At 45.0% G+C, this 144179-nt stretch overlaps 1 protein-coding gene across 3 annotated transcripts; it reads left to right on the forward strand.

Annotated features, from left to right (window-relative positions):
- Positions 1-35891: 35891 nt before the first annotated feature.
- On the forward strand, positions 35892-83399 carry LOC137371152 (P2Y purinoceptor 8-like). 3 transcript variants are annotated; one of them, XM_068033186.1, is made up of 2 exons: positions 35892-36528; positions 80433-83399. In XM_068033186.1, exon 2 carries the CDS (start codon positions 80484-80486, stop codon positions 81471-81473), a length of 990 nt encoding a protein of 329 aa, XP_067889287.1. In that variant the 5' UTR covers positions 35892-36528; positions 80433-80483; the 3' UTR covers positions 81474-83399. The 3 variants fall into 3 exon arrangements, with proteins under 3 accessions (XP_067889287.1, XP_067889288.1, XP_067889289.1); XM_068033187.1 differs by lacking the exon at positions 35892-36528 and adding an exon at positions 63449-63528; XM_068033188.1 differs by lacking the exon at positions 35892-36528 and adding an exon at positions 64667-65212.
- Positions 83400-144179: the final 60780 nt, after the last annotated feature.

The raw sequence follows: 144179 nt of genomic DNA on the forward strand, positions 1-144179 counted from the left end.
GTGCGTCGGAGACGGAGAAACTGGGAGAATGGAATGGAGTCCTTACAGGAGGTAGGGTGTGAAGAAGTGTAGTCGAGGTAGCTGTGGGAGTCGGTGGGCTTATAATGGATATTGGTAGACAACCTATCCCCAGAGATGGAGACAGAGAAGTCGAGGAAGGGAAGGGAAGTGTCAGAGATGGACCATGTAAAGGTGAGAGAAGGGTGGAAATTGGAAGCAAAGTTGATAAAGTTTTCTAGTTTGGGGCGGGAGCAGGAAACGGCACAGATACAGTCATCAATGTACCGGAAAAAGAGTTAGGGGAGGGGGCCTGAGTAGGACTGGAACAAAGAATGTTCGACATATCCCACAAAAAGACAGGCATAACTAGGACCCATGCGGGTACCCATAGCGACACCTTTTACTTGAAGGAAGTGCGTGGAGTTGAAGGAGAAGTTGTTCAATGTGAGAACAAGTTCAGCCAGGCGGAGGAGGGTGGTGGTGGATGGGGACTGGTTGGGCCTCTGTTCCAGGAAGAAGCGGAGAGCCCTCAAACCATCCTGGTGGGGAATGGAGGTGTAGAGCGATTGGACGTCCAGAGTGAAGAGGAGGCGGTTGGGACCAGGAAACTGGAAATTGTCAAAATGACGTAGGGCGTCAGAAGAGTCACGGATGTAGGTGGGAAGAGACTGGACCAGCGGAGAAAAGATAGAGTCTAGATAGGAAGAAATAAGTTCAGTGGGGCAGGAGCAGGCTGACACAATGGGTCTGCCGGGACAGTCCCGTTAGTGGATTTTGGGAAGGAGGTAGAAGCGGGCTGTCCGGGGTTGTGGGACTATGAGGTTGGAAGCTGTAGAGGGAAGATCTCCAGAGGAGATGAGGTCAGTGACAGTCCTTTGGACGGTGGCTTGATGTACGGTGGTGGGGTCATGGTCCAGAGGGAAGTAGGAAGAGGTGTCTGTGAGTTGGCGTTGAGCTTCTGCAAGGTAGAGGTCGGTACGCCATACAACAACAGCACCACCCTTGTCTGCAGGTTTGATGACCATGTCGGGGTTAGACCTGAGAGAACGGAGTGCCTCAAGTTCAGAGGGGGACAGGTTAGAGTGAGTGAGGGGGGCAGAGAAATTGAGACGACCAATGTCTCGTCGACAGTTTTCAATGAAGAGATCAAGAGCGGGTAAGAGGCCAGGGGGAGGGGTCCAAGTGGAGGGAGAATGCTGGAGGCGGGTGAATGGGTCTGCTGATCGGGGGGAGGACTCCTGGTCGAAGAAGTGAGCCCGGAGGCGGAGGCGACGGAAGAAGAGCTCAACGTCATGCCGAGCGAGAAATTCATTGAGGTGGGGGCGTAAGGGGATAAAACTGAGACCTTTGCTGAGTACAGAACGCTCAGCATCAGAGAGGGGGAGGTCAGAGGGTATAGTGAATACACGGCAAGGGGTCAGATCAGAAGGGGTGGGGTCAGAGGGAAGTGAAGCGGAAGGAGGATCTGGAGGGGCATTAGTCCCCATCAGCTGCTGGAGCTTGCGTTCCTTAACACCTGAAAGGAAGAAAAAAAGTTTTTTGTTAATGCGTCGGATGAGACATAAGATGAGATTAAACCGCGGAGTAGAACAGCTTTGAGATAAGGTGAGACGGTGCTGCTGGAGAGAGAGGTCCAGTGTGTGCATGTGGCGGCGCATAGCACTGAGTGTGGATCTCAGGATGCGGCGAGAGTAGCAGTCCGAGGAACGTTGTATTTCTCGGAGATACCTGTGATCCTGGGTGGTTTCAAAGCATGATGGGTGAAACTGCAGTTGGAATCCATGTGGAATAAGTCGGAGCCGGAGACAGTCACTGAGGAAGGAGATGTGGCTGTGAAAACGAGTTTTGTTAGATACCTTATCAAACACCAGGAGGGAAATAGAAAGCAATGAAGGTGAACAAGGTAAAAGAGACAAATGAAAATCCCGTCGGAGAGAAGAGCAGAACTTCTTCAAGGTAGGCATTCCTGGAAGAGAAGTGGCAGTGAATTAAACACTAAAATAAAAGCAAAATACTGCGGATGCTGGAAATCTGAAACAAAAACAAGAAATGCTGGAATCACTCAGCAGGTCTGGCAGCATCTGTGGAAAGAGAAGCAGAGTTAACGTTTCGGGTCAGTGACCCTTCTTCGGAACTCCATTTAATTTATATTGCCTCTCCTCCTTCTTCCTACCAAAATCAATCACTATACACTTCTCTGCATGAAATTTTATGTCTTTTGTCTGCCCATTTTAGCATTCTGCCTGTGTCCTGCTGAAGTCTCTAACTATCCTTCTCATTGTTTACTACATTATCGAGTTTTGTGTTTTATGCAAACTTTGAAGTTATGCCCTATATACCTGTTCACATCATTAATATATCAAAAAGAGCAGTGGTCGCAACACTGACCCTTAGGGAACGCCATAGCACACTTTCCTCCAGTCTGTAAAACAACTGCTCACCACAACTGTCTGCTCTCTGTCCCCTAACCAATTCTTTATCCATGCAGCCACTGTCCCTTTGCTCACGTGGGCTTCAGTTTTGCTAAGAAGTCTATTATGTGGTACTTTATCAAACGCCTTTCCAAAGTACGCAACATCAACCATACTCGCTAAATAAAAGAGTATTAGCTGTCCTCAGTCAATCAGGGCACATTTAGAAATAAGCAATTCCAAATTTCAAATGCAAAGCTTCACTTGTCATAGCAAGCCAAAGACAGGAAATGAAGCAGCCAAAGGGTTGTCACTACTGATCAGGAACAAGTAACATCTGCCAGTAAATGAATATGTGGGAAGAATGGCTAAAAATGAGATTGGAATAATTTATAAAGAGCCCTGTTATTATTTAGAGTCATGTATTGATGGGCGAAGGCCTTTGGGAGGTGGAGGGCAGTGAAATTTACCTGAGTTAGTGACTGTGAAAGAAAGGAAGAGGACAGGAGGGAGAAGGGCAGTCGAAAGCTCTGATGAAACAAAAGGAGTTCCATTAGTTCTTGGTAGCCTGTTGATTTAGAATACAGCAGTTCAGTATAATTTACAGATAAAGCTGTATTAAATCAAGAGGTGGAGTCAGGTATAGCTGTGGCAAAGGCAGCCAGTTTATTTGGTCAGTCACTCTCAACATTACAGTAAGACAATGGAAAAGCTGAGTACAAAAGGTTAAGAGGAGATTTAATAGAGGTGTTCAAAATCATGAAGGGTTTTGATAGACTTGTTGGGGAGAAACTGTTTCCATTGGCAGGATAGTGGGTAACTTGAGGGAACAGATATAAGGTAATTGGCAAAAGAAACAGAGGGGAGATGAGAAGAATTTTTTATGCAGTAAGTTGTTGTAACCTGAAATGCACTATCTGAAAGGGTGATGGAAAGAGGTTCAATAGTAAATTTCAAAAGGGAATTGGATATATGCTTGGAAAGGGAAAATTTGTAGGGCTATGGGGAAAGTGCAGGAGAGTGGGACTAATTGGAAAGCTTTTTCATAGAGCTGTCTCATGTATGATGAGCTGAATGATCGCCTTCTGTGGTCCGTTGTGTATCAGCTGTGACTCAGTTGGTAGTACAGTCACTTCTGAATCAGAAGCCTGTGGGTTCAAATCCCACTCCAGGACTTCAGCACAAAAATCAAGGCTGACACTCCAGTGCTGTAGACAGAGTGTTGCATTGTTGGAGGTGCCATCCTTCAGATGAGATATTAAACTGAGGCCCTGCCTACTCTATCAGGTGGCTGTAAATGATCCCATTGGCACTGTTTTGAAGAAGAGCAGGGGTGTTATCCCAGGTTTATTGGCCAATGTTTATCCCTCAATCAACATGACAAAAAAGAAATTATCTGGTCATTATCACATTGCAGTTTGTGGGAGCTTGCTGTGTGCAAGTTGGCTGTCATGTTTCCTACATTACAACAGTGACTACAATTCAAAAGAATTTAATTGGCTGCGAAGCGCTTTGGGATTTCCTGAGGCTGTGAAAGGGGCTATATAAATATAAGTCTTTCATCCAATCTTCACGTGCATTTAGGCCACTGCTGAATTCAAGGGGGTCTGTTTTTAAGGCATCCCATTGTGGTAACTGAACTTACAGACTTCCTAATCAGTACAGCTTGTGGTGTACTTGACCACAAGATCATCAGGGCTGCTTCTCATTTCCGAATATAAACAATGACATTTTAAAAGATGTGTACCATTTATAGTCAGCACGCTCTGACATGTTTACGTCAGGATAACCAACCACCGGTTCATAAGCTTTCATCACCAGCATTTGCATCAGTTTTTTGACTTCCTGCTTTTATCCAATATCAAGAACATGTACGTTCTTACGTGTCTTTGAAATTTTTTAGGTCAATATAACTGAACACAGAAGAAATCTGAACATTTTTGATGTTCAATCTTGATATCACAATGATACCATCTCAGTTCGTAGCACTCTCACATTAGTCAGAAGATTGTGGGTTTAAAATTCATTCCAGAGACATGAGCACAGAATGTAGAATGACATTCCAATGCAGGACTGAGGGAGTGCTGCACTGTCAGAAGTCCTGTTTCTCGGATGAGACATTGGCCGGAATTTTACACCTCCTGGGAGTGTGCTGGGAGGTGGCATTAAATCAAGTGCGATGGCGGGGTGAGGGGTTGGAGGGGAGGGGTCGGTGGAGGTGCCATGCCCATCACCTAACTGTCTCCGCTGTTATTTTACCAGTGGCGGGGAAGATGGCAGGTGTTGTGGGATGACCTTAAGAAGGGACAACATTAAGAGAGAACCACCTGAAGAGATGCAAGTGAAGGTCACCAGAGGAAGTGATGTCACAGCATATGTGACCAGGGAGATGCGGGTGTAACCCGATGGAGTGAGATGTGTTTAGATGTGGCTTGTGCAATAACTTTTTGTATATATGTGTATATATATATATATATATATATATATATATATATATGTTCTAGTTAAGTTATAATAAAAATCCACATTTTCTTTATATTTTACTTGCAGTCTTGTGAATCTTACAATAGTTCACACACCAAAGGAACAAGTAATATTACAGCAGTGGCATGTCTGCCCTTAGGCCAATTGAGGCCCTTTTGTGGCCACCTCAGGGCCTTTTCCCATCACCACTGGTATTTTACTTCACTTCGCCACCTGGGGAGGCTGCCCAGTTGAACCTGGCAGTCGCCTTGTGGGCTAGGAGGGTCCCTCCTATTCGGGCACCCTGTTGTCCACAGAGGGCTGCCCAGTGGCATGGGCCATTCCCACTGGAATAGCCCCCCTGCCCTCGCGATTGATGCCCTCCTCTCCCCTCTTCGCCGCTGGGGATTCCCAACCCCAGTTACCTTCTTCTACAGCCTCTTTTGCTGTCTGGCCAGGGGACTGCTGCAGTTCCAACAGTGGCCACCAGTCCCAGTGGTGCTGCGAGGACTGAAGAGCTGCCAACACTCTGATTGATTGGGAACTCTTGGAGGTGGGACATCCTGCCTCAGAAGTGTAGCAGCCATTGCTACAGGCAATTAATTGCCTGAGCCATGCAAAATTCAGTCGTGCCTACTAGGGCCAGCGGAGGCATGTATTACATTACTACAGTGACTACACTTCAGGAAAAAAAGCTGAAAAGCACTTTGGGACATCCTGAGATCGTGAAGACACTATATAAATGCAAGTCTTTCTTTATCCCTTCAAGTACTTCAGTAACATAGTGACACAGAAGGACGAATTTCATGACTGGGTTGGGGGTGGGGGGGGGACCAATGCCCGCAGGGAGCACTGATTGGGAGCTCGCGGGCCAACAGGTCAGAATTTTCCACTAAAAGAATTGGTGAAAGATCGGAGGTTGCAGGTCCATGATGTCCCAGCCAGTGCTCCCAACAAGTATCACTCCTCACCGTGGAATGAACTCCAGAGAGATGCTGTTACACCTCCTGAAAATTACTTCAAATTTTGTACAACGTCTGTGGGCCAGCTAGACTCAGTTGGTACTGAGTGAGAAGGTTGTGGGTTCAAACCCACAGCAGGACTTGCCACACCTCATCTAGGCTGACACTTCAGTGTAGTATTGAGGGAGTAAAGCATTGTCAGAGATGCTGTCTTTTAGATACAACGTTACCTTGAGATATTAGTTGCCGGCTGAGGTGGACTTTAAAGATCGAGCAGTTTGAAGAGCAGAGTCTCTTGGTGCTTCAGCCAACGTTCCTAGACGTCGGCAACACCCAAAATTCTCATCCTCATTTTGAAATCCCTCCATGGCTTCACCTCTCCCTATCTCTGTAACCTGCTTCAGCCCTACAACTCGCTAAGGTCTCTGCGCTCCTCCAATTCTGACCTCTTGTGCAACCCCAATTTTAATCACGACACCATTGGCGGCCTTGTCTTCAGCTGTCTAGGCCTTAAATTTTGAAATATTCAACGTAAACCTCTCTACCTCTTCACCTCTCTCTCGTTCTTTAAGCTGCTCCTTAAAACCTCTTTGACCAAGCTTTTGTTCACCTGCCCCTAATATTGCCTTGGTGTCAAATTTTGATAATAATGCTCCTGTGAAGCACCTTGGGAAGCTTTATTACATAAAGGTGTCATGAAAACTGAATGATGATTTTTAATTCATCGGTTGGAAATTTAACTTTTAAAAGGAAAGCTGGAATCTTAAATTCAACTTTTAAAAAGGCAGCAGCGAAGATGGCTACTGCAATTTGCATTGAATTACCTCACATTCCAAGGTATCAAAGTGTAGATGAATGTCTGAATGGCCCTCATCCAGAACAATGGCTTGAGCAGTTTTAATCCTACCTGGTATCGCTTTCATTATTCCACATTCAAAGGCATCTTGGAACATGAACACTAGTGGAGACAAACCTCCAAAGGGGTAATCATTGAAACAATAAGACCAGAGAAAGATTGGAATTCTTAGACTTAGATCTCATTAAAGTGCCAAAGAGAATACATTGGGAGAATCAAGCGACAGTCTCCCCAGTCTGTGTGAAAATTTGGAGTTTCTTTTGAATACATCAGACAAGCATCTGAGATAATGAGTGCAGGACCCCAGTGGGGCTGTCTCTCTCTTTCTTTCTCTCTCTCTCGCTCTCTCCAGGTATCACGGTAAGTTCGGAATCCTGGCTGCGGGCTGCAAAACATCCAAGTCTATCAGTGCTGCAGACAAAGACTCTGGGAAGAAAACCATCTACATCACTGCCTCCAATAAAACCCTGAACCAGGTGGCCACCTCTACCAACCAGAAAATTTAGGACCATGAAATCATCTGGAAGACAACTGAATTGCCAGACTCCACAGACTGTATACTATTTTATTTGTTCTGGACTCTAATCCAACCAAACTATTATTCTTCACTCTGTAACCTATTTGTGTGTGTGTGATTCTCGTGTGCATGTGTGTGTGAAAGTTGGAGCGTAGTTTATTATTTTTACTTAGATCGGGTGTTGATTTTAAGTACAATAAACTAACCTCTTGTTTAACCTAAACAAAAACACGAACCAGGTGGGCACACATTGTTATAAAGGTCAGAGGCTAGGAATCCTGCAGCGAGTAACTCACCTCCTGACTTCCCAAAGCCTGGCCATGATCTACAAGGCACAAGTCAGGAGTGTGATGGAATATTCTCCGCTTGCCTGGATGGCATGCTGACTTCCTGTCAGGAACACACCATCCTGACTTGGAACTATATCACTGTTCTTTAATGTCACTGGGTCAAGATCCTGGAACTCCCTTCCTAACAGCACTGTGGGTGTACCTACCTCACATGGACTGCAGCGGTTCAAGAAGGCAGCGCACCACCACCTTCTGAAGGGCAGTTAGGGATGGGCAATAAATGCAGGCCGAGCCAACGATGCCCACATCCCACGAATGAATAAAAAAAAAGGTCACCACAGCCCTGAATTTCTGCAACTCTGGCTCCTTCCAGGGGTATGCTAGTGACATCTGCAAGATTTCACAATCTGCTGTGTCAAAGTGCATATCTCAGGTGACCAATGCCATGTGTGCCAGGGCCGCCACCTGCATCCACTTTGCTACTGATGAACCCAGTCAGAGTAACAGGGCCCTATGATTTGCTGCAGCGGCTGGATTCCCATAAATTCAGGGAGTCCTAGACTGCAACCATATGGCAATCAAGGCTCCCTCAGATCAACCAAGAGTATACATCAATGGAAAGGAATTCGACTCCAGCAATATTCAGCTGGTGTGTAACCACTGGAAGATGCATGTCTGTGCAAGATACCCAGGAAGCTGACATGATGCCTTCATTCTGCATCAGTCAACTCTCCCATAAATACAAGCGGAATCAGTGGATGGCTCCCTGGAGACATCTTAGACCCTCTAAGGATGTGACTGCTGAAACCTTTGAGGACCCCTATAATGGATGAACAGGAAAGGCAAGCAGAAGACACAAGTGGTCATTGAGCAAGCCATTGTGTTGCTGAAGATGTCAGGTGTCTGGACAGATCTGGGGTGCCCTTCAGTATGCACCAGCAGGAGTGTCCAGAATGGTTGTGGTGCTTTGTGCCTTACACAATGTAGTGCTGCAGGGAGGATTGGAGCTGCAGGAGGAGGAAAGTGATGGTCAATCTGCATCTTCGGAGAAGGAGGAGTCTGATGTGGTCAAGGTTCCCTGCCAGAGATGTCTGTGACTTATACAGGCATGATTCAGCTAAACTGAGGATGTACAGGATATTGGTGCAGTTTTGGTCTCCTTATTTAAGGAAGGATGTAAATGCATTGGAGGCAGTTCAGAGGAGGTTTACTGGATTGATACCTGGAATGAGCAGGTTGTCTTATGAGGTAAGGTTGGTCAGACTGTGCTTGTTTTCACTGGAGTTTAGAAGAGTGAGGGGAGACTTGATTGAAGTTTATAAGATCCTGAACACATGGCACACCAATACTGAACCCACCAGGCTCCCACCCCACACCACCAACCCCACTGTCAACACAAAGCATTCCCACAGTCAATAAGTCTTTCATTTCGCTAACACCCACTGCTCATCTTCTACCATTGTCATAGTATTTCCTCAAGCCTGATTGCCACTGGCTAGGCAAGAGGCAACAATAGAGATAACTAGATAATGGATACGTGAAATAAAGTCTATGGTGTATAAATGTTTACAATAAAATTAACACATTAGAGACTTTTAGACACCCAAATGACTTCTCTTGTGGAACCACAAATTAGTTTTGTTCCTTTTCCTATTACTTCTGCATGGTGCTACCCTGTGGCTTCATCAGATCGGGAGACAGTCTGCTTGTTCCTTTGCTCTGAGGTGTTTGTGGCCAACAACCTTTGGGTTACATACGAACATATGAATTAGAGCAGAAGTAGGCCATTCGGCCCCTTGAGCCTGCTCCACCGTTCAATAAGATCATGGCTGATCTGTTTGTGTCTCGAATTCCACACTCCCATCTACCCCCGATAATCTTTGATTCCCTTGCCTTACAAGAATCTATCTACCTCCGCCTTAAAAATATTCAATGTCCCCGCCTCCACCACCTTCTGAGGCAGAGAGTTCCAAAGTCGCACAATTGTCTGAGAGAAAAAATTTCTCCTCATCTCTGTCCTTAAAGGACGACCCTTAATTTTAAAACAGTGCCCCCTAGTTCTGGACTCACCCACAAGAGGAAACATCCTCTCTGCATCCACCTTGTCAAGACCGTTCAGGATCTTATAAACTTCAATCAAGTCTCCCCTCACTCTTCTAAACTCCAGTGAAAACAAGTGCAGTCTGTCCAACCTTTCCTCAGAAGACAACCCGCTCATTCCAGGTATCAATCCAGCAAACCTCCTCTGAACTGCCTCCAATGCATTTACATCCTTCCTTAAATAAGGAGACCAAAACCACACACAGTATTCGAGACGTGGTCTCATCAATGTCCTGTATAACTGAAGCAAAACATCCTTACTTTTATTTTTAATTCCTCTAGTAATAGAGGATAGCATTAATTCTGCAGTCTTTCTCCGTTTAAGTAATACTCTGCTTTTTTAATTCTTCCTGCCAAATTGAACAACTTCACATTTTCCCACATTATACTCCGTCTGCCAGATTTTTGCCCACTCACTCAACCTATCTATATCGGTCTGCAACCTCCTTATGTCCTCTTCACAACATACATTCCTACCTATCTTTGTGTCATCTGTAAATTTAGCTACCATGCCATTGCTCCCCTCATCAAAGTCATTGATATAAATTGTAAAACGTTGAGGCCCCAGCACAGACCCCTTTGGGACTCCACTCGTCACATCCTGCCAATCAGGAGAGGGCCCATTTATGCATACTCTCTGTTTTCTGCCAGCCAGCCAATCTTCTATCCATGCTAACATGTTACCCCCTATACCATGAGCTCCTACGTTGCACAATAACCTTTTATGTGGCACCTTGTCAAATGCCTTGTGTGTTTTGGAGCCTGTGAGGGCCCTGCCAAAGACTGACCCGCAGGGCCAGACTTGGCCATCAGGACAGAGGCCAGCATGTGTGGCTGTGACTGTGGGGGGTGGGGTGGTGTGTTCCCATGCATTTGCTCCCCTCGTCCTTCTAGGTGGTAGAGGTTGCGGGTTTGGAAAGTGCTTCTAAGGAGCTTTGGTGCGTTGCTGCAGTGCATCTTGTAGATGGTACATACTGTTGCCACTGTGCGTTGGTGGTGGAGGGAGTGAACGTTTGTGGATGGGGTGACAATCAAACGGGCTGCTTTGTCCTGGATGATGTCGAGCTTCTTGAGTGTTGTTGGAGCTGCACCCATCCAGGCAAGTGGAGAGTATTCCATCACACTCCTGACTTGTGCCTTGTAGATGGTGGACAGGCTTTGGGAAGTCAGGATGTGAGTTACTCGCCACATGATTCCGAGCCTCTGACCTGCTTTTGTAGCCATGGTATTATTATGGCTACTCCAGTTCAGTTTCTGGTCAATGATAACCCCTAAGGTGTTGATAGTGGGGGATTCAGTGATGCTAATGCCGTTGAATGTCAAGGGGAGAAGGTTAGATTTTCTCTTGTTGGAGAATGTTACTTGCCACCTATCAGCCCAAGGTTTGGTATTGTCCAGGTCTTGCTGCATTTTGACATGGATTGCTTCAGTATCTGAGGAGTCACGAATGGTGCTGAACATTGTGCAATCATCAGCGAACATCCCCACTTCTGACCTTATGATTGAAGGAAGGTCCTTGATGAAATAGCTGAAGATGGTTGGGTCTAGGACACTACCCTGAGGAACTCCCGCAATAATGTCCTGGAGCTGATATGATTGACCTCCAACAATCACAACAATCTTCCTCCGCACTAGGTACGACTCCAATCAGATGCTGGAAACTATTATTAAAGAAGTCTTAACATTGCACTTGGAGAAGCATAGTATGATTAGAAGTCAGCATTGTTTCACTAACGGGAGATCCTGTTTGACAAATTTATTAGAGTTTTTGAGGGCGTAACTAGCAGCGTAGATAAAGGAGTAGATGTGGTTTATCTGGATTTCCAAAAGGCATTCAATAAAGTGCCACATAAAAGATTAATAGGCAAGATAAGGGCTCATGGTGTTGGGGGTAATATATTGGGGTGGATAGAGGATTGGTTAACAGAAAGGAAGCAGAGAATGGGCATAAATGGGGCATTTTCAAGATGGCAGACAGTGAATAGTGGGATGCCACAACGATCAGTGCTGGGGCCTTAGCTATTTAATCTCTACATTAATGACTTGGATGAAGAGACAGAGACTAATGTTTCTAAGTTTGATGATAATACAAAGCTCGGTGGAAAGGTAAGCTGTGGGGAGGAAGTAGAGAGGCTGCAAAGAGATATAAACCAGTTAAGTGAGTGGTCAACAAGATGGTAAATGGAGTATCATGTAGAGAACTGTGAAGTTGTTCACTTTGGTCATAAAAATAGAAAAGCAGAATATTTTTTAAAAGGTGTGAAACTGTTAAGTATTGATGTTCAGAGAGCCTTGGGGTACTCGTACAAGGAACGCACAAAGTTAACATGCAGGTGCAGCAGGTTATTAGGAAAGCAAATGGCATGTTGGCCTTTATTGCAAGGGGCTTGGAGTACATGAATAAAGACGTCTTATTAACTTTGTACGGGGTTTTGGTGAGGCTGCACCTGGAATACTGTGTGCAGTTTTGGACTCCACATTTAAGAAAGGATATATTTACACTGGAGGTGTTGCAGCGAAGATTTCTAAATTGCTCCCTGGGATGAGGGGGTTGTCCTATGATGAGAGGCTGAGTAAATTGAGCCTATATTCTCTGGCGTTCAGAAGAATGAGAGGCGATTTTATTGAGACATACAGGATTCTGAAAGGGCTTGATAGGGTAGAAGCTGAGAGATTGTTCTCACTATTTGGGGAATCTAGAATGCAGGGGCACAGTGTCAGGATAAGGTGCTGATCATTCAGGACTGAGATGAGGATAAATTACTACACTCAAAGGGTTGTGAGTCTTTGGAATTCTCTACCCCAGATGGTTGTGGATGCTCCATCATTGAATACATTTAAGGCTGGGAAAGACAAATTTTTGGTCTCTCAGGGAATCAAGGGATATGGGGAACAGGCAGAAAAGTGGAATTGAAACCCAAGATCAGCATGAAATGCTCCTCTGATTGAGAGTAGACTGATGGGGCAGTAATTGGCCGGGTTGGACATGTCCTGCTTTTTGTGTACAGGACATACCTGGGCAATTTTCCACATTGCAGGGTAGTTGCCAGTGTTCTAGCTGTACTGGAACAGCTTGGCTAGGGGCGCGGCAAGTTCTGGAGCACAGGTCTTCAGTACCATTGCTGGAATATTGTCAGGGCCCATAGCCTTTGCAGTATCCAGTGCCTTCAATCGTTTCTTCATATCACGCAGAGTGAATCGAATTGGCTGAAGTCTGGCATCTGTGCTGCTGGGGACTTCAGGAGGAGGCCGAGCTGGATCATCAACTCAGCACGTCTGGCTGAAGATTGTTGCAAATGTTTCAGCCTTATCTTTCGCACTGATGTGCTGGGCTCCCCCATCATTGAGGATAGTATATTTGTGGAGCCACCTCCTCCAGTTCGTTGTTTAATTGTCCACCACCATTCACGGTTGGATGTGGCAGGACTGCAGAGCTTAGATCTGATCCGTTGGTTATGGGGTCGTCTAGCTCTGTCTATTGCATGCTGCTTACGCAGTTTCGGACGCAGATAGTCCTGTGTTGTAGCTTCACCAGGTTGACACCTCATTTTGAGGTATGCCTGGTGCTGCTCCTGGCATTCCCTCCTGCACTCTTCATTGAACCAGGGTTGGTCTCCTGGCTTGATGGTAATGGTAGAGTGGGGGATATGCCGGGCCATGAGGTTACAGATTGTGGTTGAGTACAATTCTGCTGCTGCTGAAGGCCCACAGCGCCTCATGGATGCCCAGGTTTGCATTGCTAGATCTGTTTGAAATCTATCCTATTTAGCACGGTGATAGTGCCACACAACACGATGTTGTATCCTCAATGTGAAGGCGGGACTTCGTCTCCACAACAACTGTGCAGTGGTCACTCCTACCAATACAGTCATGGACAGAAGCATCTGCGGCAGGCAGATTGGTAAGGACGAGGTCAAGTATGTTTTCCCCTCTTGTTGGTTCCCTCACCACCTGCCGTATACCCAGTCTAGCAGATAAGTCCTTTAGAACTCGGCCAGCTTGGTCAGTAGTGGTGCTACCGAGCCACTCTTGGTGATGGACATTGAAGTTCCCCCACCCGGAGTACATTCTGTGCCCTCGCCACCCTCATTGCTTCCTCCAAGTGCTGTTCAACATGGAGGAGTACTGACTGATCAGCTGAGGGATGGCGGTAGGTGGTAATCAGCAGGAAGTTTCCTTGTCCATGTTTGATCTAATGCCATGAGACTTCATGGGGTCCAGAGTCGATGTTGAGGACTGCCAGGGCAACTCCCTCCCTACTGTATACCACTGTGCCGCCACCTCTAGTGGGTCTGTCCTGCCGGTGGGATAGGACATACCCGGTGATGATGATGGCAGTGTCTGGGACATTGTCTTTAAGGTATGATTCCGTGAGTATGACTATGTCAGGCTGTTGCTTGACTAGTCTGTGGGACAGCTCTCCCAACTTTGGCACAAGCCCCCAGATGTTAGTAAGGAGGACTTTGCAGGGTCGACAGGGCTGGGTTTGCCGTTGTCATTTCCGGTGCCTAGGTCAATGCCGGGTGGTCCGTCCAGTTTCATTCCTTTTTATTGACTTTGTAGTGGTTAGATACAACTGAGCGGCTTACTAGGCCATTTCAGAGGGCATGTAGGAGTTAACCACATTGCTGTGAGTCTGGAGTCACATGTAGGCCAGACCAGATAAGGACAGCAGATTTCCTTCCCTAAAGGACATTAGTGAACCAGATGGGTTTTTACAACAATCGACAATGGTTTCATGGCCATAATTAGACTAACTTTTTTTTTAAAGCCAGATTTATTAATTGAATTCAACTTCCACCTTCTGTTGTGGTGGGATTCAAACTCATGTCCCCAGAGGAATACCCTGGGTCTCTGGGTTACTAGTCCAGTGACAATACCACTATGCCACCACCTCCCCTGTGCTGTGCTCACTCCTACCAATATTTCCATGGACAGTTGCATCTGTGACAGCTAGAATGGTGAGGATGAGAGGCAGATTGACATTTAAATTGCCTTCCCGCGGTCATTAAAGACGCTGCACACTATTTTGGTGGATAATGCTTTATTTAACCACGTCTCCGAACAGCGACCAGCTGTACAGGAATAAACAAATCAATGCTGAACACTTTGATTGATGCTTAAAGGTATATCATCTTTTACTGTTCCCCGTGTAGTTTCAGAACTACAAGATCCACAAATGACATGATCTTCTCAGTCCAGCAGCTGCAATAGAAATGCTGTGAACAAAGGAGACCACTATATATTGACTTCCGCAATCTCACCAAAGTATTAGACCATGTGAGAAGAGGCGATTTATTTAAGCTGCTGAAGAAAATCAGCTGCCCATCGAAGCTGCTCAGTGTGATCACCTCTTTCCATGTCAACATGATGGGTAAAGTTATGACGGGCAACATCGGAACCCTCTGAGATCCAATTCAAGAGTGAACTATACAGTAAATGGAAAAGTCCTGGGGAAAATTGATGTACAGAGAGATTTGGGTGTTCAGGTCCATTGTTCCCTGAAGGTGGCAACGCAGGTCAATAGAGTGGTCAAGAAGGCATACGGCATGCTTTCCTTCATCGGACGGGGTATTGAGTACAAGAGTTGGCAGGTCATGTTACAGTTGTATAGGACTTTGGTTCAGCCACATTTGGAATACTGCGTGCAGTTCTGGTCGCCACATTACCAAAAGGATGTGGATGCTTTGGAGAGGGTGCAGAGGACGTTCACCAGGATGTTGCCTGGTATGGAGGGCGCTAGCTATGAAGAGAGGTTGAGTAGATTAGGATTATTTTCATTAGAAAGACGGAGGTTGAGGGGGGACCTGATTGAGGTGTACAAAATCATGAGAGGTATAGACAGAGTGGATAGCAAGAAGCTTTTTCCCAGAGTGGGGGATTCAATTACAAGGGGACACGAGTTCAAAGTGAAAGGGGAAAAGTTTAGGGGGGATATGCGTGGAAATTTCTTTACGCAGAGGGTGGTGGGTGCATGGAACGCATTGCCAGCGGAGGTGGTAGACGCGGGCACGATAGCGTCTTTTAAGATGTATCTAGACAGATACATGAATGGGCAGGAAGTAAAGAGATACAGACCCTTAGAAAATAGGCGACAGGTTTAGATAGAGGATTTGGATCGGCGTAGGCTTGGAGGGCCGAAGGGCCTGTTCCTGTGCTGTAATTTTCTTTGTTCTTTGTTCTTTGTTCTTTGTTCTTTGTTCTTTATCTGCAGTGGGGTAAACAGGGTTGCGTTCTGGCACCGACACTCTTTGGCATATTCTTCTCTTTGCTACTGTCATATTCCTTTAGTTCATCTCCAGAGGATGTCTACCTACATACCTGAACTGACAGAAAACTGTTAACCTTGTTAACCTGAGATCCAAGACAAAAATGTTTCAAATCTTCACTGGAGAATTGCTCAGTGCTGATGATGTCACACTAGCATTCCACACCGAGGAACAGCTTCAGCAGCAAATGGACAGACTCTCTCACACCTGTAAAGAGTTTGGTTTCACCATCAGCATCAGGAAGACGAACGTCATGGTCCAGGCCATACCACCATCAATCAGCACTGATAATGTGACACTGGAGGTTGTTGATAACTTCACAGATCTAGGCTTCACAATTACCAGCAATCTGTCAGTTGATGCTGAAATCAACATGTGCATTGCAAATACTGCAGCTGCTATGTCTAAACTAAGTAAGAGAGTATTGAACAACAGCAACCTGATGGAGAACAGCAAACTGCTGCTGAAGGTGTTCCTCGCCAGAACGCAACCCTGTTTACCCCACTGCAGATCTCAGAGTGTTTTAATGTTGCCCTGTCATGACTGTCCTCAGTGCACTCCTCTACAGTCTTGAGACCTGGACAACTTATGCTGGGCAGGAGAAAAGGCTGAATAGTTTCCACCTTCACTGTCTCAGCCGTATCCTTGGCAGGACAAGATCACCAATTTAAATGTCCTGGAATGTGCTAATTCCATCAGCATACACTCATCACTAAGACAATGACATCTGTGTTGGCCTGGTCATGTTCATCGGATGAATGACGGCCATATACCCAAAGACCTTCTTATGTTGAATTGGCCACTGGGTCACGACTTGCTGGATGTCCATACCTCCGCTACAAGGGCACCTGCAAGTGAGATAAGAAGATGGGGGGCATCGACACAAACAACTGGGAGACAATTGCCGATGGCCATGACCTCCGGAGCTGACAGTTTGGATGAGCATTGGAAGAGGCAAGAAGAAAAGGATAAGTCAGCTGGGTGAAAAGATGGCCCAGAGAAAACAGAGGCCAACGAATACTGCACCTTCTCAGCCCACTGTCTTCATTTTCAGCAAATGTGGCAGGGACTGCCACGTCAGAATGGGGCTCCTGATCCACACCAGGTGATGTAACACAGAGTTAACCACCAAGGTGTAAATTCTCATCCCATGAGATGGAAAACTGACAAAGACCAAAGAAGACTGGTCACATATTGCTGGAAGTTTGAAGAGGACTTTTTGAAACATCAGGAGATTTTCTGGGACACTTTGCCATGACATCAACACTCTACCAACATTTATTCTGGAAATATTCTGAGGAAGCCACCTAAAGTGGTAAGTGCTGTGCTACTGTTCCTTATTGGGCACCTTATAGGTGTCCTCAGTACCTTGCTCTACGGCAGCGAGGCCTGGACAACGTATGCCAGCCAAGAGCGACGTCTCAATTCATTCCATCTTCGCTGCCTTCGGAGAATACTTGGCATCAGGTGGCAGGACTATATCTCCAACACAGAAGTCCTTGAAGCGGCCAACACCCCCAGCTTATACACACTACTGAGTCAGCGGCGCTTGAGATGGCTTGGCCATGTGAGCCGCATGGAAGATGGCAGGATCCCCAAAGACACATTGTACAGCGAGCTCGCCACTGGTATCAGACCCACCGGCCGTCCATGTCTCCGTTATAAAGACGTCTGCAAACGCGACATGAAATCGTGTGACATTGATCACAAGTCGTGGGAGTCAGTTGCCAGCATTCGCCAGAGCTGGCGGGCAGCCATAAAGACAGGGCTAAATTGTGGCGAGTCGAAGAGACTTAGTAGTTGGCAGGAAAAAAGACAGAGGCGCAAGGGGAGAGCCAACTGTGCAACAGCCCCAACAAACAAATTTCTCTGCAGCACCTGTGGAAGAGCCTGTCACTCCAGAATTGGCCTTTATAGCCACTCCAGGCGCTGCTTCACAAACCACTGACCACCTCCAGGCGCGTATCCATTGTCTCTCGAGATAAGGAGGCCCAAAAGAATAGGAGTCACCAGGAGAAAGGGAGCGCTTGGCCACTGGCTTCTTGCTAGGGATCCCCCTTGGTCTGGATGAGGAATAGGAGGAGGACATGCGCTCAGGTAGAGCGGGACAGGAGGCTGCAGGTGGACTGCTTTTCCATGTGGCTACAGGACCTCCTCCAACAGGACCTCCAGTGCGATGTCCAAGAACATGTGTGCTCCCTCACTTGGTCCCTGAGATATCAAGGGGTATTGGAGCACCTGAATGCTTCTCTTACTGATGTCAGTTGGCGGTGCAAAGCCCCAATTATCTGGCAGAGTGATGCACTTAAACTTTAAATTTATCATATTTCTGGCAACAACATGAAGGCAAATAAATTAAGGTTTGTTAATTGTCGCAATTATTTGAACTGCATACTCATGTTGACAGGAGAGAGGCCAGATCCCATATGTAACAAAACTAATTTGAACCAGAATGAATCAACAAAATATCCAAGATGAGGAGAAGGACCAAATAATGGAGTGATAGTAATTTGTGATTCGCCGATTTTCCTACTATTTATCTTTGGTATCTTTGCCTTCCGAGTGATGTAATCCTTTATATGTAGATCTTAATCATGCATTGCTAAGAGAAATGCTGCACAATTTCACTCAGTATAAGTCAGGAAGAAAATCAAGTGAATTGATGTAAAGAGCAGGTGCATAAATGACAAAACACAAGTAAATAAAGCACCTTCTCCTTTGTTATCTCTTGCCCAACCCCCACCTCACTTGTTTATAATCTGTGACTTTTCTAATATTTGTCAGTTCCGAAGAAGGGTCACTGACCCGAAACGTTAACTCTGCTTCTCTTTCCACAGATGCTGCCAGACCTGCTGAGTGAATCCAGCATTTCTTGTTTTTGTTTCAGATTTCCAGCATCCGCAGTATTTTGCTTTTATTTTAGCGTTTAATTCGCTGCCACTTCTCTTCCAGGAATGCCTACCTTGAAGAAGTTCTGCTCTTCTCTCCGACGGGATTTTCGTTTGTCTCTTTTACCTTGTTCACCTTCATTGCTTTCTATTTCCCTCCTGGTGTTTGATAAGGTATCTACCAAAACTCGTTTTCACAGCCACATCTCCTTCCTCAGTGACTGTCTCCAGCTCCGACTGATTCCACGTGGATTCCAACTGCAGTTTCACCCATCATGCTTTGAAACCACCCAGGATCACAGGTATCTCCGAGAAATACAACGTTCCTCGGACTGCTACTCTCGCCGCATCCTGAGATCTACACTCAGTGCTATGCGCCGCCATATGCACACACTGGACCTCTCTCTCCAGCAGCACCGTCTTACCTTATCTCAAATCTGTTCTACTCCGCAGTTTCATCTCATCTTACGTCTCATCCGACGCATTAACAAAAAACTTTTTTTCTTCCTTTCAGGTGTTAAGGAACGCAAGCTCCAGCAGCTGATGGGGACTAATGCCCCTCCAGATCCTCCTTCCGCTTCACTTCCCTCTGACCCCACCCCTTCTGATCTGACCCCTTGCCGTGTATTCACTATACCCTCTGACCTCCCCCTCTCTGATGCTGAGCGTTCTGTACTCAGCAAAGGACTCAGTTTTATCCCCTTACGCCCCCACCTCAATGAATTTCTCGCTCGGCATGACGTTGAGCTCTTCTTCCGTCGCCTCCGCCTCCGGGCTCACTTCTTTGACCAGGAGTCCTCCCCCCGACCAGCAGACCCATTCACCCGCCTCCAGCATTCTCCCTCTACCTGGACCCCTCACCCTGGCCTCTTACCCGCTCTTGATCTCTTCATTGAAAACTGTCGGCGAGACATTGGTCGTCTCAATTTCTCTGCCCCCCTCACTCACTCTAACCTGTCCCCCTCTGAACTTGAGGCACTCCGTTCTCTCAGGTCTAACCCCGACATGGTCATCAAACCTGCAGACAAGGGTGGTGCTGTTGTTGTATGGCGTACCGACCTCTACCTTGCAGAAGCTCAACGCCAACTCACAGACACCTCTTCCTACCTCCCTCTGGACCATGACCCCACCACCGAACATCAAGCCACCGTCCAAAGGACTGTCACTGACCTCATCTCCTCTGGAGATCTTCCCTCTACAGCTTCCAACCTCATAGTCCCACAACCCCGGACAGCCCGCTTCTATCTCCTTCCCAAAATCCACAAACGGGACTGTCCCGGCAGACCCATTGTGTCAGCCTGCTCCTGCCCAACTGAACTTATTTCTTCCTATCTAGACTCTATCTTTTCTCCGCTGGTGCAGTCTCTTCCCACCTACATCCGTGACTCTTCTGACGCCCTACGTCATTTTGACAATTTCCAGTTTCCTGGTCCCAACCGCCTCCTCTTCACTATGGACGTCCAATCGCTCTACACCTCCATCCCCCACCAGGATGGTTTGAGGGCTCTCCACTTCTTCCTGGAACAGAGGCCCAACCAGTCCCCATCCACCACCACCCTCCTCCGCCTGGCTGAACTTGTTCTCACATTGAACAACTTCTCCTTCAACTCCACGCACTTCCTTCAAGTAAAAGGTGTCGCTATGGGTACCCGCATGGGTCCTAGTTATGCCTGTCTTTTTGTGGGATATGTCGAGCATTCTTTGTTCCAGTCCTACTCAGGCCCCCTCCCCCAACTCTTTTTCCGGTACATTGATGACTGTATCGGTGCCGTTTCCTGCTCCCGCCCCGAACTCGAAAACTTTATCAACTTTACTTCCAATTTCCACCCTTCTCTCACCTTTACATGGTCCATCTCTGACACTTCCCTTCCCTTCCTCGACTTCTCTGTCTCCATCTCTGGGGATAGGTTGTCTACCAATATCCATTATAAACCCACTGACTCCCACAGCTACCTCGACTACACTTCTTCACACCCTACCTCCTGTAAGGACTCCATTCCATTCTCCCAGTTTCTCCGTCTCCGACGCATCTGCTCTGATGATGCTACCTTCCATGACGGTGCTTCTGATATGACCTCCTTTTTCCTCAACCGAGGATTTCCCCCCACTGTGGTTGACAGGGCCCTCAACCATGTCCGACCCATTCCCCGCACCTCTACCCTCACCCCTTCCCCTCCCTCCCAGAACCGTGACAGGGTTCCCCTTGTCCTCACTTTTCATCCCACCAGCCTCCATATCCAAAGGATCATCCTCCGCCATTTTCGCCACCTCCAGCGTGATGCCACTACCAGTCGCATCTTCCCCTCCCTTCCCCTGTCAGCATTCCGAAGGGATCGTTCCCTCCGCGACACCCTGGTCCACTCCTCCATTACCCCCACCACCTCGTCCCCGTCCCAGGGCACCTTCCCTTGCAATCGCAGGAGGTGTAATACCTGCCCATTTACCTCCTCTCTCCTCACTATCCCAGGCCCCAAACACTCCTTTCAGGTGAAGCAGCGATTTACTTGTACTTCTTTCAATGTAGTATACTGTATTTGCTGCTCACAGTGTGGTCTCATCTACATTGGGGAGACCAAGCGCAGACTGGGTGACCGCTTTGCGGAACATCTCCGCTCAGTCCGCAAGCAGGACCCTGAGCTTCCGGTTGCTTGCCATTTCAACACTCCCCCCTGCTCTCATGCTCACATCTCTGTCCTGGGATTGCTGCAGTGTTCCAGTGAACATCAACGCAAGCTCGAGGAACAGCATCTCATCTACCGATTAGGCACACTACAGCCTGCCGGACTGAACATTGAGTTCAATAATTTCAGAGCATGACAGCCCCCCACTTTACTTTCATTTTTAGTCATTTTTAGTTATTTTTTCTTCCTTTTTTTTGCATTCCTTTTTACATTTTGTGCATTTATTTCATTTCATCTTAGTTTGTTCAGTTTGCTTACCCACTGTTTTTTTCAGGTTGTTTTTCTTCAGGTTTGCACTTGCTGATGTTCTATATTCAGTATATTCACACCTAATCTGTACTAATGCTTTGTCTTTCAAAACACAATTAACATATTGTTTGCCTTTGCTCCGTGACCTTTTGGTCAGCTATGTGGCCTGGTCCAATCTGCACCTTCTCCTTTGTTATCTCTTGCCCAACCCCCACCTCACTTGTTTATAATCTGTGACTTTTCTAATATTTGTCAGTTCCGAAGAAGGGTCACTGACCCGAAACGTTAACTCTGCTTCTCTTTCCACAGATGCTGCCAGACCTGCTGAGTGAATCCAGCATTTCTTGTTTTTGTTTCAGATTTCCAGCATCCGCAGTATTTTGCTTTTAATTAAATAAAGGGATTGCCTTAAGGAATAAATAGGCAGACAGGGGATTTTTTTTTAAAGAACAACAAAGACTACAAGAAAAAACAGACTACAAACACAGTTGTGTGTAGGATATATAGAGGGTCCTCTTTTACCTAGTCAAATCCAAAAAAGAGTTTAATTATATTGTTACGACCAGGTGAGAAACAGGTGTAGGGTTCCCTTTCAGCCTTCACCTGGTCTTACTGGATGCAGAGAGGCTTCAGGGTGATTTGGACAAGTTGAGTGAGTGGGCAAATGCATGGCAGATGCAGTATAATGTGGATAAATGTGAGGTTATCCACTTTGGTTGCAAAAACAGGAAGGGAGATTATTATTTGAACGGCTATAAACTGAGAGAGGGGAATATGCAACGAGACCTGGGTGTTCTCATACACAAGTCGCTGAAGGTAAGCATGCAGGTCCAACAGGCAGTAAAAAAGGTATGTTGGTAAATGGTATGTTGGCCTTCATAGCGAGAGGATTCGAGTACAGGAGCAGGTGTGGGAGGCCACACCTGGAATATTGTGCGCAGTTTTGGTCTCCTTATCTGAGGAAGGATGTTCTTGCTATAGAGGGAGTACAGCCAAGGTTTACCAGACTGATTCCTGGGATGGCAGGCCTGACGTATGAGAAGAGATTGAGTTGATTAGGATTATATTCGCTGGAGTTCAGAAGAGAGGGGATCTCATAGAAACCTATAAAATTCTAACAGGGCTTGACAGGGTAGACGCAGGAAAGATGTTCTCAATGGTGGGGGAGTCCAGAACCAGGGGTCATAGTCTAAGGATACGGGGTAAACCTTTCAGGACTGAGATGAGGAGAAATTTCTTCACCCAGAGAGTGGTGAGCCTGTGGAATTCGTTACCACAGAAAGTAGTTGAGGCCAAAACATTGTATGTTTTCAAGAAGGAGTTAGATCTTGCTCTTGGGTCAAAAGGGATCAAAGGATATGGGGGGAAAGCGGGAACAGGTTTCTGAGTTGGATGATCAGCCATGATCATAATGAATGGTAGAGCAGGCTTGAAGGGCCAAATGGCCTACTCCTGCTCCTAGTTTCTATGTTTTTTGATTAGAGATACAGCACTGAAACAGGCCCTTCGGCCCACCGAGTCTGTGCCGAACATCAACCACCCATTTAGACTAACCCTACACTAATCCCATATTCCCACCTGTCCCTATATTTCCCTACCACCTACCTATACTAGTGACAATTTATAATAGCCAATTTACCTATCAACCTGCAAGTCTTTTTTGGCTTGTGGGAGGAAACCGGAGCACCCGGAGAAAACCCACGCAGACACAGGGAGAACTTGCAAACTCCACACAGGCAGTACCCGGAATCGAACCCGGGTCCCTGGAGCTGTGAGGCTGCGGTGCTAACCACTGCGCCACTGTGCCGTTTCTACGTTTTTACTGTAACATGGTTTAATTTTAAACACACCGTGTTTTTAGCTCCCCCTTGGTGAATCTTTGTTCACTGCTTTCCAATTATAAGGCAAATAAACCGGCTTTCTTAGGTTTAAAGAAGAAAAGGGAAATTTATTTCAACTTAAACTTAAACTCCAATTCAGTTAACGCCTACGGATACACAACGCACCCATGCTAGCATGCATATGCGATACGCACATGCATATAGAGACAGAAAGAGAATAAAAGAAATAAAGTGGAAAGGTTTGAGGCAATATCTGAAGAGTTGTTGTTACGTTTCTTCAAGCTCACTGTAGAGTCCTTGATTGCAGGTAGATCTTGCTTTTTGTTGGGGCCCAGTATTCATCTTAAACCTTGTTCGCTGTTGGAGACCTTTCTCTCTTGGGGATCATGTGTCTTCAGTGGATTCAGAAGCTTATGAGAAAGAGATGGGAGCAGACAGGTGAGAGATCTTCTTAGTCCAGGAGCAAACAGACTTTCTGCCTTCAAACTCTCTGTGGCCAGTTCAAAAGAAAATCCTGGAACAGCCAGGTAGTCATGTGACCAGCTGGTCTAACCAGTCCTGGGCCTTGTGGATTGTATCCTCCTTAGCAGGCCCTGGAATACGCTTCCTCACCTTCGATGTCTGTTAGTATGTGAATATTTTTTTCCAGCCACGGCTGATCTGTTTAACAAGTCATTTCCTCACTCCAACAACAGTTAAAAATTAATGTTCATGACAAAATTGATGTGCCTCTTTCTTGGCAGGTGGGGGCCTCCTAGCATGACAATATAGAAAACTATTGGATATCAAATTTTATATAAGGCAAACATATGAAAATTCAAAATCAGCTGGAAATGTGAATTGGTGTAAGGTGTGACGATTCGGATTGGTGTATTAAGCCAGGAAGCCTGAAAGCAGAGTGATATCATTTTGCACTGATTCCTGTGATAGTGGCAATACCATCAATATCTGTTGATGCAAAACTGATGGAAATGTTTAAAATGGAGATGATACATGTAAGGAGCTTGTAAACTATCCAAGGATACTAGGCGTGAGGTGTCTGGAAAGCCCCAGTAACCTGGTTATGCGACTATGATGTGCTGCAGAGCTCAGCGCCAGCGTGTGGCTTCACTGTGGATTAAGAATCCTCTATCAGTATGATATTGATTGTTGGAACTCAAAGAGAATTGATGTTCAGAGAGAAGAAAGTATTGCATTACACACCATATGCATGATTTGGTGAACAATATTTTGTCTTAGACCAACCAAATTGACTAAATTTGGGGATAAAATATTGCAGCCTGTTGGGGCCCACAATGTCACAGGAATTGAATTAAACTTTACGCCTCCAGACAGATGCCTTACAAGCAGTTGTATATTTTGGCCATCCCATTTTGCCCCTTTGTTGAGTGTCAAATGTACCAGCACTTTTCAGGGATAATATGAGCAGCGGCAGAGTAATGATCCTGAACTGTCTGTTGCCACCCTGGTAACCATGGATGGTGGCAGGTGGTGATGTAGCATCAGGGCTGTGAGGATACCTGACCACAATTGTGATTCCTTAAATGATGGGCGAATCAGCTGCTATCTGGGGATGGGCACAAAACGTTTTATTCTGGCATATTTGACTTGACGTAAACCTGCCAGTTTTGCCATTTCTTCCCCTTCTATTTCACCAAAGAAATGAACCTCGTCAGTTTTATGTTGATGTTGATGAACAGCGTCTCCTGTAGGGCCAAAGAAACCAGCAGAGCGGCCAGTGAAATCCACCCAATGCAATTTAAGCAGAACCGATTTCTTATGGTCTGCCCTAATTCTCATATTAGGCCTGGTACTGAATGCTCACCACGGCAGGTAGGGATGGAAATTCCACATATTACCTCTTAAAGCTTGGATAATTAAATAAACGTTGCTAGATAAAGGAAAGTGAAGCAAAAAAAAAAAAAGACTTTAGCCTTTAAAAAGGCTGTCAGGATCTATCCTCAAGCAGTCTGAGGGACAAGAGAGAGGCTGGTAAAGCCCAGTACCTGACAAAATAATTGTAGGAGTAGTTAAGGCCTTTATATGCTGTCTTTCATTTTGTAACTCAGAATTAGTGCCCTGAAGATTTTATCTTAGGTATCTCTGAATGACTGTGACCCCCTGAGCTAGTTTTGACCATCTAAACGGGTAGGAGAGCAATTTTCCATTTTTTTTTCCTTTATTGACCCTGATTTTTTTCCCCTGTTTTTTTGTCCCCTCCCAGTAGATTATATCAGTGTTGCCAACTGGGGAGGTAGGAAATGTTTCAGGCATCATGAGCATGGTGCAGGCTTGATGGACCAGCTGTTTCTTTGCCTTCTCGGATGTACCAAAAACTCTCAAGTGCATCAAGCATTTTCCATTGGAGTACGTCAGGCACAGTAAACTTCTGAATGGCGCATAGGTGAATCTACATCATGTAAAACAAGACATTACACATACTATACAGTCTTCCTCAACAAGAGTTATTGCTCATATCCAGATTGGGGATCAAGGATAGAGAGGATTTGCTCGTTGGCAAGTTTATATACAAGTTTTTGGTTGCTGAAATGGGCTCTGTTCCTTTATTATTGTTTTGCATCAGCCCTTGGTATTAAATGTGAATCTAATCAGAATTATAATCAATTGAGCTGAGTCTACAAAAGCCCCTAATTCTGCAATGTCAGAGGTGCTGTCTTTCAAACCAAGGGACAGCCTCCTTGCTTAGGTGGATGCAAAAGGTTCCATGGCATTATTCAAAGAACAGAGGAATTCTCTCTGGTCAACATTTATCCCACAACCAACATCACTCAAACAGGTAATCTGGTCAGTATCTAATTGTAATGTATGGGAACTTGCTGTGCTCCATTTGGCTGCTGCATTTCCTAAATTAAAAATAAAATTTTCAAGATATTAAGGGGAAAAGATAGGGTAGATAGAGAGAAATTATGTACGCTGATTGGGGAATCTAGGACTAGGGGACGGAGCCTAAAAGTTAGAGACAGTTGGGAAACACTTCTACACATAAAGGATGATAGTTTGGAACTCTCACAAACAGTAGCTGATGCTAGATCAATTGTTAATTTTAAATCTGAGATTGATAGATATTTGTTAACTAAAAGCATTAAAAGCATATGGGCCAAAGGCGGGTTTATGCAGCTAAGTCACAGATCTGCCATGATCTCATTGAATGGTGGAACCGGCACAAGGGCTTAAATGGCCTCTTCCTGTTCCTATGTTTCTAACATTGACTAGATTTCAACAAGTACTTCATCGGCTGTAAAGCGCTTGGTGATGTCCTGCGGTCATGAAAGGCGCTACATAAATGCAAATTTGTTCGTTTGTTTTCTTTCTTTATACTCCAAGAGAAGTCAGCATGATAAATGTCTAAACCAAATTCCTGATGTTGTGTGGGAAGACCTGGGAAAAGACTATGACAGAGTGCAAGCTGCAAAAAGTTTATTTTCAATTTTTTTTTAACAATCACCATCCACCTGAATTGTTATGAAGTCCTACATTTGGAGTTCTGCCTTCTGATACTGTGTCCAGGTAAAGAGAGAAACATTTATTAAAGATAATTATTTTGCTGGTGGATGTGGTATTAGGTGTGACATTCCTCCCACAACTTATCACAGTTTTTTAAATTGGGTGCAATAGCTGATGCGATAATCCAGTCATCCCACCCCAATTGTGCTATAGCACCCACACAGGTGATAAACCATTCGCAGTTGCGTGGGCACAGAATGAAAGATGGTGAAAGCTAGGTTACTTTAAGAACAAAGTATAAATGTCAGTCTTGGTGCTTTTTTCATCCCTCTGATTAGGATTTTCAAAACATCTCCCACTGCTTACAAGGGACCTGATGCTTTTCTTTATTGATATTGGTCATCTGCTATGTTGGAGGCAGCATTTCATTAGCAGACTGAGGTTAGAGTACAGTCACAGTGAGTTTGTTACTTCTTTTTAAAGATGAAAAAGCATATTGATGGCAAAGGATGTGACTTATACACCACCAGTACAAACCACCATTGACAAACAAAAGTAAGTTAATGAACTTGACCTAATTTTAATGCATTACAAGAAGACCTTTCCGAGCCAATTTTAATTACTGCTTATTCAGCGGGATGGTTTATATCACCCCTTCTTGGGCTTAAAGAGTTAAATTATGAGGAGAAGTCGTACTGACTAAGCTTGTATTCCCTTGATTATAGATGATTAAGAGTGATCTCATTGAGATGCTCAGATAATTAAAGAATTTGATAGGGTGGATAAAGGGAAACTATTTCCTCTGGTGGGGAGTCCAAAACAAGGGTGCATAACCTTAAAATTAGAGCTAGGTCATTCAGGGGCGATGTTAGGAAGCACTTTTTCCACACAAAAGCAGAGAGCTGAACTCCCCTACCCAAAAAAAGCTGTTGAGACTGGGAGTCAATTGGAAAGTTCAAAATTGAGATTGATATATTTTTGTTAATCCAGGGTATTAAGGGATATGGAACCAAGCTGGATCAATGGGGTTAAGTTACAGATCAGTCATGATCTCATTGAATGGTGCAACAGGTTTGAAGAGCTGAATGGCCTACTCCTGTTCCTATGTTCCTATGATCCAAGGAAACAGTCAAAATCCATTCAGTCTAGAAATGGTTGTGATATTAGCATAAGAATGCTTAACTCCTCCTACATAACCGTATTTATTTTAAATGGGTGAATGCCTCCATTAAAGTAGCTGGCTCTTTCACATCAAAATGCTTTATATGCTAATATCGAACAGAGTAACTTCTAGGCTGAATAATGCTCAGTACTGCAGGAAAAGTGCTTCAGCATCTTGTTGCATTATGCTCTATTTTTGATTTCTTCATGTTCATCTAGGTTGGTGATGGGGAATAGGACAGTTTTCCATTTCAATAACTCAGTACAGTATCAACATCAAGGCTAGGTGTAGCATAACCTGCTATAAACTGAAGCTTCTTCCATCAACAAAAACTTTAATCACAAGCTGAGAAAGAAATAGCCCAATTGTATGAGTGTTGCACTTCCAGTTTCACAACAGCCGCCCCATGGCCTTCCTGACAGCTTTAACCCCATACTTAATGAGAAATGGGTCGAGAAGGTTCAAACAAATTATTCACATCGGACGCTTAGGCCCAGCAAAAGTAGATTTTCATCTATTCATTCTGCACTTGATTGAAACTCAGCTTCTAGAGGTGGAAGGACATCAGGCTAACGCATTGTACCATCCATTCCAGAATTTCCCTCAGTTATGCTTTGGACGGGAATATTACTGCGGCAGGCAGAGCCCAACAAGGGTGGAAACTGCGGCAATTGAGGCATCTACACTAAGCTGAGACTCTAACTTCTTAAGAATGTAGGAACAAGAGTCGACCATTCAGCCCTTCCAGCCTGCTCCTCCATTCAATTAGATCATAGCTGATCTATAACTCAATTCCATTTACCCACAATAGGTCCATTCCCCTTGATATTCTTATCCAACAAAAATTTAATCTCAATCTTGAATGCTCCAGTTGTCCCAGCGTTCACAGCATTTTGGGGAGAGAGTTCTAGATTTCCATAACCCTTTGCATTGTCACAAAAGTCGTCTGTGTGCCTTTAAGACTGAGAAAAAGAATTTCTCTGCGAACAGTGAATGCTGAACTGGGTGGGGCAATTGCAAGGCAATCTGTTTTTTCAAGCCACTCAGCAGTGAGAAATGACTGTCACATGACTGGCTGCTGGGGAGTTTTTAGTTTCTCTTTTCCAAAAAAAGTGAAAATTTAAGGTATGGGAGCGAAAACCCTTGTTGCTGTTTATGCCTGAAGAGAGAGATAAGATCCAGGAAGAGAAGTTGCAACACTGTGTGGAGAATCACTGCTTTGGAGAAAGGTTCCTTTTGCTGATAGGAAGCCTTGCATTGTTAAGGGTGGAAAGATTCCTGTTGCCTCCAGTCTCTGGAAACTCTCTGCTTTAAAAATGAGTCCGGTTGCCTTTTTGTGTGTTTGAAAGATTGTGAAACCTCAGGAAAGTTTCTGCTGTTGGACTGCTACTTAGAAATCCAAGTAGACCTGTTGCTACACCTTTTGTTGGGAGATCTATGTGATGCCTGCTGCAGACAAATTACCTTGAAAGCCTACCTACCACAGCCTTTGCGTGGCATCTGACTATTCGACTCTGGGACACCTCACTGAAACGGAAATATTCTACCAAAAGTTACAACCCAGTTACTTTATTATTCATAAGAAATCATTGCAACTTAAACCAATCTTTTAAAACTGGTTAACCTTTGAGTTTTGAATGTATGTGTGTGCTTAAAGGTTAGGAAGAATAAGATGTTACACTACATAAGAAGGTGCACTTATCTTCCGCGAGAGCAGTGGAGAGGAGCGGACCTGCAGGAAGAACACGGAGTGGGGAGCGGATAAATAGAGCCCAAGGATCATGGCCTACAGCACTTACCTTCCGGGAGAGCAGCAGCGAGGACTCCAGGTGCACTGGAGTTTGAAAACAAAGTGAGCAGTGACATCACAAGAAAGCTGCAAGGTGATTGGTTGGTGAGTAACTGTTGTTAGGGAATAACTCTAAATAGCTGAGTTAGTACACCAGTGTTAGGGTGCATGTGTAAGTAACTTAATATTAAGGAACGAGTAAGTAACTTTTTTTTGGAGTAAGGTTGATTTTAACTAGTGAACTGTATTGATTTTTAGTAGGATTTATCAGTAACTTCAAAAGTAAAGGTAAGGACTTTAGATTGTTGTGGGTAGTGTTTGGAGTAGAAGTGGGGGGTGGGTGGGGTGGTGGTATTTGCTAGTGCTGTCAGGGAGGGTTTAAACTAGAATGGCAGGGTGATGGGAATCTGAGTAGGGAGACAAAGGAGGGGAAAACAAGGATAGAAATGAAAGACAGAAAAGTAAGAAGCAAAAGTGGAAGGGGCAGAGAAAACAAGGGCGAGAAACAAATGGGGCCATAGTGCAAAATAAAGCTAAGATGACGAACAATGTCAAAAAGACAAGTCTAAAGGCATTGTGTCTTAATGTGCAGAGCATTCGTAATAAGGTCGATGAATTAACAGTGCACATAGATATAAACAGTTTTGATATAGTTGCGATTATGGAGACCTGGCTGCAGGGTGACCAAGGATGGGAACTGAACATCCAAGGGTATTCAATATTTAGGAAGGACAGGCAAAAATGGAAAGGAGGTGGAGTAGCGTTGTTAGTAAAGGAGGAAATCAATGCAATAGTGAGGAAGGATATTGGTTCGGAAAATCATGATGTTGAATCTGTATGGGTGGGGCTAAGAAACACCAAGGGGCAGAAAACGTTGGTGGAGGTTGTCAATAGGGATGGCATTAAACACAAAATTAGAGGTGCATGCAATAAGGGTACAACTGTAATCATGGGTGAGTTTAATCTACATATAGATTGGTCAAACCAAATTATTAATAATACTGTGGAGGAGGATTTCCTAGAGTGTGTACGTGATGGGTTTTTTTTAGACCAATACATTGAGGAACCAATTAGAGAACAAGCTATCCTAGACTGGATATTGTGCAATGAGAAAGGATTAATTAACAATCTTGTGTGGGGTCCCTTGGGGAAGAGCAACCATAACATGATAGAATTCTTCATTAAGATTGAGAGTGAAGTAGTTGAATCCAAAACTGGGGTCCTGAATCTAAAGAAAGGAAACTACAAAGGTATGAGGCGCGCGTTGGCTATGGTGGATTGGGGAACTTTACTAAAAGGGTTGACAGTGGATAGGCAATGGATAATATTTAAAGAACATGTGCATGAATTACAACAATTATTCATTTCTGTCTGGCACAAAAATAAAACTGGAAAGGTGGCTCAACCATGGCTTACAAAAGAAATTAGGGATAGTAGTAGATCTAAAGAGGAGGCATGTAAAGTTGCCAGAAAAAGCAGCAAGCCTGAGGATTGGAGCAGTTTAGAATTCAGCAAAGGAGGACAAAGAGGTTGATTAAGCCGGGTGGGCGGGTGGGGTGTGGAAATAGAGTATGAGAGTAAACTTGCGGGGAACATAAAAACTGACTATAAAAGCCTCTATAAATATGTGAAGAGAAAAAGATTAGTGAAGACAAATGTAGGTCCCTTACAGTCAGAAACAGGGGAAATTATAATGGGGAACTAAGAAATGTTAGAACAATTAAACACATACTTTGGTTCTGTCTTCACAAAGGAGGACACAAGTAACCTCCCAGAAATGTTAGGGAACCAACGGTCTAATGAGAGGGAGGAACTGAAGGAAATCAGTATTAGTAAAACAAATAGTGCTGGGGAAACTAATGGGGTTAAAGGCTGACAAATCCCCAGGGCCTGATAATCTACATCCAATGTACTAAAGGAAGTGGCGGCCCTGGAACTAGTGGATGCGTTGGTGGTCATCTTCCAAAATTCTATAAACTCTGGAGCAGTTCCTACAGATTGGAGCATGGCAAATGTAACCCCACTATTTAAAAAAGGAGGGAGAGAAAAAACAGGGAATTACAGACCAGTTAGCCTTACATTAGTAGTGGGGAAAATGCTAGAGTCGATTATAAAGGATGTGATAGCAGAATACCTGGAAAGCATAAACGGGATTGGGCAAAGTCAGCATGGGTTTATGAAAAGGAAATCATGCTTAACAAATCTACTGGAGTTTTTTGAGGGTGTAACTAGTAGACTAGATAAGGGAGAACCAGTGAATCTGGTGTATTTGGATTTTCAGAAGGCTTTTGATAAGGTCCCAAATAAAAGGTTAGTGTGCAAAATTAAAGCACATGAGATTGGGGGTAATATACTGGCATGGATTGAGAATTAGTTGACAGACAGGAAACAGTAGGAATAAATGGGTCTTTTTCCAGGTGGCAGGCAATGACTAGTGGGGTACCACAGGGATCAGTGCTTGGGCCCCAGCTATTCACAATATATATTAATGACTTGGGTGAGGGAACTAAATGTAACATTTCCAAGTTTGCAGATGACACAAAGCAACGGGGGACTGTGAGCTGTGAAGAGGTTGCAAAGAGGCTCCAATGTGATTTGGACAAGTTGGGTGAGTGGGCAAATTTATGGCAGATGCAGTATAACGTGGATAAATGTGAGGTTATCCACTTTGGTTGTAAAAACAGAAAGGCAGATTATTATCTGAATGGTGATAGATTGGGAAAGGGAGAGGTGCAACGAGACCTGGGTGTCTTCGTACACCAGTTGCTGAAAGCAAGCATTCAGGTGCAGCAAGCAGTTAGGAAGGCGAATGGTATGTTGGCCTTCATTGCAAGAGGATTTGAGTACAGGAGCAAGGATGTCTTACTGCAGTTATACAGGGCCTTGGTGAGACCACATCTGGAGTATTGTGTGACGTTTTGGTCTCCTTATTTGAGGAAGGATGGCAGGATTGACATATGAGGAGAGATTGGATTGACTAGGCCTATATTCACTAGAGTTCAGAAGAATGAGAGGGGATATCATAGAAACCTATAAAATTCTAACAGGACTAGACAGGCTAGATGCAGGGAGGATGTTCCCGATGGCTGGGGAGTCCAGAATCAGGGGTCACAGTCTCAGGATATGGGGTATGCCATTTAGAACCGAGATGAGGAGAAATTTCTTCACTCAGAGGGTGGTGAACCTGTGGAATTCTCTACCACAGAAGACAGTGGAGGCCAAGTCATTAAATATATTCAAGAAGGAGATAGATATATTTCTTAATGCCAAAGGGATCAAGGGGTATGGGGAGAAAGCAGGAACAGGGCACTGAATTAGACGATTAGTCATGATCTTTTTTGAATGGCGGAGCAGGCCTGAAGGCCTACTCCTGCTCCTATTTTCTATGTTCCTAAGTTACAAAATTTGTTTGTACATATAGACTTATCGCATTATCGTTTAAAATTGGTTATTAATAAATAGTTAATTTGTTGTTGTTTAAAGAAACCTGGTTTGGTGTACTTCATTCTGGCTAATTTCCGGTAGGTGGGAAACTTTACTCATATGCTGTAATCTGTGGAGTAGTGGGACTGAACTAACAGCGCATTACTCCTGCCTTGGTCATAACAGTGTGAAAAACTGTTTCCTGATTTCCCTCCTAACTGTTCAAGCTTTAATTTTAAGATTAGGCCCCCTCTTTCTTGATTCCCTCTGTTAGAGGAACTGGTTTCTCTGTATCTAATTCCTTTAGCTTGACAGCCAGCAAGCAGGCCTTGCGTTTGGCCAATACCATTAGTTGCCTACCTCACCCAGTGAATGTGCACCTCCGTCAACGCTTATGCAAGTGCCACCTACTTTTTTCAAATATCCCTTGGCATTCCAATGGAGTTTCGGCACCTGGGGCCAGTGAGCGGAAGTCCCTCCCCAACATGGTTACCATGGTGAAGCAGGATCACAGATCTCTGACATTGTCATAAATCATACTCATTTCTCTGTTCATACAAGTGACTAAACTTTAATAAGTACTTCATTTGCGTTGGGATGTTCTGAAGTCATGAAAGGTGCTATATAAATGCAAGTTCTTTCTTTTTCCATAGAAATGGCAAACTGTCTTATAATTTCACATGTGGTAGAGTGGCCCTGGCGGAATCCAAACTGAGCGTCAGTGAGCAGGTTGTTGCTGAGCGAGTGCTGCTTGATTTTACTGTTGACAATCCCTTCCATCATTGGTGTAATTCTAGCTCAAAGCCTGACAGGAACTTACTTATAATTACCTTCTAAATACTTCCTCTGAGCAGCATGTTATGTTAAGAAAGTGGATAGCATTGTGCCCACATTGGCACCTAATCAACATAGTGGAGCCAAACATCACATCACACCAATTTCTGAATTTTAAAAAACTCAAACTGTTCCCTTGCACAGTTCTCCATTTGCAGACATGAAATACTATCTTGCATCTTCAACTACGGCAGCTTCCCTTTAAGAACCGTTGGACTGACACTAACCACAATAGCAAATAAATCAGGCACCAGGAGCACCAACAAAGGGAGAATTAGAATGAAGAATGTTCAACTTATTGGCAACCAATTAGTTCTGCTTTTTCCCCATCGTCCCGCAAATTTTTACTTTTTAAGTAGAGAAAGTTACTATTGAATCTGCTTGCACCACCTTTGGAGGCAATGTATTCCAGATCATAACAAATCTGCCATAATAGCAGAAGATCCTAAGAAGCTATTTCTTCCTCAAATTGTATGTTTTCTTTTTCCTTCTCCAATTTCTCCCCTTATTTACCTCGTTTTTACTTGTTGATGCTTTAATGCTGAAGTGCTCCAGTACATTCCCCAAGTGATCATTCCTTACTCTTCAGCTGAAGCGATGCACTGGCTATTCAAACACAGACAACATATCCAAACACAAACCTGACCTCATCCAAAATTCACACATGGATACTTCCTAATGGGAATTGCTGGATAGCTATCAGGAATGGGAAACCTGGCTGGTGCCACTCGCTCTCCGCACCAACAACACCACCCCTGCCCAACTCCATCTTGCGGCGCCGTCTCTCATTTACCTGAAAAGGCAGCCTCAGCTTGATCAGTGCTACAGGGCCTCCTATTGGACTTTCAGCTTGGAGAACTCGCCCACCATCTTAATTGGATGGTGAACCCACCCTTTGGCCATTAGTTGGCCAATTAGAGGAAAATCAAAGGCCGGTGACTGTTCCCCACACAAGGCTTCTGACCCCCATTTGACCCTGACGTCAGGGTCCTGAAGCCTACAGGGAAAACCCTGCCCAATGACTCTGGACTATCAAACAGCCTTTTTCTGCGTGTCAAATATTTTTTTATCTCTAATAAACAAAAGTGTTCAAAGAACTTTATTTGAGAGCACAATTATTTAATGCCCATCCTGCCAAGTTCTCACAAAAGTGTCCTGGAGATTCCTGGGCAATCATGGAAAATTGGCAACCCTGTACTGCAGGAGGTGCACACATAACAGTCAACATCTGCAGAAGAGAGCAGTAGTTACTGGCAAATAGAAAGGATCCAGACCCAGATCCATCGGTCTGTAAGTGCAAGTTGAACCCCGAACATTAAGTCATTGAAGTTCACGTAGCATGTTGTAATGTTAAGCTGGGATAGGCAAGGTGAGAAAAGGGCGGATCTCACCCAGACTGTGAACGCTGTCAGAGAGTGCAAAACGTCCTACGCTTCTCTCTGTTACCCACTGTTTTTTTTCAGGTTTGCACTTGCTGCTGTTCAATATTCAATGTATTAACACCTAATCTGTACTAATGCTTTGTCTTTCAACACACCATTAACATATTGTTTGCCTTTGCTCTGTGACCTTTTGGTCAGCTATGTGGCCTGGTCCAATCTCGACCTTCTCCTTTGTTATCTCTTGCCCCACCCCCACCTCACCTATTTATAACCTGTGACTTTTCTAATATTTGTCAGTTCCGAAGAAGGGTCACTGACCCGAAACGTTAACTCTGCTTCTCTTTCCACAGATGCTGCCAGACCTGCTGAGTGGTTCCAGCATTTCTTGTTTTTACTACGCTTCTCTCTAGTCACTTCATAGTAGGAGAGGAAGAAGAACAAAGACTGTTTTTTTTTTCAACCAACCTTGAACCCTCGCGTGTCTAATGCAGAAACTACGGTGTGAATAATTTCAACGATACGGAGCACCATATCTCACAAGATCTAGGCATCACCCTGTTCACAACATCTTATCCCGCTGCTGCGGTCCTCGCACTCAACCTGCTGATCAAATTCACGGTTCTGCTGTGGATCAAAGCTTCCTCCCCTGGACGCTGTGATTTGCTCGTAGCTTCTCATAGTCTGCCCTATAAAGTCACGAAACCGAAAACTGAAACTCGTGGATGTGAACACATTAATATGTGGACAGAAGGCTTGGACTGCAGATTAACAAGAGGCAACGAAATCAAGAGGGGCTTGAAGGCGAGAAGGGGGTGCATCACTGTTAACAACTGCCTCATGTTGAGGGCTGGTTTTATTCCCCTATGACTGGTTTCCCCCATTCTTTCATTAAGCAGGTTGCAAAAGTTCTTCAGTTCAGAAACTTGGAATTGAAACTCACAAGCCGGTAAGTCATTTTATTTCATCACAGGCGAATTCAAATACTGAAAGTTTTTCCCAGCGGCTCTTTCTCAAGTTCTCATAGTGCAAACCAAGCGTGTGTATGCTTCCTCGCGTTTATTAATATCAGGGCGAACTGAAACTGCCAACTTGCAGACTCCAGATTCTATCACTTCCCAGGGAGGACCCGGCTTGTCTGATTTCTATCTGGCTGCTTTAATAATCCTGTTTATTCCAGGGGAACCGTCTGTATCTTTGTTGCAGTGGATGTTGAGTTAACAAGGCTGTGGCTTTAATAAGTTATGAACAAATGGGCGATTTGGAAAGGCTGTTCTTGGAGATCAATTCGTGCCCCATTGCTTTTATGATAAGAATTCTCCCCCCATCTCCTGGAGCTTCTCATCCATCACTGTATTCAAATAAATGAGAGGAAATACTGATAATTCCGACACAAAAAAGATTGTCAGAAATAGCAGCTCAAAGAAAGAAAAATAGATTGAGGTGTCAGGGAATTGGGAAACTCGGTCAGAAGATCCGCTTTGTATTTCCAACACTATATTTTTAGTTCACATTTCCAGGATTGTCACCCAGGGTGACGCTCAGAAATGTTCTTACTTAGTTCATATTGTAGATGTTGAATTACGGTGCCATTGGGTTAACGTGACCGAATAGATACATTCATGCCATTAACCTTAACATGTTTTGAGGGTGGTAGTGTCGTGGTAATGTAATCCAATCCAATATATATATAAGGAAACCACTGAATTGTTGCAAAACACATCTGGTTCACTGATGCCCTTCTGGGGAGAATATCTGCTGTTCTTACCCAGTCTGACCTATGTGTGACTCCAGACCCACAGCGATGTGGTTGAGTCTTAACTGCCCTCTGAAGCAAGGAACTCAGTGTATTAAACCACTACAGAAAAGTTGAACAAGAATAATACCTGATGGACTATGTGGTATCGACCTAGGAACTCTGCAAAGTCCACTACATGAAGATCTTCGGACTAGTCATAGAGTGATACAGCACTGAAACAGGCCCTTTAGCCCACCGAGTCTGTGCTGACCAACAACCACCCATTTATACTAATCCTACATTAATCCCATATTCCCTACCACATTCCCACCATTCTCCTACCACCTACCTACGCTAGGGGCAATTTACAATGGCCAATTTACCTATCAACCTGCAAGTCTTTGGCTGTGGGAGGAAACTGGAGCACCCGGCAGAAACCCACGTGGTCACAGGGAGAACGTGCAAACTCCACACAGGCAGTACCCAGAACCGAACCTTCATCGCTGGAGCTGTGAGGCTGCAGTGCTAACCACTGCAGCACTGTGCTGCCCTCGGATTGGTGTCTAAATTGGGACAGCTGTCCCCCAGACTGGTAAAGCAACAGCCTGACATAGTCATATTCACCAAATCATATCTTATGCCTTTGTACCAGACTTCTTCATCACCATCGCTGGGTATGTCCTGTCTCAGGACCCACTACCATTCTCACTACTCAGATATTGAAGCAGTCTGTACCTGCATGGTGCAAGACCTGGGCAATATTCAGGCTTGTGCTGATAAGTGCCACGAAGAATTCATGCCACATAAGTGCCAGGCAATGACCATCTCCCCATGACATTCAACGGCATTACCATTGCGCAATTCTTGACCATCAACAATGTGGGTGCTTACCATTGACCAGAAACATAACTGGATCAGCCATATAAGCACTGTGGCTACAAGTGTAGGTCAGAGGCTGGGAATTCGGCAGCAGGTAACTCACATCCTGACTCCCCAATGCCTGTCCACCATCCACAAGGCACAAGCCAGGTGTGTGATGGAATACTCCCAAGTTGCCTGGATGTGTGCAGATCCAACAACAATCAAGACAAAGCAGCCCGCTTGATCAGCACCCCATCCACCAGCTTAATCATTCACTACCTCCATGACTGCTTTGGCAACAGTGTGTACCATCTACAAGATGCACTGCAGCAATTCACCAAGGCTCCTTCGACAGCACCTTCCAAACTCATGGCCTCTACCATCTGGAAGAGCAAGGGCAGCAGATGAATGGGAACTTCATCATCTGCATGTTTCCCTCCAAGTGACTCACCATCCTGACTTGGAACCAAATTGTTGTTCCTTCATTGTCACTGGGTCAAAATCCTGCAACTCCTCCCTAACAGCACTCAGGCCCGGATTTTACATTGGACGGACAGGAGCTGGCCACCGACTGAAAAGTCAGTGACGAACCCATTTCTGCCTCGCCTGGGGATCCATTCCGTATTTTATGGGTCCCCAGGCTTTAATTGTTCCGAGGCCGCTTGAGGACGATGTCCCGCCTCATTGAGCTGCCAGCCAATCAGCAGGCCGGCAGCTCTTAGTCCCAGCAGCGCCGCCAGGAGCGGTGGCCACTGCTGGGACCGCAGCCAAGCTGACTGCAGAGGAAGACATGGAGCCGGGAGCTAATGTAAGTTCTGGTTGCCTTGCCTGGGGTAATCGGTTGGGCCCTGGCGAGGCAAGGGTGGTCGGATAGTGGGAAGGGTGGGGGGCATGTTGGGAGTGGTCGGTGTGCCGGGGGCGGTCCTCCATTGGGCATCCTGTGCCCGATCATCAGGACCCGCCCCCGGGATGATCGCAGCCACCTGGTATTTCCAGGCGGATTTTCTGGGTCCTTGGCCGCCTGCTTGGCACGCGTAAAATCCGCGTGGAGGATTGGCCTGGGGCGGGCGGGCCGTTTTTCATAAAGTGGCGATGGAGGCGGGATCAGCTCGGGAAGGCCTCACAGAGCCTCCTGCTCCATTTTATGCAACCCCCCCGCCACCGTCCTGCCCGCTGGGGTGGAGTGAAATTCAGGCCTGCGGGTGTACCTAAACCACATGGACTGCAACAATTCAAGAAGGCAGCTCACCATTACCTGCTCAAGGGCAATTAGGGATGGGTAATAAATGCTGGCCTAGCTAGCGATGCTCATGTCCCAAGCACAAATAACAAAAAATTCCTACTGCACTTATTATTTATAGCCTCTAGTTTTTGTCTCCCCAATAATTGGGAACATGTTCTCCATGTCTACCCCATTAAACCCGTTCATAATCTCAAAGACATTTATCAGGTAACCCCTCAGCCTTCTCATTCCTTGACAAAAGCGCAGCAGCTTTTTCCATTTTTCCTGATTCTTATAATCTCTCAGTTTTGGTGTCATCCTTGTGAATTTTTTTTGCACCTTCTCCAATGTCTGTATATCCTTTTCAAAATATGGAGCCCCAAACTGTGTTCAATACTTCAAGTGTAGTCTAACCAAGGTTCCGTGCAAGTTCAACATGACTTTCCTGCTTTTCAATCCTATCCTTCTAGAACTGAACCCCAGTGCTTGGTTTGCTTTTTTCCTTATGTTCTTTACTAACCAGTTTTGGAACTTCTAGTGATTTGTGTATCTGTGCCCCTAGATCCTTTTGTTCCTCTACCCCATTTAGATGCTTATTAACCAAAATGTGTATGGCTTCATTATTCTTCCTACTGTAAGTCACTCCTGCTTACTTACCTATATTGAAATTCATTTGTCAATTAAAATGCCCATTCTGCAAGTTTATGAATGGCTTCTGTATTTTATTACATTCTTCCTCTGTATGAGTTTCACCCTCTAATTTGGTACCTCCGATTCCTGAGTCCAAATCATTAATGCAAAATGTGAACAAAGTGTTCCCGGCACTGCTCTCTGTGGAGCACCAACTATCACTGTTTACCAGTCTGAGTAGCTGCCCTTGACACCTACTGCCTGTTTTTTTGTTTTATAGCCAGCTTGCTATCCATTTCTGCTACTTGTCCCTTGACTCCACACACTCTGACCTTAGTCATAAGTCTATTATACGATACCAGATCAAAGGCTGTCTTATAATAAAGGACGTAATTCTGTGACCATGCCCTTCATGCTGTCCTTCTTGTAAGAGGGCAAGGTAATGTAGTGGCCATGTTATTAGATTAGTAATTCATGTGCCTTAATTAATAATCCAGATAACCGAAATTCAAATCCCACCATTTGAGTTTGGTTACAAAATAAAAAATCCAGAAATAAGAAAAATATAAGTCTCAGAACTGTGGGGTTGGTGATTTAGAACGGAAATGAGGAGAAATTTCTTCACTCAAAGGGTTGTGGATCTTTGGAATTCTCTACCTCATGGAGCTGTAGAAATTCCATTGTTTAGTGTATTCAAGATAGAGATTGATAGATTTTTGGATATGGGGATAATGCAGGAAGGTGGAGTTGAGGTAGATCAGCCATATGCATATTGAATGGTGGAGCAATCTCCAAGGGCCAAATGGCCTACTCCTGTTCCTATTTATTATGTTCTTATGTTCTAAGAAGATCGTACCTCTAAACGTGGCCATGAAGCTGTGGGATTGTTTTAGAAACACGACTGGTTGACTAATGCCTTTTAGGGAAGGAAACGTCTTGTCTGGCTTATGTGTGACTTCAGCTGCAGACCAATGGGGTTGACTCATAAACATCCTCTGAAGTAGCCTAACATGCAATTCAGTTGTATCAAACTGTGGAAAAGATCAATAGCAGTTCAACAAGAAGGCAGCCTATTCCCACTTTCATAAGGCAACTAGGGATGGGCAATAAATGCTTGTCTAGCTAACGGCACCCATATCCAAAGAAAGAATATTTAAAAAATACTAAGGAGGAACCAAGCTAGATGTAATTTAGTTCTTATGAACTGTAAGCACCACTCTATTTCTCAGCTGTTATAGAAGATATAAGTAGAGGTATTGAGTACAAAAGCAGGGAGGTTATGCTGAACATTTACAAAGCTGGCTGGGCCTCAACTCGAGTATTGCATCCAGTTCTGGTCACTGCACTTTAGGAAGGATGTGAGGCTTCTAGAGAGGGTGCAGAAGAGATTTACCAGTATGGTTCCAGGAATGAGGGAATTTAGCTACAGGGTTAGGTTGGAGAAGCTGGGGTTGCTCTCCTTGGAGCAAAGGAAATTGAGGGGGGATTTGATAGATCTGTACAAGACAGGTTTAGATAAGGTAGACAAAGAAACACTGTTCTCATTAGTTGATGGTACAAGGACTTGGGGACACAGATTTAAGGTTTTGGGCAAGATATACAGGAGTGACGTGAGAAAGAACTTTTTTACTCAGCGAGTGGTAATGACCTGGATCTTGCTGCCTATGAGGGTGGTGGAAGTCAAGACAGTCAATGATTTCAAAAGGAAATTTGATAGGCACTTGAGGGAAATAAACTGCAGGGCTATGGGAATAAAGCAGGGGATTGGGATTGACTGGATTGCTCTAGAGAGCTGGCATCGATTCGATGGGCCAAATGGCCACCTTCTGTGCCATAAAGACTCCATGACTAAAGCACAAAAGGCTAGTTTCTAAATTGTCTTATGGCTTATATGCTGAAACTGGTGTTTCAGAACTGTTTAATATCATTTGATCCCATTTATTCTTGTGTTTATCATTATTATTTTGTCATTTATTGCAAACATGCGGATTTGACACCAGTTTAATTAAACAGCATTTAGTATCGTTATCTAGAAAAATGAGGTGGCCACAAATTGAACCTTTGCATGGGACTCACGCAAAGCAAATACTGTTCAGACATCAAATATCAAAAACAGTGTGCAATCTCTTAATCTTATATCACTGAAAGTGTTTGATCGTAAGTCTAAATGGGTAGGGAACATAGACGCAGTAGGAGGTCATTCAGCCCCTCAAGCCTGTTCCACCGTTCAGTTAGATCACGGTTGATCTGTATCTTAACTCTACCCGGATTTTTGAGCAAATTCAGCAAATTATTATTAGCAGCCCTTCTATGGTGAGTTAGAGGGTCTGCTGTTTTATAACAATAGTGGTGTTATAAAAAGAGTGTGATGGCAAGTAAGTGCAACACTTGCATGAAATTCAAGACTCTTAAGAGGGAATTTTAACTTCTGGGCAGTCGATCAGCAGGAAGTGCCAGCAGACCGTTCAGGAGGTGTAACAGGAAACCCTGTCCATCTTAACGGCTGGGCCTCCTTTAAATGAAGCCAGCTGCCTCAAACAGGGATCTTGGAGGTCACTCCCCCATTTAGAACTGGAGGAACATCTTGCTCCTTCCAGCTTCCCGTAAACATAAGTTGTTCGTTTCCTTGAAGGTCTTGTGCTTCTGGTCCATGGTAGAGTACCCACTCAGTAGGCTGTAAAATTTGCTTCCAGCTTCTAGCAACATCATAGGACCCCAATTAACATAGATTTAAGTAGCTTCTGCTTGTGCCAGATGGTTGTTTTAGCCATCCAGTTTTAAGATAACTGCAAGATCGAAAAAGAATGGTATGTAAGTTAATTTGATTTTAATTCCCATATCACCCGGTTTCTGCCAAACTGAATGAGTGAGAATTGCCACTTTAATATATTGTTGATGTTATGTCAAGAATATAAATCTCTGGCAACATTTTATGAAAAAATAAAGTCAGAGGTTTATGGCCTGTAGGTACATGATTACAGGAATCATTTGGCTGAATGCGTGTCTGCATTGCTACTCGAGGCCACACATTAATTACCTAATACATATGTGTAACAGTAATGCAGTATTCTATTACCTTCTGGTTTAATTTGTAATCAATGCATGCCATAATACAGCACAGCACATAAAATGTCAATCATCTGAGATGGGACATATTGATCAATCTTTGAAGAATCTATTGAATGGCTTGGGTTGATCATGACTTTGCGTGATATTGTAAAATGGGTGATGGCGAATTGGCAGCTCCTTTTATAACTTTTTATTTCTCTCAAAGTCAATTGGAAATATAATCAGGAGAGTGGTAAGATGGGCTGCTGACTCATTTTTGCCATTTTACAAGTTAAGATCTACCCAACAATATGCGAAATGAAAGCAAAATACTGCGGATGCTGGAAATCTGAAATAAAAACAAGAAATGCTGGAACCACTCAGCAGGTCTGGCAGCATCTGTGGAAAGAGAAGCAGAGTTAACGTTTCGGGTCAGTGACCCTTCATCGGAACTGACAAATATTAGAAAAGTCACAGGTTATAAGCAAGTGAGGTGGGGATGGGGCAAGAAATAACAAAGGAGGTCTAGATTGGACCAGGCCACATAGCTGACCAAAAGGTCACGGAGCAAAGGCAAACAATATGTTAATGGTGTGTTGAAAGACAAAGCATTAGTACAGATTAGCTGTTAATACACTGAATATTGAACAGCAGCAAGTGCAAACCTGAAAAAAAACAGTGGGTAAGCAAACTGAACAAACTAAGATGAAATGAACTAAATGCAAAAAAAAAGATTGTAAAAAATGTGAAAAAGAATGTAAAAAAAAAAGGAAGAAAAAAATAACTAAAAATGAAAGTAAAATGGGGGGCTGTCATGCTCTGAAATTATTGAACACAATGTTCAGTCTGGCAGGCTGTAGTGTGCCTAATCGGTCGATAAGATGCTGTTCCTCGAGCTTGCGTTGATGTTCACTGGAACACTGCAGCAATCCCAGGACAGAGATGTGAGCATGAGAGCAGGGAGGAGTGTTGAAATGGCAAGCAACCGGAAGCTCAGGGTCCTGCTTGCGGACTGAGCGGAGATGTTCCGCAAAGCGGTCACCCAGTCTGCGCTTGGTCTCCCCAATGTAGAGGAGACCACACTGTGAGCAGCGAATACAGTATACTACATTGAAAGAAGTACAAGTAAATCGCTGCTTCACCTGAAAGGAGTGTTTGGGGCCTGGGATAGTGAGGAGAGAGGAGGTAAATGGGCAGGTATTACACCTCCTGTGATTGCAGGGGAAGGTGCCATGGGACGGGGACGAGGTGGTGGGGGTAATGGAGGAGTGGACCAGGGTGTCGCGGAGGGAACGATCCCTTCGGAATGCTGACAGGGGAAGGGAGGGGAGGATGCGACTGGTAGTGGCATCACACTGGAGGTGGCGGAAATGGCGGAGGATGATCCTTTGGATATGGAGGCTGGTGGGATGAAAAGTGAGGACAAGGGGAACCCTATCACGGTTCTGGGAGGGAGGGGAAGGGGTGAGGGTAGAGGTGCGGGGAATGGGCCGGACACGGTTGAGGGCCCTGTCAACCACAATGGGGGGAAATCCTCGGTTGAGGAAAAAGGAGGTCATATCAGAAGCACCGTCATGGAAGGTAGCATCATCAGAGTAGATGCGTCGGAGACGGAGAAACTGGGAGAATGGAATGGAGTCCTTACAGGAGGTAGGGTGTGAAGAAGTGTAGTCGAGATAGCTGTGGGAGTCGGTGGGCTTATAATGGATATTAGTAGACAACCTATCCCCAGAGATGGAGACAGAGAAGTCGAGGAAGGGAAGGGAAGTGTCAGAGATGGACCATGTAAAGGTGAGAGAAGGGTGGAAATTGGAAGCAAAGTTGATAAAGTTTTCCAGTTCGGGGCTAAATGAGGTAGCTGAGCAGCAAGCAAGGGGACACATCTGTAAACTCAGTGCACTGCTTTTGTCCTGCAACCGTGAACAGCCAAATGAAAACTGAGAAAACCGGAATTTCACTCTGGAATGCGCTGAATTTTTTTTTTAATGTCTCAATCAAATGCATTTAAAAAAAAAACTTGCAGCGAAATTGAAGTCACAAATTAGTTGGTTACCACTTAAAAGGAATGTATTGCTGTATAAGGTGCAATGCTTGCAAAAGGTTTTGCTGCATGGCTCACGCATCTTGTCCATCTATGACACATACGTTGTATTTATAAACACTAGGTGTTTATAGCTATGGTCTACCAGATCTGCTGTATTTTGAAATTGAGCTGAGTGGCATTAGTAACAAAAGGCAACAGCAAAATACTGTGGATGCTGGAAAGCTGAAATAAAACCAGAAAATGCTGGAAATAGTCAACAGGTCGGGCAGCATCTGAGGAGAGCGAAACAGAGTTAATTGACAGGATTCTCCCACAGGCTTGGGAACCCTGGTATCAGGACCAAATGCTAGACCCAAGCCCACACTAACTGGGAGCCAGATCAGGGGATCTATTTTCCCGGAGGCGGCCACCTAATCGGCCACCTCTGAGCTCGCCGTCCAATTAAGGATGCCGGGTGGGCTCCCAATGTGATTGGGCTGGCAGCCATAGAGCCTCGGCAGCCCCACCGAGAGATGGGCACTGCTGAGGCAGCTAGGAGAATGCAAGGAGGCCTCAAATTGGACACGTCCTCAGAGAGGTACAAATAATTACATTTTGTTAGAGGGGCCAAGCAGGCAGGCCCCTCCGATTGGAGCGGAAATTCCTCTGGCAGAAGTAATTGGGCTGCAGGTGTGGCCTTTTCTGCCAGCAGCCCCCTCTTTAGGGGATGGAGCTTTTGGCTCTGATAAGCAACGCACCCCACCCCCCCTGCCCACCTCCCCGGACTGCCACAGGGAGTTTGCCTCCATTGTGGTCGAGGCCTCCCCACCTGCAGGGGGTGGGCCACTTTGCCACTAGAAAAATGCCGCCGAATGCTCTAAATGGCCCCCATTGGGTCCTTAAATATGCAGATTGTGTGCTGGCACCAGACACCCACCGGGAAACTTTCCCGGCAGCAATAAGATGTCGGGGAGCCATCCTGACATGGGTCCCTGCTATTATCTCACCCCCACTCCACCCCACCATTCCCCACCACCCCCCCCTCTACATCCACTCCATCAATCCCAGGGGTGGGAAAATTCTCCGCAATGATCCAGGTCACTGACCTTGCATCTGAACTGGGAGTACCTCCGGGATTTATCAGCTTTTGGGAAAGGCAGGGAAAGGGGGAAGGTGGAAAGAATAAAAGGGAAGGTCTGTGATAGGGTGGAAGGTAGGAGAGATTAATTGACAAAAGAGCTGACGGTGCAAGGCAAAAGGAATGGGACAAATAAAGAAACAAAAGATGTGTTTGAAGAGGCATACATGGGAATAGCAGAACCATCACCAACAGCTGCTGTTGGAAATAATAGGGGCAGAGGCCATGCTCTGGCGTTGTTGAAATCGGTATTGAGTCTGAAGGCTGTAAAGTGCCCAGTCGGAAGATGAGGTGCTGTTCCTCGAGCTTATGTTGAGCTTCGCTGGAATAGTGTAGGAAGCCAAGGACAAAAAGGTCAGAGTGGGAGTCGAGCATGTTACACAAGTGTGTTACTAATGAAATCCCTCATGTAGAAATGACTCTTGCTTACTATTTTAACAAAAGTATTATTCACTTAAATAGCAGATCGAGGCATTTCATGCAAGTACATTCAATAATGCCACACAATGTCATTTCAAGGTATTAGTTTTGATTTAATTACTGATGCTCTCACTGGTACTTTAGTGTCTGATTTTAATATTTGGGAGCAAATGACTCTTTGTTCAGCTGACTGGACAGAATTTTTCTGCAGAGGCTGAAGTCCTGCAGCTGGGGCCCTGGAGCAACATTTTGCCAGCTGCAGCCAACGCCCGCCACCCCCCCCCCACCCCTCCCAGAACTGTCAGACGACTGAGGCTGCGGCTCCTGGATGAAGGCAGCTCAATGCCGATGCACCCTCCAAGAGTGGTGAGTTTCATTGGGGAAAGCTGGGACCAGGCAGGCAGGTGCACTGGTTGCCAGTTAGGACTGGGGGTCGAGGGGGGGAGGGGGAGGGGGCAGCCATTGCTGCCAGGGTGGCCATCAAGGATGCCCCCTACCACAGAACCCACTTGGAGGCTGGCAGGGTTTAAGTTGCCATCTGCCTACTGGCGACGGGCCTCCCAACGTAGGAAAAATGCCCAAAGGGGTGGGAAGCGGCTCTTAATTGGCCACTTAAGTTGGTCAATTAGCCGCCCGGTGGATGTCCGTGCTGCTGAGGTGACTGCCACAGACCATATCGCTTGGCGACCATATCAGGCTTCACTTCCAACGCCTTCCCCCAGCTCCCAGCCTAATAATTCAGACCTTTTATCTCAACAACCCTCCGTGGAGTTCCATATTCAGATTGTCTATGAGCTTCTTGACTCTATTTTGATTCTTGCTTTTTAAAAATTTGTTACCATTCAACTTAGTAAGGTAACTCCCATGCAACTAATGTTTTATAATTATGGACAGAAAAAATTGTGTGAACAAATACATGGTTCCCATACTTTAATTGTGCTGAGTTGTGACTCTCCTGATCCCATTTTAGATTTTTTTAGATTTAGAGATACAGCACTGAAACAGGCCCTTCGGCCCACCGAGTCTGTGCCGACCATTAACCACCCATTTATACTAACCCTGCACTAATCCCATATTCCTACCACATCCTCACCTGTCCCTATATTCCCCTACCACCTACCTATACTAGTGGCAATTTATAATGGCCAATTCACCTATCAACCTGCAAGTCTTTTGGCTGTGGGAGGAAACCGGAGCACCCGGAGGAAACCCACGCAGACACAGGGAGAACTTGCAAACTCCACACAGGCAGTACCCAGAATTGAACCCGGGTCGCTGGAGCTGTGAGGCTGCAGTGCTAACGGAACAGCCAGGAAACACCACGTGGTTTACGTGAGGGCACCTAGTTAGGAATTAGCAACACTGGAGTCATCAGCCAGAAGAGGTTGGATCTTGGATAATCCTGTCTGATGCATTCCTGTTTTCAGTTTCATAAAAAAGTGAACTACCAGTAATCGGCAAAGAACCAGAAGGGAAATGATGAGAATTATTTTATGCAGTGAGTTAGAACATAGAACATAGAACATTACAGCGCAGTACAGGCCCTTCGGTCCTCGATGTTGCGCCGACCTGTGAAACCATCTGACCTACACTATTCCATTTTCATCCATATGTCTATCCAATGACCACTTAAATGCCCTTAAAGTTGGCGAGTCTACTACTGTTGCAGGCAGGGCGTTCCACGCCCCTACTACTCTCTGAGTAAAGAAACTACCTCTGACATCTGTCCTATATCTATCACCCCTCAACTTGTTGAATGCTGTGCCTGCATGCTCAGTATCCTGCATGTAAGTTTTAAAAATAATACAGACTTTAAATTATGGTACAGACTCTACATGAATACAATAGTTTCGACTCACTGGCCTGGATTTTATAGAGCACGCGACACCAAGATCCGTGGCGGGGGCAAATGAAGATTGCCCTGGATGACGCTAGCCACGGACCTTGACGCCAGCTAGGCCCTGCCCAATCTTGATGGCGGCAGCGAGGCCTGGTGGCAGCACCCCATCCCCCGCCGCCCGGCAATGGGACCCCAATTTAAATACGGAAATAAATTTACCTACCTGACTTAATGATGGTCCCGTCGCCTCCTGATGTGCCGCCGGCACTGACCTGCCTTCGGTTCCCCATCCAGGGAAAAGAGGCGCGACACCTGTGGGGAGCGGGGAGGAGGTGATTTTCTCAGTGCGCGGGGAGGGGGTTTGGGGGGGGTGCGGGGGGGGGCGCACGGGGTCAAACACTTTGGATTGGTTGGGGGATGGTAGGAAAGGGTTGAGGGTTAAAGTTCATGAAATTTGGGAGGAAGATCACGTCGCCAACATAAGTATTTGGGGCGGGGTGCGGGGACAAGGCATTAAATGTAAGGATTTGGGGGGGAGGGGATGGAAATAGTTTTAAAAATTATTTTCAATATTTTTTTTAGTGGACTGTGACTTTAAAAATGCAAACTGTCATTTAGGGCTCTAAGCCCTTTAAAAATGGCTCACAGTGGTGCCGGACACCGTTGCTGGGGATGGCTTGCCCCTCCCCTCCATGTCATCAGTGTGGGGGGGGCGGCCGCCACAGCCATGTTAATGAACCGCTGCGTATAATATCACGGCGGCTCTGAGGAGTAAATACCACGCCTGGGGGCCACCATCGTTTAAGGTTGCCACTGCACTCAGCAGCGGCCACATAAAATGCAGCCCAATGATTTGCAAAAGGCATCACCTATGACCCATCACTTTTAAAGGTGCTTTTGTGTAAACCGACAATGATTTTTATATATTCGGGAAATTGAGAGAATCAATACCTTCCCTTCCCTGCATGCACCCTTGCCTCCTGCATTGCGAGGCTGGCGCAGTCGTCTTGCTGCAACAGGAAGCAAAATAAACAGTGTAGCATTCTTACATCAGATTTTGCAAGGGACATTTGTGTAACTCCACTAGATCTATTATTTTTTTCCTGACCGGAAGGATGCTGAATTAGTCAGTGCTGGAAGAAATGTGGCATGTAACATGAAACTTGCAGCCATATAAACAAATAATATTACCCTGGCCGAAGGCGGTAAGAATTTCTTCTTGGAGGTGGCGAAAAAGTATTGAAACCTCCTCCGCCTTCTCCTGGAAGGCTGCCTTCTCCTCTTCCAACCTCTCGATCTTAACAAGCAGCTCCTGGCACTGGGCAGATACTTGTCCTGGGGAAGGTATGAGGGGCAGGACTCCGTTGAGGATGGGGTCGGGAGGTATCGACTGTTCTCGGGGGCAACTTCACTGCCTCCTTCACCTTTCCAATCAGTTGCTTATCCATAATGGACTTCAGCTGCTTGACTCGGGCACCCTGATTTCATGCGGACTTCGCCTTCTGGAAGAGAAATGAGATATTAGGAAGCTTTTCACAGCAATTAGCATTGGTAATGTGACTGGATTTACAGGTCTCACGCTCTTTGCAATCAGGCATTTAATTTTCCATGCGGGCCTGTGTGAATAACATTTTGACTACTGTGATGAAAATCACGGAGTAGCTAGCTGCTGAAGATTATACAATGCCCATATTTGTATCTTCCATTGCCCTCTTCACGCTCATGACTGGTGGAAGCAGATTCAATAGGCAATTGGATAGATACTTGAAAAGCAAATATTTGCAGGGCTAAGGAGAAAGAACAGGGGAGTGGGATGAACTGGATAGCTCTTTCAAAGAGCCAGTACAAACACAATGGGCTGAATGGCCTCCTTCTGTGATGTTTAATTCTAGTACTTCTCCTTATCTCACTCCAATTATTTTTAACCTCTGCCTCATATTAAAAATTTGTAATATCAATTCAACCTTATGAAGGGAGAAGATTTCTTATTTGGTGCATTTTTGGAACAAAGAAATGACTTGTATCTCGATAGTTCCTTTCACAACCTCAGAATGTCCCAATGCACTCTACAGCCAATGAAGTACAGTCACAGTGTTAATGCAAGGTTCCACACACAGCAATGTGATAATGAATAGAAAATCTATTTTTTGTGATGTTGGTTGAAGGATAAATATTGGCCAGGACGCTGAGGAGAACTGCAATATTTTTCTCTGACAGGTAGGGCATCAGTTTACCGTTTCATCTGAAAGATGGCACCTCTGACAGTGCAGCACTCCTGCAGTTTGCACCAGAGTGACAGCCTAGTTGTACCACTGGCTAACTCAACAGAGACCTTGGTTCGAAGCAGGGATCTTCCTTGTCCGTACTGTGCAGTTACCTATTGCTGGGATCTAGGGTTTCCAACTCTGGTTGGATATATTCTTGGAAGTTTCATCACAGTTGGAAGCCCCTCCCGTGCCTGTAACTTGTTCTCCTTGACTTTAAGCATCAGGATATTGCATCTCTGCCCCTGATCACACTAAATAACATCCCACTGGAAATGATTAGCAAATTCTGCTACCTTGGGTCCACGGTGACAGACAATCTGTCCCTTGATGCAGAACTCGATACACGCATAGGGAGAGCAGCTACCACCTTTGGCCGACTTGCAAAACATGCATGGAATAACACCAAGCTCATGGTTTGTGGACTGGTGTGCACTACCACAATGACCAGTTGCTACAGCAGCTTGGCAACAGGCGCCAACGTCAAAGACAACAACTCACAGCGTCACTTGGCAGCTTCACGTGCAGCACTTGTGGCAGAACCTGCCTCTCAAGGATTGGCCTTCACAGCCATCAACAAAGAAAAGACACCCCACCTAAATGGATTGTTTGCTGCGTGTCCATCATCTTTCATAGATGGCAGGATGTCAACCAACCATGATCATCAGATTACTTCTTATCTCCAACTGGCTTGCCCACGCAACTGGCCCTTTCTGCCATCTTCAACACTTTTTTATAACTAATAAACAAAGGTGTTAAAAATTTGCATCTTCATTTTAATGCCCCTATGCTTTTTCTCCTGGTTTGCTCAAAGCAATGTCCAGGAAACTGATCTTCAATTCCCGGAGACTCAAATGCAATGCTGGAGGGTTTACAGTAATATTGGGATCCCACGTGTATCCTTAATGCATCTTTGCTTCTGACATTAAAAATTAATCTGATCTTGAATTAGGCTGATTCAGTTCCAATGCATTTCGATCTGTTGAGCCTTTTGTTATATGATATGCATTTAGAAAGATTAAAATTTAAATATTTATTTCAAATGAGTTATAGATCACTTCCCTGTCAATTTTCTCTTCTCTTCTGATGACATCGACTCATGCCTTGCAATGGTACCATCCTGGATAACTATTGTTCATGCATGAATCTAGACAGGGAGGGGTTTATCTCGATATGAACAGCAAACATTAGCATTAAAAGAAAGACTTGCACCTGTTACAACTTCGGAATGCCCCAAGCTTTACAAACAATGAAGTACTTTTGAAGTGTAGCCACTGTGGGAAATACAGGAGCAAGTTTGTGCGTAAACAGCATTGAGATAATGACCAGATAATCAGTTTTAAAGATGTTGGTTGAGCAATAAGTATTGGTCAGCCTGAACACCCCTTACCTCTCTTTGAATAATGCCATGGGATCTTTTACATCGCCCTGAGAGGACAGATGTCTCCTTGGTTTAAAGTCTCCTGGAAAAGATGGCACCTTTGACAGTGCAGTACTCTCGCCGCCTCCGGAGAATACTTGGCATCAGGTGGCACGACCGTATCTCCAACACAGAAGTCCTCGAGGTGGCCAACATCCCTAGCATACACACCCTACTGAGTCAGCGGCGCTTGAGATGGCTTGGCCATGTGAGCCGCATGGAAGATGGCAGGATCCCCAAAGACACATTGTACAGTGAGCTCGCCACTGGTATCAGACCCACCGGCCGTCCATGTCTCCGCTTTAAAGACGTCTGCAAAGGCGACATGAAGTCCTGTGAAATTGATCACAAGTCGTGGGAGTCAGTTGCCAGCGTTCGCCAGAGCTGGCAGGCAGCCATAAAGGCGGGGCTAAAGTGTGGCGAGTCGAAGAGACTTAGCAGTTGGCAGGAAAAAAGACAGAGGCGCAAGGGGAGAGCCAACTGTGTAACAGCCCCAACAAACAAATTTTTCTCTAGAATTGGCCTTTATAGCCACTCCAGGCGCTGCTCCACACACTACTGACCACCTCCAGGCGCTTACCCATTGTCTCTCGAGATAAGGAGGCCAAAGAAGAGACTATCGTTGTACTGCATTGGAATATCACTGCAGCTTTTCTACTCAAGGCTCATGCAATGGAGTTTGAACCTGCAATTTTCACACCTTAGAAAGGAAATAGCCTTCACTTCTTTATGCAGTTTCCTGTTTTTAGTATCTTGGGCTGATGATACACCATTGAATTATTTAGTCTCACAAAACATGAGCTGAGAGTTTAAAACTATGATGTCCCAGGAAGCAGTAATTTCCCTATTGATGCCAATTGTCCAATAATCCTGCTGTTAATCAGATTGCTTGTCTTATCTGTTGAATACATTTAATAAACTTACAGTGTTAGTCAACGTATTATTCTACTGACATAAAATAAATTTCACAAGAGCAAGCCTTTCATAATGTGAAAAGAATGTTATATATTCTTTCCAATTGTAGAAGTGAAATTTGCAGGAATTTTTTTGTTCCTCTGTATTTATTGCACAACAGGGTGCCAGAGACAAATAACAAAGAACAGTACAGAACAGGAACAGGTCATTCGGCCCTCCAAGCCTGCGCCGATCTTGATGCCTGTCTAAACTAAAACCTTCTGCACTTCCGGGGACCGTATCCCTCTATTCCCATCCTAGTCATGTATTTGTCAAGATGCCTCTTAAACGTCGCTATCGTACTTGCTTCCACCACCTCCCCCGGCAGCAAGTTCCAAGCACTCACCACCCTCTGTGTAAAGAACATGCTTCGCACATCCCCTCTAAACTTTGCACCTCGCACCTTAAACCTATGTCCCCTCTTCCACCCTGGGAAAAAGCTTCTTACTATCTACTCTGTCCATGCCACTCATAACTTTGTAAACCTCTATCAGATCGCCCCTCCAGCTCCGTCGTTCCAGTGAAAACAATCTGAGTTTATCCAACCTCTCCGCATAGCTAATGCCCTCCAGATCAGGCAACATCCCAGTAAACCTCTTCTGTACCCTCTCCAAAGCCTCCACGTCCTTCTGGTAGTTGTGGCGACCAGAATTGCACACAATATTCTAAGTGTGGCCAAACTAAAGTTCTGTACAGCTGCAGCATGACTTGCCAATTTTTACACTCTATGCCCCGACCGATGAAGGCAAGCATGCCGTATGCCTTCTTGACTACCTTATCCACTGCGTTGCCACTTTCAATGACCTGTGGACCTGTACGCCCAGATCTCTCTGCCTGTCAATACTCCTAAGGGTTCTGCCATTTACTGTATACTTCCCACCTGTATTAGATCTTCCAAAATGCATTACCTCACATTTGTCCGGATTAAACTCCATCTGCCATTTCTCCACCCAAGTCTCCAACCGATCTATATCCTGCTGTATCCTTTGATAATCCTCATCACTATCCGCAACTCCACCAACCTTTGTGTCGTCCGCAAACTTACTAATCAGACAAGCTACATTTTCCTCCAAATCATTTATATATACCACAAACAGCAAAGGTCCCAGCACTGATGCCTGCGGAACACCACTAGTCACAGCCCTCCGTTCAGAAAAGCACCCTTCCACTGCTACCCTCTGTCTTCTATGACCGAGCCAGTTCTGTATCCATCTTGCCAGCTCACCTCTGATCCCGTGTGACTTCACCTTTTGTACCAGTCTGCCATGAGGGACCTTGTCAAAGGCTTTACTGAAGTCCATATAGATAACATCCACTGCCCTTCCTTCATCAATCATCTTCGTCACTTCCTCAAAAGACTCAATCAAGTTAGTGAGACACGACCTCCCCTTCACAAAACCATGCTGTCTCTCGCTAATAAGTTCATTTGTTTCCAAATGGGAGTAAATCCTGTCCCAAAGAATCATCTCTAATAATTTCCCTACCACTGATGTAAGGCTCACCGGCCTATAATTTCCTGGATTATCCTTGCTACCCTTCTTAAACAAAGGAACAACATTGGCTATTCTCCAGTCCTCTGGGACCTCACCTGTAGCCAATGAGGCTACAAAGATTTCTGTCAAGGCCCCAGCAATTTCTTAATAAAAGCAAAATACTGCGGATGCTGGAAATCTGAAACAAAAACAAGAAATGCTGGATTCACTCAGCAGGTCTGGCAGCATCTGTGGAAAGAGAAGCAGAGTTAACGTTTCGGGTCAGTGACCCTTCTTCGGAACTGACAAATATTAGAAAAGTCACAGATTATAAACAAGTGAGGTGGGGGTTGGGCAAGAGATAACAAAGGAGAAGGTGCAGATTGGACCAGGCCATTTCTTCCCTTGCCTCCCTCAGTATTCTGGGGTAGATCCCATCAAGCCCGGGGACTTATCTACCTTAATGCTTTGCAAGACACCCAACACCTCCTCCTTTTTGATAACGACATGACCCAGACTATCTACACTCCCTTATCTAGACTCATCATCCACCAAGTCCTTCTCTTTGGTGAATACTGATGCAAAGTACTCATTTAGTACCTCGCCCATTTCCTCTGGCTCCATGCATAGATTCCCTCCTCTGTCCTTGAGTGGGCCAACCCTTTCCCTGGCTATCCTCTTGCTCTTTATATACGTATAAAAAGCCTTGGGATTCTCCTTAATCCTGTTTGCCAATGACTTTTCATGACCCCTTTTAGCCCTCCTGACGCCTTGCTTAAGTTCCTTCCTACTTTCTTTATATTCCTCAAGGGCTTCGTCTGTTCCTAGCCTTCTAGCCCTTACGAATGCTTCCTTTTTCTTTTTGACTAGGCTCACAATATCCCTCGTTATCCAAGGTTCCTGAAACTTGCCAAACTTATCCTTCATCCTCACAGGAACATGCTGGTCCTGGATTGTAATCAACTGACGTTCAGTGAGAGCTTCAGTGGCTGAGCAAATTAAACCACGTACCTGATGGGCTGAATAGCCTACTGCTATTCCTATAATACAGGAGTTCAGAAGATCACCAAATATTTGCAGATAAGGAAGGCCATTTGGTCCATTTTAATTTGTCCATTCAGAAACACGCTACAGTTCCCCCACTCCATGTGTTAACCCCTCTTTGTGTGAAAATGAATTTTCTGATACCAGTACTCCATTTGCCTTTTATAGTTTTATAGGCTTGTCCTAATCTTCCAATTTACTTTAAAGTACTATTATGAATTTTTCTTTTCCAGATCATTTGTTATCTTGTATATCTCTGCACAATCACCTCTCAAGTGCTTCCTATTCAGGCTAAAAAGCTCAGGTCTCTCCAGTCTTTCCTCCTTACTCTAAACTCTAACACTAGGAATGAACCTTGTGAATCTTCTTGGCACTGCATCCAGCTTTCATTGTCTCTCTTGTGTCTTGATGACCAGAACTGGACACACGGTTGAACATGTTGGGCTGGATTTTTAAGAGCAGCGGTGGGCTCAAAGAATGGCAGCCCGCATGCACGGGCCGCATGACGTGGAGCCGCCACGATCTCCCACGCGGCAGCCCATTTAACTAGCCTGTGCAGCCCGCCCCTCCCCCCCACAATCACGTGGAGGGGGCAGGCTGTCCGACGCCAGCAATGGCATCAGCTGCCTGTGCGCAGGTGCTGGCGCCATTTCTAAAGGGCAGCCAGCCCTGCCCGTATATTTAACTGTTTAAAGGAATATGCCCCCAAAATTTATCTCATAAAACTCTAACACCCCTTTTCCACCCCCAAATAACAATTACAGTATGTATTTGCCCTCCCCCCCCCCCCACCAAAAACACCACTTTTAATTCTGACCTTCCTCCCCCCAAAACTGTAAAAGATGACGATTCACCCCTTCCCATCATCCCCTACACTGATTATGCTTATTTGACCCCGCCCCCCCCGCAGTAAAAATTTTACTAATTCCCCCCTCCCACTAGTGTCACGCCTGTTTTCCCCAGATGGGGAACTGAAGGTGCAGGGTTGTGGCGGGCCCGGAATATTCAAGGTCAGTTGATTTAAATTTATCTATCTCATGAATTTAAATATTTAAATCCAGGTCCCGTCGCCCAGTGGCGGGGGTCCGCCATGGAGCCTCACCACTGCCGAGAGCATCAGGCTCCATAGCGGGCCTCTGTCAGAACCATCTTCCGACCCTCCCGCCACGGAACCCAGTGTCGGGGGCTTGATAAAATTCAGCCCATTGTCTGATCAGAGCCCAACACAATATGATCAAGACTTCTTCTGACATATTCAACTGATTTGACAATGTAATACAACAAGATGTTCAAGATTATGACAGGTTTAGATAAGTTAGACAAAGAAAAGCTGCTCCCATTAGCTGATAGTACAAGGACTAGGGAAGAGAGATTTCAGACTTTGGACATTGGATGCAAAGGGATGTGAGGAAGAACTTTTTTAATGCAGCGAGTGCTAATGATCTGGAACCTGCTGCCCACGTGGATGGAGGAAGTGAGACGACCAATGATTTCCAAAGGGAATTGGAGGGCACTTAAGGGAAATAAACTTGCAGGACTACGGGGATAGAGGGGGCAATGGGACTTACTGGATTGCTCTACAGAGAGGCGGCAAGGACTCGATGGGGCAAATAGCCTTCTTCTGTTCCGTAATGACTATTTCATTGACTTTGCTGATTTGCATTGCTCTGACATGTGGAGCACCATTGAGAATCCTAGGACCCTCTCAGTTTCTTCTCTAGCCTTTAAAACATGTCATGGGCAGGATTTCCCTGTGGGCTTCTGAACCCTGCCAGGGGTCAGAAGCCCGCATTGTGTGGAAAACATTCAGTCTGTGAACTGGCCAATTAGTGGCCAGAGGGCAGGCTCACCGTCCAATTAAGGGTGATGGGAGGGCTCTCAAAGCTGGAGGGTCAATAGGAGGCATCCCCCCCAGCTTGAAAGCAGCAGCAGGATGCCATGACAGGTGAGTGAGGGAGAGGACGCCCCAAAATGGAAGCGTCCCCCACTCCACCTTTTCCAAATTTAAAATTAAAAAGGGCCTTTGTAGCCAGGCCACCACTGTTGGGGGGGAGGGTGGGAAGAATACCCGCCTCCCAACAGGGCAGCCTGTGGCTGCTGCTAAACCCAGTCGGGGAGGGGCTGTAAGCCTGTCTGGAGTGCAGTGCCCCCTGCACCGGTCTGCTGCCGGGAGGCTGCCTCCAGGTAGCTGTTCTGTCCCCTGCACCTGCGGGTAGCTGGAGGCCGACTGGAAAATCCCATTCAATCTCCGACAATAGGCCTTAATTGGCCTTTAAATAGTTAAATTGGCTACCCGCTGCGGGCTGCCCTGTTGCCTCCATCCCCATCCCGCCTTCGAGATGACTGAGGCTCAGTGCCGCAGGAGAACGTGACTGCTCAGGCAGATGGTGATAGACATCTGTGACCTCATCGCCGAAGACCTCACACTTCGCAGCACTGATCACCATACCCTGCGAGTAGCCATCAAAATTACTGTAGCCTTGAAGTTCTTCACCTCTAACCCCTTCCAAGGATCAACTGCAGACCTTGGTGACACCTTGCAAATAGTTCCAACACTATCTCGTTGGACACTGATGCCCTCTTTGCCAGAGCTGGACAGTACATTCAGTTCACAACAGACATGGCCTCACAGAGACAGAGGGCATTTGGTTTCTCCGCCATCGCTGGATTCCCCCAGGTGCCATCATTGACTGCACACATGTGGCCATCAAGGCACCTAGTGACTGGTTCGTCAAATTCATCAACAGGAAGGCCATCCAATCTCTCAATGTCCAACTGGCCTGTGACCACGACCGAAGCTTCCTCTATTCGTGTGCTCGCTTTCCTGACAGCTGCCATGACCCCTTCATCCTCTGCTAATCCATGTTGTCTCAGATGTTCACTCCAACACTCAGTGCGTAGATGGATCTTCGGGGACAAGGGATAACTTTTGAAGACATGACTACTCACCCCTCTATGGGAGCCCCAGACAGAGGCAGAGACACAATACCACCACTGCCACCTGCTCACTAGGACCACCAATAAGCAGGTCAGCAGGCTTCTCAAGATGCGGTTCTGGTGCCTGGACTGGTTGGCTGGCACCCTCCAATATCCTCCTGCAAGGGTCTTGGTCATTGTGCTGGTCTGCTGCGTTCTCCATAGCATGGCCCTTCAGCGCAGTGTGGACCTTGAGGATGGTGAGGCCCGAGTAGGAGGCAACTGTTTGGGGGAGGAGCAGGAGGTGAGGGAGGAAGTGGAAATGGAGGCGAGGGAGATGACGCTGAACAGAGAGGTGCCCCAGCTGCACATTGAATGTCAAGAATCTCCTGAATCAGGCACATTTCAACTGAACCCCTCTGACCCAGGTTGAGAATCATGGCATGGAAGGGAGTCTGAGATACCTATGTTAACACATACATATAAGACGCAGCCTGGAGCATCTAATCACTTACCACCAATGAAGGAACCACATCTGCCTAGAGCCTTTGGCCTCACCTTGGAGGATCCCATTATTTCATACCACTTTTCCTGTCATGGCAGCGAAAAGGAGTCCCAGACATCTGACTTAAAAGTGGCAGCATTTATATGATGCAAAGAGATGAAAACACAAGACAGTGACAGTAAGAACACAACCCAGTGACCCACTCAGTGCTCCACACAACCCGGTGGCCCACTCAGTGCTCCACACAACCCGGTGGCCCACTCAGTGCTCCACACAACCCGGTGACCCACTCAGTGCTCCACACAACCCGGTGGCGTCCTCCTGCCACTCTCTGGGAAGAGGATTCCCTCCTCTACCTCAAGGCCTCCAACATCAGATCCAGGTTAGCATCGATGAAGCAAGGTGCAGCACTGCCCCGGGTGCCAGGCCTCTGGCTCTCCTTTGACATCTCACTTCCCTCTCGTACTGTGGAAGGCTTTAGCACAACCAGCAGCCTCAGTGATCGCTGCAGTGGGGAGTCTAAATCAGCCCTACACTTCAACTGAACCACCTGTGTTCCTGCTCCCACTGGCTCTAATTGGACAGGGAATCCGTCTCCATATCCATTAACTGCTCAGCCCCTCATGAAAATCTTTAACTTTAATTAGTTTCCCACCGGAGGCAGGTTTCTGATCCGAAAAGACACCAGACTCCTGTTTCCTGCCTCCATGGTGAAAATTCAGCCCTTGGCCTCAACATTAATCAAAAAAGAAAATCATGCAGTTTCATAATGGGCGGCCGATACAAGTTTTACGCCCAGGCAACACATTGAAAATCTACCCCATTGTCTTCGGCTTGGAGCTCTGGAAAGTAAAAATATCTAAGGTCAGCTTAGGGTGCAGTTACATGCTGTTTCGATGGAAGGAATGGCAATAACGAGTTTGCCCAAAAAAACAGACAAGGTGCATAGTTTAATCATTTTACCTTGAGGAGCGACATGGGTGGAAATTGGTTTGATTGTTATTCTGTATGGTACCTTACTGTCTGTGAAATAAAACTGCTTAACAAATTGTATCTGGCCTTCTCTCTCTCTAATGATTCTCAGTGTACCTCCACAAAGATTCAAGAGCGCATCTAAGAACACAATATCCACCTCAGACCTGAGAGCGTTAGATGAAGTAAGGTGGGAGGAGACTTGTGTGGAGCATAAACACCAGCATAGACCAGCTAGGCTGAATGGAAAAGCAAAATACTGCAGATGCTGGAAATCTGAAACTAAAACAGAAAATGCTGGAAATACTCAGCAGGACAGGCAGCATCTGTGGAGAGTATAAAACAGTTAATGTTTCAGGTCTGTGATCTAATAAGGTCGAAGAGACAAATGGAAATCCCGTCAGAGAGCAGAGTAGAACTTTACAGACCTGAAACATTAACTGTTTTTGCTCTCCACAGATGTTGCCAGACCTGCTGAGTATTACCAGTATTTTCTGGTTTTGTTAGGCTGAATGGCCTGTTTCTGTGCTGTAAATCTTTTGTAATTCTATGGTTACACCCCTGGGGTTACACTACTGTGCAATTGAGCAGTTCAGGCACACTCCTGAACAGAAAATGCTCAGACCCTATACATGAGCGACTAACATTACTGCACCCGAGAGAACATGTAAGCCAAAACCCCGAATGCCTGGTTTCTGTTCATCAGCCAGTTTCCAATCCATTCCCAGGTGCTAGATGCAGGGAGGATGTTCTGGATGGTTGGGGAGTCCAGAATCAGGGGACACAGTCTCAGGATACGGGGTATGCTATTTAGGACTGAGATGAGGAGAGATTTCTTCACTCAGAGGATGGTGAACCTGTGGAATTGTCTACCGCAGAAGGCAGTGGAGGCCAAGTCATTAAATATATTCAAGAAGGAGATAGATATATTTCTTAATGCCAAAGGGATCCAAGGATATGGGGAGAAAGCAGGAACAAGGTACTGAATTAGACAATCAGCCATGATCTTTTTTGGATGGCAGAGCAGGCCCGAAGGGCTGAATGGCCTACTCCTGCTCCTATTTTCTATGTTTCTATGTTTTATTCTGATTCCCCACAGCTTAGACTTCAACTAATAGCTTTTTACAAGGGACATCATGCTTGGAAGTCTATAGTTGGGATTTCACATCCTCAAAGAAGTTTAGGAAGTTGATTTGCCATAATCTTCCCCTTCTGAATCTGCATTGGTTACTTTTTGCTAAGTATTTTATTGTACAAAAACCCCATACTTACTTCTGATTTTTTTTTAACCCAAAACACTAATTGGCATCAAATGAAATCCTCAGGAATGAACAATTGCGCCACATGAAAAAGGGCGTTATCTATTTGTTCTTTGCAAATCTAGAAGTGAAATTCATTTTTTTTTGTTCCTGTGTATTGCATTGCAAGAAAAGAGTCTAAAGACATGTGAATTTGAATGTGCCAGTTTCTGGATTCTTAAACTATATTTTAGTGTTTTTTTTAAATTTTGCTTGCTTGAGAAATCTAGGCCCATAATGTAGAACACCACTATGACTAAAAAGCGTAGGAGATCAGAAAAGGTCAATCAAGAAGTAGTGACCAGATCACATCAAGCTTGGGTTTTTAAAAGTTAGTAGATGGTGGAGGGAAGATGAGACTGAGGAAGGTATGGAGATCAGTAGTTTTGAGAATTTGACAAAGTGCAATGACTCCTGCATTCAGCATCAGAAATGCAGGGAGGAGAACCAGGCTCACTGCTGCATCGTGGTGGAAGTGCGTACAATCTACCACATACTCGACAGCAACTCACCAAGGTTACCTGCCGGCTCTATGACCTGTACCTCCAAAAGGGTCCAATACCATCCTAACTTGGACATATCACCACTGGCTCAAAATGTTAAGAGCTCCCTACCCAACACCATTGTGGGAGCACTACCAGGACAAGAATAGCAGCAGTTCAAGGAGAAAGCCCACCATCACTTTCTCAGGGCAATAACGGATTAGCAATGAGCATAGCCTTAGCAGTGTTGCCCATATTCTGAGAACAAATTATAAAAATGGTAGAGGAGCATATTTGGAGCTTAGGAATAGCAAAGGGTGGTTGTTCAGAGCAGCACAAATTATAATGGTATTGACAGGGAAAAAATGGCTACCTTCAGAAAGCATTGGGAGGCTGGATTTACATCAATGGTTGCCTGTTAAAGCAACAGGATTGGCTGAAATCTTACCAATTACAAGAAAGAGTATTGTTGTTCGTTGCAATGCGTCGGAAGAAACAATAATGCACAGCCTGAAAACTGGAGACATGAGACCTCCTGAGATATGGATAGTTCAACAGTTGAGTGATATTGAAGTTACAGAGTGGGCAGTCTCCTACAGTCCTTATAGAAGAGCCCCTGGAGTGGAAATATATGAAATGGGTAAACAGTTAAAATATTTTCTCATCTTATAAATGTGGCATAGAATTTATTCTGTACAGGCAAGATCAAATGATGGCTGAGGTTACTTATTATGGAGTGAGAGGAATTTTCCAGAGTGTTTTTCCCCTTACTGGCCCTGGGTGTGTCTTTCTTTCTTTAATCTGCCTCTCTCAAGAGATTATTACATGGCTTTGTTTGGGGATTGGTGGCGACATAGTTGTAAAATTGATAGTCATGATACTCCAGCTTGATGGGCCAACTGATCTTTCCCTGCCTATCAATTTCATGTATTCATGCATTCGTATAATTGCATAGAATCATAGATTGGTTACAGCAGAGAAGGAGGCCATTCAGCCCATTATGTCCAGGCCAACTCTCTGTTAGAGCGACTCAGCTAGCCCCATTCCACTGCCTTTCTCCCATAAAACTGCAATTTTTTTCTCTTCCGATAATTACCCAATTCCCTTTGAAAGCCACCACCACACACACAGGTAGTACATTCTGGATCCGAACCGCTTGCTGCAGAACAAAAAGAGTTTTTCCTCATGTCGCCATTGGTTCGTCTGCCATTCACCTTAAATTGGTGTCCTTGACCCTTCCCCTAATAGACAAAGTTTCTTCTTATCTACTCTGTCCAGACCCCTCACAATTTTGAACACCTCCAATAAATCTTCTCTTAATCTTCTCCAAAGGGAACAGCCCCAGCTTCTCCAATCCTCATTCCTGGAACCATTCTCGACAATTTCAGGGTCAATAATAATACTGGAAAGCAGCTGGAGCTAAACGTTTGATACTTTCTGTATGTCACAGTTCCGTGTTGAATGTTCTCTATTTTTAGTCACCCTGAGGACTGTTACAGTAGGTTACAGCTGCAATTACCACGATTGCAGCAACAAGGATGATCACTGCCAAAAGTTGCATCACAGCACTCTCAACTATTTTTTTTTATTCATTCACGGGATGTGGGCGTCGCTGGCCACGCCAGCATTTATTGCCCATCCCTAATTGCCCTTGAGAAGGTGATGGCGAGCTGCCTTCTTGAACCGCTGCAGTCCATGTGGGGTAGGTACACCCACAGTGCTGTTAGGAAGGGAGTTCCAGGATTTTGACCCAGCGACAGTGAAGGAACGGCGATATAGTTCCAAGTCAGGGTGGTGTGTGACTTGGAGGGGAACTTGCAGGTGGTGGCATTCACATGTATTTGCTGCCCTTGTCCTTCCAGTTGGTAGAGGTCGCGGGTTTGGAAGGTGCTGTCGAAGGAGCCTTGGTGTATTGCTGCAGTGCATCTTGTAGATGGTACACACTGCTGCCACTGTGTGTCGGTGGTGGAGGGACTGAATGTTTGTAGATGGTGTGCCAATCAAGTGGGCCGCTTTGTCCTGGATGGTGTTGAGCTTCTTGAGTGTTGTTGGAGCTGCACCCATCCAGGCAAGTGGAGAGTATTCCATCACACTCCTGACTTGTGCCTTGTAGATTGTGGACAAGCTTTGGGGAGTCAGGAGGTGAGTTACTCGCCTCAGGATTCCTAGCCTCTGACCTGTTCTTGTAGCCACGGTATTTATATGGCTACTCCAGTTCAGTTTCTGGTCAATAGTAGCCCCTAGGATGTTGATAGTTAAACAATCTGAGTAATGTCTTAACTGATCCTGACTTGAATTTCAGTAATTAATTTTGAATTTATGTCTCCGGAGGGTTAAAATGATGTACGGAAATTCCCCCACCCTATGCCTCCCCAAACCACGATAGATAAAAAGACCTGATTAAGGATCTGATTCTTTTTTTCAGCAAAACTAAACGCATTCCAGAAAAACCCACTTGTCAGTTCAGCTGAGCGATTGTTTTGCATTCAAGCAAAATGAAGCAGCTATTGGTTTCGCTTACATCCTACTTCTTTTACAGTTTTAGTCTGATTCTAACTGATTGTGTTCATTGAAAAATTGGAGGTATTTTTAACTTTTTGATCATGCACAAAGGGTGGGTCTCGGTGGAGAGTGGGGGTTGGGGGGTGTGGGGGTGGTGCTTGCAGCCTGGCACCACTCATTGTACAAGTCAGTATCGTCAACCATCACTTTGCTGAAGTCAGTGCACTGCTCACAACTTCTGGACAAACTCCTCGAAGCTTCTAATATGTGCTGTGCCTGATAAATGCATATCAAATTTCCAAACTTTGGTGATAAAGAAAGATATGTATAAATGACTGGGATATTGGAATACAGAGTAAAATTTCAAAATTTGCTGATGATGCCAAACTTGGAGGTGTGGCAGACAGTGAGGATGATACTGATCAATTGCAACAGGATATAGATAGGCTAGCAGATTGGGCAGACAAGTAACAGATGGAATGTAATACAGAGAAGTGTGAGGTGGAGCATTTTGGCAGAAGGGATAGCGAAAGGCAATATAGATTAAATAGCATAGTTTTAAAGAGTGTACAGGGGCAGAGGGACCTGGGCTCCATGTGCACAGATCTTTAAAGATGGCAGGACATATTGAGAGAGTGGTTAGCAAAGCGTATGGGATCTTCGTCTTCATAAATAGAGATAGTGGCCGGAATTTTACCTTAATCGCTGACTCCGTTACGGGTGGAACTCAAACGGATACGGCTTCCGATCCCGCACTGCGTCTCCTGTCCATCACGCGGGGCAGCCAATTAGCGGCCCCGCAGTGTAACTGAGACCTGAATCAGCTCGTGCGAGCGGGAGGATATACATCATTGGGGGCGGAGCCACATCCGGGAATGTCTGACGTAAGCCCTTGAAAAATGTTTACTTCAATGAAATTGACCAGGTACTCATTCATTGTTTGTAAATCTGCTGTATTAGTTGTGGTGCACTGAAAGGCTACAGTTCTGTTAGGGCAGAAGGACTTAGAGATTCAAACACAGGCGGAGGAAGTCATGGAGGGGAGAAGCACTCGCTTAGCCCCCCGTTTTTCGGATGCTTCACTACAGGTCCTCCTTCAGGCGGTTGAGGAGAGGCGTGAGATCCTCTTCAACCCAGATGGTAGAAGGCCACCATCGACATTGACAAAGAGGGCCTGGCTGGAGGTCGCGGAGCAGGTCAGCAGCCGTGGCATCGTTCGGCGCACATGGAGACAGTGCTGCAAGCGCCTCAATGACCTGCTTCGCTCTGCCCGGGTAAGGGGCATTCCTCATTCATCTAATCGTTATTTTGTCAAGGGAGGGTGTATTTGTATTCATGATGCAATGTGGAACCCCTGTGTGATCATTGCCTGGCTGCCTCCTTGCATTGGGATGCAAGATGGGCATATGTGAGAGGTCCTTGAGAGGGTGCAGGAGAGATTTACCAGAATGGTGCCACGGATGATGGAATTTAGATATAAGGTTAGGTTGGAGAAACTTGGGTTTTTCTCCTTGCAGCAATGGAGGTTGAGGAGAAATCTGATAGAGGTGTACAAGATGATAACAGGTTTAGATAAGGTAGACAAAGAAAAGCTGTTCCCATTAGCTGATGGTACAAGGACGAGAGAACACAGAGTTAATGTTTTGGACAAACGATATAGTGGGGATGTGAGGAAGAACTTTTTTACACTGTGAGTGGTAATGACCAAGAACTTGCTGCTTATGAGGATGGTGGAAGTGGAGACAATCAATAATTTCAAAAGGAAATTAGATAGGCATTTGGGGGAAATATACTTGCAGGCTATGAAGATAAAGTGAAAGAATGGGACTGACTGGATTGCTCTACAGTGAGTGGGCATGGACTCGAAGGACTGAATGGCCTCCTTCTGTGCTGTAATGTCTCCATGACTCCATGAGACGTTTCTTCAAGAAATAAACACATGAAATACATTTACCTGTATTGTGTGCAACACATTTTCCACTAATATTGGTGCATGTGGCGAAAATAGTGTCACCACAGCTGCACCTGTGGCTAGTAAATGGTTTCCAGTATACATGAGATTGGGAAATGGTCTTTCAGACCCAGGCTTATCTTGTGAACAGGATATAAAACTGATGATTGTTACGAACTTCTCTAAGTTGAATAAAAGTTATCTGATAAAATTCTGGTAATTTGAAGTAAAGGTGTTTCCTGTACATGTGATAAGCTTCAGTAATGGAAATAATAGTCACTCTTGAAGTAGCAATCACTATCATATTCATCCAAATAACAAAGAACAGTACAGCACAGGAACAGGCCATTCAGCCCTCCAAGCCTGCGCCGATCGTGATGCCTGCCTAAACTAAAACCTTCTGCACTTCCGGGGTCCGTATCCCTCTATTCCCATCCTATTCATGTATTTGTCAAGATGCCTGTTAAACGTCTCTATGGTACCTGCTTCCACCACCTCCCCCGGCAACAAGTTCCAGGCACTCACCACCCTCTGTGTAAAGAACTTGCCTCACACATCCCCTCTAAACTTTGCCCCTCTCACCTTAAACCTGTGTCTCCTAGTAACTGACTCTTCCACCCTGGGAAAAAGCTTCTGACTATCCTCTCTGTTCATGCCGCTTATAACTTTGTAAACCTCTATCATGTCACCCCTCCACCTCCGTCGTTCCAGTGAAAACAATCCAAGTTTATCCAACCTCTCCTCATAGCTAATGCCCTCCAGACCAGGCAACATCCTGGTAAACCTCTTCTGTACCCGCTCCAAAGCCTCCACGTCCTTCTGGTAGTGAGGCGACCAGAATTGCACGCAATATTCTAAGTGTGGCCTAACTAAAGTTCTGTACAGCTGCATCATGACTTGCCAATTTTTATACTCTATGCCCCGACCGATGAAGGCAAGCATGCCGTATGCCTTCTTGACTACCTTATCCACCTGCGTTGCCACTTTCAGTGACCTGTGGACCTGTACGCCCAGATCTCTCTGCCTGTCAATACTCCTAAGGGTTCTGCCATTTACTGTATACTTCCCACCTGCTTTAGAAATTCCAAAATGCATTACCTCACATTTGTCTGGATTAAACTCCATCTGCCATTTCTCCGCCCAAGTCTCCAACCGATCTATATCCTGCTGTATCCTCTGACAATCCTCATCATTATCCGCAACTCCACCAACCTTTGTGTCGTTCACAAACTTACTAATCAGACCAGCTACATTTTCCTCCAAATCATTTATATATACTACCTGCTCTTGTAGCCACAATATTTTAATTGCTACTCCAGTTCAGTTTCTGTTCAATGGTAACCTCCAGGATGTTGGTAGTGGGGGATTCAGCGATGGTAATGCCATTGGATGTCAAGGGGCGATGGTTAGATTCTCTCTTGTTGGAGATGGTCATTGCCAGGCACTTGTGTGGTGCAAATGTTACTTGCCACTTATCAGCCCAAGCCTGGATATTGTCCAGGCCATGGTACATTTCTACACTGACTGCTTCAGTATCTGAGGTGTTCCGAATGGTGCTGTACATTGTGCAATTATCAGCGACCATCCCTACTTCTGAGCTTATGATTGAAGGAAGGTCATTGATGAAGCAGCTGAAGATGGTTGGGCCGAGGTCACTACCCTGAGGAACTCCTGCAGTGATGTCCTCGAGCTGAGATGATTGACCTCCAACAACCACAACCATCTTGCTTTGCGCTAGGAATGACTCCAACCAGCAGAGAGTCTTTCCCCTGATTCCCATTGACTCCAGTTTTGCTAGGGCTCCTTGATGCCATACTCAGCCAAATGCTGTCTTGATTTCAAGGGCAGTCACTCTCACCTCACCTCTTGAGTTCAGCTCTTTGCCATGTCTGAACCAAAGCTGTAATGGGGTCATGTGGCTGAGTGGCCATGTTGGAACCCAAACTGAGCATCACTGAGCAGATTATTGCTAAGCAAGTGCCGCTTGATAGCACTGTCGATCCCTCCCTCCATCACTTTACTGATGATTGAGAGTAGACTGATGGGACGGTAATTGAACGGGTTGGATTTGTCCTGCATTTGTGTAGAGGACATACCTGGGCAATATTCCACATTGCCAGGTAGATGCCAGTGTTGTAGCTGTACTGGAACAGCTTGGCTAGGGGCGCGGCAAGTTCTGGAGCACAGGTCTTCAGTACTATTGCTGGAATGTTGTCAGGGCCCATAGCCTTTACAGTATCCAGTGCCTTCTGTCGTTTCTTGATATCATATGGAGTGAAATGAAATCTGACTCTGGCATCTGTGATGCTGGGGATTTCACGAGGATGCAGAGATGTATCATCAACATGACACTTCTGGCTGAAGATTTTTGCAAATGCTTCAGCCTTATCTTTCGCACTGATGTGCTGGGCTCCCCCATCTTTGAGGATGGGGATATTTGTGGAGCCACCTCCTCCAGTTAGTTGTTTAATTGTCCACCACCATTCATGACTGGATGTGGCAGGACTGCAGAACTTAGTTCTGATCCGTTGGTTATGAGATCGCTCAGCTCTGTCTATCACATGCTGCTTATGCTGTTTGGCATGCAAGTAGACCTGGGTTGTAGCTTCACCAGGTTGACACATCATTTTGAGGTGTGCCCGGTGCTGCTCCTGGTGTGCCCTCCTGCACTCTTCTTTGAACCAAGGTTGATCCCCTTGCTTGATGGTAATGGTAGAGTGGGGGATATGGCATGCCATGAGGTTACAGATTGTGGTTGAGTACAATTCTGCTGTTGCTGATGGTTCACAGCGCCTCATGGATGCCCAGTTTTGCATTGCTAGATCTGTTTGAAATCTATCCCATTTAGCACGGTGGTAGTGCCACACAACACGATGGAGGGTATTCTCAATATGAAGGCGGGACTTTTGTCTCCACAAGGACTGTGCGGTGGTCACTCCTACCAATACTGTCATGGACAGATGCATCTGCTGCAGGTGGATTGGTGAGGACGAGGTCAAGTATATTTTTCCCTCTTGTTGGTTCCCTCACCACCTGCCTCAGAGCCAGTCTAGCAGCTATGTCCTTTACGACTCAGCCAGCTTGGTCAGTCGTGGTGGTACCGAGCCACTCTTGGTGATGGACATTGAAGTCCCCCTCCCAGAGTACATTCTGCACCCTTACCATCCTCAGTGCTTCCTCCAAGTGCTGTTCAATATGGAGGAAGCTCTGATTCATCAGCTGAGGGGGTCAATAAGAGGTAATCAGCAGGAGGTTTCCTTGCCCATGTTTGACCTGATGCCATGAGACTTCATGGGGTCCGGAGATGATGTTGAGAACTCCCAGGGCAACTCCCTCCTGTCTGTATACCACTGTGCTGCCGTCTCTGCTGGGTGTGTCCTACCGGTGGGACAGGACATACACAGGGATGGGTATGGCGGTGGTTTGGATATTGTCAGCCAATTCCATGAGTATGGCTATGTCAGGCTGTTGCTTGACTAGCAGCTCTCCCTACTTTGGCACAAGCCCACAGCTGTTAGTAAAGAGGTCAACAGGGCTGGGTTTGCCGTTGTCATTTCTGCTGCCTAGTTCGGTGCTGGGTGGTCTGTCCGGTTTCATTCCTTATTAACTTCGTAGAGGTTAGATGCACTGAGTGGCTTGTGAAGCCATTTTAGAGGGCATTTAAGAGTCAACCACATTGCTGTGGGTTTTGAGTCACATGTAGGCCAGACCAGGTAAGGATGGCAGATTTCCTTCCCTAAAGGGCATTAGTGAACCAGGTGGTTTTGTGGAACAATCGACAATGGTTTCATGGCCATCATTAAACTAGCTTTTTTGTAAATTCCAAATGTAATAATTGAATTCAATTTCCACCTTCTGTTGTGGTGGGACTCAAACTCATGTCCCCAGAGCAATACCCTGGGTCTCTGGGTTACTAGTCCAGTGACAATACCACAACACTACCACCTCCCCTGATGGTCCTGCAATGGTTTGTGGTTGGTGCAAAAGTTATATAAGGCAGGGATGCATTTCCATGAATGGGATACATTTTCAACTTGCCACCTTGGTGCAACACAAGCATTGGCTTTCTGTTGTAAAATCTGCCCGATTTAATAGGTGACCGATTTATAACAGTCGCATACCTGGCCGCCAAGCTGAAAATCGACCCAAATCTTGTGGTGGTAATTTTGTGCTTGATTCTTGGTGATACATTTGGGAAAGATTCTTTTTAAGAATAACAAGCACTGTTACTTATAAAGTACTTTCCATGACCTTAGAACATGTCAAAGTGCTTTTCAGCCAATGAAGTATGTTTGAAGTCTAGTCACTGTTGCAATGTAGGAAACCTGGCAGCCAATTTGCGCGTAGCAAGCTCCCACAGGCAAACAATATGGCCCAATTTTTGCAGCTTATTGACGAGTGGGAAACAATTATTGAGAAACTCGTGTATACCAAACACCAAGGTGAAAAGGAGTAGGAGACAAAAAACATTATGCAAATCGGGAAGCATTGATTAGGTGACGCAGGAGTGGAGATTTGAAAGCCTGTTGTTTGTAGCAGGTAGACCTGGGGAAAAATGAGTTAGTGTGGGAACGTGCACCTGATTCTCAACCATGATATAATGCTCATAGTTCTGATGCTGTGTGCTGTAGTGTTGTTCATTGAGGAGGTGGTGGCAGGAGAGGGAAGGAAGAATGAATCTTTGCTGATTTACTAAGCTTAAAATAGGCCCAAATTCTGCTCATTGAGTGTGGTTAAGTATATATCAAATGAGGCATTGGTTTGGTATGTTTCCGTTATTAGGCAAGCCCCCCACCTGCCAAGAATGAAGAAAATTAGTTTCATCACATGAACATTGATTTGAAACTGTAGTTGGTGAAGAAAGAACTTGCTTTAAAAAACAATTGGAGACTTTGGCTGGAGAGAGATATTAGCATATCAACAGACAGTACTTCAAAGGACAAAAGGGCTATTCCCTGCTCCAATTTAATCCACAATGGACTTTTGATTACCAGACGTTGAAGATGGAAAGGCTAGCATTCCAAGTTAACTGCTAAGATAGCCGAATACACAAACAGACGTTGTCAGACCAGTTTAGTCACATGACTAACTGACTGTTGGAGTTTTTTGAATTTGAACTTCCAACAGGGAATTTGAACTGAGAAAGCTGTTTGCTCCTGCATTGAAAAAGACTTCTCTCCTGTCTGCTGTCATCTCGTTCTCATCAGCTTCGGAAACCATTGAAGACATATGAACCCCAAGAGAGAAAAGTCTCCTACAGTGAACAAGATTTAAGAAGAATACTGGGCCCCAACGAAAAGCAAGACTACCTACAATCAAGGACCCTACAGCAAGCTCAAAGCACAGTTAAAAATAAAACTCTCTTCAGGGATTGCCTCAAACCTCTCCATTTATTTTTTCTTCTGCTCCTTTTTGTCCCTATTTGCATATGTGTATCGCATGTGCATGCTAACATGGGCATGTCATATATCCATAGGCATTATCCATATTAGAGTTTAAGTTTAAGTTTTAATAAATTTCACTTTTCTTCTTTAAACCTAAAAAAATCTGGTTGTGCTCATTTATTTGCCTTATAATTAGAAATTGGTGAACAAGGATTCACCAAAGGGGGAGCTCAAAACATAGTGTGTTCAAAAATTAAACCCTGTTACAGTAAGATCAGGTGAAGTCACCTTTCTCACCTGGTCGTAACAACATGCAGAGGGGAAGGCACACAAGAGATCTCAAGATATCAACAGATGTGGAAGGCCACGTGTCCCATCTTAATTCCTCCACGCAGACAAGCCCTATAATTCCTGTCATTTCAACATCCAATTGTTTCTAAGATTTTGTGAAGAAGAAATTCCTGATCTCAATCTTAATTCATCGTTCACTGCTTTGAACTTGTATTGATTTTGTCCTGCTCTCCTAATTTAAAGTAATATTACAGATTTATATTTTCCACTACAGAAATAGCCTGATAAGATCACCATTCAGTTACTTCTTTTCCCGGCAGAAAAGCCCAACATTCTGCAGTCGTACTGCGTCATTCAGACCTTTGACATGAGGCTGAATTTTTAGCCCCCAATGGGAATGGGACAGAGGCAGGCAGGCACGGAATTTGGCCTACATTGGCCTACATGCTGGTTCCCCAGCTCCATTCCACACCCGTCCCTCCCCGCACCCCCGCCACCCCGGGCCATTATCCTGGAGGCAGCATAGGGGTTGGGAGTGGCAGTGGTGGGATGGGTGCGGCAGGGCAACCCTCCTGCAAGTAGCAGGTCGCCAATTAACATGCTTAAGAGCTTATTAAGGTCTGTTGTCAGAGACTGACAGATTTTCCAGTCAGCCTCCAGGTCTCTGCAGGCGTTGGGGAACAGTGCAGCTGTTTGGAGGCAGACTCTTTGCAGTAGACTGGGATGAAGGCCAGCACTCCAATCAGGCTTAGAGATCCTCCCTGCCTGCCTGGGTTCAGTTGTGGCTATGGGCCACCCTTTAGGGGGACTCCCTCCTCACAATGGTGGCCTGGCTGCAAAGGCCTTTTTTTACATTTTCAATTTGAATAAGTTGGAGAGAGGGCCCCTCACTTACCTGCCATGGCACCCTGCTGTTGCTTCAAAGTTGAAGGGCCTCCTATTTCTCACACAGTGTAGGCTTCTGACCTCTATTTGAGCCTGACAGCAGGGTCCTGAAGCCCGCAGGGAAAACACTTCCCTAGGGATCAGCTTCATGGCTGCTCTCCACACGGCCTACAATATGTGAATGCCCTTTGCTCCCCCTCAGCAATAAGAACCGAACATATTCAAGGTGCAGTCTGACCAGAGCGTTGTTTGGTTTGATTCTGACTATTATTTTGGCTGTGTTGTTCAATATTCTATTGGCTTTGCTTATTGCTGTGAGTGACCTTGAGAATCAAATTTACGAAGCCTCTGAGGTCTCTCAGCTATTTCAACATTATTTACGAAGTTTCCTTCCTATCTGTTGTATTTTATTTTTATTTTTTTTATTTAGAGGTACAGCACTGAAACAGGCCCTTCGGCCCACCGAGTCTGTGCCGACCATTAACCACCCACTTATACTAATCCTACACTAATCCCATATTCCTACCACATCCCCACTCTCCCTATATCCCCCTGCCACCTACCTACCTATACTAGGGGAAATTTATAATGGCCAATTTACCTATCAACCCACAAGTCTTTGGCTGTGGGAGGAAACCAGAGCACCCATCGAAAACCCACGCGGTCACAGGGAGAACTTGCAAACTCCGCACAGGCAGTACCCAGAATTGAACCCGGGTCGCTGGAGCTGTGAGGCTGCAGTGTTAACCACTTTATATTTGTACTTTAGATTAAATCTCATCTGCCATTATTTGTCCCTATATTCTGTCATTTCTGACAATGCTTTGTCCCAACTTCACTGTCTCTCCTCATTTGACATCATCTGCTTAATTTGCATTGTGTTTCTTCGTCTAAATCATTGATGTAAATTAGAAACTGTAGTGTATCTAACGCCAAGTCCTGGCTACCTTACTTGGCGTTTATCCCTAACACAATTCCTCAACATGTTTTTAACCTTCACAGACAATTTCTTATCAATTTCCAAGATGTGGCCCAAATCTCTCCAGTTTTAAGCTTAATTGGTATATGGCCGGTTTAGACTATGGGGGTGAATTCCTGTTGATACTGTGGACCAGATATCTGCAAAGTGATCTTGAGTGACTGGTGTGCTAGATTGGTCAGCACATGGTGGGTGCAGAACAGCATGTGTTGCAAACAGAGTGCAAGCGTCGACAATTTGTTGCAAGTAGGAGTGAGTGAACACTGAAAATTGAATTTTTGTTTAACTTTTTAGCTTTTAATTTTAAATTAAACTTTTTGAATTTAACCCGGATCTTAAAAAGCCGTAAAAAGAACCTGTAAGCTCGTCAACACTTAACAGTTAACTGGCACGAACAAGCAGTTTTCTGTCAATCAGCTGTAAGTGATTGCCTGAATAAGTGCCAGTGACCATGAGCAGGAAGCTGAGTCAGCAGTTATAACTTGGGTGTTTCTCAAAAAGTTCACGGGTAAACGGTAATCAGCTGATGCAGAGTGTAAAAGTTAGGAATTAGGTGCAAGCAGGAATTCGTTGCGGAAGATGAGAAAGGTTCTGCTTTTTGCTTTCAATAATTGTAGTGGTTCATGGTATAGCTAAATTTTTAATTTAACCTACTTATAAATTAAACTGGATGAAGTAATTAGTTAAAAGACTAAAATTACAAGTTGATTGATTACATTGGTGGATTAATTAAATAAATGAAACAAGGTTCTATCGAGATGGCAATGCAGGTGGTGTGCCACAAGCGCAACTTGTGGGTGTTTGTGGAAAGCACTGCAATCGTTGACAGCCACATCTGCAGTCATTGTTTGCATCTCGAGGGATTCTGCTCAAAGTTGTTGAGCGAGAGTTTGAGGTGCTGACATTGCATCAGGGAGCAGGAGAGATATCTGGATACTTTGATCCAGGAAGCAGTTACATGCCTTAAGTTAGGAAGTGGTACAGGTCTGGTTAGAGGCCAGGGACAGGAGGGTGTGACAGTGAGGCAGGTATGGAATCCCAGGTGAGTGCTGGAGCTGTCTTTGCCTTTTCCTACAGGTAAGAGGTTCTTCTGGAAGAGAACAAGGATAGCAGGGTGGATGAGAAAACTAACTATAGCACTATTCAACTGGAGGTAGTGAAAAGGAATGTAGTAGTGATAGGGGACATTATAGTCAGGTGGGATAGATACTCTTCCATGTAGCCATGACCGGGAGTTCCAAAGGTTATGTTGCCTGCCTGGTGCCACGGTTAAAGCCATCTCCTTATGTCTGGAAAAGGATCCAGTTGTTGTGGTCCACACAAGAACCAATGGCATAGGTAGAATGAAGAAGGAAGTTCTGTTGAGTGAGTTTGAGGAGTTAGGAATCAAATTATAATGCAGAACTTCAAAGGTAATCTCTGGATTGTTGTCTGAGCCATATACAAATTGGCACAGGGTCAAGCAGATTAGAGAGTTGAATATGTGGCTCAAAGAGTGGTGTGTGAGACAGGGTTTTGATTCATGGCCCCAGTACTGGGGGGCAAAAGGGAACTGTTCCATTGGGATGGGCTCCACTTAAACTGAGCTGGGACCAGTCTCCTGAAGAATTGATTAACTTGAGCTGATGATAGGGCCTTAAACTAAAAGAGGATGGGTGGGGTGAGGTGTGGGTGGGGTAGGGTTCAAGTGAGGGGAAATTTATAAATCTAAAGAGCAAAGTCAGGGCCACAGAGCAGTGTAGGTTTTTCAGTAAAGATAAACAGAGTGTGACAGGAAGGGACAAAACGATTAACAGTGTTAATGCATCAGCAAATAAGGACAAATCAGGGAAAAATGGTAAAATGTGAAAAGTAAAGGCACTTTATCTTGTTACGAACGCTTTGTACATTCAGATAACAATTTAATGGCACAAATAGAGATAAATGGTTTTAATCTAATAGCCATTACAGAGACCTTGTTTCAAAAAGCCAGACAACATGGAAAAGTGGCGAAGGGAGAACAAAGCTTGGCAGTTAACTGTCAGTCACCATAAACTGGTGCATTCTCCATTGCAACACCTCTACCAATCAGAGTTCACTTGCCAACCAATCAGCACTCTCTTCTCATTCTGTATAAACTCGTTGTTTTCCCTTATAGGTATTCTTGTGGATAGTCCTGATGAGTGCAAGACGAAAAGCTTTGACAGCATGTCTCTATTTTCAGCAATACTCAAATAAGAGGAGCTTGTATTAAAGGCACTGCAAAATTGATGGGGACTTTAATCTTTATATAGTTTGGACAAATCAAATTGGAAAAACTAGTTTGGAAGACAAATTCATGGAATGCATTCAAGACCGTTCCACAACATATCATTCTAGGAAACTAACCAAGAAAGAGGCTATTTTGGATATTGTTTTGTGTAATGAGACAAGGTTAGTAATCAAAGTAAGGGATGCTCTGGGAAAGAGTGATCATAAGATGATAGAATTTCACATTGAGTTTGAGACTAATGTACATAAGTCTTGAAATTTGAGTACTGAAGTTAAATAAAACCAATCACATAGGTAAGCAGCTTAGCAAGTTGACTAAGGTAGATTGGGAAATTACTCATCTACCATCATACCTTTTAATCTAATGTCAAACATTTAAAGAAGTATTTCATAATCATCAACAAATCGACATTCAATTGTACAATAAACATAGAATTTTAACGTGTAGGTACAGCAAATAACTAGGAAGGCAAATGATCTTTATTGCAAAGGGGTTGGAGTTCAATAGTAAGGAAGTTTTACTGCAATTGTACAGGGCTTTGGTGAAACCACACCCGTAGTACAATGTACAGTTTTGGTCTCATTACCTAAGGAAGGATATACTTGCTTTTGAGGGGGTGCAACAACATTTCACTTTGATGTGAGAGTTGTCCTATGAGGAGAGATTGAGTAGAATGGGCCTATACTCGCTGGGGTTCAGAAGAATGAAAAGTGATCTCATTGAAACATAAAAGATTCTGAGAGGGCTTGCCAGGGTAGACACTGAGAGGCTGTTTCCTTGGTTGGAAAGTCTAGAACCAAGGTCATAGACTCAGAATAAACAGACAGCCATTTCGAACTGAGATGTGGAGAAATTCCTTCACTCAAAGGGTTGTAAATCTTCGGAAATCTTTACCCCAGTGGGCTATGGATGCTCACTCATTGATTATATTCAAGGCTGAGATTGATAGATTTTTTGGACTTTAAGTGATTGAAGGAATATGAGGAGCGGGTAGGAAAGTGGAGTTGAGGTTGAGGATCAGTCCTGATCTTATTAAATAGCTGAACAGGCTCGAGCGGCCATATGGCCTACTTCTGCTCCTATTTCTTATGTTCTTGTATGTGCTGAATTCCAGCTGATACTGTGGATCAGATACGTGTGAAATGATTTTGTTGGACAAGTGTGTTAAACATATGCCCAATTCCTGGTGAACTTGTGTGCATTAACCTCCATGCCAGATTGTCATTAAAAACCCTTGGGGAAGCAAATCAGCCATTCTTTCCCAGTCTGGCTTATCTGTGACTCCAGACCCACTGCAATGCGGTTGACTCTTAACTGTCCTCCAAAAAGGCCTAGCAAATCACTCCGCTGTATTCAAGAAGGCGACTCACCACCGCTTCTCAAGGGCAGTTAGGGATTGGACAATAAATTCTGGCTTTGCCAGTGACGCCCATATCCCATGAATGAATAAAAGTAAATGAATGTCAATGATATTAGTGTATGATTGCATAAGGTGTCTGTATGACAGTCATTAAGGACTGATCGGCAGTTATTGCCAATCTGGCCTTATGATTTATAGTATTTTGAGATAAATAGAGCAGTATTTATTTTCTACAAAACTGACTGCTTGTTGTTCCTATAGCAGCGTTGAACAATAATCTGTTTCAATTTCTGTAACTAACAGGAAGTAGCCTCATTTCTGAAATTTAAATATTGAATGAGGAAAACCTTGCTTAATTTGCATGTTCCAAGATCAGCAGTTTGCACACCAAAATTGTGATTGGTTTTGTTTTCAGAAGCACAAAACAATTTGCACTTTCCACTCCAGCCACCAATGTGCTCCTAGTCCATATGTCCAGATCTGCATCTGGTATTTGGAAAAATATGATAATGAGCTGAACTTAAAATTGGGTACAAATAACACACAATTCAGTACAAAACTTCATTCGATCAATTTTGCTGTAAACAGCAGTCGTATTGGAAAATCTATGCTGACGTACTCTGCATATTTTTCTTATTGTAGTGTAGTGGCTACGTATGCCACAATAAGTAATCCAGTATCTATTCATCATTTTCCATCACAGCTTTGTGTTTTGAATACATTTCATGTGGTCATTTTCTGGTTATAGAGCTGTAATATTCTGGGGTACAAGTAAAATTCAAATGTTGAGGATATCTACTAACTGTTGTAGTCTTCAGTGGAACCAAGCTGACTCAGAGTGCTGAAGAACAGGCATGAGAGCCTGGCACCTTTTTGCATGCCCTTAGAATCATAGAAACATAGACTATTTCTGGCACAGAAGGAGGGCATTCGGCCCAGGGGCAGCTGAGAAAAGAGCTATCCAGCCGAATCCCACTTTCCAGCTCATGTAGCCCTGTAGGTTGCATGTCCAAGTACTTTTAAAAAAATTTAATGAGGGTTTCTGCCTCCAGCACCCTTTTCGGCAGTGCGTTTCACAGCTGCACTTTGGATGGAAAAACTTCCCCTCAACTCTCCTCTTAGCAAGAGCTGACTGATCTGAGATAATCAGGCTCCTATTCAATTTCTCAGTCTGTTTCATCTGAATTTCTCTGAGTCTCTAGCTACTATTATAACGGCTACACTATAACTTTTTCCCACAATAGTTATTATTCACTTACCTGCTAATTTAGTAATTGATCAGTATAGTAATAGATATGCATGTGGTTGCCCAGGGGCTGAATGTGACAGGAGTGAGCAGACTTCATAGGTATTCCAGCAATTGTGAAGCACTTGGGGACATGCTGAGAAGCTCAATTTATATAAATGGAACTTCTTTCTTTTCCTTCTTTCTTTCCATCTTGGACAGTAAACGTTGTCAGAAAGAAAGAAAAGATTGGCATTTATGCAACACCTTTCACATCCTCGGGGCATTCCAAGTGGCTTCACAGCCAGTGAATTACTTTCAAAGTGTTGCTGCATGGCAGCCAATGTCCCACAAATGGAAACGAGATAAGTGATCAGTGAACTTGTGGCAATGCTAGTTGTTAGGTCACACATTACCTTCATAGTTTATTAGGCACACTGTATGGGGCGATCATAAGGAAGCCTCATGACGTTGCTTGTAGATGGCCCTGGAGATATTTATTTGAGCTCATGGCTATGTCATGTCCATTAAATTGAAGGTTATAAGCTTTTGGTTGTGCTGTCATGTGTTCTGGATAATGATAACTTGGGTGATTTTAAGCATGTACGCTAAAGCTATGCAAACAAAAAACATCTAGGCCTTAAAATCGTGCTGCACAAATATTAATGTTCTCGGCATCTGCATGCAATTCCGTTGCTTTTTTTTACCGGAGGAATTAAGCTATCTTTGGAGGTATTAATCCTCTAAAACAAGGCAGTCTTTTTCTTACAATTGTGGTTACAGTAGCCTTATCAAATGACTTGTTAGCAACCAATGTGCAAGAAATTCATAAGAAACTTGTGTCCACATTTTTACCAGAATTTTTGTCCTGATTTCAAGCCTGATGATATCAAATTGTTGCTCTCGCATGCACCAGTAACAAGATCGAATAAGCACAGATATTCAGCTAGTGACTGATCTATTATTGCTCACTATTGGAGATAGCATAATTTCTGTTGCTGACAGAAAATTCATTCCTTTGCACATCCTTCTGAATCAATACCCAATGGTGACTGGCACCTGTCCCTCTCCAATAACACTAAAGTCACTGCTTCAAATAAAGAATAAAAAATTACCAATAGCATAATGCAGTTTTTCTTGCCTGCATAATTTTTATAGGGTAACTCATCTTTAAAACAAGATACAGAGCACTGTAAATCAGTTAATACATATCAGAATTGATGTGTGAACTCTGGCAGTGTAATACTGGAATTAACCTTTTTTTTTCCAATATGGTTTTCTAGTAAGTTATTAATCAATGGGACTGTTAATGTATAATGCCATAATATTCACGGAAACTCAGTGGGCAGCCAGTTAAAAATGGATCGGCAGACTAGCCCTTCAACAACCCACACCTTTCCTATTTTCTTCCTTTTTAACTGGCCCCTCTGACAGGCAATGCATTCCAAATCCTAGCCACTTGTTGCATAATTTTTTTCCTCTGATGTTGCCTCTGATTCTTTTGCCAATTAACTTAAAGCTGTGCCCTCTGTTTATTGACTCTTTAGCCATTGGAAGCAATTTCTCTTTTCACTCTATCTAAACCCTGTCATGATTTTAAACACCTTTATCAAATCTCCTCTGAACCTTCTCTGTTTTGAGGAGAACAACCCCAATTTGCCCAGTCTATCCATGTAACTGTAATCCCTCATCCCTGGGACCATTCTAGTATCATCACTTTCACTACTTTGTACATGACAAATGAAAACTGAACTTTTTTTTTCTGTTTGTTTTCTCAGGACTTTGGCTCTTAATCTTCAATAATAACCTTTCAGAGGTCCTGCTGAACAATGAACGGAAGTACGATACAGAACACCACGATACAGATGCTGAAAGACCCTATGCTACGTTACACCTTGCCTGCCATCTATCTGGCCATCTTTATTATTAGCACTCCTCTCAATGCCATCTCCCTCTGGCTGCTCTGCTGCCGCATGTGGCCCAAGACCCCAACTATGGTCTTTTCCATCAATCTGGCCATCACAGATCTCCTATACAGCTTGACCCTGCCATTCCAGATGGCGTACCATTGGAGCGGGAACAACTGGCTGGTTGGAGACCCGTCTTGCCGGCTGGTGACGGTCCTCTTTTACAGCAACACACACTGCTCCATCCTGACAGTCATGTGGATAAGTATGGAGCGTTACCTTGGCATCGTGCACCCCCTGCACACCTCTCACCTTCGTACAGTTAAAACCGCCATCTTGCTCTGCGTGCTCAGCTGGTTATTTGTCTTATCCGTTCATTTGCCTCTGATGTACACTGAGCTGACCTATTACGTCCCGGTTCTGAAAATTACCACCTGCTTTGACATCATACGTCGCGATATGTTTCCTGCCATTCATTATTTCTACCTGTACTACTCGGTGCAAATATTTCTATTTTTCTTTGTTCCTTTCTTTATCATGATGCTGTGCTACTCTAGAATTATCAAGACTCTGCTGAAGACCCCGGAGACTCAAATGAGAGAGTCAAGGAGGCAGATTGTTTATTTGACAATTGTAGTGTTGCTTGCCTTTGTCATCTGCTACCTCCCCACTCAGATAATTATGATCGTACATTTTGTCCGGTCAAACCAGAAGAAGCCAATCTATACACTCTATAAGCTCTCCCTGACTCTGAACAGCTTGAACGGCTGCTTTGATCCTTTGTTTTACTACTTTGCCTCAAAGGAGTTCAGACGGAAGGTCCAGCAGCTTTCCCCTTGCATCCCCGTGGATGGTAATGACAAGACCTTAAGTAATGTCATGCTACCTCTATCTGCTCAGGGCAGTCAGTAGTATGAGTGTAGGATAGATCTCGTGATTGAGCCAGCGATGGAACTCTCTACTTTTACCAAAAGCATTGAGTCCCTCAGACCAGCCATGAGGGGGGCTACTGCCAGTCCAGCTTCATAAAGGATCGTGAGTGAAGACATGACATGCTTTTTAAATGGAAATGGAACCATGCAAAATGTTCAGTATCTCAAGATGTGAAAACATGGTGAATATTCCTCAGCACCAAAGCAAATGTTAAGAGTTCAGGCCTGTTTGAGTGTTTGTACCTGGAGCGAGGTGACAACCCATTATGCTTGGCAAATGAAGATGAAGCCAACATGCAGGCATTGTTTCACCTGGAAGCTTGAATGATTTTTATTTATTCACTGGCTTGGATTCCAACGTTCCCGATGGACCAAAAACTCTGCTCGCAAGGTGATAGTGGCGGAAAGTAATGGTGGGGCCTTCAATCAGCAGAGAACCATTCACAAATGGGAATGTCCCAAGAAGTAATTAAGGAATGGATCCTGCTACCTGCACTAATGTGCCTGGACTGGCATGCAACATTTGAGCAGCTGTATTTTAATTTTCAAGGATGTAGATGATTTAAAAACGGGGGTATAGAGAGAAATAAGATTGGCTGTTGCCATTTCAGCAATGTGTAAGAGGATGACAGCAAGTGCATGATGGATACAGCTTCTTGCCATCAAGGATTGTTCAATGAACTACTGGGTGGGGCATTGAGATGATGACCACTGCACTTGCCTACATAACTAAGGATGCAATAGAAAAAAAACACTTGCATTTATATAGCAACTTTCACGACCTCCAGATATCCCAAATGCTTTACAGCCAATAAAGCATGCTTGAAGTGTAGTCACTGTTGTAAGGTAGGGGAACACAGCAGCCAATATTTGCACAGCAAGGTCCCACATATTGCAATGAAATAGTTGACCGGATCATCTGTTTTTGGTGATGTTTGAGGCAGGGCACTAGCTCACTGTTCAGTCTCCCATCTCTAGTCAGAAGATGATGAGTTCTCAGCCTCAATTCAGAACTTGAACTCATAGAGCTAGATTTTCCTCTTTGCAGAAGGGTAGTGAGGTTTCCAACTCCGCAGTAATCCCAACTCTTTTTCCTGGGTCATAGTTAATGTGACATATAGGGTGGGTGCCCTGCAAGATTCTTGTCATCAAAAGATTGGGTCAAAATGTGGCAGGCGGTGAAGGGCCCTAAAGAGGGAAGTGGAGCTTGTGGTCAGGAGGAAGTAGTCGGCCTTTATCCCCAATTTTGCCCTGTTTTCTACCACTCCCCCCTCATAATTACAGGTAAGTTCATAGAGGCAAATTTATTATATAATCTAGACTGACCTCAGGGTGGTACCAAATGCATTGTTAGAAGTGCTGTCTTTTGGATGAGGCATTAAACTAAGATTCTGCCCCTCTGTTCTGGAGCACATAAAAGATCCCATGATAGTACTTGAGGAAGAATAGGAGACTTCTCTTGGAATCCAGAGCAGAATCAATCCCTCATCCAACACCACTAAAACAGACTAATTGCTCATTAATCTGAGTTGCTGTCTGTGGGATCTTGCTGTGTGCAAATTGGTTGCCATGTTGCCTACAAAATGACAGTGACTCACTTCAAGAGCAATTCATTGGTTGTGAAGTTCTTTGGGATGTCCTGAGAATGTGAAGGGTGCTCTATAAATGCAAGTTCTTTTATCTGCAACTCTGAAAATAGAACATGTAGGGAAAAAAAAATTGAGGATCTGAGGAAGATTGGTTTCAGCATCTGTTAGATGATAAAACTCAGGCCTAAGATTGTTTATCTATAATTCAACAGTCTACTTGTGGCATTTTGTAAATAAAAGGATTATTTGGAGAGCAGCACAATGTATTGTGATGTAAATAATAGTTAATAATCTGCTATTGTGTTAATAAACTACTTTGGTGCCTACCACTGTGTCCTAGAATCCATGGAAAACCAAGAAAGATTGATGTTGATCATGCAATTTGGTATCAGTCCACCTGAAACCATCACCATAACTCAATAATCAAAAATATACCAATTAGTAATAAATGAATATTGCAAGTACCTGGGTACAAGCATGGATTCGACACTGGAATTTCACCTTCCAATGCAATCCAGATTGATGGGATACAAGTCTCTGCTGTCTTGGCTGTAAGAGCCCTGCATTAAATTGGTTAGTTGGGGTTGTTTTAAATCAGTCCCCAATGGCAGTGGAATCACTGCACAATGTGGCATTCTCATCCAAAGAGGCCACAGGAAGGCTGATGTGGGCAGCGGAGATAGCACACTGGTTCAGTAACGAGTCCTGTCCCGAAGCTGGCACTAAGGGTAGGGCAGAGTAGTGGGGCCTTCCCTCTGCTTCTAATTGGGCTGTATCTGAAGGGGTAATGCTAATGCTACTTATTAAAAAGAGTAAAAGTCCTAAATTTTCTAACACTGTCACCCCATTAAAAATTCACTGAGCAAAAGGTGAGGGGGTTTGTTTTGGAGATCTGCTTACTATAAGGAATAAGAATCCATGTCACAAATTCACATCCAATGCAAAGAATGACTAAAGTAATTGATGACAGTAACCCCTCCACTGGCAACATGCACTGTACATGGTATGAAGCAGGAAGAGGTTAGATTAAATCCTCAGTCTGTGGTGGGTTAGCTGATCCTAGCCAGGGCACTGACTACAATCCTGTAGCTCCTGTTGGGGGTGGGGATGGGGTTTAGATTTAGATTAGATTAGAGATACAGCACTGAAACAGGCCCTTCGGCCCACCGACTCTGTGCCGAACATCAACCACCCATTTATACTAATCCTACACTAATCCCATATTCCTACCAAACATCCCCACCTGTCCCTATATTTCCCTACCACCTACCTATACTAGTGACAATTTATAATGGCCAATTAACCTATCAACCTGCAAGTCTTTTGGCTTGTGGGAGGAAACCGGAGCACCCGGAGAAAACCCACGCAGACACAGGGAGAACTTGCAAATTCCACACAGGCAGTACCTGGAATTGAACCCGGGTCACTGGAGCTGAGAGGCTGCGGTGCTAACCACTGCACCACTGTGCCGCCCCACTGTGTGTGTATTATATACATGGAGCGTGTGTGTGATACTCTTCATGGTAGATAGCCTACTGACTCTGAGGGCCTGATTCTTACAGGGATGGTTGTCGTGTTTGATCGATCAGTGTTTGATCGTGTCGGTTTGTTCATTATCTGTGTTCACTGTGTTTGATTGCTTCAGCCTCTGGTTGGAGCTAGAGAGCAGAAGTGAACCGGAGACTGCAGAAGCTTCTGGAAATCACACAGCTTGAATCTGCCTTAGAACACAGGCTGCTGTTAAGACATTTGCTGAAATCTGTAGGACTCGTTACTGTTAATGCGTTTTAAATAAATATGTTGGTTATTTAACTCAGGTGTGATATCTGCATTGCTCTGAGTTTAAATCAGATATTACAAACTAAACCCAGTAACCCAGCATGAACATAACAATGGGTAGTGGGGCATAGGGAGGGTACGGGGGAGAACCTGGCAAAGTCAGAGACGTGGAGAGTTGGATTTTGTTGTCCCACCACCGGGAGCGATAGTGAGTGCAAAAAATGGGGGCTGCCCAATGCGGGATCCGCGCTGCCAAACCAGTGCGATTCTGCAGCGGGTGGCCACTTAGCATATTCCCCAATCAGGCAGTGGGAGTGACATTGGCAACCCCGATCACGGCATCACTTGATGCGGGAGCAGGTGCTGGCACCATTTTTAAAGGCTGCTGGCCCTTTAGACAGTTCAACAAAATGCAGAGTTGACCCATTCTTCTGCTTCCCTATATAAATAATGCAGAGCTAATCCCTTCCCCACCTCAGTGGCGCCAGCTTTCCCTAAACAGGAAAGTGTTACGACCAGGTGAGAAGGGGTCTAGGGGGTTCCCTGTTTAACCGTAACAGGGTTTAATTTGAAAACACTGTGATTTTAGCTCCCCCTTAGTGAATCCATGTTCACTGCTCCAATCGTAAGGCAAATAATTCAAACAGGTTTCCTTAGATTTAAACAGGAAAGGGAGAAGTTTATTAATCTTGAACTCTAATCCGGTTACGAATATGCGACGTAACCACTCAGCCATGCATATGCAATAAACACACATGCAGATAGAGACAGAAAAAATAGAAGGAATAAAGAGGAACGGTCTGAGGCAATATCTGGTAGTTACAGAGCTTTAAGTTCAATGTGGAGTCTTTGGTTGCCGGTACGTCTTGCAATTCTTGGGGCCCAGTTCACGCTTCAACTTGTTCCGATGTAGAAGTCTTTTCTCTCTTGCGGTTTACGTGTCTTCTGTGGGTCTGGTGGCTTGGGAGAAAGTGAGAGAGAGCGAGAGAGAGAGGCTTCCTTGTTCCAGCCTCAGCTGCACACTGCCTTCTGAATTCAAACTGTCCTGTGGTTAGTTCAAAAAACCTGGACCAGCCAGTTAGTCATTGAGTCATAGAGTTATACGTCACAGAAACAGGCCCTTCGGTCAATCGTGTCCGTGCCGGCCATCAAGCAGCTAACTATTCTAATACCATTTTCTAGCACTTGGCCCATAGCCTTGTATGCTATAGCATTTCAAGTGCTCATCTAAATACTTATTAAATGTTGTGAGGGTTCCTGCCTCTACCACCTCTTCAGGCAGTGCATTCCAGATTTCAACCACCCTCTAGGTGAATTTTTTTCCCTCAAATCCCTTCCAAATCTCCTGCCCCTTACCTTAAATCTATGCTCCCTGGTTATTGACCCCTCCACTAAGGGAAAATGTTTCTTTCTATCTAACCTATCAATGCCCCTCATAATTTTGTATACCTCAATCATGTCCCCCCTCAGCCTTCTCTGTTTTAAGGAAAACAACCCTAGCCTTTTCAGTCTCTCTGCATAGCTGAAATGCTCCAGCCCAGGCAACATCCTGGTGAATCTCCTCTGCACCCTTTCCAGTGCCATCATATCCTTCCTACAGTGTGGCAACCAGAACTGTACATAGTGGCTCAGCAAGCGTTTTATACAGCTCCGTCATAATAACATCCCTGCTCTTATATTCTATGCCTCAGCTGATAAAGGCAAGTATCCCATATGCCTTCCTAACCACCTTATCTACTTGTGCTGCTGCCTCCAGTGATCTATGGACAAGTACACCAAGATCCCTCTGACCGTCTGTACTTCCTAGGGTCCTACCATCCATTGTATATTCCCTTGCCTTGTTAGTCCTCCCAAAATGCATCACCTCACACTTCTCAGGATTAAACTCCATTTGCCACTGCTCCGCCCATCTTACCAGCCCATCTATATCGTCCTGTAATCTAAGGTATTCCTCCTCACTATTTACGACACGACCAATTTTCGTGTCAACTGCGACCTTACTGATCATACCTCCTATATTCACGTCTAAATTATTAATGTACATTACAAACAGCAAGGATCCCAGCACCGGGGAAAAGCCAGGGCTGGGGAGGTCCAACAATTCCTTGAGGTGCCTGAGAGAGGATGTGGTGGGGAGTGCTCCTTCCAGGCTCACGAGGCCTTCAATGAGAAGGAAGTCGTAACTCCAACGAAAGGTCATTGGCCTGAAAAGTTAACTCTGTTTCTCTCTCCATAGATGCTGCCTGACCCGCTGAGTGTTTACAGCATTTTCTGTTTTTATTTCAGATTTCCAGCACCTACAGTATTTTGCTTTTGTATTGAGGGAAGTTTTTAGAGCTAACCTTGGCCTCTTCTCACCAGCTGGCTCTTCCCATGCCTGAAGCAAAAATTTAATCTTGTGGTAGCCAGTGTATCAAATTGCTCTACCATTAAAGTCAATGAAAAGCAAAAGATTCAACTGCTAATTCACAATGCAAGCAAAGGATTTTCTACTGTTTTCTGAGCCCCATTATGGCTCAATTTGGAGGTCAGATGTCCGCACTGTGTGGGAAGCAGTCACTCAACTGTGATTTTCCTTGAATTGGCCAATTAATTGGTCCAGTTAAGAACAGCAGGCTGGGGGTGGGGGGAAGCTCTTAAAACTCAAGGGCTAATAGGAGGCCTTCCAGCTAGAAAGCTGCTGCAGCAGGATGCCTTGGCAGTTAAGTGAATGGAGTGTGCCCCAAACCGTAAAATAAAAATTGGCCTTTGCAGCTGGCCCAGCATTGTGCTGCTCAAACCCAGGCAGGCAGAGAAGGCCTCTAAGCCCGTTTAGAATGCTGGCCTACTGGGAGGCTGCCTCCAGGGAGCTAAGCTGCCTCCCACCAGCTGGCCTCCTTTACTAGGCCTTTAATTACTTCAATTAACTACCTGCTGCTTACGAAAAAAAGGCCCATGGGTGGATAGAGCTGGGGATCTGGCATGCTGGCCGTCGGCGCTGTTTTCAGTGCCCACCTACCTCTGTTCCTGGCCCTAATGGGGGCTAAAAATTATCCTCCAAATCTCAAACTATTAAATGCAAATAAATATCGGTGCCAAACACAGCTTGTTTTGATGAATATCATTTCAATTAATTTGTTACTGAACTAGCTCATAATCTTTTAATGCTGTGTCATGGAAGTGTCGTTTCTTTTCTGTTTAAAACAGTGTGCCTTTAAGACTCTGTTTAAAAACAGTGTGCCTTTAAAAACTAAGGGGGCACATTGTGCCAGCTGCACCGGTTACCTAGACCATAGCAGGAGAGGAGGTCACATGGTGTATTTTAACTTTTAACTGTGGGTAAAGACTGGATTTAACAGGTTTGAACTGGAGACAAATGAAGCACGCTGTACACTGAAAAGAAGCTGTCTATATCTCAGCAGAGAAAATCTACATTGAGCTCAGACTGTGTTTGCCTAAGGAGGAAAAACCCCTGGAAAGAACATTTTCATTGCTGGAGGTAAAAAGTTCCATTTTAATTTGAAACTCTAAAAAGACTCTACAAAAGTAATACTGTCTACTGCTTGTTTGTGTTTGCTGGAATTCTCAGTAAAGTTTTTACCAAAAGACTGCCGATTTTAAAATCCAAATGGACCTATTGCCGTGCTTCTCATTGAAACAACTGTGTGATACCTGCTGCAGCTGAAATACTTTGAATGCCTATCTATTAAAAGCTGTTTTGCTGAATTCGCCTGGAGACTTCGAGTGGCATCTGATTACACTACTCTGGGATATCTCATCAACTGGCAACGAAACTCACCAGGACTTACAACCCAGCTACTTATTTTATTCCTAAGAAACACCTTTTTTTGAAACAACTGGTTAACCATTGTTTTTTGAATGTGTGTGTATGCATGGGTGGTGGGTGGGCGTAGGATAAATAAGAAGTTATAAGAGCATAAGAATCAGGAAATTCAGCCCCTTGAGCCTGCTCCGCCATTCCATACGATCATGGCTGATCTCAACTGGGCCTCAACTCCACCTTCCTGCCCGTTCTCCATAACCCTTCAACCCATTTCTAATTACCGCCTTATAAGGCCTTTAAGACATAAATTTATCTTAATAGTGTTAAGATTTAGTTTATTAATAAATAGTTAATTTGTTGTTGTCTAAAGACACCTGGTTTGGTGTATGTTATTCTGGGGGTTAATAAAGTGTTTAATTTGGCTGTTTTCCAGTTAGGTGGGAAAACTTTAACAATATGCTGTGACATGCGGAGTATTGGGACTGAATTGACAGTGCATTGCTCCCACCTCAAATCATAACAGCTGTAACAACAATGACAACTTGAATTTATATCCTGATTTTAGCATAGTAAAGCTTCCCAAGGCGCATTATCCAACGCCGATCCACATAAGGAGATATTAGGACAGATGACCAAAGGCTTGGTCAAAGAGGTAGATTTTAAGGAGTGTCTTAAAGAAAGAAAGAGAGGAAAGGGAGGTTTAAGGAGGGAAATCCTGAGCTTGAGGCCCAGGTGGCTGAAGTCACAGCTGCCAATAATGGAGCGAGGAACATCGGGGGTGTGCAAGAGGTTCAGAATTGGAAAAATATGTTGTAAGGCTGGGGGAAGTTACAGCCCTAATTGAGGAGTATCAGGGGATTTTGAGTTTGATTGGTGCTCTTATGATGCATACCCAGATCCAGGATGTTAGTGTTTGAGGGGACTTTTGTTTTCACCACAATCTCACACTTCTTCCCTCATCCACTGGGCTGAAACCTTGCAAAGTTTCTGCATACCTAGAGCAAATATAAAAGTGAACATTTCAAATAAATCAGGAAGAGTTTTAACCATGAAAAGACCAGAATTGGAGGGGAGAGTTGATCTCGGAGGGTTGTAGGGCTGGAACTAGACCAGCAGGAACAAAGGGAGAGGGCATCGCCTGTGAACCACATTTAACGTCATGTGCAGAAAATAGTATTTCCTGTTTTATGCTGACATTATCCGAACACTAGTCAATGTTCTTGTACTGAGCATTTAACGGGTTCATGTTTGTTATTTTAATGGAGGTCTTAACTTGTTTGTTTTAAGATAATCTGTTAAAATAACAGACAAAGTGATCACATGCCAATGGTTACACTCTACATGTTAATATTACAGGAAGAGCCATACAGTAACGGGAGGCACAGGAGTAGGCCCTTCTCCTTTGTGTTAAATTTGTCAAACCTTTCTAGTCCCAAAGTATACTAACGTAAATTACTTTTTACTAATTGAGAAACCCAGGTGTAGGGCACAAATATCTATAGTACAGGAGTCTGACACTGTTGAAAGGAGTAGGAGAGAATACAATGTAAATCAAAGTTGAAGTCTGGAGTTTTAAAAGCCTCGCTGACTCTAACCCCTCCCACTCCTGTGGCTTGTCACCTGCGATGACACTCGTGCCTCTGCCAATGTTCTTCACAATGCCTTGTTCCTAGGATTAACACCCTCCCTCCAATATTGGACAGTCTCTCAGTGCTACCAGTCCCCTCAGTACAATAGTCAGCTGTGTGGTTGCCAAAGGGGTGTATTGTACCTAGCTGTGTTGCCCCTCATGGTCAAATAGTCTGCAAACACTTTCTTTTTAGGCTCAGATGTTAAGGAATACTAGAGGGTACTCAATCTGTCTTCCCAGAGGAGAGAGAAAAAAAAAGATATATTATGCCAGCCCTCAACGCAGGAATTCGACAGGACTAATGAATGAATTTTACTCCAATTCATATATCAGGTCATAGTTTGTCCAGCTCAATCTGTAATAAAATATCAATGGGATTTTCAAAGCAATAAAATTCAATAAAGTAAGGTACCAATAGAATTTAAAGTCTATTCTGCATTACACGGTAGAAAATATGATGACTGATAGTGGTGTGAGGATTTGGGACAAGATTTCCTGTCAAAATAATAGTGAAGCTAATGTTTGCTGTTATTTGTGGGCAAATGGTACAGCATCTTCAGGCACAGATGCGCTTAGACTTGTATATTCAAAAGTTGCTGTCTGAGTTGACCTGGTCCACCATTGCGAAAACGACATCTCGCTGTCTACTTCACCATTGACAAGCATTGAATGGCGTGATGCTGCAATATTTGTGTAGATATGAATGAATCCCACCGCAGATATTTAGGGCTAGTAATTAGTAGCGAAAGCACTCTGCTTACAACATGATAATTGTCAATGACTGTCAATCAACCTCTCTGGCACTGAAAATTAACTAGTAAAAATGTGGAGTCCCATTCTTTGCCAACACTCACTTATAAGCACTCCCTGGCACTCAGGATTCATGGTTAACATCCAAATACTCCACCTCACCCTCACTCACCTACCAATGCTGCCAGCCTTACACCCACCTCTCATGATTTCCACATACCTCCAGCTATTCAGTTATGACAAGCACATCATCCAAACAGTGCTACACAACCACTGAATTTCTGCCCTCTGTCTTCAGGACGAGGTGTTATGCAATAGAAAGGAGCAGAACAAAACCGTCAAGGGATTAGGATGCCTGTATCTCCTGAGGCTTACAGAGGAGATGACTCTCCACATCACGGGACTGGCTGTGACAGAGCCTGTGGCATCCAGTATTACTCAGAACATTGAGGATGACAGTTTGTTCCTGCCTTATGCCCCTTCTCAACTTACAACCTGCAATTGGCATGATAAGCAAGCTGTTGATGGTGTGACCATGAATCTCCTGCTTCTCACCCCAAGCCCTCGTCCCTCACTCCAACCTTCTCCTTCTGAGTTTCTGCTTTCAGACACCCAAGAACTGCTGCTTGCCCAGCCAGGAGGAGGAGAGAAATCAACACCACAGCACTGATGAAGAGGCCCCATCGCTTGATCTGACACTTGCAGCCACCAGCTCCGACAATGGCAGTGCACTTGATTAGAGGCGAATATAGAGGTGGGATAAGCACATGGTGAGTCACCGGGCATGAGTGGGCTGCAAGCAGACCAGGATGAAAGCACGGTTCATTTACCAGCTCACCAGAGGGCAAGGTGACAGACAGGTATTGCTGTAAAGAACTCAGATGAACAGCTCGATGGGGCAGTGTCCAGGAGATCCCCGAATGGGAATGCACACGGAGATACTGGGTGCATTAGTGGCCCTGACAGGCAGCCTCCCGTCACCGTCAAAGAGCAAGGAGGAGATGGGGTCCAACCTGGTAGATAGTATGGTGTGGAGCTCGCTATCTCCACAGCCTCTGCTCCATCTCCTGCAGCCCCCAGATCAGTTGCAGCTTTTGTGAAGACAGGTCATTTACTCCTCTGTCATTCCTGTGAGGATGCGGCAACTCTCTCTGGCAAATGCAGCAACTCACCAAAACACCTCCAACAACACTCCAGAGTACGTAGAGGCACCTTGCAATAGATAAAGTTTTGAAAATGGAACTCACCAGCAATCAGGGTGCCTGGCCCTTTAAATAACGTTACTGTATGGCCCATATTGCTGCTTTATGCTTCTTTTTTCCAAGAGTAGACAACACAGACTTTGCCAGGACCTGCCTTGTCCAAATTTGGAAAACTGGTGTCACGCCAGCCGTTTGGGATGGGTGATGTCAGACAGCGTCAAATTAACATGTTTGGGTGCATGCAGGGGACACAGCTGCATGCACCCATATCATTGGATAATGCTGCACGGGCTGCACAGGTAGTGTCCTGGGGCTCAAGCTTCCACTCTGGAAACCAGGTAGGCCTTTGAATTTCGCGCACATTGGGTGGAATTTTATCAGCTCCCGGGTGGTGGGAATGGAAGGGGGAGGGGGGTGGTGGTTTGGGGTGATGGTAAAATAGTGGAGAGCCGCATCCGGACAGCTGCCAGGGAGGTTTCGCAGCAGCGGGCTACAAGGCAAAATCAACTGCCTGCTCCACTGGAGGTGAGCAGACAATTTGCATAAGTAAGGGCCCAATTAGGGGCCATCTAACGGGGCCGCTGGCATTTTACCGATGGCGGGGTGGCCTCCGCTGTGTGGGGAGGCTGCCAACTTCAAGGAGATGGCTTCGCTGTGGAAGTCCTGGGTGGGGTGGTGGGTGTGCCAGAGTGAAAGCCAGCCCCTGCAGCCCCAATGATTCCCCCTGGAGGGGTTTTTCCTTGGCACCCTAATTTTAATTTTCAAGTACCTGCCTGAGTTCGCCTCCATTTGGGCCGTCCCCTGTGCTTTCCGATCTGCCTCAGCAGCACCCACCTCCCATAGTGGGTCTGCTGAGGCTTCAGAGCATCAGGAGCCCGCCCACCATACGTAACTGGACAACAGGCCCAAAGGCAGCCAATCAGGGGGCAGCTTGTGGTAAAACTGCTGAGCTAGTTCCGCTGCAGGCAAGTGCAGGCTTGGGACCTGCTTTGTTGGCTTGACATTGGGATCCTGAAGCCCTTGGTAAAATTCAGCCCGTTATCTTTGTCCACTCAGGTCTCATACTTTATATCGATTAAAAAGGTAGCGAGTGTCCTCTAGTGGATGAAAAGAGGAAGTGTTGTTTGCAGCACGTCAAGCACAAACATGGAAAACCAAACCCGACTGAAAAAATACTTGAATATATGTTAAATTAGAATTTGCTAATCTTAAAAACATCCAACAGTAAGAATTATATGATGTCATTATCTTCTTACACAGGATTACAGAGAATATGCAGCACAGAAACAGGCCATTCGGTCCAACTAGTCCATGCTGGCATTGATGATCCACTGGAGCCTCCTCCCGTCCTTCCTCATCTAGATCTATCAGCATATCCCTTCTCTCATTTGTTTAGCTTCCCCTGAAATGCACCCATACTATTCGCCACAAGTACTCCCTGTGGTCGCGAGTTCCACATTCTCGCCTCTCTGGGTAAAGCAATTTCTTTCGAATTCCCTATTGGATTTATGGTGACCATCTTATACTGATACAGTCTGGGCGGTATTTTTGTTTTGGAGTTGGGACCCCAACGTCGGGTGAATTTCCAGGTCCTGACCCTGCATTGTGTCAGTGTCAGACACCTGACACGATTTCAGCAGGGATGGCCAATTAGTGACCAGGGAGTGTGCACATTAACAATGCAAAACTGGGCATCCATGAGGCGCTGTGGGCCATCAGCAGCAGCAGAATTGTACTCAACCACAATCTGTAACCTCATGGCCCGGCATATCCCCCACTCTACCATTACCATCAAGCCAGCAGACCAACCCTGGTTCAATGAAGAGTGCAGGAGGGCATGCCAGGAGCAGCACCAGGTATACCTCAAAATGGTGTCAACCTGGTGAAGCTACAATACAGGACTATCTGTGTGCCAAACTGCGTAAACAGCATGCGATAGACAGAGCTAAGCGATCCCATAACGAACGGATCAGACCTAAGCTCTGCAGTCTTGCCACATCCAGCTGTGAATGGTGGTGGACAATTAAACAACTAACTGGAGGAGCTGGCTCCACAAATATCCCCATCCTCAATGATGGGGGAACCCAGCACAGTGCAAAAGATAAGGCTGAAGCATTTGCAACAATCTTCATCCAGAAGTGCTGAATTGATGATCCATCTCGGCCTCCTCCTGAAGTCCCCAGCATCAGAGATGCCAGACTTCAGCCAGCCAATTTGATTCACTCCGCGTGATATCAAAAACAACTGAAGGCACTGGATACTGCAAAGGCTATGGGCCCTAACAATATTCCGGCAATAGTACTGAAGACCTGTGCTCTAGAACTTGCCGCGCCCCTAGCCAAGCTTTTCCAGTACAGCTACAACACTGGCATCTACCCTGCAATGTGGAAAATTGCCCAGGTATGTCCTGTACACAAAAAGCAGGACAAGTCCAACCTGGCCAATTACCGCCCCATCAGCCTACTCTCAATCATCAGTAAAGTGTTGGAAGGTGTCATCAAGCAGCACTTGCTTAGCAATAACCTGCTCAGTGATGCTCAGTTTGGGTTCTGCCAGGATCACTCAGCTCCTGACCTCATTAAGCCTTGGTTCAAACATGGATAAAAGAGCTGAACTCAAGAGGTGAGGTGAGAGTGACTGCCCTTGACATCAAGGCAGCATTTGATCAAGTATGGCATCAAGGAGCCCTAGCAAAACTGAGGTCAATGGGAATCAGGGGGAAAACCCTCCGCTGTCTGGAATCATACGTAGCACAAAGGAAGATGTTTGTGGTTATTGGAGGCCAATCATCTGAGCTCCAGGACATCACTGCAGGAGTTCCTCAGGGTAGTGTCCTAGGCCCAACCATCTTCAGCTGCTTCATCAATGACCTTCCTTCAATCCAATATCCAGGTTTGGGCTGATATGTGGCAGGGATGAATGGGAATGGACAGAGACTGCTGGAGTTGTGTACCTATCACAAGCTCTGCATCACCAACTCGTTTTTTCATACTATACCCTGTCACCAGGTTTCATGGAGGCACCCAAGATCACGTCGTTAGCACCAGCTGGATCTCATCACAAGGCGAGCCTCTATAAACAGTGTCCAAATGACGTGCAGCTTCCATAGTGCAGACTGCGACACCCACCACTCCCTGGTGTGCAGCAAAGTTAGACTCAAACCAAAGAAGCTACATCACTCCAAGCAGAAGGGCTGCCCACACATCCACAGTGACAGAATTTCTTATCCACAGCTGTTACATAAGTTTCTAAATTCACTTGACAAAGCCCTTTAAAACACTCCTGCAGGAGATGCAGAGACCAAGTGGGGCCACATCAGAGACGCCATCTATGACTCAGCAATAACCACCTTTGGCAAATGTTAGAAGCAGAAGGCAGACTGGTTTCAATCTCACTTTGAAGAGCTGGAACCTGTCATAGCCACGAAACACTCTGCACTGTTTAAGTACAAGAAAGCCCCCAGCGGGTTAACATCCGTAGCACTTAAAGTAGCCAGAAGTGCTGCACAAAGAACAGCTGTGCAAATGACTACTGGCGACATCTATGCAGTCGTATTCAGCTGGCCTCCAACACTGGAAACATCAGAGGAATGTATGATGGCATTAAGAGAGCTTTTGGGTCAACCATCAAGAAAATCGCCCCCCTCAAGTCTAAATCAGGGGACACGATCACTGACCAATGCAAGCAAATGGACCGCTGGGTGGAGCACTACCTAGAACTGCACTCCAGGGAAAATGTTGTCACTGATACCGCCCTCAATGCAGCCCAGTCTCTGCCAGTCACGGATGAGCTGGACGAACAGCCAACAAAATCGGAACTCAGTGATGCCATTGATTCTCTAGCCAGTGGAAAAGCCCCTGGGAAGGACGGCATTACCCCTGAAATAATCAAGCGTGCCAAGCCTGCGATACTCAGCATTCCATGAACTGCTTTGCCTCTGCTAGGATGCTGGAGCAGTACCACAGGACATGCACGATGCCAATATCATCACCCTCTAAGAACAATGGCGACCGCGGTGACTGCAACAACTACCGTGGAATCACCCTGCTCAGCATAGTGGGGAAAGTCGTCGCTCAAGTCGTTTTAAACAGAGTCCAGAAGCTGGCTGAGCGTGTTTACCCTGAGGCACAGTGGGGCTTTCGAGCAGAGAGATCCACCATTGCTCTGCTGTTCACAGGAGAAATGCTACAAACAGATACCCCTTTAAGTTGCTTTCATAGATCTCACCAAAGCCTTTGATCTCGTCAGCAGACATGGTCTCTGCAGACTACTAGCAAAGATCGGATGTCCACCAAAGCTACTATCACCTCATTCCATGACAATATGAAAGGCACAATTCAGCATAGCAGTGCCTCATCAGACCCCTTTCCTATCCTGAATGGCGTGAAACAGGGCTGTGTTCTCGCATATACACTGATTGGGATCTTCTTCTCACTGCTGCTCTCACATGTGTTCAAGTCTTCAGAAGAAGGAATTTTCCTACATACAAGATCAGATGGTAGGTTGTTCAACCTTGCCCATCTTAGAGCGAAGACCAAAGTACAGAAAGTCCTCATCAGGGAACTGCTCTTTGCTGACGATGCTGCATGAACATCCCACACAGAAGAGTGTCTGCAGAGGCTCATCGACAGGTTTGCGGCTGCCTGCAATGAATTTGGCCTAAACGTCAGCCTCAAGAAACTGAACATCATGGGACAGGACGTCAGAAATGCTCCAGCCATCAATATCAGTGACCACACTCTGGAAGTGGTTCAAGAGTTCACCTGCCTAGGCTCAACTACCACCAGTAACCTGTCTCTCGATGCAGAAATCAACAAGCGCATGGGAAAGGCGTCTGCTGCTATGTCCACGCACTGACATGGAACACAAAAGTCCGAGTGTTTCAAGCCTGTGTCCTCAGTACCTTGCTCTACGGCAGCGAGGCCTGGACAACGGATGTCAGCCAAGAGTGACGTCTCAACTCATTCCATCTTCGCTGCCTCTGGAGAATCCTTGGCATCAGGTGGCAGGACCCTATCTCCAACGCAGAAGTCCTCGAGGCAGCCAACATCCCTAGCATACACACCCTACTGAGCCAGCAGCGCTTGAGATGGCTTGGCCATGTGAGCCGCATGGAAGATGGCAGAATCCCCAAGGACGCATTGTACAGCGAGCTTGTCACTGGTATCAGACCCAACGGCTGTCCATGTCTCCGCTTTAAAGACGTCTGCAAAAGCGACATGAAGTCCTGTGACATTGACCACAAGTCGTGGGAGACAGTTGTCAGTGATCTCCAGAGCTGGCAAACAGTCATAAAGGCGGGGCGAAAGAGTGGCAAGTCGAAGAGACTTAGCAGTTGGCAGGAAAAAAGACTGAAGTGCAAGGAGAGAGCCAACTGTGCAACAGCTCCGACAACCAATTTTATCTGCTGTGCCTGTGGAAGAGTCTGTCACTCTAGAATTGGCCTTTATAGCCACATGCTAGTCAGAGTAGAAATGAAAGAATAGTCAGGATGAATGCGTGGCTTGAGAGATGGTGCAGGAGGGAGGGGTTCAGATTTTTGGGACCGGTTCTGGGGGAGGTGGGACTATTACAAATTGGACGGTCTACACCTGGGCCGGACTGGAACCAATGTCCTTGGGGGTGCTTTTGCTAACGCTGTTGGGGAGGGTTTAAACTAATGTGGCAGGGGGATGGGAACCAAATGAGGAGGTCAGTGGACAGTAAGGAGGTAGTAACTAAAGCCTGTAAGGAACTAGATAATGAAGTCAGCGTGACTAAGGGAAAGAGTAGGCAGGGAGCAGATGATGAACGCAAAGGGACTGGTGGTCTGAGGTGCATTTGTTTTAATGCAAGAAGTGTAGTAGGTAAGGCAGATGAACTTAGGGCTTGGATTAGTACCTGGGAGTATGATGTTATTGCTATTACTGAGACTTGGTTGAGGGAAGGGCATGATTGGCAACTAAATATCCCAGGATATCGATGCTTCAGGCGGGATAGAGAGGGAGGTAAAAGGGGTGGAGGAGTTGCATTACTGGTCAAAGAGGATATCACAGCTGTGCTGAAGGAGGGCACTATGGAGGACTCAAGCAGTGAGGCAATATGGGCAGAACTCAGAAATAGGAAGGGTGCGGTAACAATGTTGGGGCTGTACTACAGACCTCCCAACAGTGAGCGTGAGAAAGAGGTACAAATATGTAAACAGATTATGGAAAGATGTAGGAGCAACAGGGTGGTGGTGATAGGAGATTTTAATTTTCCCAACATTGACTGGGATTCACTTAGTGTTAGAGGTCTAGATGGAGCAGAATTTGTAAGGAGCATCCAGGAGGATTTTCTAGAGCAGTATGTAAATAGTCCAACTCGGGAAGGGGGCATACTGGACCTGGTGTTGGGGAATGAGCCCGGCCAGGTGGTTGAAGTTTCAGTAGGGGACTACTTTGGGAATAGTGATCACAATTCTGTAAGTTTTAGAACACTCATGGACAAAGACGAGAGTGGTCCTAAAGGAAGATTGGGGGAAGGCCAACTATACCAAAATTTGGCAGGAGCTGGGGAATGTAGATTGGGAGCAGCTGTTTGAAGATAAATCCACATTTGATATGTGGGAGGCTTTTAAAGAGAGGTTGATTAGCGTGCAGGAGAGACATGTTCCTGTGAAAATGAGGGAGAGAAATGGCAAGATTAGGGAACCATGGATGACAGGTGAAATTGTGAGACTAGCTAAGAGGAAAAAGGAAGCATACATAAGGTCTAGGCGGCTGAAGAAAGACGAAGCTTTGGAAGAATATCGGGAATGTAGGACCAATCTGAAACGAGGAATTAAGAGGGCTAAAAGGGGTCATGAAATATCGTTAGCAAACAGGGTTAAGGAAAACCCCAAAGCCTTTTATTCATATATAAGGAGCAAGAAGGTAACTAGAGAAAGGATTGGCCCACTCAAGGACAAAGGAGGAAAATTATGCATGGAGTCAGAGAAAATGGGTGAGATTCTAAACGAGTACTTTGCATCGGTATTCACCGAGGAGAGGGACATGACGGATGTTGAGGTTAGGGATAGATGTTTGATTACTCTAGGTCAAGTCGGCATAAGGAGGGAGGAAGTGTTGGGTATTCTAAAAGGCATTAAGGTGGACAAGTCCCCAGGTCCGGATGGGATCTATCCCAGGTTTCTGTGGGAAGCGAGAGAGGAAATAGCTGGGGCCTTAACAGATATCTTTGCAGCATCCTTAAACAGGGGTGAGGTCCCGGAGGACTGGAGAATTGCTAATGTTGTCCCCTTGTTTAAGAAGGGTAGCAGGGATAATCCAGGTAATTATAGACCAGTGAGCCTGACGTCAGTGGTAGGGAAGCTGCTGGAGAAGATACTGAGGGATAGGATCTATTCCCATTTGGAAGAAAATGGGCTTATCAGTGATAGGCAACATGGTTTTGTGCAGGGAAGGTCATGTCTTACCAACTTAATAGAATTCTTTGAGGAAGTGACAAAGTTAATTGATGAGGGAAGGGCTGTAGATGTCATATACATGGACTTCAGTAAGGCGTTTGATAAGGTTCCCCATGGTTGGTTGATGGAGAAAGTGAAGTCGCATGGGGTCCAGGGTGTACTAGCTAGATGGATAAAGAACTGGCTGGGCAACAGGAGACAGAGAGTAGCAGTGGAAGGGAGTTTCTCAAAATGGAGATGTGTGACCAGTGGTGTTCCACAGGGATCCATGCTGGGACCACTGTTGTTTGTGATATACATAAATGATTTGGAGGAAAGTATAGGTGGTCTGATTAGCAAGTTTGCAGACGACACTAAGATTGGTGGAGTAGCAGATAGTGAAGAGGACTGTCAGAGAATACAGCAGAATATAGATAGATTGGAGAGTTGGGCAGAGAAATGGCAGATGGAGTTCAATCCGGGCAAATGCGAGGTGATGCATTTTGGAAGATCCAATTCAAGAGTGAACTCTGCAATAAATGGAGAAGTCCTGGGGAAAATTGATGTTCAGAGAGATTTGGGTGTTCAGGTCCATTGTTCCCTGAAGGTGGCAACGCAGGTCAATAGAGTGGTCAAGAAGGCATACGGCATGTTTTCCTTCATCGGACGGGGTATTGAGTACAAGGGTTGGCAGGTCATGTTACAGTTGTATAAGACTTTGGTTCGGCCACATTTGGAATACTGCGTGCAGTTCTGGTCGCCACATTACCAAAAGGATGTAGATGCTTTGGAGAGGGTGCAGAGGAGGTTCACCAGGATGTTGCCTGGTATGGAGGGCACTAGCTATGAAGACAGATTGAGTAGATTAGGATTATTTTCATTGGAAAGACAGAGGTTGAGGGGGGACCTGACTGTAAATCATGAGAGGTATAGACAGGGTGGATAGCAAAAAGCTTTTTCCCCCAGAGTGGGGGATTCAATTACTAGGGGTCACGAGTTCAAAGTGAGAGGGGAAAAGTTTAGGTGGGATATGCGTGGAAAGTTCTTTACGCAGAGGGTGGTGGGTGCCTGGAACGCGTTGCCAGCGGAGGTGGTAGACACGGGCACGATAGCGTCTTTTAAGATGTATCTAGACAGATACATGAATGGGCAGGAAGCAAAGAGATACAGACCCTTAGAAAATAGGCGACAGGTTTAGATAGAGGATCTGGATCGGCGCAGGCTTGGAGGGCCGAAGGGCCTGTTCCTGTGCTGTAATTTTCTTTGTTCTTTGTATAGTCATTCCAGACACTGCTCCACAAACCACTGACTACCTCTAGGCACTTACCCATTGTCTCTCGAGACAAGGAGGCCAAAGAAGAAAGACAATAAATCTGGAATTAAAACCTATTCTAGTGATGGCCATGAAGCCATTGTTGTAAAAACCCATTTGGTTCACTAATGCCCTTTAGGAAAGGACATCTACTGTCCTTACCTGGTCTAGCCTACATGTGACTCCTGACCCACAAGAATGACCTAGCAAGCCATTTAGTTGTGTTTAACTGCTACGAAGTCAATAAAGGATGAAACCAGACAGACCACCCGGCATCGACCTCGGCACTGGAAACGACAACAGCAAACCCAGCCCTGTCGACCCTGCAAAGTCCTCCTTAAGAACATCTGGGGGCTTGTGCCAAAGTTGGGAGAGCTGTCCCACAGACTAGTCAAGCAACAGCCTGACATCGTCATACTCACAAAATCATACCTGACAGACTATGTCACAGATAGTGCCATCACAATCCCTGGGTATGTCCTGTCCCACTGGCAGGACAGACCCAGCAGAGGTTGGCAGCACAGTGGTATACAGTCGGGAGGGAGTTGTGCTGGGAGTCCTCAACATTGACTCCGCACCCCATGAAGTCTCATGGCATCAGGTCAAACATGGGCAAGGAAACCTCCTGCTGGTTACCACTTACCACCATCCCTCAGCTGATGAATCAGTAAAAAAAAAAAGTACTCCATGTTGAACACCACTTGGAGGAAGCACTGAGGGCGGCAAGGGCACAGAATATACTCTGGATGGGGGACTTCAATGTCCATCACCAAGAGTGGCTCGGTAGCACCATGACTGACCGAGCTGGCCAAGTCCTAAAGGACATAGCTGCTTGACTGGGTCTGCGGCAGGTGGTGAGGGATCAAAGAGGGACCTGTCCTTGTCCTACCACAGATGCATCTGTCCATGACAGTATTGTTAGGAGTGACTACTGCACAGTCCTTGTGGAGACGAAGTCCCGCCTTCACATTGAGGATACCCTCCATCGTATTGTGTGGTGCTACTACGGTGTGAAATCGGATAGATTTCGAACAGATCTAGCAATGCAAAACTGGGCATCCATGAGGCGCTGTGGGCCACTAGCAGCAGCAGAATTGTACAAAACGACAATCTGTAACCTCCTGGCCCGGAATATCCCCCACTCTACCATTACCATCAAGCCAGGATACCAACCCTGATTCAATGAAAAGTGCAGGAGGGCTTACCTCAAAAAGAGGTTTCAACCTGGTGAAGCTACAGCATAGGACTACTTGCGTGCCAAACTGCCGAAGCAGCAAGTGATAGACAGAGCTAAGTGATCCCATAACCAACAGATCCGATCTAAGATTTGCAGTCCTGCCACATCCATCCTCAATGATGGGGGAGCCCAGCACATCAGTGCAAGAGATAAGGCAGAAGCATTTGCAACAATCAGCCAGAATTGCCGAGTTGATGATCCATCTCGGCCTCTTCCTGAAGGCTCCAGCATTACAGATGCCAGTCTTCAGCCAATTTGATTCACTCCGCGTGATATCAAGAAACAACTGAGGGCACTGGATATTGCAAATGCGAAGCGCCCTGACAACATTACAGAAATTGTACTGAAGACCTGTGTTCCAGAACTTGCCGCACCCCGAGCCAAGTTGTTCCAGTACAGCTACAACATTGGTATCTACCTGGCAATGTGGAAAATTGCCCAGGTATGTCCTGTACACAAAAAGCAGGACAAGTCCAACCCGGCCAATTACCACCCCATCAGTCTACTCTCAATCATCAGTAAAGTGATGGAAGGTGTAATTGACAGTGCTATCAAGCGGCATTTGCGTAGCGATAACCTGCTCAGTGATGCTCAGTTTGGGTTCCACCAGGGCCACTCAGCTCTTGAACTCATACAGCCTTGGTTCAAGCATGGATAGAAGAGCTGAACTCGAATGACTGCCCTTGACATCAAGGCAGCATTTGACGGAGTATGGCATCATGGAAACCTAACGAAATTGAAGTCAATGGGAATCAGGGGAAAAACTCTCCACTGGTTGGAATCATACCTAGCGCCAAGGAAGATGGTTGTGGTTATTGGAGGTCAGTCAACTCAGCTCCAGGACATCACTGCAGGAGTTCCTCAGGGTAGTGTCCTAGGCCCAACCATCTTCAGCTGCTTCATCAATGAACTCCCGTCAATCATAAGTTCAGAAGTGGGGATGTTCGCTGATGATTGCACAATGTTCAGCACCATTCGCAGCTCCTCAGATACTGAAGCAGTCCATGCAGAAATGCAGCAAAACCTGGACAATATCCAGGCTTGGGCTGATAAGTGGCAAGTAGCATTTGCGCCACACAAGTGCCAGGCAATGACCATCTCCAACAAACGAGAACCTAACCATCTCCCTTTGACATTCAGTGGCATTACTGTCACTGAATCCCCCATTATCAACATCCTGGGGGTTACTATTGACAGAAACTAAAGTGGAGTAGCCATATAAATACTGTGACTACAAGAGCAGGTCAGAGGCTAGGAATCCTGAGGCGAGTAACTCACCTCCTGACTCCCCAAAGCCTGTCCACTATCTATAAGGCACAAGTCAGAAGTGTGATGGAATACTCTCCATTTACCTGGATGGGTGCAGCTCCAACAACACTCAAGAATCTCGACACCATCCAGGACAAAGCAACCCTCTTGATTGGCACCCCATCCACAAACATTCACTCCCTCCACCACCGACGCACAGTGGCAGCAATGTGTACCATCTCCAATGTACACTGTCGCAATGCATCAAGGCTCCTTCGACAGCACCTTCCAAAACCGCGACCTCTATCACCTAGATGGACAAGGGCAGCAAATGGTTGGGAACATCACAACCTGCAAGTTCCCCTCCAAGCCACACATCATCCTGACTTGGAACTATATCGCCGTTCCTTCACTGTCACTGGGTCAAAATCCTGGAACTCCCTTCCTAACAGTACTGTGGCTGTCCCTACCCCACATGGACTGCAGCAGTTCAAGAAGGCAGTTCACCACCACCTTTTCAAGGGCAATTAGGGATCAGCAACAAATGCTGGCCTAGCCAGCAACAGCCACATCCCATGAATGAATTTTAAAAAAACTATGGTGGGAGGACCTTAGACAGTGGCTTTTCCCATTGAGCCTTTGCGGTGACTTCTCCAAGCTTTAGTCCATCCATGAGCACATAGTCCTGGACATTGGAGTGTGCCAGACAGCCAATAGGAGGCCCTCCAGCAATGACATATTGGCAGCCCAACCGTCAGAGATGTCGACAGGAAAGTGAGGGCATCAAGGTGGAGGCACCCTCTGAAGACATTTTGCTGAGCAGATAGTAAAACTGGCCAAAGTGCCACACCACTATGGGGAGAGGGAATCCCAGCACAAGGTGGCCTGCGGCTGCAGCTGTGACCATCTCATGATGACGGCCAGGATTGCGTGGGTTGAAAAATTGTTAGAGCGCTGAGGCCCCAGTCTGCTGCTGGGAGATCGACTCCATCCCTCGGCTGGGATTCAGTCTCAGCTGCGGGTGGCCAACGGGTGCCTGGAAAAATTCCACTCACCGTCTGCACTGTGCCCTTAATAGGCCCTTTAAAAGACAAATTGGCTACCAGTCACTTGCGGACCCCAAAGGTGGGAACCGGCACACTAGCCAGTGCCGGGAAAATGTGGTCCGGACCACCTCCAGGGATCAAAACTTCCACCCTCTGGTCTATGTCTAATCTATCAAAGCCTTTTAGAATTTCAAAGACTTTTAGCTCACCTCTCAGCCCTATCTGTTCAGGAGAAAGGAGACCCAACCTGTTCATTCTTTCATAATAGCTGTAACCTTGCAGCTCTAGTATCATTCTTGTAAATCTTTATTTGCACTCCAGTACCTCTATATCCTTTTTATAATTGAAAATATTTAACTACAGTCTTGTCCCAATGGGTACAGGCCAGGGGCTGCAAACAACAGATAAGTCATAGAGTAATTTATGGCATAGAAAGAGGCCATTTGGCCCATCGAGTCCATGTTGACTCCCTACGGAGCAATCCAGTCAGTCCCACTTGCTCGCCCATTCCTTGTAACCCTGCAAGTTTATTTCCTTCAAGTTCAATTTCCTTTTGAAATCAGTGATTGTCTCCGTTTCCACCCTCGTGGGCAGCGAGTTCCAGGTCAATTCCACTTGCTGTGTAAAAAAGTTCTTCACATTCTTCTCATATCCCATGCCCAAAATCTTCAATATGTGTCCCCTTGTCCTTGTACCATCTGTTAATGGGAACAGTTTTACCTTATCTCAGCCTGTCATAATCTTGTACACCTCTATCAAATCTCCTCCCAATCTCCTTTGCTCCAGAGAGAACAACCCCAGCTTTTCCAACCTAACCTCATAACTAAAATCCCTCATCCATGGAACCATTCTGGTAAATCTCCTCTGCACCCTTTCAAAGGCCCTAAAGTGTGGTGACCAAAACTGGACACAGTACTCTTGTTGGGGCCAAACCAGAGCTTTATAAAGGTTCAGCATAACCTCCCTATTTTTGTACTCTCTGCCTCTATTTATGAAGCCCACAATCCCAAATGCTTTACTAACCACTCCCAATATGTCCTGCCGTCAGAGATTGATTTACATGCACCCCCAGGTCCTTCTGTTCCTGCACACTCTTTAGACCTGCGCCATTCAATTTATATATTGTCTTACCATATCCCTTCTGCCAAAATGCATCACCTCATGCCTGTCAGTATGAAATTCCTTCTGCCACTTGTCTGCCCATTCTGCTAGCCTGCCTATGTCTTGTTGCAGGCAGTTTATACCATCCTCACTGTCTGCCATTACTCCAAGTTTGGCACTATTGGCAAGTTTTAAAATTCTACTCTATATTCCAAGATCCAAGTCATTTATATTATAGCAAAAAAAGCAGTGGTCTTAGCACTGACCCTTGGGGAACACCACTATCTACCATCCTCCAGCCTGAAAAACAACCGCATTTACCACGATTAGCTGTTTTCCGTCCTTAAGCCAATTTTTTAACCAAGCTAACACTGACCCTCCTACTCCATGACCCTCAATTTTGTTAACCAGCCTTTTATGTGGTATTTTATCAAACACTTTCTTAAAATCCAAATCGACAACATCTACTGCATTCCCTTCAGCAACCTTCTCTGTTACTTCATCAAAAAATTCAATTAAATTAGTCAAGCATGATCTACCGTTTAGAAATCCGTGCTGGCTCTCCTTAATTAACTCAAACCTCTCCAAGTGTCTGTTGATTTTTTCCCACCATTGATGTTAATTAACTGGCCTGTAGTTGCTAGGACTGTCTTTACACCCTTTCTTGAATAAGGGTGTCACATTTGCCACTCTCCAATCCTCTGGCACCTCCCCCATATCCAGGGAAGATTGGAAAATTATGGCAAGCACGTCTGCTATCTCCATCCCTACTTCCTTTAGTAACCTGGGATGCAAGACATCCAGACCTAGTGACCTATCTACCCTAAGCATAGCCAACCTTTCCAGTACCTCTTTCCGCTCAATTTTTATTCTATCTATTGCCGCTACTCTCCCACTCTACCAATATTTTGTCAGGTTCCTCTTCCTTAGTAAACACCAAGACAAAGTACTCATTAAGTATTCTAGCCTTACCTTGTGCCTTACCTTGTCCCTAATAGGCTGCATTCCACCTCTTATTACTCGCTTACTATTTACATGCCAGTAGAAGATTTTTGGGTTCCCTTTTATATTGACTGACATTCTATTCTCACATTCTCTCTTTGTTAGACTTATTTTCCTCATTACCTCCCCTCTCAACTTATTGTATTTGGCCTGGTTCTAACTTGAAGAATTCACCTGATATGTATCATACATCCTCTTTTTTGTTTCTCTATCTCCCTCGTCATTCAAGGAACCCTGGCTTTGGTTTCCCAATCTTTTGCCTTTGTTGTAATGTACCTGGCATGAACCTAAAGCATCTCTTCCTTAATGATAACCCATTGTTCCATTACAGTTTTTTCTGTCAGTATTTGGCTCCACTTTATCCTGGCTAGATCCCTTCTCATCGCATTGAAATTAGCCCTCTTCCAATCTAGCTGTTCTACCTTATATCATTCCTTGCTTTTCTGCATTATGAATCTAAACCTTATACAAGATTATGAGGGGCTTGGGCAGGGTGGATAGGGAGCAGCTGTTCCCCTTCATTGAAGGGTCAGTTATGAGGGGTCACAAGTTGAAGGTGAGGGGCAGGAGGTTTAAGGGGGACTTGAGGATGAACTTTTTTTACCCAGAGGGTGGTGGCGGTCTGGAATGCCCTACCTGGGAGGGTGGTAGATACAGGTTGCCCCACATCCTTTAAAAAGTACCTGGATGAGCACTTGGCACGTCATAACATTCAAGGCTATGGGCCAAGTGCTGGCAAATGGGATTAGATAGACAGGTCAGGTGTTTTAATGCATCAGTGCAGACTCGATGGACGAAGGGCCTCTTCTGCACTGTATTATTCTGTAATTCTGTGATCCTGTGATTATGACACAATGGTCACTCTTACCCAAGTGCTCCCCGACAGATACTTGGTCCACCTCATTTCCCAGCACAAGATCCAGCAATGCCTCCTTTCTAGTTGGGCCTGGAACATACTGATCAAGGATGTTCTCCTGAACAGAATCCAGAAATTCCTCCCTCTCCTTTCCCTTTACTCTAAAATTATCCCAATCAATATTTGGGTAAAGTCCCCCAGTATCATCACTCTATAGTTCTTGCACATTGCTATGATTTTCCTGCAGATTTGCTCCTCTATCTCTCTCTCACTATTTGGAGGCCTATACAATACCCCTTGTAGCTTGATCATTCCCTTTTTGCTTCTCAATTAAAACCAAATGGATTCTGTCTTTGCCCCGTCAAGGGCATCACCTCTTTCCAGTACCACAATGTCTTCCCTAATCAGTGCTGTCACCCCACCTCCCTTTCTTCCTTCTATGTTTTCTGAAAACTTGGGCCAGAATCTTTTGCATGGCGGACAGGAGCCATCCACCGATTCACGCCTCCGCCGGGCCTGGGCATCCAGTTTGGATTTTACAGTCCCTGGGCCTTTAATTAGTCTTATGCAGAACTTCCACCTCATTGAGGCACGAAGTCTCACCTCTAATTGCCCTTGAGGAGGTGGTGTGAGCTGCCTTCTTGAACTGCTACAGTCCTTGGGATATAGATAAACTCAGTGCTGTTAGGAAGGGAATTCCAAGATTTTGACCCAGCGACAGTGAAGGAACAGCGATATAGTTCCAAGTCAGGATGATTAATGGCTTGGAGGGGAGCTTGCAGGTTGTGGCATTCCCATGCACCTGCTGCCCTTGTCCTTCTAGGTGGTAGAGATAGCAGGTTTGGAAGGTGCTGTCGAAGGAGTCTTTTGGTGAGTTACTGCAGTGCATCTTTAGATGGTACACACTGCTGTCATTGTGCGTCAGTGGTGGAGGGAGTGAATATTGAAGCTAGTGGATGGAGTCCTAATCAAGCAGGCTGCTTTGTCCTGGATGATTTTTAAAAATTTATTTTATTTGTTCATGGGATGAGGGCATCACTGGCTCGGCCAGCATTTATTGCCAATCCCTAATTGCCCTTCACCTACCTGGCAGCCCGGACTAGAAGTAGGCGGACCTAGGAGGAACCGGGACCGGAGCGGGAGATAAAAATCGAGAGTGGGGCTCAAGGCCTTCATTTACCTGAAAACCGGAGCAGTAGTCGGCAGACCCAGGAGGAAGGCTGTGTCTGTGTCGGCGCGCGCTGGGTTTGAAAAGTAGGGGAAAAATCTAACAGTGATATCATGGGAAATCCGTAAGCTGTTTGGTTGGTAAGTAGCAGCTGTTAGTGCTTAAAAATCAGAGAAACAAATAAAGCTCTTTTAAAAAAAAATCAAATAGCTACTTTGTAAGTGGTAAGGTGAGTGCTACTAAGGGTTTAGTTAGTGTAATTTATTAATAACTACTAATTAGAAACCTGGATAATATCCAAGCTTGGGCTGATAAGTGGCAAGTAACATTCGTGCCACACAATTGCCAGGCAATGACCATCTCCAACAAGAGAGAATCTACCACTTTCCCTTGACATTCAGTGGCATTACCATTGCTGAATCCCCCACTATCAATATCCTAAGGGCCAGAAACTGAACTGGAGTAGCCATATAAATACCGTGGCTACAAGAGCAAGTCAGAGGCGAGGAATCCTGAGGCAAGTAACTCACCTCCTAACTCCCCAAAACCTGTCCACCATCTACAAGGCACAAGTCAGGAGTGAGATGGAATACTCTCCACTTGCCTGGATGGGTGCAGCTCCAACAACACTCAAGAAGCTTGAAACCATCCAGGACTAAGCAGCCCACTTGATTGGCATCCCATCCACAAACATTCACGTTCACTCCCTCCACCACCAACGCACAGTGGCAGCAATGTGTACCATCTACATGATGCACTGCAGCAAAGCACCAAGGTTACTTAGGCAGCACCTTCCAAACCCAAAACCTCTACCACCTAGAAGGACAAGGGCAGCACCACCACCTGCAAGTTCCCCTCCAAGCCACACACCATCCTGACTTGGAACTATATCACCGTTCCTTCACTGTCGCTGGGCTAAAATCCTGGAACTCCCTTCCTAACAGCACTGTGGGTGTACCTACCCCACATGGACTGCAGAGGTTCAAGAAGGCAGCTCACCACCACCTTCTCCTGGGTAATTAGAGATGGGCAATAAATGCTGGCCTGGCCAGTGATGCCCACATCCCATGTAACAAATAAATAAAAGAAAGAGCTGTTTGGACAGCATGTTGAGGTTGTGAGTTGTGTGTCAGGGTCTTCACTGACATGGGGAAGAAGGTGCTCTTTCATCTCTTTTCTGTCTTTTCAGCCTCCACAGTACAGGGGAAGAATCTGATTGGCAAGAAACAGGTAGGTTATTCTACTTATTACACTAGCAATAATTAGTTTGTAATGCTAAGTAATGGCAGGGCAGCTCAGCCAAGTGGAATGTGCCTCCTGTGGTATGTGGGAAGTCGTGGGCACACCATGTGTCCTTCACAAACACATCTGCCAGAAGTGTCACCGCTGTAGAAGCTTGAGCTCTGGGATTCGGAACTTGAGCTGCGGCTGGAGTCACTGTGGTGCATCCATGAGGCAGAGAACTATGTGGTGTTATGATCCTGCTCTTTTTTTTGGGAAGTATGCGGTTTGTCTCAAAGGCAGCAAAGGATCAGTACTGCTTTAAGAATAAGCAAGCCTCAGGAGTTAGGGAAGGTGCATTCTGGTTGCTGTTAGATACAGCCATTCGGAGAGGGAGAACAAGCCAGCATCAGAAGTTACCAAGGAAAGTGCATCTTGGTTGCCCTGGATACAGCCTTTGGAGACCAAGGACAGGATATACAATGTTGCCATTTAATTTTGAAACTAGTTGAAAAACTGGCTTTTGCAGAGACAGTTGAGACATACACAGACACAGACTGTCTGCCAGTATATACTGAAGGAAAAAAGAGAGCTCTCACTCTGTCCGTTTCAACCCTATTTATTATACTCTCAGAATTCTGAAAAGTCAAGCCAGATTAATTTCTGAAAAGAAAATGACCAATGACATTAACTACTGAACTGTAATTGCTGTGTTCATCGCTGGAAAAGAAGAGCATCGCTTCAACTGCTGAACTAGATTACTGACTGTCCTACTGCGAGTCGAAGAGACTTAGCAGTTGGCAGGAAAAAAGACAGAGGCGCAAGGGGAGAGCCAACTGTGTAACAGCCCCGACAAACAAATTTCTCTGCAGCACCTGTGGAAGAGCTCGTCGCTCTAGAATTGGCCTTTATAGCCACTCCAGGCGCTGCTCCACACACCACTGACCACCTCCAGGCGCTTATCCATTGTCTCTCGAGATAAGGAGGCCAAAGAAACAAACTGTTGAAGATCTTTTTTTCCCCAAGCAACCTTGAACTGTTTTACATTGGAAGATTCCATTTCAACAGGAGCGTAAATCTGCAAGAACTTAGGGTTTTTTTTTAATGTTGTTTATATCTTAGTAGTCTTTAAGAATTTAGTTTTCTCTAATAAACAGTTAATTTGTTGATCTAAAGATGCCTGATTTTGTTTGTCTCATTCAGGGGTTTAATACATAGTTCAATTCGATTCTGGTTTTCTTTAATTTGGAAAGTTTTAAGTGGTATGTTAGGCGAACTGTGGTGGGACTGGACTGAATTGACAGTGCTCTCTCCCACTGCAATCAGAATCATATATTGTGATTGGGGGCTTTGACATGAGCGGTCCGTCACAACAGTGGACAGCACATTTCAGGAGGTAGTCACCACAGAGTTTAAGAGAGCACAGGCAGAGAGGGACTGGGTGGCTGCCAGACAGACAAGGACAAGGCAGGTAGTGCAGGAGTCCCCAGAAGGCATTCCACTTTTTAACCAGTATTCAGTTCTGAGTACCGATGGGGGAAGAGGGTTCCTCTGGAGAGTGCAGCGGGATTCATGCCCAGAGCACCATGGGCGCAGGGAGGGAGGAGAAAAGACAACAGGGTGGTGGGGGATTCTATAGTTAGGGGAACAAATAGGCATTTCTGTGGTTGCTGACGTGATTCCAGGATGGTATGTTGCCTCCCTGGTACAAGGATCATGGATAGCACAGAGCAGCTACAGAGCATTCTGGAGGGCGAGGGTGCACAGCCAGAGGTCGTGGTCCACATTGATACCAACGATATAGGAAGAAAGAGGGATGAGGACCTGCAGGCTGAGTTCAGGGAGTTAGGAAAGGGATTAGCAAGCAGGACCTCAAAGGTAGCAATCTCTGGATTACTCCCATGTGCAAGTGAGTATAGAAGTAGGAGAATACACTAGATGAATGCGTGGCTGGAAAGATGGTGCAGGAGGGAGGACTTCAGATTTCTGGGGCATTGGAACCAGTTCTGGGGAAAGTGGGACCTGTACAAGCCAGACGGTCTACACCTGAACAGGTATGGGATGAATATCCTTGCAGAAAGGTTTGCTAGTGTTGTTGGGGATGGTTTAAACTAGTTCAGCGGCAGATGGGAACCTGAGGGCAGTTTCAGACAGGACAATTGCAGGGCAGGGAATAGGAGGCAGAAAATTAACAAGTGACTCTGAAAGACAGAACAAGCAAAGGTTAGAAAGTGTACAGCACAGGAATTTGGCAGTGTTAAAAGGTATTTATTTAAATGTAAGGAGTATAGCAAATAAAACCGATGAGCTGAGGGCAGAGATAGACACATGGCAATACGATATCATTGCTATAATGGAGACATTGGCTAAAAGAAGGACAAGAATGGCAGCTCAACATCCCTGGATATCGAGTTTTCAGGCGGGATAGAGAGGGGGATAAAAAAGGAGCGGTTGTAGCATTATTGGTTAAAGAATCAATAACAGCTTTGAGGAGGGATGATATGCTAAATGAATCATCAAATGAGGACACATGGATTGAGCTCAGAAATAAAAAAGGGGCAGTCACACTACTAGGAGTGTACTATAGACCCCCAAAAAGGGAGAGGGAGATAGAAGAACAAATATGTAGGCAAATTTCTGAGTGCAAAAGCTAGAGGGGAATAATAGTTGGGGATTTCAACTACCCCAATATCAACTGGGATATAAACAGTGTGAAGGGCACAGAAGGCACAAAATTCTTGAACTGCATTCAAGAGAACTTTTTTAGCCAGCATGTAACATGCCGAATGGGAGGGGGGCACCAATCTAGATTTAGTCTTTGATAATGAAGCTGGGCAAGTGGATGAAGTAGCAGTGGGTGGCCATTTTGGAGATAGTGACCATAATACAGTTAGTTTTAGCATAATCATGGAAAAGGACAAAGGTAAAACAAGAGTAAAAGTTCTAAATTGAGGGAAGGCAAATTTTATGAAACTGAGAGATGATCTCATGAAAATGGACTGAATACAGCTACTTAAAGAAAAATCAGTGGCAAACCAGTGGGAGGCATTCAAAAGCGAGATTCTACAGGCACAGTGTAAACATGTCCCCACAAAGATAAAGGGGAGAACAGCCAAATCTAGAGCCGCCTGGTTATCTAGAAGCACATAGGGTAAGTTAAAGCAGTAAAAGAAAGCTTAATAAACTTAACACTTTAGAAAGCCTAGAGGAGTATAGAAAGGGCAGGGGTGAAGTAAAAAAGGAAATTAGAAAAGCAAAGACAGGACATGAAAAATTATTGGCAGGTAAAGTCAAGGAAAACCCAAAGATGTTTTATCAGTACATTAAGAGCAGGAGGATAACTGAGGAAAGGTTAGGGTCTATCAAAGATGTACAAGGGAACATATGCATGGATGCAGAAGATGTGGGCAGGGTTCTCAATGAGTTTTTTGTCTGTCTTCACACAGGAGAGGGATGATGCAGACATTGTAGTAAAAGAGGAGGAGTGTGAAATATTAGATACGATAAGCAGAATGAGAGGGGAAGTACCAGAGAGTCTGACATCCTTGAAAGTGGATAAATCACCAGGGCTGGATGGATTGCATCCAAGGATGTTAAAGGAAGCCAGGAAGGAAATAATGGATGCACTGAGGATCATCTTCAACTCCTCGCTGGATACAGGTGAGGTGCCAGAGGACTGGAGGTCTGTGAACATTATACCATTATTGAAAAAGTGTGCGAGGGATAGGCCAAATAATTATAGGCCAGTCAGTCTGACCTCAGTAGTGGGTAAATTATTAGAATCAATTCTGAGGGACAGGATAAACTGCCACTGAGAAAGGCACGGATTAATCAGGGATAGTCAACATGGATTTGTTAAGGGAAGGTCATGTCTCACTAACTTGATTGAGTTTTTTGAGGAAGCAACAAGGAGGATTGATGAGGGTAGTTCAGCGAATGTGGTCCACATGGATTTTAGTAAGGCATCTGATAAGGTCTCACATGGCAGACTGATTAGAAAACTGAAGCCCATGGGATACAGGGGAATGGAACAAAGAACAAAGAACAGTACAGCACAGGAACAGGCCATTCAGCCCTCCAAGCCTGCGCCGTTCTTGATGCCTGCCTAAACTAAAACCTTCTGCACTTCTGGGGACCGTATCCCTCTATTCCCATCCTATTCATGTATTTGTCAAGATGCCTCTTAAAGGTCATTATCATACCTGATTCCACCACCTCCCCCGGCAGCAAGTTCCAGGCACTCACCACCCTCTGTGTAAAGAACTTGCCTCGCACCTCCCCTCTAAAAACTTTGCCCTTCGCACCTTAAACCTCTGTCCCCTAGTAACTGACTCTTCCACCCTGGGAAAAAGCTTCTGACTATCCACTCTGTCCATGCCACTCATAACTTTGTAAACCTCTATCATGTCACCCCTCCACCTCCATCGTTCCAGTGACAACAATCCGAGTTTATCCAACCTCTCCCCATAGCTAATGCCCTCCAGACCAGGCAACATGCTGGTAAACCTGTTCTGTACGCTCTCCAAACCCTCCACGTCCTTCCGGTAGTGTGGCGACCAGAATTGCACGCAATATTCTAAGTGTGGCCCAACTAAAGTTTTGGACAGCTGCAACATGACTTGCCAATTTTTATACTCTATGCCCCAACCAATGATGGCAAGCATGCCGTATGCCTTCTTGACTACCTTATCCATCTGCGTGGCCACTTTCAGTGATCTGTGGACCTGTACGCCCAGATCTCTCTGCCTGTCAATACTCCTAAGGGTTCTGCCATTTACTGTATACTTCCCACCTGCATTAGACCTTCCAAAATGCATTACCTCACATTTGTCCGGATTAAACTCCATCTGCCATTTCTCCGCCCAAGTCTCCAACCGATCTATATCCTGATGTATCCTCTGACAATCCTCCTCACTATCCGCAACTCCACCAACCTTTGTCGTCCGCAAACTTACTAATCAGACCAGCTCCATTTTCCTTCAAATCATTTATATATACTACAAACAGCAAAGGTCCCAGCACTGATTCCTGTGGAACACCACTAGTCACATCCCTCCATTCAGAAAAGCACCCTTCCACAGCTACCCTCTCTCTTCGATGACAGCCAGTTCTGTATCCATCTTGCCAGTTCACCTCTGATCCCGTGTGACTTCACCTTTTGTATCAGTCTGCCATGAGGAACCTTGTCAAAGGCTTTACTGAAGTCCATATAGATAACATCCACTGCCCTTCCTTCATCAATCATTTTTGTCACTTCCTCAAAAAACTCAATCAAATTAGTGAGACACGACCTCCCCTTCACAAAACCATGCTGCCTCTCGCTAATAAGTTCATTTGTTTCCAAATGGGAGTAAATCCTGTCCCGAATAATCCTCTCTAATAGTTTCCCTACCACTGATGTAAGGCTCACCGGCCTATAATTTCCTGGATTATCCTTGCTACCCTTCTTAAACAAAGGAATAACATTGGCTATTCTCCAGTCCTCTGGGACCTCACCTGTAGCCAATGAGGATGCAAAGATTTCTGTCAAGGTCCCAGCAATTTCTTCCCTTGCCTCCCTTAGTATTCTGGGGTAGATCCCATCAGGCCCTGGGGACTTATCTACCTTAATGCTTTGCAAGACACCCAACACCTCCTCCTTTTTGATAATGAGATGACTGAGACTATCTACACTTCCTTCCCTAGGCTCATCATCCACCAAGTCCTTCTCTTTGGTGAATACAGATGCAAAGTATTAAGTTAGTACCTCACCCATTTCCTCTGGCTCCACACATAGATTCCCTTCTCTGTCCTTGAGCGGGCCAACCTTTTCCCTCGTTACCATTTTGCTCTTTATATATGTATAAAAAGCCTTGGGATTATCCTTAATCCTGTTTGCCAATGACTTTTCATGACCCCTTTTAGCCCTCCTGACTCCTTGCTTAAGTTCCTTTCTACTGTCTTTATATACCTGAAGGGATTTGTCTGTTCCTAGCCTTCCAGCCCTTACGAATGCTTCCTTTTTCTTTTTGACGAGGCTCACAATATCCCACGTTATCCAAGGTTGCCGAAACTTGCCAAACCTATCCTTCTTCCTCACAGGAACATGCCGGTCCTGGAATCTAATCAACTGACATTTGAGAGACTTCCACATGTCAGATGTTGATTTACCCTCAAACAGCCGCTCCCAATCTAAATTATTCAGTTCCTGCCTAATATTGTTATTATTAGCCTTCCCCCAATTTAGCACCTTCACCCGAGGACTACTCTTATCCTTATCCACAAGTACCTTAAAACTTATGGAATTATGGTCACTGTTCCCGAAATGCACCCCGACTGAAACTTCGACCACCTGGCCGGGCTCATTCCCCAATACCAGGTCCAGTCTGGCCCCGTCCCTAGTTGGACTATCTACATATTGTTTCAAGAAGCCCTCCTGGATGCTCCTTACAAATTCTGCCCCATCTAAGCCCCTCGCACTAAGTGAGTCCCAATCAATATTGGGGAAGTTAAAATCACCCACCACTACAACCCTGTTACCTTTACATCTTTCCAAAATCTGTCTACATATCTGCTCCTCTACCTCCCGCTGGCTGTTGGGAGGCCTGTAGAAAGCCACCAACATCGTGACTGCACCCTTCCTATTCCTGAACTCCACCCATATTCCCTCACTGCACGACCCCTCCGAGGTGTCCTCCCGCAGTACAGCTGTGATATTCTCCTTAACAAGTAACGCAACTCCCCCACCCCTTTTACATCCCCCTCTATCCCGCCTGAAGCTTCTAAATCCTGGAACATATAGCTGCCAATCCTGTCCTTCCCTCAACCAAGTCTCTGTCATCGCAACAATATCATAGTTCCAAGTACTAATCCAAGCTCTAAGTTCATCTGCCTTACCTGTTATACTTCTCGCTTTGAAACAAATGCACTTCAGACCACCAGTCCCGCTGTGCTCCACAACATCTCCCTGCCTGCTCTTCCTCTTAGTCTTACTGGCCTTATTTACTAGTTCCCCTTCATTTATTTCACTTGCTGTCCTACTGCTCTGGTTCCCACCCCCCTGCCACACTAGTTTAAACCCTTCCGAGTGACGCTAGCAAACCTCGCAGCCTGGATATTTGTGCCCCTCCAGTTTAGATGCAACCCATCCTTCTTGTACAGGTCCCATCTGTCCCTGAAGAGATCCCAATGGTCCAGATATCTGAAACCCTCCCTTCTACACCAGCTGTTCAGCCACATGTTTAGCTGCACTATCTTCCTATTTCTAGCCTCACTGGCACGTGGCACAGGGAGTAATCCAGAAATTACAACCCTAGAGGTCCTGTCTTTTAACTTTCAACCTAACTCCCTAAACTCCCCCTGCAGGACCTAGTCACTCTTCCTGCCTATTTCATTGGTACTGATGTGTACCACAACGTCTGGCTGTTCACCCTACCCCTTCAGAATGCTCCCTGTCCATTCAGAGACATCCTTGACCCTGGCACCAGGGAGGCAACATACCATCTTGGAGTCTCTTTCACGTCCACAGAAGTGCCTATCTGTGCCCCTGACTATCGAGTCCCCTATAACTATTGCTCTTCTGCGCTTTGTCCCTCCCTGCTGAACAACAGTGCCAGCCGTGGTGCCACTGCTCTGGCTGCTGCTGTTTTCTCCTGATAGGCCATCCCCCCCACCCCCCAACAGTATCCAAAACAGTATACTTGTTAGAGAGGGGGATAGCCACAGGGGATTCCTGCACTGACTGCCTGCCCCTTCTAGTGGTCACCCATCTATCTGCCTGCACCTTGGGTGTAACCACTTCTCTAAAACTCCTGTCTATGACGCTTTCTGCCACTTGCATGCTCCTAAGTGCATCCAGTTGCCGCTCCAACCGATCCATGTGGTCTGTGAGGAGCTGCAACTGGGTACACTTCCTGCAGATGTCGTCGCCCGGAACACTGGAAACGTCACGGACCTCCCACATCTCACAGCACTTCACCCCTCTAACTGAGATTTCTAACACTAATTAATAAATTAATTTAAGATAAATAAATACTTAGTAAATCCTTACTAAATTGTTATCACTATATGGTCCCTAGTGCTAGATTCCTACTATAAATATTAAATGCTAACTAAATACAGTAATCTCCTCCCTCTGGTTTAGTTACTGTACTTATTAATTAGTTAATTAGGGTTTTAATCAATTTTTATCAATGTTTTATTTTCAAATTCAGTTAAAAAAAATTCCCTACCTGCCAATCAGGTCACAGCTTTCCTGTGACATCACTTTCAGGTTTTTTTTTACCAGAGGTTAGTTTTTTATACTTACCAGTCCGGAACTCTGCCCTTCGAGTCTTCTCCCAGTCAGCTGTGCTCTTTGGAAGCTCTGGGCTCCCCTCACTCTGAGGATAGGTAGGAAATGAAAGGAGCTCCTCGCTCCCTCCTTACCTCGCTCCCTCCTTACCGCGCTCCCTCCTTACCGCGCTCCCTCACTTACCAAACTTCCACTGTGGCACACTATTGCAACCCAAGTCAGGACTGTAAGATGGCTCACTTTTATACTGACTCACTCTCGCCCCCTGAAAACTGGTTTAAACCAATTCTCTAATTAACAAGGTGCAGCTGCAAGCAGAGACTGAGTGAACCCTGTTTAAAGCTGGTCGAAAACTCACCTTTCCCAACCCTAACAGCAGCTGTTAAGTTCATCTGCTAAATAAAAGACAGATTAGTTTTAAGATAAAATTAACCCTTAATTATCCTCACTTACCAAACTTCCACTGTCGCACTCTATTGCAACCCAAGTCAGCACTCCACTGCAAACTGGAATGTGGCAGGTTGGATCCAAAATTGGCTCAGTGACAGGAAACTAAGGATAGTAGTCGACAGATGTTTTTGTGAATGGAAAGCGGTTTCCAGTGGCATTCCACAGGGCTCAGTGTTGGGTTCCTTGCTGTTTGTGGTATATATTAATGATTTGGACTGAAATATGGGAGGCATGATTGGGAAATTTGCTGATGACACAAAAATTGGCCGTGTAGTTGATAGTGAAGAGGATAGCTGTAGACTTCAGAATGATATCAATGGTTTGGTTGAGTGGCTGGAAAAGTGGCAAATGGAATTCATACCGGAGAAGTGTGAGGTAATGCATTTGATAAGGGCAAACAAAGCGAGGAAATACACAATAAACAGGAGCACATTGAGAGGGGTAAAAGAAGTGAGAGACCTTGGTATGCATGTCCACAGGTCCCTGAAGGTGGCAGGACAGGTAGATAGTGTGGTGAAGACGGCATATGGAATGCTTTCCTTTATTGGCCGAGGTTCTTTTGGGCCTCCTTATCTCGAGAGACAATGGATACGCGCCTGGAGGTGGTCAGTGGTTTGTGAAGCAGCGCCTGGAGTGGCTATAAAGGCCAATTCTGGAGTGACAGGCTCTTCCACAGGTGCTGCAGAGAAATTTGTTTGTTGGGGCTGTTGCACAGTTGGCTCTCCCCTTGCGCCTCTGTCTTTTTTCCTGCCAACTACTAAGTCTCTTCGACTCGCCACAATTTAGCCCTGTCTTTATGGCTGCCCGCCAGCTCTGGCGAATGCTGGCAACTGACTCCCACGACTTGGCCGAGGTAGAGAATACAAAAGCAGGGATGTAATGCTGGAACTATATAAAACACTGGTTGGGCCACAGCTGGAGTATTGCTTACAGTTCTGGTCACCATATTACAGGAAGGACATAATTGCTCTGGAGAGAGTACAGAGGAGATTTACAAGAATGTTGCCAGGGCTTGAAAGTTGCAGCTATGAGGAAAGATTGAATCGGCTATGGTTGTTTTCCTTCGAACAGAGGAGGCTGAAGGGTTACTTAATTAAGGTGTCCAAAATTACAGAGTAGACAGGAAGAACCAGGGGGCACAGATTTTAGGTGATTGGTAGAAGGATTAAAGGGGACATGATGAAAAACCTTTTCACTGCGAGGGTGGTGGGTGTCTGGAATTCACCTCCAGGAATGGTGGTGGAGGCAGAAACCCTCAATTCTTTTAAAAGGTGCCTGGATATGCACCTGAAGTGCTGTAACCTGCAAGGCTACGGACCAGGTGCTGGAAGTTGGGTTAGATTAGGCGGCTAGTTTTTTTGGCCAGTGCAGACACGATGGGCTGAATGGCCTCCTTCTGTGCCATAATATTTCAATGGTTCTATGGTTCTAGGAAGTGGTGATGAGTTGCCTTCTTGAACTGCTGCAGTCCTTGGGGTGCAGGTACACTTACAGTGCTGTTAGGAAGGGAGTTCCAAGATTTTGACCCAGCGACAGTGAAGGAACAGTGATATAGTTACAAGAGAGGATGGCGCGTGTCTTGGAGGGGAACATGCAGGTGGTGGTGTTCCCATGCATCTGCTGCCATTGTCCTTTGCGGTGGTGAATGTCGCAGGTTTGGAAGTTGATTTCGAAGGAGCCCTGGTGAATTGCTGCAGTGCATCTTGTAGATGGTCCACACTGCTGTCACTATGCGTTGATGATGAAGGGCGTGAATGTTGAAGGTCGTGAGTGGGGTGCCAATCAAGTGGGCTGGATGGTGTCAAGCTTCTTGAGTGTTGTTGGAGCTGTACCCAACCAGCTGAGTTACTCGCCGCAAAATTCCCAGCCTCTGACCTGCTCTTGTAGCCACAGTATTCATGTAGTTGGTCCAGTTCACTTTCTGGTCAATGGTAACTCTATTCCAACTGCAGCAATGAGGTTCCTTTAACAACCAGATTTTATACCTTTTTTTCAATATCAGACAATATTACACTGACATTGTGTAGTAAAAGGCTTTCACAACATAAATTATCCACTGGAGCATCGAGTTCTTTGTTTGAACCATAGAGTTAAAGCCCATCCTGACATCGCCCAGTTTCTCATGCCCAGGGCTGCTTCTCTTAAGGGCCTCATTGTTTGTAATTGCTTTGTTATCAGTCAGGTATGATTAGAGCTGTTCAGAATAGTTATCCAGTTTCATTTCTTATCAGTCAGGAAGCATAAAGACTTATCACAGTTTGCAGTGTGGTTGTATGGTGTTTTTAGAGCAGCTTGCTTAATCTGTGAAAAAGAAGCTTACAGCATTTCAGGTGATTTTGTAAACATTTTTTTTTGCCTTACAAAGCATGCTGGTTTATAAAATTTGGTACAGGGGGCGCTCCTACAATGTAAGCAGGCAATTTTGAACATGAGCTCTCGTTATTACCAGACCTCGAAGGTCAGTCACATAATGCTAGAGAATTTACAGAACTCTCAAGGTCATTTCTTCAGCTACAAATGTCTCCTTTGTAACACGGTGGACCGATTGCACTGTCTGGCTTATGTCAGTAGTTTGAAAAACAAAGTAAAGGGTTAGTTCAGCAAGTTTTAAAGAAGTCTTTTCAGACAGCTTCTCAAAGGATGCTGGAAGGTTGGTCAAGCTCTTAGCCTTTTGCTCATTAAAGTTGGTTGTACAATTTGTCATGCTCAGCATTTTCCTTTTACTTCAGAGAGTGATGATTAAGCATTCTAATATACACCAAACATTTAAAGGCTCAAGGATCTGTATTTTCTTACAAAAGGGCAGTGCAGAAGCAGTCGGGAGAATAGACTGTCTTAGGACAATTTCTGCCTGAGAGAACAGGTACTGCAATTCCTATTTTCATAATCTTAAAGTCATTAAAAAGTCAAAACATGTTTATGAAAAAAATACAAGTGATTTTAGACAGAAAGATATAAGCGAACACCACAACCAAACTGTGAGATCCTTGTAACTTACCACAGGAACCAGCAGGTTCACACATCCATTAACTGTACCGAAATCTAACTCCTGCCTGTTCCCTGCTCATCCAACGATGGTGCAGTGAAAACATTAACAACAACAGTTTGCATTGTATAATGCCTTTCATGTAGTATCATGTCCCAAGGCACTTGAAGGAAGCATTAAAAAAAATTGACACTGAGCCACAAAAGGAGATATTAGGACAGATGACCAAAGGTTTGGTCAAAGAAGTAGGTTTTAAGGAGTATCTTAAAGTAGGAGAGAGAGGCAGAGAGGATAAGGGAGGGAAATCCACAGCCTCGGGCCCAGACAGTTGAAGGCATGGTGGCCAATAGTGGAGAATTACAATCGGGGATGTGCTGGAGGTCGATATTGGAGAAGTGCAGAGATGTTGCAGGGTTGTGGTGCTGGAGGAGGTTACTGAAATAGGGAGCGGTGAGGCCAAGGAGGGATTTGAAAACAAGAATGAAAGCTTTAAAATCGAGGCATTGCCGGACCTCATGCCAATGTAGGTCAGTGAACGCAGGGGTGATGGGTGATTGGAACTTGGTGTGAGTTAGGATGCTGGAAGCAGAGTTTTGGCTGAGTTCAAATTTTGGGAGGGTAAAAGATGAGAGGCCAGCCAGGGAAGCATTGGAATTGTCAAGTCTAGAGGTAACAAAGACATGAATGAGGGTTCCAGCAGTAGTTGAAATGAGACAGGATTGGTGACAGGTGATGTTACAGAGGTGGAAGTCAGTGCTCTTTATGATGGAGTGGCTATGAGCTCAGAAGCTCACCTCTGGGTCAATTAGGATGCCACAATAGCAAATGGTCAGATTCAGACTCAGATAGTGACCAGTGAGATAGACGGTGTTGGTGGCCAGGGAACAGAGTTTGTGACAGGGATTGCGTATTATAGTTTCAGTCTGCCCAGTATTTAGTTGGAGGAAATTTCTGCTCATCTAGGACTGGATATTGGACAAGCAGCGTGACAAATCAGAGACACTGGGGGGGTTGAGAGGGGTGGTGGTGACATAGAGCTGGGTGTTGGCAGTGTTCATGTGGAACCAGACATTTTGTTTTTGGATGACATTGCTGAGGGCAGCATGCAGATGAGAAATAGAAGGGGGACCAACAATGGATCTTTGGGAGACTCCAGAGATACTGGTTCTGGAGCAAGTCGGGAAGCCATTGCAGGTGATTTCCTGGATATGATTAGATAGATAATAATGGAACCAGGTGAGAGCAATCCCACACAGCTGAATGACAGACAGTGGAGAGGTGTTGGAGGAGGATGGTGAGGTCAACTGTGTTAAAAGCTGCAGGCAGGTTGAGAAGGACGCTTGTCACAGTCACATAGAATGCCATTTGTGGCTTTGTTAAGAGCCGGTTCAGTGCTGGGGCGGGGATAGAAACCTATTTGGAAGAATTCAAACTTGGAGTTTCGAGGAAGATGGGCATGGATTTGGGAGGCGGTAACATGTTCAAGGATTTTGGAAAGGAAGCTTGGGGGTGGGGTTGTAGTTTGCAAGGACAGAGGGCTCAAGGGTGGGTAATTTGAGGAAGTGGGTGATAACTGCAGATTTGATAGGGTGGAGGATAGTACCTGCGGAGAACCATTGACAGAAACATGTTCCTTGCAGCTAGTTTAGCACTGACAGCACAGCCCGATATCTAATAGTTTAATGAGAAAAATGGGCCTATGTCAGCCTCCACTCACCAAGGTGTTATTTTCTGACTTCACACAGCTGACACCTAACAACACATTACAGAAATTTGGGTGCATGTTGTGCACAATTTTACATGGGTGCTTGTATTGGGTGAAGCTCCCCTGCAAATATTGTGTAGCATCAGAAAATTGTCTCCTTACTGCCATTCTTACAGTTTCCACTTCATCTAAGGTTGTTAGCTCCAGTTGGACACATTCCTGGTGGTTTCATGACCTCCTGCCTCCAACCGACCTGCCCCGCCTTGAACCTGAATTCCCTGACACCCAGTCACCCCTGCCCAAGCCCCAATTCCCTGTCCCCTTGTCCTCATGTCGTCTCTTCTAGACCAGACTTGAATAGGCTGGGGTTATTTTCTTTGGAACAGAGGATGCTGAGGAGAGATTTAATTAAAGTGTATAAAATTATGAAGGACCTAGATAGAGTGGATAGGAAGGACATATTTCCCTTAGCAAAGAGGACAATAACCAAGGGCCATAGATTTAAAATCATTGGTGGAAGGATTAGAGAAGAATTGAGGAGAAGGTTTTTCACCCAGAGGGTGATGGGAGTCTGGAACTCACTGCCTGAAAGGGTGGGAGAGGCGTAAACCCTCTTCACATTTAAACATTGCTTGGATACACGCTTCCAGTCCTGCAACCTACAGGGTTACGGACCAAGAGCTGGAAAATGGGATTAGGCTGGATAGCTCTTTTTCTTGGACGGCACAGACCACAGTGGGCTGAATGGCCACCTTCTGTGCTGTAAATGTCTATGAGTCCAAGGGCTGGATTTTCCTGGTCCCCAAGGATTGGAGGTGGGGGTGGGGCCTGGGAAAATAGAGGGAAGCCATACTGGGATTCCAGGCGCCAGGGAAACTTTCCTGGGGTGGGCGGGGAACTGAATAGTCTGCCCGCTGCATGGAGGCCAGCAGCCTATTAGGGAGGTTAAGGTCCCAATTATGGGTGATCTTGTGGCCTTGTTGGCATTTTGCCACTGACTGAGTGGCCTCCGTAGCATGCGGAGAATGCCTCATTGGAGGTGGCCTCCCTGCAGCAGGCTGGGGGGCTGCCATTGAGGCCAGATGCTCCATGCCCCAATGATGGGGAAAGGCTTCACCTTTGGCCAAAAAATTCCTCTGGAGGGGATTGCTCTCCGCTCTGAGGGGCTTACCGGCTACGGCCATCACCACTTTTGAATCTCCGAGGACGCCTCCTTGTTGAGGCACCCTTGTGGGCCCCCCAACTCCCTCAGCAATACCCATCTCCAGAGGCTCCAAAGTTGCCAGTCCTCTGATTGAGCCTGCAGCATTGAGAGCCCACCCACAGTCCTTATAGGAGGCCACCTCTGAGAAGGTTGCGCCTGTGGGCGAGGTGCTGGAAAGTGCTGGCATGGGACCCCTATTTGGTCCTGCTGTCAGGGTCCCAAAGCTTGCAGTAAAATCCAGCCCTCTCGGTGATCTGGCTAGTCATAGTCATGGTGTATTATGGCACAGAATGAGGCCATTCAGTCCATCGAGTCCATGCAGGCTCTGTGCGGACCAATCCAATCAGTCCCATTCCTGCACTCTATCCCTGTAGCTCTGCATTTCTATTTCCCTCAATCTCCTTTTGAAGTCATTCATCATCTCTGCTTCCACCACCCTCGTAGGCAGCAAGTTCCAGGTCATTATCACTTGCTACGTTAAAAAGTTTTACATCCCCCCTGCATCTATTTCCCAAAGCCTTCAATGTGTGTACCCAAGTCCTTGTACCATCAGCTAATGGGAATAGCTTTTCTTTTCCTACTTTATCTAATACTGTCATAATCTAGCAAATCTCCTCTCAATCCTTTGCTCCAAGGAGAACAACCCCAGCTTCTTCAACCTAACATTGTAGCTAAAATTCCTCATCCCTGAACCATTCTGGTAAATCTCCTCTGCACCTGCTCAAGGACCCTCACACCCTTCCTAGTGTGGTGTCAAGAACTGGGTGCAGTGCTCTAGTTGTGGCCGAACCAAAGGTTTATAAAGGTTCAGCATAACTGATGAAGGGTCACTGCCCTGAAACGTTAACTCTGCTTCTCTCTCCACAGATGCTGCCAGACCTGCTGAGTATTACCAGCATTTCTTGTTTTTATTTCAGCACAACTTCCCTGCTTTTGTACTCAATACCTCTATTTATGAAGCCCAAGATCCCATATGCTTTGCCAAGTACTCTCTCAATATGTCCTACTACCTTTAAAGATCTATGCACGTGAACCTCCAGATCCAACTGTCCCTGTACAATCTTTAGAACTGTGCCATTAAGACTATATTGCCTCTCCCTATCCCTTCTGCCAAAATGCATCATCTCACACTTCTCTGTATTAAAGTCCATCTGCCACTTGTCTGCCCATTCTGCTAGCCTATCTATGTCCTGTTGCAGGCGATTCATATGATCCTCATTGTTTGCCACACCTCCAAGTTTGGTATCATCAGCAAATTTTGAAATTGTACTCTGTATTCCAATATCCAAGTCATTTATATATATCAAAAACGGATCCTAGCACTGGAGCTTGTGGAACACCACTGTCTACCATCCTCTGGTCTGAAAATCAACCATTTGCTACAACTCACTGTTTTCTGCTCATAAGCCAACTGAACACTGACCCTCCTCTTCCATGAGCCTCAGTTTTGTTAATCAACCCTTTATGTGGTAATTTATCAAACGCTTTCTTAAAATCCATATACACAACATCCATCCTTTCTCTTCATCAACCTTCCCTCTTACTTCATCAAAAAAAAATTCAATTAATTAGTCAAGCACAATCTGCCTTTTACAAATCCATGCTGGCTCTCTTTAATTAACTCAAACCTCTCCAAGTGCCTATTGATTTTTGTCAGGATCCTCTTCCTTACTAAATACTGACACAAAGTACTCATTAAGTATTCTAGCCTTGCCCAACGCTTCTAAGCATATATCACCCTCTGTGTCCCCACTAGGTCCCACTCCACCTCTTACTACCTGCTTACTATTTGCATGCCAGTAGAAGATTTTTGGGTTTCCTTTTATGTTGACTGCCATTCTATTCTCATATTCTCTCTTTGCCTGTCTTATTTACCCCTACTTTTCTTTCAACTTATTTGGCCTGGTTCTTGCTTGAAAAAATTACCTAATATGCATCATACAACCTCTTGTTTTGTTTCATCATATTCTCTATCTCCCCAGTCATCCAAGGAGCCCTGACTTTAGTTTCCTTACCTTTCCCCTTGTTGGAATATACCTAGCCTGTACTTGAAACATCTCCTCCTTAAAGATCACTCATAGTTCCATTACAGTTTTTCCTGTCAATCTTTGCTTCCATTTTATCCTGGCTAGATCTCCTCTCATCCCATTGAAATTAGCCTTATTCCAATTTAGAAGTGCTACTTTAGATCTTGCTCCTTGCTCTTCTCCATTACTAATCTAAAACTTATGATATATTGATTACTCTTACCTAAATGCTCCCCCACAGTCCACTTGGCCCTCCTCATTCCCCAGCACCAGATCCAGAAATGCCTCCTTTCTAGTTGGACCGAGAACATACTGGTCATGTAAGTTCTCCTGAATACATTTCAGAAATTCCTCACCCTCCTTACCCATTATTCCAACATTATCCCAATCAATATTTGGATAATTAAAGTCCCCCCAATTTCACCACTTTATAGTTCTTGCACATCTCTGATTTCCCTGCATATTTGCTCCTCTAACTCTCTCTCACTATTTAGAGGCTTATAGAATATCCCCAGTAGCATGAACATACCCTTTTTTGCTGCTCAACTCCAACCAAATGGATTCTGTCTTTTCCCCCTCAAGGACATCCTCTCTTTTCAACACTGCAATGTCTTTCCTAATCAATACTGCCATGCCACCTCCCTTTTGTCCTTGCAGTTCTGATGAAAAGTCACTGACCTGAAACATTAACCCTGCTTCTCTCTCCACAGATGCTGCCAGACCTGCCGATTATTTCCACCATTTTTTGTTTTTGTACCCCTTTTGTCCTTCCCTATCTTTTCTAAACACTTTGTATCCTTGAAGATCCTGTCCATTTTTAAGCCACATTTCCATTATTGCCAGTACATCATATTCCGACAAGACTATTTGTGCTTATAGTTCACCAACCTTATTCACCATACTTTGTGCTTGCAGCTGTTTCTCCACCCACCATAAATGACCTAATTAACCATGCATCCCCGGATACAATATTTTCAATGAGATATAAGGCAGGCCCTAACAGAGTGATTTGACCAATAGGGATGGATCCAGTTTGACATTAAATTTAAAGGCCTTGTGTGTGGGTTGTATTGCAATTTTTTTTTTTATTCATTCATGGGATCTGGGCGTCACTGGCTATGCCAGCATTTATTTCCCATCCCTAATTGCCTTGAGAAGCTGCCTTCTTGAACTGCTGCAGTCCATTTGGGGTAGGTAGACCCACAGTGCTGTTAGGGAGTTCCAGGATTTTGACCCAGCGACAGTGAAGGAACGGCGATATAGTTCCAAGTCAGGATGGTGTGTGACTTGGAGGGGAACTTGCAGGTGGTGGTGTTCCCATGTATTTGCTGCCCTTGTCCTTCTAGTTGATAGAGGTCGTGGGTTTGGAAGGTGCTGTCTAAGGAGCGTTGGTGCATTGCTGCAGTGCATCTTGTAGATGGTACACACTGCTGCCACTGTGCGTCGGTGGTGGAGGGAGTGAATGTTTGTGGATGGGGTGCCAATCAAGCGGGCTGCTTTGTCCTGGATGGTGTCGAGCTTCTTGAGTGTTGTTGGAGCTGCACTCATCCAGGCAAGTGGAGAGTATTCCATCACACACCTGACTTGTGCCTTGTAGATGGTGGACAGGTTTTGGGGAGTTAGGAGGTGAGTTACTTGCCTCAGGATTCCTAGCCTCTGACTTGCTCTTGTAGCCACGGTATTTATATGGCTACTCCAGTTCAGTTTCTGGTCAATGGTAGCCCCTAGGATGTTGATAGTGGGGGATTCAGCGATGGTAATGCCAATGAATGTCAAGGGGAGATGGTTAGATTCTCTCTTGTTGGAGATGGTCATTGCCTGGCACTTGTGTTGCGCAAATTTTACTTGCCACTTATCAGCCCAAGCCTGGATATTGTCCAGGTCTTGCTGCATTTCTACACGGACTGCTGAGGAGTCACGAATGGTGCTGAACATTGTGCAATCATCAGCGAACATCCCCACTTCTGACCTTATGATTGAAGGAAGGTCATTGATAAAGCAGCTGAAGATGGTTTGGCCTAGGACACTACCCTGAGGAACTCCTGCTGTGATGTCCTGGAGCTCAGATGATTGACCTCCAAAAACCACAACCATCTTCCTTAGCGCTAGGTATGACTCCAGCCAGCGGAGGGTTTTCCCCCTGATTCCCATTGACCTCAGTTTTGTTAGGGCTCCTTGATGCCATACTCGGTCAAAGGCTGCCTCGATGTCAAGGGCAAACACTCTCACCTCACCTCTTGAGTTCAGCTCTTTTGTCCATGTTTGAACCAAGGCTGTAATGAGGTCAGGAGCTGAGTGGTCCTGGCGGAACCCAAACTGAGCGTCACTGAGCAGGTTATTGCTAAGCAAGTGCTGCTTGATGGCACTGTTGATGACAACTTCCATCACTTTACTGATGATTGAGAGTAGGCTGATGGGGCCGGTTTGGACTTGTCCTGCTTTTTGTGTACAGGACATACCTGGGCAATTTTCCACATTGCAGGGTAGATGCCAGTGTTGTAGCTGTACTCGAACCGCTTGGCTCGGGGCGTGGCAAGTTCTGGAGCACAGGTCTGGAGCAATGGTGTAAGATCTAATTTTCTCCCAAATTGCAAACAGTGATGCCTGTGAAAATCTTTTTCTATTCCAGGAGACTCCCAGGCAAATCTGGGAGGGGTTGGCAACCCTTTGCACCTGCTGCCCTCGTGCTTCTAGTACCAATCAAGTGGACTGCTTTGGCAGGCTTTGAACTCATGACATCTGCGTTACCAGACCCAAGACTAAACCAGTAGATGAATGTAGACATAAGGGAAAATGGCTGCTCCTGTCAGCAGCCTCAAAACTTTACATGATTTACCATAGTCACAGACCCTGACAGTCAGACTGGTATTGACAGTTTCAGACAGCCACATAGGTGGAGACTGTGTGTTGCTCCCACGACATTAAGAGCAACGTGAAATATGAAGTGAAAAGCAAAAAAAAATTGCCTCTGAGAGGAACAGTCAGTGTCCGAAAACTTCCTGCCAAAATCAGACGTTTTGTTGCAAACAAATGACACACCTGCCACTGAGCCTGGTTTTCAGACCGCAAGCAGGAAGTCAGCAAGATGAGAACGAGATCAAAGCACACATTGAGAAGTTTGCCCTTGTCATTAAAGGAACTGCACAGCCTGAGTGGAAAATAACATGAAACAATATGATGGAGAAAGGTCTACATCGTGTTATATCGCATCTACAGCGCAGAAACAGGTCATTCAATCCATCTGGTCCATGTCAGTGTTTATGTTTCATATGAGCTGCCTACCACCCCTCTTCCTCTAACCCTATCAGTATACTCTTCTATTCCTTTATCCCTCATGCACTTATCTAGCTTCCCTGAGATGCATCTATGTTATTTGCCTCAGCTACTCCACGTGGTAGTGAGTTCCCCATTCTTAAAACGTTTTGGGTAAAGCGGTTTCTGCTAAAAACCCATTTGGATTTATTGTTAATTATCTTATATTTATGGCCTCTAGTTTTCGTCTTCCCCACAAGTGGAAATATTTTCTCCAAGTCTACCCTTTCAAGCTTTTTCATTATCTTAAAGCCCTCTTTCAGGTTACCCCTCACTCTTCCCTTTTCTAGAGCAAAGAGTCCCAGTCTATGCAATCTTTCCTGATAGGTATAACCTCTCATTCTGGTACCATTCCAGTAAATCCCTTTTGTACCTTCTCCAATGCCTCTACTTCTTTCTATAATATGGAGATCTGAACTTTGAACAGCACTCCTTGCGTGGTCTAACCAAGGTTCTATACAAGTTTAATATGTCCTTCCTGCTTTTCAATTCCATCGCTTTAGGAATGAACCCCAGTGCTTGGTTTGCATTTTGTTCGTCCTTATTAACCTTCATCACTGCTCTTAGTAGTTTGTGTATCTGTAATTCTAGAATGTTCTGCTCCTCTACCCTATTGAGAAAGTTAGGCCAAGCATTTCCATTTTGGGCACAATTGACAATTTATGCACAAATTGTGCTTAAAATTGCGCTAATTTTCAGGAATGCTTTTTTTTTGCTGAAGCTTCTGCTCAAACTCAATTGTTATTTGCCAATCTTAAAATCTTCCACGAGTCAACGGAATGGGGCAGTGTTTTGGAACATCATTTAAAAAAATAATTTGTTTTTAAAAATATTCCTTGACGTATTTAAGAATGGTAACCTAGTGCAGTTTGATTAATGAAGTTAAAATTAGGTTGATCACAAAAATAAGCATTTTTAATCTTATGTCTAGTCCTTCATCTGTGGGTAATCTAATTTTAAATAACTGAAAATGACTTTAAAAAAACTGTACAGAACCACTTCACACCCTTTGCCTGTCTGAGTAGCTTCCCTTAAGCTCTACTCTCCGTTTTGTTTTGTAGCGAGCTGCTACTTATTCTACCATCCCGTGACTCCACACACATGACCTTAGTTGTGAATCTACCTGCAATACCTTATCACAGGCCTTCTAAAGATGCAAATATATTACATCAATTGCATTATCCTTGTCTACTCTTTCAGTTACTTCAATAAGATTGGCCAGGCATGACGGATTTTTGAAATCCGTTATGACTACACTTTGTTACATTTTCAATTTCTTGATATTCTATTAAGTTTTTGAGAAAAACTTCCATTAACTTTCCTGCCACTGTATTAAACTAACTGATCTATAGTTGTCTGGACTTACTCTATAAGGGCGGCACAGTGGCGCAGTGGTTAGCACCGCAGCCTCACAGCTCCAGGAACCCGGGTTCGATTCCGGGTACTGCCTGTGTGGAGTTTGCAAGTTCTCCCTGTGTCTGCGTGGGTTTTCTCTGGGTGCTCCAGTTTCCTCCCACAAGCTTTGGGCACTGACTATCTCCCTGGACAGACAATGTTTTGTTTTTTTGCCTGCTGTATTTTCCAGTTGATTTTAATGCTGTGACTACAGTGCTCTGAGTCTGATTCATGGCCAGCAGTTACCCGAGGTATGTCGATGGCTGTCTTGAGCTGTCGATACCATGGGCTGTCCAGATCTGTGTCTATGGTAAATCCTGTAATGTGTTGAGAAAGTTGGCAGGAGCAGCCATTTTCTCTCATTGTTCCGTTCATCTACTCGTTTACGGGCCTGAGCCTAGCAACCCAGAGGTTGTGATTTCAAATCCCACCAAAGCAGTCCACTTGATTGGCACTTCATTCGCGAACCTAAATCTCCATCACCAGCGCACCATACTGTGTGCTGTCTACAGGATTCACTGCAGCAGCTCATCAAGGCTTCTTTGGCAGCACCTCCTAAATCCCTGACTTTCACTACCTTGATGGTCAAAGGCAGCAGGTGCACAGGGATGTCTTCCGAATAGAGGAGAAATCTTCTGGGCATTGCTGCTTGCAACCCGGGAGAAAAGTAGAATTTAGCCCCCCGACCCCGCTTCTTCAAGCCACGCACAAGGGGGACCTTTAAGTTTCGCATGACAGCAAATCTGCCCCCACGTCTCATTGAAAGGCATTGCAGGTGGGTTGGCAGGGTGAGGGGTATTGTAGGGTGACCTTGGGAAATGGGACAGGCTGGTAGAGAAACAGCCTGGGAATTGGATCAGGCAGAAGTTGGGGGGGGAGGGGGGGGATTTTCAGCTGGAAGAAGCTAAACGATGAGTAGGGCGCAGGGAACTAGGGCTGGGAAACGGAGATAGGTGACTGGGGGGGGGTTCAGAGAATTGGGGGTCATAGCCAGGGATTTTGAAGAAAACATGACAAGGGGCTCTAGATTGTGTAGTTGGAGCTTGGGGGAAATGGAGACCAGTGATCAGGGGTTAGGTATTGGGGCTTGGGCAGGAGAGAGGGAGAATGTTTCTGTCTCATTTCAGATCACCAGCATCTGTGGTATTTTTCTTTGCTTTGGCTATAATCTTAGTTTTGTTATTCTAAGGTTAGCTATAACTAGACATCAGTCAAGAAACAGACAGATTTTAGATAAATATTTGAAGCACGCTCTGCACTCAGCTGCAATCTGCTTTGAGAATACTTCTTAACTTCAATGCAGAAGTGAGGGGGTGCTGCACTGTCAGAGGTGCTTGTTTTCAGCCGAGACGTTAAGCCCTGTCTGCCCTCTCAGGAGGATCACTATTTTGAAGAAGAACAGGGCATTCTCCCTGGCATCCTGGCCAACATTTATCCCTCGCCAACAATTACTAAAAAAAAATTCAGATGGTCGTTTATTTCACAGCTATTTGTGGGAGCTTGCTTAACACAAATTGACTTCCATATTTCCTGCATTACAACAGTGACCACACTTCAAAAAGTACTTCATTGGTTGTAAAGCACGTTGGTACATCCTGAGGCTGAGAAAGGTGTTATATTAATGTCAGTATTTTCTTCTTTCTTTAAGTCCTGTGAAATCTGATAATTGCGAGAGGTCTACTTAATGAGAGGGCAGGTGCTGCAGTAAAATGAGAACAAGGGTCACACTTGTACAGTAGTTCTGAGAATGAGCTAAGGATATTACTGTGCAGAGAATGAGACCGTTATTGCACCTTTAACATTGTAAAATGCACCAAGGTGTTCCACAGAAGCATTATTGAGCAAATTTTGACAATGAGCCACATGAGGAGATATTAGGGCAAGTAGCCAAAAGATTGGACAAAGGGGTAGCTTTAAAAGTGCATCTTAAAGATAGAGAGAGTGGTTGAAAATCAGAGAGGTTTAGGGAGGGACTTCCGGAGCTTAGAGCCTAGGCAACTGACGCTGCGGCTAACAATGATACGATGATTAAAATTGGGGATGTTCAAGAGATCAGAGTTAGAGGGGCGTAGATATGTCGGTGTGTCGTGGGGCTGGAGATTGCAGAGATAGGGAAGGGTGAGGCCGCAGAGGGATTTGAAAACAGAGATGAGAATTTGAAAATTGCTGGAGCCAATATCGGTCAACGAGCACAGGGGTGATAATCGACTGGAACTTGGTGCGAGTTAGGACAGAGTCAGCAGAGCTCATTCTGTAGCTAACTGTGCTTTACCTGGCCTAGGAGAACTTGATGCTGATAATTGATGCTTGAAATGGAAAGTCTTTCAATCCCTAGCTTTGGAAATAAAACAAATTTCATTTGAAAAAGACAAGCTGCTGGTGTGATAACTTAACGGATGGGTGTGTGCAGTGACAGAAAGAGCAAGATTGCTGATTCTAAGGTGTTAAGATTCAATGTGATAAAACACTTAGCAGACCAAGAAATGTCATCTCGCATTGTCAAGTCCTTCAACACATTCAATTTCTTCATTACTTTGCTGCTTTTCTCAAAATGTAAAGCTGGTAACACAGGAACCAGCAGAGTTTCAGAACTCACTGCTGCAAATTAAATAGATGGTGTTGTGATATAATTTTCCACATGCCTCAGTCAGTAAGTAAAATACGCAGTGTGGTGCTTAGTCCTGGAACATTCCAGATGTGACCCTCATAGGCATGTTTTGCTGGCTGATCACAGCTGGGTTGGAGTCCAAGTGCTACAATTCAGCTTGGTATTAAAATTAGCCTCAGCGCTTCTGGGAAAGGGAGTTGCAAAATCAACCCTTTTTAGTTGCTTTTTAGTCTGGTCGCCAGCAACAACAACCTGCGTTCATATAGTGCCTTTAACATGGTAAAATGTCGCAAGCCATTTCACAGGAGTGTTAACAATCAAAATTTGACACCAAGCCACATTAGGACAGGTGACCAAAAGTTTAGTTAAAGAGGTAAGTTTTAAGGAGCATCTTAAAGGAGGAAAGAGAGGTAGAGAGGCAGAGAGTTTAGGGATCCAATTCCAGAGCTTAGGGCCGAGGCAGCTAAAGGCGTGGCCACCAATGGTGGAGCGATTAAAATTGGGGATGAACAAGGGTAGAATTGGAGGAGTGCAGCGAACTTGTTACTTGGGTGCCGCTTGTCTCTTCTAATGTGCGGTACAACCTTAAAGCCCCTCCTATGCTTAGCACAGATAGAAAAACAGCAGCATTGCACACATACAGAACGCAACTTACACTTGAAACTCTTGCTGCCAGCGCATCATAACTGCAAAGAAATACTTTGTTAACGTAAATCTTAAACTTTCCTTTCACAGCTCGAAGGGGTAAAATATATCGCATGTTTCTATCTATTACTGATATTTTAAATGTAAGAAGCAATGGGTAATTAATCAGAAAACATGATGATTATTTTATGTGGTAGCGATGTATTTTATCGTACATAAAATAGAAAATCCTGCAGTGCTAACAGCCAGTAGAATAAAACTGTGCTTTGGATTCAAGCTATTAGATAGTGCAAAGGAAATAAATATCATAGCTGAGGTCAATACTACATTGTACTAAAAATGAGTCACCATCTAAATGTAAACCTCCGAGATACATTTCTTTGATGAACAAACCTTAATTCAATTTAGAATCTATGAAATGCTGAAAAGGAACTGTCAGTTGTCCAGCTTAGAAGCAGCTAAGTTTTATAATTTAGCCAAAATGCAAAACCAAAGACTTTTCTTTTTAAAACAGAAGATCCAATTTACTTTTTGGTCCTGATCCTTGGGCAAGGAGAGATTAGTTACTAAGGTCACCAAATTTTTCTAGAAATTTCTGTCAGCAGCAGAGCAAGCAGAGGGATTTGAGCCACGGGCCCCATGCCACCCCTTGCTGCCCTGAATCCTACTGCCTGGTATTGGACTTGGCAAGAGACAATTCTATAAAGATTGCGTTAATGCAAAATGATAGATAATGGAAAGTGCCAGCTCTATCACACCTAGAGGTGATGACAACGATAAGAGTATAACTTCATTCACTGGTACACGAACATTGAAAGTGCAAACCAATTTCACTCACCGTCATTATTGCCATCAAAATTATAAACATACCAATCTACAGGAAATTGCCTGCAGCTTTAATTGCATGGATTTATTATAAAATCTTACCTATTGTGTGTCAGGCTCATAAAGACCCCAAATTTTATGTTAATTAGGCATATCTCTGTAAGGTATCAGCTGCAGCTCAGTGGGTAGTATTCTCATCCCTGAGTTAGAAGACTGTGTCCCACCCCAGAGACTTGAGTATATAATCTAGACCGACACTTCAGTTCAATACTGAGGGAGTGCTGCACTGTTTGTAATGCTGTCTTTTTAATGAGACATTAAACGGAGGCCCCATCTGCCCTCTCAGGAGGATGTAAAAAAGATTCCATGCCACAGGTTTGAACAAGAAGCAGGGGAGTCCTGGCCAGTATTTATCCCACAACCAATATCAAAAAATAATGATCTGGTCATTGCCTTGTAAGCATAAAACTTAAAAGAGATATTAATAGATTAAGTGAATGGACAACCATGTGGAAAATGGATTTCAATGTAGACAAAAGTGAGTTCACCCACTTTGGACCGAAAAAGGATAGAACAGGATACTTTCTAAATGATGAAAAGCTAAAAACAGTGGCGGTCCAAAGAGACTTGGGGGTCCAGGTACATTGATCACTAAACAGTCATAAATAGGTATGGAAATTAATCAAAAAAGCTAATGGAATGTTCGCCTTTATAACTAAAGGACTAGAATATAAGAGGGTGCAAAGCGGTGGGGGGGGGGGGTGTGGGGGCTAGCAGTTTTGATTAAGGAAATTATTACAGTGCTAGAAAGGGAGAATGTCCTTGAGGAGCTAAAGACTGAATCTATTTGGTTGGAAATATTCCACATCCTGGTGTACCTTATTATAGGCCTCCAAATAGTGGGAAGGAGGTAGAGGAGCAGATTTGCAAAGAAATTAGTGATAGGTGCAAGAACTATAGAGTGGTATTAATAGGAGACTTTTAACTATCCCAATATTGAATGGGCAGTGATTGTGTAAAAGGCATAGAAAGAGGGAAATTTTTGACATGTTCAGGAGAATTTTTTTGATCAATTTGTTGCCTGCCCAATAAGGAAGGAGGTATTGCTGGATCCAATCCTGGGGAATGAAGTGGGTCAAGTAGAGAATGCCACATTTGGGAAGCATTTAGGGAATAATGATCATAATATCATAAGGTTGAGGTTAGTTATGGAGAAGGGACAACATAGAATAAAAGTACTTAACTGGAACAGGGCTAATGTCAGTGAATTGGGAGGGATCTAGCCTGGATACATTGGAGTCAAAGACTGGCAGAAAGACATGCAATGGAGCAATGGACAGCCTTTAAAGAGGAAATGGTTTGAGTATAGTCTAGGTGCATTCCCACAACAGGGAAAGGGAGGACAACCAAGGCCAGAGCTCCCTGGATGAAAATGAGTTAGTGAGTAGGATGAAGCAGAAAAAGGGGGGTGGGTAATAAATGTCAGCTTGATAATACAAGGGAGAATCAGGCTGAATATATAAATTGCAAAGGACAAGTTAGAAAGGAAATAAGAGGGGAAAAGAGACAGTATGAGAATAGATTGGCAACTAACAGAAAAGGGAATCCAAAGGTCTTCTATAGACATATTAACATTAAAAGGCCTGTCCGTGGAGTGGTGGGATTGACTAGGGACCAAAGTAGAGATCTATTTGTGGAGGCAGAAGGCATGGCTGAGGTGCTAAATGAGTACTTTGCCTTTGTGTTTACCAAGAAAGAGGACTTTGCCAGAGCAATGCTAAACAAGGAGGTTGCTGGGAAACTGGATGAGATAAAATACATAAATAGGAGGTACGAGGAAGGCTGACAATACATTAAGTGGATAAGCCACCCAGTCCGGTTGGGGTGCAACCTTGGTCGCTGAGGAATATAAGGGTAGAAATTGCAGAGATGCTGGCCACAATCTTTCACTCTCCTTAGATACAGGGGTGGTGCCAAAGGACAGGAAGATTGCAAATATTGCACCCTTGTTCACAAATGACAATTGGGCGAGTCAGTTTAACATCAGTGGTGGGGAAACTTTTAGAAACTAGGGGAAAATTAAAAGCCATTTGGACGAGCATTGGCTAACAAAGGAAATCCAGCATGGATTTGTTAAGAGCAAATTCATGTTTGACTAACTTGATGAGGTAACAGAGAGAGTGGAAGAAGGCAGTGCCGTTAAAGTTGTGTATATGGACTTTCAATAGGTTTTTGATAAAGTACCACATGCTAGGCTTGTTAGCAAAATTGAATCCTATTGGATAGAAGGGGCAGTAGCAGCATAGATACAAAATTGACTAAGGTACGGAAAACACAGTTGTGGTGAATCCCTGTTTTCAGACTGGAGGGAGATATACTGTGGTGCTCCCGATGGTTCAGGCTACTGTGGTTTTTGAATTACATTAATGACTTGGATTTGGGGGTACAGGGCACAATTTCAAAATTTGCAGGTGATGTGAAATTTGGAGGTGTAGTTAATACTGAGGAGGATAGTGATAGACTGGTGGCATGGACAGACAAATGATAAATGAAATTCAATGGAGAAAAGTATGAGGTGATACATTTTGGGAGGAAGAACGTGGACAGTCTATGCATGCTAAAGGGAACAATTTTAAAGAGGGTGCAAGAAGAGAGAGGGAGCTGGGCCTGCTTGTGCACAAATCTTTGAAGGCAGAAGAACAGCTAATAAATCATATGGGATCCTGGGCTTCATAAATTGAGGCATAAAGTTCAAACGCCAGGATATTATGCTTTGCCTCCAGCTGCAGTGTTGTGGCCAATCTTGGGCACCACACTTTAGGAAGGATGTGAAGGTTTTGGAGAGGGTACAGAAGAGGTTTACCAGAATGGTTCCAGGGATGAGGGATTAGTTACATGGATAGAATGGAGAAGCTGGTGCTGTTCTCCTTAGAGCAGAGAAGGCTAAGGGGAGATTTGATAGAGGTCTTTAAAATCATGAGGGGTTTAGATAGAAGAAAGAGAAATTGTTTCCAATGGCTGATGTCAGAGGGAACAGATTTAGACGACTGGCAAAAGAAGATATACCTTTTTTTTGAACGCAAACAGTGATTAGGATTTGGAATCCATTGCCTCATAGGTTGATGTATACAGGTTCAATAGTGGCCATCAAAAGGAATTGGATAAATACATGAGGAAAATAAATTGCAGGGATATGGGGAAAGAGTGAGAGAGTGGGAATAACTGGATTGCTCTTAGAAAGAGCCAGCACAGACTTGATAGGCCGAACGGCCTCCTTCTGTGCTGTACTAATTTATGATTCTATGATAAGTCATGCTTCAGCTATACAAAACCCTGGTTAGATCACACCTTGGGCTCTGGAAGCAGTTCTGGGCATGACACCTTAGGAAGCATATATTGGCCTTAGAGGAGTGCAGCATAGATTTACCAGAATGATACCTGGGCTCCAAGGAATAAGTAGCAGGGAAAGATTACACAAACTAGGATTATATTCCTGGGTGGTTAGAAAGTTGGGGGGTGATTTGATTGAAGTTGTCACGATATTAAGGGAAACAGATAGGGTAGGTAGAGCAAAAATATTTTTGCTGGTTGGGGGTCTAGGACTAGGACGCAGAATCTAAAAACATAGAGCCAGATCTTCCAGGAGTGAAATTAGGAAATAATTCTCCATGCAAAGGTGGAAAAAGTTTGGAATTTTCTCCCACAAATGACAATTGATGCTAGATCAGTTGTTAATGTTAATTCTGAGCCTGATAGGGTTTTGTTAAACAAAGATATTAAGGGATGTGGGGCAAAGGCAGGTATATGGAGTTATGTCACAGATCAGCCATGATCTAATTGAATGGCAGAACAGGATAGAGGGGCTGAGTAGCATATTCATATGTTCCTCTATGCTCCTATGCCCTCTTGTTTGTGTGAGCTTGCTGTGTGCAAATTGGCTGCCATGTTCCCTACGTTACTGGGTAATTCTCTGTCTTTTTTCTTTCGTCTATCTATTGATGCAACAATATTAATGCGAATGGGTTTTTGGTGGCTGAGAAATTTGACTTGGGCACAAAACAGGTATAATGTGGGCAATAATATGTTTTCAAATAAATTAGAATCATATTTTAAATGATATATCTGCATCTTGAGGGCAGAATGTCCCCTTGGCAGAACATACACAGGCCTCATCTTTTTATGCACATCCTGATTTTCATTGCTCTACCGTTGGCAGCTGCTCCTTCAGCTGCCGAGGTCTTCTTCTTTGGCCTCCTTGTCTCGAGAGACAATGGGTAAGCGACTGGAGGTGGTCAGTGGTTTGTGAAGCAGCGCCTTCCGTGTTGTTTCAGTCGCTGTGAGGCAACTATGGAGTGACCTCTCCATGGCGAGGTCTTAAGATCTGGAATTACCTCCTCAACTCTCTCTGCCTCTCTACCCGTCTCCCCTGCTTTAAGGCAATCATTAAAATTGACCTTTTTGACCAAGCTTTTGGTTACCTGTCCTAATATCTCCTTATCTGAGGCGGGTGTCAAATTTTATTTGATAACACTCAAGGGATGTTTTACTAGATTAAAGGTGCTAGATAAATGCAAGCCGTTATAGTTAGCACGGAGATTTACTTGCCTCCCTGACAGCCACCAAGCCCAAGTGGCTGACAAATTAAAGAGAAAACCAGAAGTTGCCGCCCTATCTACATATCATTCACACCAAAGGTGTCTTCACAACTTTTATTTATAGAGCTTTTCCTGTCACTAAGTCTGTCAAAATCAATCCTGTAAATCACTCTCTGAAAGATTTCTGACAGCCAAGGATTTGCAAGTACTGTGATCCTGTTTATTGCAAAGTAATCTTTCTTTAATCCTGATCATTCCATTCCTTCATTAAGGTTCCTCACTTGATTCAAAAGAAAAAAAAAATTGATATTTCCGAGCTGGTCACATATAAACTGTTATAAAAGCAAAATTCTGCAGATGCTGGAAATCTGAAATAAAAACAAGAAATGTTGGAAATACTCGGCAGGTCTTGCAGCATCTATGGAGAGAGAAGCAGAGTTAACGTTTCAGGTCATTGACCCTTCATCAGAACATATAAACTGTTGCTGGTTTTGCTGTAATTTCTGCATATATTTTTTAAAAATACTTTCTGGAGCTCATTAAGTCCGATGGTTCCTATCCTATTCCCTTTAAATTATATATCTGCCATTGTATTGCATTGTATCACCTGTTAACAACAACAACTTGTATTTATATAGTGCCTTTATGTAATTCCAAGGCACTTCACAGGTGCGTTATAAAGCAAAATTTGACACTGAGCCGCATAAGGTGATATTAAGGCAGATGGCCAAAAGCTTGGTCGAAGAGGGAGGTTTTAAGGAGCATCTTAAAGGAGGAAAGAGAGGTAAAGAGGTGAAGTGGTTTAGGGAGGGTATTCCAGAGTTTAGATCCTCGGCAGCTGAAGGCACATCCACCAATGGTTTTAAAATTTAAATTGGGGATGCTCAAAAGGATAGAATTAGATGAGTGTAGATATCTCGGAGGGTTGTGTTGAAGGAGATTACAGAGATAGGGAGGAGCAAGGACATGATTGGATTGGAAAACAATGATGAAAATATTAAAATTGTGGAGTTGCTTAACTGGGAACCAGTGTAGGTCAGTGAGCAGGGCGTGATAGGAGAACGGGACTTGGTGTGAATAAGGACATGGGCAGATAAGTTTTGAATGACCTCAACTTGATGCAATCTTGAAGGTGTGAGACCAGCCAGGAGTGCAATGGAATAGTCAATTCTAGAGGTAGCAAAGACATGAATGAGGATATCAGCAGCAGATGAGCTGAGGCAGGGGTGGAGTTGGGCAATGCTATGGAGTTGGAAATACGGTGTTAGTGATGGTGCAGCTATATGGTTGGAAGCTCATCTCGGAGTCAAATATGATACTAAGTTTGTGAATCATCTGCTTCAGCCTCAGACAGTTGCCAGGGAGAGGAATGGAGTTAGGAAACAGAGTTTGGAGCAGGGACCAAAGACAATAGTTTTGGTCTTCCCAATATTTAAACAGAGAAAATTTCTGCTCATCCAGTACTGGATGTTGGATAAGCAGTCTGATACTTTAGTAACAGTGGAGGAATTGGGAGAAGTGGTGATGAGGTGGCGATGGGTGTCATCAGCATACACGTGAAAACTAATGCTGTGTTTTCGCATGATGTCATCGAGGCACAGCATGCAGATGAGGAATAGGAGGGGGCCAAGGTTAGATCCTTGGGGGATACCAGAGGTAATGGTGCGAGACCAGGAAGAGAAGACATTGTAGGAGATACTCTGGCTACAATTAGATAAGGATGAAACTAGGCGAGTGCAGTTCCACCCAGCTGGACAACTGTGGAGAGGTGCTGGAGGAGGAAAGTGTGGCCAACCATGTGAAAGATTACAGACAGATTGAGAACGATGAGGAAGGATAATTTACCTTCGTCACAGTCACATAGGATGTCATTTGTAACTTCGATAAGAGCCGTTTCGGTACTGTGGCAGGTGTGGAAACCTGATTGGAGGGCTCAAACATGGAATTCGGGAAAGATGGGAATGGATTTGGGAGGCAACAACATATTCAAAGAGTTTGCAGAGAAAGGGAAGTTGGAGAGGGGATGATCATTTCAGTGAAGGTTGGGCCAATGGTTGATTTTGTGAGGAGACAGCTCATAACAGCAGTTTTGAACGAGAGAGGGACAACACCTGAAGGGAGAAAACCATTTACAGTATCAGCTAACATGGGCACCAGGAGAGGAAGTTGGATGGGTCAGCAGTTTAGTGGGAATAGAGTCGAGGGAGTAGGAGGTTGATCTCATGAGCAAAATGAACTTGAAGAGGGATTGAGGCGAGATAGGAGAGAAACTAGAGAAAAAAATGAGTTCAGGACTGGGGGAAACTTTAGAGGAAAGTTGGCCCAGTGGGCGAGGGGAAGTGGCAGAGGCAGCTGATCAGATGGTCTTACTCTTGGTGACAAGGAAGTCAATGAGCTCCTCGCATTTATTGTTGGAGGTGAGGGTAGAGGAGAGGTGGTTTAAGTAATAATAAAGTAATAAAGAATTACAGTTTGTAGTAAAGAAAAGAAGCCAGGGATTATTTTTGCATTCCAGGATGATCCTGGAATAGCAGAGGTGAGCAGGAGCAGCTAGATGTGGCCGTGGATGCCTAAACCAGTTGCACACCATATCCATTCAAGTCTCCACCACTTGGATTTAAGAGAGTGGCAATGAAGGCCATACTGCGGGAACAGCCAGAGTGAGAGAGAGTAATGGTTTTAATTGCAGTATGGCATCAAAGGTGGAGGTGAGGGTACGGTTGAGCAAATCGGTAGTTGCAGAAAGGTTGTGCCGAATGGAAGGCCAAAAGCTAGACAACTGGAATTTTGAAAATGTAGCTGTAAATGAATTGGGGGATAGTTTTTTCCAGGGACAGACACAGAATGAGGTAAGGTTGGGGTGTGTAAGGGGGATGTGGGTGGAGAGTGACACAAGAACATGTTCAGGAATGGCCTTATCTGTGAGAGATACGATGGAACTAAACAAGACCATGTTCAAGGGGGTGGCCATGGAGATTTTACATGGAGGGCAAAATTAAGGGAGGATAAGAGGGCAGTGAAGTCAGAGGAGAGAGAACGTGACGAGTTGAGACGGAGGTTGAAATCACCGAGCATCGGAGTCTCTGGGCTGGATTTTACTTGTGCGCCGCAACTCATGGCAGCGCACTTTGAAGTTGGCAGTCCGCCGGCGTGCAGCAGCCGCTGCTGAGCCCCCGTGATATTTCTTGTGGGGCCTCATTTAAATGGACGGTGCAGAGCGGCTGCCCCTGATGACGTAGAGGCGCCGGCGCCATTTTTAAAGGGCTTCCAGCCCTTCATTAGCTTTGCATTTTTAAAGGGAACAAAAGTTCAAAATTAAAGTTACACATGTAGGAACATTATCACTCACGTCATTCACACCCTCATGGACGAATCGATGTGTTAATTGCCCATCCCCCCCAAAAACCATTTATGCAGATTTTAACCTTCCCCCCCCCCCCGCTGACCTTTATTAACTTTAAACCTTAACCCCTTCCCACCATCACCCCCACCAATCAAAAGATTGTTCCCCATTCCTCCCCCCACTCCTGCCATGAGAAATAGACTCTTCCCCCATCCCCACCAGTGTCTCACCTCGGTTCCCCAAACGAGGATTCGAAGGCATGGTACTTCGGGCCTCCGGCTAGAATATTGGTGTGGGATGGCCGCCAGGTCTAGGTAGGTTTATTTACATTTATTTGAATACATTTTGCAATGCAAATTAATACATTTTGCGATACAAGTGAATACATTTTGCAACAGTTGGTGGCGGTGTGGGGGTGGGGCCGCACCGAGGCCTTGCTCGGTAAAATGCGGTGGGGCCTTCGCAGTATCGGGGGGGGTCAATGTGGGCGTCGCCTGGAAGAATTTACCGGGTCCCCCCGCCATGACCCCTGATGTCGGAGGGCTGGTAAAATCCAATCCTCTGGGTGCAAAGATTGAGGTAGGAAAGTAGTGAAGATAACTCAGTGAGAAAATGTTTAGGATACTTGGGTGGATGGAAGAGAACAAGAATTTTAAATAAGAGGTGAGAGGGGTGGAACGAGTTGAGATGATCATAGGAGGAGAAATGCCAGAGAAGTAGTGGGATAGACCACAATATAACCTTCTATAATAGGCATATAAATGCTACAAATAAGTATCAATGTTTCAATAAAATAAATTTATATAGCACCTTTCACAACTTCAGACCATCAGCACTTTACAGCTAATGAAATACTTTTGAAGTGTAGTCACTCCTGTATTGTAGGAAATGTGGCTATCAATTTGTGCACAGCAAGCTCCTACAAACAGCAATGCGAGAATGATTAGATAATATGTTTGGGAGTTGCTGGTTGGGGGATAAATATTAGCCAGGATGCAGGGAAGAACTCA

The sequence above is a fragment of the Heterodontus francisci genome, chromosome 6 (genome assembly GCF_036365525.1).
Source record: "Heterodontus francisci isolate sHetFra1 chromosome 6, sHetFra1.hap1, whole genome shotgun sequence".
Taxonomy (NCBI): Eukaryota; Metazoa; Chordata; class Chondrichthyes; order Heterodontiformes; family Heterodontidae; genus Heterodontus; species Heterodontus francisci.

What these genes read in the sequence shown, in the direction of transcription:
- LOC137371152 (XM_068033186.1), top strand. Translation starts at nt 80,484, where the DNA reads ATGAACGGAAGTACGATACAGAACACCACGATACAGATGCTGAAAGAC.